This window comes from Erithacus rubecula (assembly GCF_903797595.1).
Source record: "Erithacus rubecula genome assembly, chromosome: 4".
Lineage (NCBI taxonomy): Eukaryota > Metazoa > Chordata > Aves > Passeriformes > Muscicapidae > Erithacus > Erithacus rubecula.
The window spans coordinates 33,782,305-33,925,223 of NC_136686.1; the positions used below are offsets into that span (position 1 = coordinate 33,782,305).

At 42.4% G+C, this 142,919-nt stretch overlaps 5 protein-coding genes across 12 annotated transcripts in view; 3 read left to right on the forward strand and 2 right to left on the reverse strand.

Annotated features, from left to right (window-relative positions):
• Positions 1-1,601: 1,601 nt before the first annotated feature.
• On the reverse strand, positions 1,602-15,634 carry CSF2RB (colony stimulating factor 2 receptor subunit beta). 4 transcript variants are annotated; one of them, XM_079303040.1, is made up of 14 exons: positions 15,353-15,634; positions 14,362-14,521; positions 11,904-12,033; positions 9,752-9,936; positions 9,275-9,423; positions 8,255-8,426; positions 8,037-8,169; positions 7,777-7,937; positions 6,768-6,913; positions 6,493-6,667; positions 5,378-5,468; positions 5,179-5,248; positions 4,302-4,405; positions 1,602-3,998 (listed from the first exon to the last, which is right to left on the reverse strand). In XM_079303040.1, the coding sequence occupies exons 2-14, from the start codon at positions 14,429-14,431 to the stop codon at positions 2,795-2,797; spliced, it is 2,790 nt and encodes a 929-aa protein (XP_079159166.1). In that variant the 5' UTR covers positions 14,432-14,521; positions 15,353-15,634; the 3' UTR covers positions 1,602-2,794. The 4 variants fall into 4 exon arrangements, with proteins under 4 accessions (XP_079159166.1, XP_079159164.1, XP_079159165.1 ...); XM_079303038.1 differs by having other exon boundaries at positions 14,362-14,644; positions 15,353-15,633; XM_079303039.1 differs by having other exon boundaries at positions 14,362-14,647; positions 15,353-15,633.
• Positions 15,635-17,025: 1,391 nt separating this feature from the next.
• NCF4 (neutrophil cytosolic factor 4) lies at positions 17,026-54,199 on the reverse strand. Of its 2 annotated transcripts, XM_079304308.1 has the most exons (14): positions 53,579-54,199; positions 35,563-35,670; positions 27,601-27,687; positions 25,640-25,724; positions 24,320-24,473; positions 23,936-24,006; positions 22,508-22,635; positions 21,480-21,537; positions 19,820-19,918; positions 18,949-19,079; positions 18,790-18,855; positions 17,792-18,016; positions 17,610-17,651; positions 17,026-17,433 (listed from the first exon to the last, which is right to left on the reverse strand). In XM_079304308.1, exons 3-13 carry the CDS (start codon positions 27,630-27,632, stop codon positions 17,636-17,638), a joined length of 1,065 nt encoding a protein of 354 aa, XP_079160434.1. In that variant the 5' UTR covers positions 27,633-27,687; positions 35,563-35,670; positions 53,579-54,199; the 3' UTR covers positions 17,026-17,433; positions 17,610-17,635. The 2 variants fall into 2 exon arrangements, with proteins under 2 accessions (XP_079160434.1, XP_079160435.1); XM_079304309.1 differs by lacking the exons at positions 17,610-17,651; positions 35,563-35,670; positions 53,579-54,199 and having other exon boundaries at positions 27,601-27,946.
• On the forward strand, positions 48,743-60,849 carry PVALB (parvalbumin). 2 transcript variants are annotated; one of them, XM_079304311.1, is made up of 5 exons: positions 48,743-48,881; positions 52,748-52,815; positions 54,756-54,888; positions 55,336-55,445; positions 60,632-60,849. In XM_079304311.1, the coding sequence occupies exons 2-5, from the start codon at positions 52,755-52,757 to the stop codon at positions 60,658-60,660; spliced, it is 333 nt and encodes a 110-aa protein (XP_079160437.1). In that variant the 5' UTR covers positions 48,743-48,881; positions 52,748-52,754; the 3' UTR covers positions 60,661-60,849. The 2 variants fall into 2 exon arrangements, with proteins under 2 accessions (XP_079160437.1, XP_079160436.1); XM_079304310.1 differs by lacking the exon at positions 48,743-48,881 and having other exon boundaries at positions 52,729-52,815.
• An 11,060-nt stretch (positions 60,850-71,909) lies between these two features.
• Positions 71,910-82,976, forward strand: IFT27 (intraflagellar transport 27). 3 transcript variants are annotated; one of them, XR_013773931.1, is made up of 8 exons: positions 71,910-72,077; positions 75,620-75,699; positions 76,752-76,811; positions 77,459-77,518; positions 78,453-78,570; positions 78,883-79,002; positions 79,199-79,300; positions 79,903-80,189. XR_013773931.1 is itself a non-coding variant. In XM_079303271.1 (8 exons), the coding sequence occupies exons 1-7, from the start codon at positions 72,044-72,046 to the stop codon at positions 79,295-79,297; spliced, it is 561 nt and encodes a 186-aa protein (XP_079159397.1). In that variant the 5' UTR covers positions 71,910-72,043; the 3' UTR covers positions 79,298-79,300; positions 79,903-80,189. The 3 variants fall into 3 exon arrangements, 2 of the variants coding, with proteins under 2 accessions (XP_079159397.1, XP_079159398.1); XM_079303271.1 differs by having other exon boundaries at positions 78,883-78,992; XM_079303272.1 differs by lacking the exons at positions 79,199-79,300; positions 79,903-80,189 and adding an exon at positions 80,352-82,976 and having other exon boundaries at positions 78,883-78,992.
• Positions 82,977-96,916: 13,940 nt separating this feature from the next.
• The window catches only part of CACNG2 (calcium voltage-gated channel auxiliary subunit gamma 2), a gene marked incomplete at its 5' end in the record, with an annotated part of 51,031 nt that continues 5,028 nt past the window's right edge, over positions 96,917-142,919 (forward strand). Inside the window, 2 exons of the mRNA XM_079303262.1 lie at positions 96,917-97,127; positions 142,729-142,812. Coding sequence (XP_079159388.1) covers positions 96,917-97,127; positions 142,729-142,812 — 295 coding nt within the window. The remainder of the gene's footprint in view (positions 97,128-142,728; positions 142,813-142,919) is intronic.

Consider the following 142,919-nt stretch of genomic DNA (forward strand, 5'->3'; position numbering starts at 1 on the left):
AAACAACCCCCAAGTCTACAGAAATACAGCAACAGAGCAGTTCAGCATTGACCTTAATTAGAGCTACTGAGGTCACAAACTTCCTACCCTAGTCTCATGCAAATTCAAGTAATGTGCTTCTGTTTGGTGAAGATTATGATAAGGAAATAATAAAGTGATTACTTCAGAGCAAGGGAAAATGCCAGCTGTTAAAACATGGGCACAGTTTTTTATGTTTAAGTATGCAGCAAAGGGTTGCAATCACCTCATAACTCGTTTTTTTTACTGTATAGGAAACACTGGTGACTCATCATACAGATATAGAGGCTGAGGGGCTGGAAGTACTTAGTGAGAAGCCCTACAGAGAGGAGCATGTCATAATTGGCTCCTGAATCATCAGAATGGTGATTCCTCTCCTGCATATCAGAACCTAGCACTGGGGAAGGGAGCAGCAACTTGCCTTGCACAGTAACTTTATAGCTCAAGCTAATGATCAGGAAGTTGAAGATGTGGGACTCATGACTGCTTCTAAATTTTGAATCACCAGGCTACAGGGTTGTAAAATGCTTTTTTTACCATCCTCCCTGCATCTGGACCTCATGCAGAAGAGAATGGAGAATTCATAGGATCAACAACGGGTTAAGTTTATAAAAGTTTTGATTCCAGTAAGAAATGTATTCCTCTGGCAGAGAAGAGCCATAGATTATGAGCTCTGTTTCCAATGCTCATTACATATTTTATTTAAGGATACTTAGGTGGATATTGAAGAAAGAGTCCCTAGAGCAGAAACTCATTCTGCTCTAAATGAATTGTTATAGTTGGCAGGCAAACCTCTGTGCAGCTCCCCTATCCTGACAATGGCATGTTACTCTGCAAATTACAGGCTCCTTCAGATGATAATATTGTCTCTGTGGGAAAAATCTGCTTTTATCTGTAAATCCTGTCTCCAAAATCAGCCTCTGCATATGCCCAGTGAAGTGCAGAGGAACAGAAGGAACAGAGAGCTGTCAGAGTACTGACACAATGCAAATGGGCTTTATCCAAAAACCACCAAGTCGAACAAAACTTCTCCCACTCATTATTCTTCTTGATTATTAAACCCCAGCAAAGTGATGCATATCTAAGATATTCATTCAGATACAACATTTGCATATGAATTTGAACATTTCTTTTTAGGACATGCTTTGATAGAGCACAATTATACATCCTGGAAGAAATTAATTGTGCCACTTATAAAAGGCCAAAGAAGAGATTAACAAAACAAAAAAAAAATTAAAAATCAATTGATTGAAAAAGGTCTAAATTGCAAATCTCTCAAAGTACTCATCACTATTCTCTATTAGAGGCTGCAACTGCCTGCCTTCTGCTGTGAAGAGCACCAGGTTCAATTTGCACACTCTTTAGATTTAAAATGGTATTTGCAAGGATTAAATTCTCAAAAATCCAAATAGTTTCACTCTAATTTTTGAATCAGCACTGTCCCATTAACCCAGCAGGAGGAATTGGGTGGCACAAACACAGAACTTATTTTCTCTGTCAAGTAATACAGCAAAGTCAGGAGAAAATGTCCTACCTCTCATATGGCATAGCTGAACCCAGAGAAATTTTGAGACTTGAGCAAATGAGCAAATAATAATTTTATTGCAAACACAATATTTTTAACATATGAAATTAAATACTTACAGGAAGAAATAATATGTTTGTTTATACAGATTTTATATTTGAAAAAATGTTGTTTTTTGGAAGTCAAGTCCACCTTCAGGTCTGAAACCAAAACCTTTTCACTGATAACAGAGTAGCAGTTCTGAACAAGTGCTCTTACCTTGCACCACTTTCTATACAGCAAAACTGGGAAAAAACTCTTTTCTCAACTCTCATTATTTAAGGAAAAAAAAACAAACAAACTAAGAATAAATTACTTGTTAGGATAAAGTATATAATGCATAAACAGTCAATAAGCCTGAAAGAAAATCATATGGTACTTCAACACTTAAAAATAGAAGAACCCCAGCAGTTACAGGCTTGTGCACCTTCCCAGCATCTCTTACCTGCCATTTTCTGTTATCTGCCCCAGTCCCTCTCACTGAACCTTAGGAGACCTTAGGGTTTTCTTCCAGCAACATTTCTTCTCCCAAATGGTTCTCTACAACTTGCTTTACGTATCCCAGTAATGTTTCCTTCTTATCCTTTGAATCCACTGTGATATACTGCACATTACCATTAAGGAAGTTTTCCTGGATTTCAACAACTTTTTCCTTATCTTTTATTTATGCTTCTATAACTGTCTGGGGTTTTCCACCTTAAACAGTATCTATTTCATGCCATAGTGGAAAGGCAGAGGTACAGAAGTTCCTTGGTGACTTTTAGAGCTATTTTATAAGTGCACAGAAATTAAACAAAATTGCTTTTAAGGATAGAACTTTTCTTTCCAAGCTTTCCAAGCTTGTCTTCTTCTGATAGCCTTTCAAGCTGCTAAGTCTGCATTTCTTGCCACCAGTTTTGCCAAGCAATCTGATATAATTGCAAGATGATTGTGATGTATTACAGGATCATGAGGAGGATAAACTGTTCATCATGGATAAGCCAACAGTTTGAAAAACACTGAAGGGCAATATTTATGCTGTCTTTCATGCCAAATCTGCAAAGACCACTGAGAATGATACTGAGCTACTTTGAGTTTTTTAACATGTTGGACTAGAAGCTGGAAAATGGAACTGGTGTTTATTTGTTCCTAGGTTTGAGGGCTCATTTTCACCAGATAGTTGCAACTTCTTTCAGTTACCTGTCTCTTTCATATTCATTAATACTTATCCATTTAACAGATTTCTTTGATCCTCAAAGATTGCTGCCAGGAAAAGTAATCATCTGATTTCAGATTTTTGAAAAGCTGAATGGCCTCTATTTTTTCTCTCTTCCATGCATCCTTTTCCTTGCCCGTGATGGATTCATCATCACATACAGGCTGCCCAAGTGTTGTCTCACCTTCAGAAAGTTTCTTGACTTGGTGGTCTTCCTGACTATTATCCATCTTCACAATGGATTTTAGGCTGTGGAAGCAATAGTCACCAACCTGGCAAAGGAAAACTGGCTCGGTGCTGTCAGGGTTTAACACCACCAAGTTCCCTTCTGACAAAGGCTGCTTTCTAGGAATACCATTTTCCTTCTGTAAGACAGGCAAAGAAATCTTTGTGGGTTTTGAATGCTCATGGACACCTCCAGGCACAGTAAGATAGTCGCCAAACGTGTCCAGGTGCAATTCAGGAGATGAGGTTGGTGCTTGGCCTGAAGCTGGGATCATGGCACCAGTTTTCCTCTGAGATAACTCATGGCAAGAGTCATCACTGGGATGCTGGGGCCCCTGTGAGCCACAGGGTGACTCCTCAGATGTGACCAGTGGAGGGTGGGTGCAGGGGGTGGCTGATGGCAGTAGTGGGCTCTCTGTGGTGATGTACTCCAAGGGGCTCTGCTGAGGAGGAGTGGAACAGCTGAGAGCCTTTGGAGGGTTCTGCTCTTCTGCTCCCTTGCTGGTGCCTTCCCCACAGGCTGATGGGGCCTGCAAGACTTCTTCCTTGTCACTGAGGTGCTGCATCATTTCCTTCTGATCTGGGAGCATGTCCTTTGGAGGAGCTGCTCCTGGCTGTTCTTGCCTCTGTGGGGCCTGGGGAGACTCTTCCCTTGGGAGAATCACATACTGCAGGGAAACTGATTTCTTACTGAGTCCCACGGGGTCCATTTCCATGGTCTGATGTATATCAGAGTGAGAGGACACCACTGGGCTGTACAAGTAAGGACCATTGAAAGCAAAGCAAGGGATTGCTGAGTGGGAAGCAATTCTTGCATCAGCACTGTTTCTCCTTGAAATGGGAAAGGAACGACCAGTGCTCTGACTGGAGAAGACAACTGGGGAGTGCTCTGACTCATTTAAAGCTTGGTAAGAGTTCTGTAGGTCTGGTGTAGCAGGGAAAGCATCTGTCTTCCTGGTCTGCCCTTCAAGGCATTCTGCCAAAGTCTTTGCCTGCCTGAATGTGGGAAAGGTAAAAGTTGCTTGTGAGAGAGATTATTGTTTTAAGCACAATGAGACAGATTATTGTTTTAAACACAGAACATAAACCAATCTTAGCTGAAAACACACGTAGCTACATAGAGGCTTAGAAAAAGATTTCTTGCAGATGTAGCTACCCCTGTAGTAAAGAATTGAATCTCCTCCTCAAAAGCAATTTGTGTAGGATTTTTAGTGACAGAACATTTGATTATATTCTGCCGTGATGCAGAGAGGTCTTAGAGACCATCCACAATGTCAGTATCCTGTGCTGTTCACTCACCTGTCCACAACTTGCAGGAAGCTAGCCTGCTCCATCTTGTCTGAAAGGTTGTATTTGTTGAAGTCCAGTTGGTTGCTTGTTGGCCAACTTCCCAAATGTCCTTTCTGAAAATGAAAAAGCAGACATGACTGAAGGGCAGTATCTCACTGGCAGTAGAATCAGGAATTGTACATTCCTTGTGGACAAAGAAAACAAGTAGGAGAGCCTATAGCACCTGGTAACAGGGATGCAACTTCACTAATACAACTCAAAGGTATGTTCTCCTCTCCAGAAGATGGTTTCTTCAAATCCCTTTTGCCTTGCCACTGACCTAACTACAAGTACTCAGTGAGCCAACCAGGAAAGATGCCCTCCTAAACTTGCTATTTGTGAGTAGAGGACTTGAGGAATTTGATAGTAGGTGGTTGTCTTGGCCACGGTGATCATGAAATGGTTGAGTTTAAAATTTGGAAAGTAATGGGAAAAAAGAAAAAGGAATAGTAAAGTTGCTACTCTGGACTTCAAGAGAGCAAATTTCAAACTGTTCAGGGAGGTACTTGGCAGTGTCACCTAGGAATATGCTTTTGACAGCTGGTGCTGAGCAGGGTTTAAGAACCCCTTTTAAAAGCAGAGGACCAGGAAATTTTGAAGTACTGGAAATTTTTCTACACTGATGTTAAATCACAGTTGTGCTGGCAAGCACAGCACAAAGAGGTCTGTTAAATATAAGAGTCCTCTTATGTTGAGTAGGACCAGAACTTCTACTAAAAACCACTGATTGATAAATGAAGATATCTGTTCATTGTGGACTAGAAAACAAGAAGAGCAATTAAGACTACTGGAAGTCCTTAAAAAGAAAGAGCAATAATGAGTCCTTAAAGGCACAGTTCCCTCTTACCCTCAGGTAGCTCTGGATCAGGAGACTCTTGCTGGGGTTTGGGATCTTTTCCTCCCACATTTTCTTCTTCCTGCAGCAAGAACACAGTTTCAAGATTTGCTTCTACCAGAAAAGGCTGTCTCCTGGGGGACAAGCAGTGCCTCAGACTTTATGCCACCCAGATGAGCTGCTGAGTCTCCACCTTGCAGTGCAAGCCTACCTGAGGAAATACTTATAGCTGCAATAAGCAACAATCAGCAGAACGACGATGAGAGCTGGGAGTGTCACAGGGAGAATCACAGGTGACAGGACTGAAACAAAGAAAAGAGAAAAAGGTATCCACCTGCAGAGTGGCTGTTTCCTTCAACAGGTTTTTCACTTTGGCCACTATGTAGGGAATTTGATATGTGGAGGGACAGGATCGTAGGGCCTTCAAACTGTTGGAATATCCTCCAAAATGGGACAGGCCAAATGTGACCTGAACAGCAAAATGACAAAAGGAGCTCATTGTTTGCTTTACTGATTCGCTTCTTAGCTTTTACTGACATCAGAACTAGGCATTTTTAAGCTAATAAAAAGATGGTTATGAACCTTACTCCACCATGAAAAACAGGCATGACTTCAGACATCTCAAGTCTGCCTGACTCTGTAGGGCTCTGAGGAAGTGGGGTCTCAGAGATTTTCTAAGAACTCCCCATGCTAACAGCCACAACAGCACACTAATTTCTTCCAGAATACACAAATACAGACCATACATCAAAATTTGCCCACAGTATAACCACTACAACCTTCCTCAGGACAAACCATGCAAGATCATACTACTTTGGGCAAAAGATTGTATGATGGCAGCTATTCTGCCTCTGAATCCATAAATAGCAAAAAAAAAAAGTAAAGATTTAATCTCCAGCAGACTCCACTGTGAGTTTTACACAACCTTATAGTCACTCTGCAGATATAAAAATCTGATGGCTTATGTTCTATCTTCCTAAAGTATCAGGCTCTTTAGTCACTGACAGCAGAATGGACTACTGGAATCAGAAAATGATCTTTTGGGCAAGACATCTTTGATTCATATTCCACACGGAAAGCTTTATGGTTAGTTGTACCCACCCCATGAAGGCAAGTAAGAAAGAAGCTGAAAAGGTCATTCACTTGTTCCCTAGCATTGTTATACTGCAAGGATGCAGGCAGGGCAGATGCCCTGGTAAATGACTCCAGCTGGGCCATGGCTGCAACTCACTCCAACACCAGCTGAGGGAATGTGTTATACTACAGAGCTATTCCAGCCATTAACAGTCCACCAAATGCTGACAGAAGCAGCTGTGTGAAAAGTACCATTCTCAGTCTTCCAGCTGAACTCCTCGCTCCATTCACTCCAAGGTCCCTCATATGTTGGTGACTTATTCACCCTTGCACGCATTTTCCCCCTATATTCTGTAGATGCTGCCAGCATCTGCAGGGTGAAGGTGAAGGAAGGTACATCATTGCTGATATTTAACTCCTGGAGAGTCTGGGGAGAGGGGAAGAGCACAAATGACAGAGGTGAGAAGAACTGTCTTTCCATTTGACCAGCAAAGAAATATCCACAACCCTTGCACTTTGTAAGCTACCTCTTCATATCGGTTGTTTTCCCAGTACTTGACTTGGTATCTCTGTGTTATGAAGCTGTAATTCAAACGGTGCTTTATCCACTTTAGTTCATACTCTTGGTTCTCTCTTGCTGTCACTGTCACATTTGCAGGTGGCAGCACCTGAACTGGAACACAATGAATGTCTCAGAGCACTTTCCAACCTACTGGTTCAGTGCTCTCTTTCCACATTGTGAATCATTTCCAGGGACTGAAAACAAGGTTGTTTTGTGCAATATATAATGGCTCAGCTTTTTAACACCTCTTAATTCTCTGCATATTCATTTTCTAGTCAAATACAAGAGTGGAACACCAAATAACAGAAAATCCATACCTGTGAATACTGATAGCACTCCCTGTGTACAGAAAAGCAGCAAAGCAATAATTGAGGTATCTGTCCTTGTCCACCATGTTTCAAGAAAGTTTCAGTTCTCTTGGAGCTACCTCCTGATATTATCACCCACTGCAGGAGCTGCCCCAGTTTTAGAGTTCGAAAAGTCACCAAAATATCTTCAGGAACATGTGTGCAGAGACTGCCTACCTGGTGCACCTGGCTGGGCAAAGGATTCCTACCTCATCCAGTGTTCCAGGGGCCATTGCACAAACCCACGAGAGCTCACTGGCTTCTTGAGAAATCACATAGTAACACACTCCTACTTGCCACAAACACCACCCTCCACAGTCCCCTGTCACCTGGCACACTCATGAATGTGAATCACAGAGAAGTCAGCAGGGTGGCAAATGCTCACTGAGAAGCTCCAGGTCACAACCTGGATTTCTGCACAACAGTTTCCATCACTGTCACCTCCCTCAGAGTAACAAGTGCCACTAAAGAACTCCGTATCTACACCCCAGAGCTGACCTCATATAGTCCCTTTCTTCATTGTAATTGTTTCTTCCATTTCCCACTCACTTTCCTCATCACCACACTTGCTCAGACATGCATCTCTCCAAGAAACATGGAGAAACAAGAAACAACACAGAAACTCACTGTTTTTGTGGGCTTCAATTGACTTCTCCTCTGTCTTGGCCCGGACAGACACATGGTATTGGCTCTGGTTGCTGGAATTGTTAACAGGGATCTCACAGCTCTGGACCACATATGAGGTGTGGGGCAAAATCTTCTCATGCACAGGAGAGCACTCTTCTTCTCTGAGGGGAGGAAAGAGGATGAAAGGAAATCAGGTGAATTGGGCAGACAGAAGCCCCATGGGAGAGGCACAGACACATTGCCATGAGCAGAGCACATACTCTGATGCTGGGGTGGCTCTGAAGAACAAGCCAAAGAGGACAGAGGTGGTGATCACTTTCTTCACTTCCCAGCTGCATGTCAGACCATCTCCACCATTGAAGAGGCAGCGAAGGTTCCTGGGCTGGAGGCCACCTCCAGAGAGCACGAGGGCAAGGTTAGTGACAGCAAAATCCTGGCTTCTCACTATCCTGCACAGCCCCACTCCATCCCATGCTACCTTCAGGGGTCTTCCAGGACACCTCCAAGCTCCACTGGCTGAACTGCCCAGACAAGCTGCTGCCCTGGCCCGGCCTGGCTCGCACACGGGCAATGTAGGTGCTGCCTGGGACAAGGTCCTCATGGCTGAGACTGCAGTGTGTGCTGTGGGACAGCGAGAGCAAGGCAGCCTCCTGCAGTGGGGAGAGGAAATCGGGACATTGGGGAGCACAGAGGTGGAGGGGAGACAGGGAGAGAGTGAGAGGAGGAGGTGACTGCCAGGCTGGATCTCAACAGTCCCACCAGTGTGATGGTCCCTGCACGTGTGGTGCTTCCTCCCCGCCACACAGGAGGGGCCCCAGCCTGTCCTGCAGCACGATCCAGGACGTGAGGCATGGCCACTGTCAGGCACAATGACTCCCCAAAACAAGTAGCAAGCTCCTGCAGCTTGCAAAGCCCAGTCTGTCCTCAGCTCCAGCTACGCGTGTTCATAGCACTGCTCAGTGCAGAATTGGCAATCTGGCCAAGATAATTCCCTTAAAATTTAAAGATCTGGCTGACAGGTACGGAACAGAAATATATGCAGCTCTAGGGAAATGATAGGGAAAAGGATATGGACTCCTAAACACTTTAAAAAAAAAAAACCAAACAAACAAACCCAAAACTTATCTGTCCCAAAGGGGGAGCAACTTCATGTTTTCCCCACACTAACTCATAGCCTCCTATTGGAACATGATTTAATTCAGCTTAAGAGGGATTCAACTCCAACTCAAATCCAAGTACAGTGGTTGAGGGTTTCTTTGAATAAATAAGATATCTTTGCTTTCAGTTCAGCATTGAGTTCAGGAAAAATGGCATTTCACTGGACAAGTCACTTGCTAACAGAAAGAGAGCCCCTTCTACTTGACCCAAAAAACACGTGTATCTCTTCACAGTCCCTGAGAATGGAAAGACAATTAATTTGCACAACCTTTACCATAGATTTTCAACTGCCCAAAATGGTGCAGCCTGAGCCAGGACAGCTGAGCTCCTCTGTTCTTACCTCCCAGGACTCCCACTCCCGCTTGTAAGCGACTTCATAGTCCAGTACATTGCCCAGCCCTTGGTTTCCATCAGCTGTTTTCCAGGTCAACAAGAAGTCTCCTGATGTCGTTGAGCTGACTGAGAGGTTTTGAGGTGGGAGGGGCTGAACTGGAAGGTGAAGGTACAATGCATGAGAGGAGATAATGAGGAAGTTACACAAAGAGGGGAAGAAAACATCTAGGTAAGCTTCCCCATTTCCAGAGTACCTTATCCTTGACAGACCAAGTACCTCCTGCTTGACTAGCTCCTGAGATAATACCAGGTCCAGAAGCTTTCAGAAACTTGCCTTCTTCTCTCCCTGCCCAACCCTCTCAATGCGGAACTCTTTGGTAGTTTTTACAATGGAAGTGGAATTCAATTCCAGATGAACACCAAATACATTCTCAAAAATTCTTTAAATTCATTGGGAAATGAGAATTTGGTACTTAAGCCTTACCATTTTGGAAAAGATTAACATTCAGTTCTGTTTGAAGCTCCTTTTTAGGTCTGAAGCCATAAGTATCTTCTACCCCTATTCCAAGATAGTCTGTAGTCCTGTGGCAGACCCAGTGCACGTACACATCTGGAGTTTCATGTAAGTAATTTTTTGTCTGGCGTTTGCAAAACATGTCCTTGTTCTCCCTGTGTGCAGAGAAAGTGAGCTATAAAGATCTGATCTGAAGACCTGTAGTTAGTGCAAAATTAACCACCTGAAACCAATTTCATCCCATCCTGTTGTTATAATTCACAAAGGCACTTATATCCTCTTCTCACTTTTCCTATTAGTCCTGGTTTGCATCAGTTAATGTGAGAAACATTTTTAACACCAGAATTTTGAGTCCCCATTTCAAGGTTGTGCAGCAGAATGCTACAGTACCAGTCCATTTTTCTAAGTTTTTAGCCCAGCGCTATGTAATCTCATATTTTTAGGTGAGAAATAGTATGATGAAAGCTAATGTCATTTAAATACACCTTTTACTCAGGCTTAAAGGCAATAAAATTTGTCATGATCCTAAGCTGCTTGCAGACTTTCATTTTGCAGTACCAGAAAAACACTTAGAAAAAAATTCTCAACCAAAATGTACTTTTGTATCCTTAGTAGTTCTGTTCTGCCAAGGGATCTTAAGTATTCATTAAAGATTTCATCCACAATGTAAATCATCCTTTCAGATGGCCTTTCTCCTGGCCAAGGAGCATCATGAAAATTAGAAACAATTTTTTAAACTAGGCAGGGGAGGATAATCTTTGTGAGGTTGCAGTAGCCTTAGCTGCTGGAGAGATGTACTGCTTCTTTATGTACCCTGTGGAATTTTGTTTGTGCTTATGGCTTCATGCCCAGTATATTATCTTGTTCCAGCTCAGATGAGAAATATTAAGTTGTGAATATTTAAGGCCAAATACTCTCTTCCAGGATAGGATGGAGTCTTCTAGCCAACTATATGTCAGCAAGCATTATTCAGCACTATTGCTATTTTTATAAGGTGGGTATTAGCAAGGATAACCAGGGATATTGCTGAAGTATGGATTGGACATTGCAGTATGTCTGTAGCCTTAAGCAAAAGAGTCAACCCAAAATGTGTGAAGCCCTGAACTTATTTCTATCAACTCACCAGCATTACCTTACTGTTTGGGGTTTAGTCAATTATTCTTCATCTATGAGCTGATTCTGTTTAATTGTTGGCCATTTTGATTTCAGCTCTCCGTGTTTAGTACCTGCTTGTCTGATTAGCTCACCTCAGCTCACCTCATGATCCACACATCACTTTAGGTTTCAGAGAATCCTCCATTAGTCCAAGGAACTTTATATCATCTTTTCCTGGAGGTATTTAAATTCAAGGTCCAGCTCCGAAGTTCTTCCACTGTTTTTATCTGCTTTTAGGTCTATTAATTCCCTTGTTTGCAATAAAATCAATATTTCTTCCTCTTTCCTTTTCTTCCTGGATCCTCAGACTCTAAATAATTTTGTTCTCAGCTATCCATCTTTGCCTTCCTCTCTCCCTTAACTATTCCTCCATTTCTGTTCTTTCTTATCCTCACCAGCAATCCAGTCTGGTGATCTGGTTCCCTTTTGAAAAGGAAACAAATGTAACAGAGAGATACTGTCATAAACACACCAATATCTATGGGAGGAAAGCTGATGGCACAGATAGAGAACTTACCAGTCCTCTCTATCTCATAAATGTACAGTCTACACATATTTCTCAAAAGTTATCAAAACCACACTCTCAATGATGCTTCTAAAATGAGCAAAATGACAGGGGAAGTGTCTCCTCCCTGTAGAGTTTACAAACAATACTCACACTTGTTCTGATACCTCCTTCTCCCTTCATGCTGATTATTAGCAGCCTATATGCCCCATCTTATTTAATATCTATGATCCTACAACAAAATTATGGAAAATAATTGTAAAGGTGATAAAAACAACTACCCTGACATAGCCTATTCATACCTATCTTCCTAGATAAAGCCACAGAAACAGGCATAACTTTTGCTTAATTCAAAAAGAGAGGTGGATGTGCTTTTCTAAAAACTTGCCTGCTTGCCCCCAGGATTCCAAGTTATGGCAAATTTCCCTTTGGACTTTTATGTAGCTCATTTCAGGTACTTACGTATTAATATCATCCCTTTGGTAAAGAGCCATACCAACAAGGTCATGAGCCTCTGAATGCTCCATCCATGTGCAGGTCACCTGTGAGCTGTAGTCATTGTAGCACCTCAAGCTTTTCATTGGGATACTCTCTGGGAAAGGAATTCAGGCAAAAAAGTTGCAGTGTTTAAAAATAAAAATGGTGAGAGGTAGCAGGAGGTACAGAATGGGTATGGCACTGATAACAGTACTCTCCTCTTGGCACCAGAAAATCACAGACTCATAGAAATGTTTGGGTTGGAAGGGACCTCAAAGATCATGGGCATGGACACCTTCCACTGCACCACTTTGCTCAGAGCCCCATTCAGTTTGGCTCTGAACACCTCCAGGGATGGGGCAGGACTCCATGAAAATATGTGGGGGGTTGTGACCATTCTGCACATCTCCACAAGACACAAGTGTCCAAATCAAGTTATAAATAGCAACAATTAAGTGAAATCTTTGTGCCTTATAGGCATACAGTTCCAGCCAAGGTATCACTTTTCAAACACTGAGTATTTCCAAGGATTAATAGATACCATGGTCAGCAGACATATGGTGATCATTTCCTCCTTATATGTTACTACTACAACTTCTTTGCTACTAACTTCCTAGTAAAGTTTATAATGCTAGAAAGGTCTATTTAAAGGTGAGGTGAGATGCTCTGGGAGTAGCCTTGTTATGACTCAGAAGACTGTCCAAACTAATTTGTTGGAACTAGATTTGTGATCCAGAGATAGCCAGACCTCTCATCAAGGATATTTTTTTCTAAAGTTCACAACTCTGAAGCTGAAAAATACAGACTGCCTTTGGCACATGCACTATGAAGCAAGCTTCTTTCTTATCCTTCCTTATTGTCTCTGAAGGAAATATCCATGCTGCACTATTGGGATATTGCACCTTCAGATGACAAAGATGTGAGTGTGCTCCCTCAAGTAATACTTCCTGATGAGAACTATAATCAGCTTGTTTGAAGGGCTTTTTACAGGCAAAGCCCCATCAGAACAGAATGATGCTGTCTTAGCAGGCATAAGATGGATCTTACTTTGATCTTTTACTGAAAACCAGGACAAAGGATGTTCCACAGCATTCCTTGCATAATCAGAAAATGGAGCATCTCACATAGAAAAGCATGGTCTGAATGTGGGGCTAAGGCTCAGAATGCCAAGAACCCAGTCTGACCTACACAGTAATCCATTTTCCCTCAGAGACCTCAAAGGAAGATATCCTGTAATTGATGCTGGGCCAAGCACACAACTCCTCCAGCTACTGCAGACACAGGCATGAAGTAGATGTCCAGGGAGCACAACTCCTGACAACACTCTTTTCCTGCTGTCTTTAGGATGGCCATAATCTGTCTTGTGGTAGGTATGGTGTACCTCCTATTCCCAGGTGTGTTAAACCAAAGAGGAGAGGAGAGGAGAGGAGAGGAGAGGAGAGGAGAGGAGAGGAGAGGAGAGGAGAGGAGAGGAGAGGAGAGGAGAGGAGAGGAGAGGAGAGGAGAGGAGAGGAGAGGAGAGGAGAGGAGAGGAGAGGAGAGGAGAGGAGAGGAGAGGAGAGGAGAGGAGAGGAGAGGAGAGGAGAGGAGAGGAGAGGAGAGGAGAGGAGAGGAGAGGAGAGGAGAGGAGAGGAGAGGAGAGGAGAGGAGAGGAGAGGAGAGGAGAGGAGAGGAGAGGAGAGGAGAGGAGAGGAGAGGAGAGGAGAGGAGAGGAGGGAGAGGAGAGGAGAGGAGAGGAGAGGAGAGGAGAGGAGAGGAGGAGGAGAGGAGAGGAGAGGAGAGGAGAGGAGAGGAGAGGAGAGGAGAGGAGAGGAGAGGAGAGGAGAGGAGAGGAGAGGAGAGGAGAGGAGAGGAGAGGAGAGGAGAGGAGAGGAGAGGAGAGGAGAGAGGAGAGGAGAGGAGGGAGAGGGAGAGGAGAGGAGAGGAGAGGAAGGAATAAGCTTTCATTTTTTAAGAAATGAAACTCAAGCGATGGATATGGCAGATGGTCTCTTTATCTGTCAGCTATTCCACAAAAAGAAAATCAGGTCATCTGGATTTTGCTCTTGGTAGCCCCTGCCACACTGTCTTGTGTCTGGCCACATGTCTCTACTCCTGTGCACTCTCATCTGAATTATGCAGCCCTTTATTTTCCTATGTTTTCACTAATTATCAGGGTCTATCCCTCCTTTCATTCACTCATTATCCAATCATCTTGTTCATCTCATGCATTTATACAGTATTTCACCTGTCCATACCACCAACATGCAACTCATTTGGCTGCACATGCACCTGCTACATGCTGGTTTTGATCAGGATGTCTGTTCTCTTACAGCTTAGAAAACAAGACAAGGAAGCAGAAAAGCAAGCAGAAAAAGAGGAAGAGCATTAGCTGAAAGAAGGAGACATATAAAAGGAAAGGCAACAATGGAAGGATAAAAAAGAATATAAATTTGAATCTCACCTCGGATGGCTTGGACACAGAAGACCAAATGCAGATCCAGCAGCAGGTTGAAAATCTTTTTCATGTTCATATTGTCCTTGGCACACAGGCTTGATCCTAACTCAGAATTTCAGAGTTTCCATTGCCCACTGGCTACTCTCTTGCCCTGCTTACTGTGGAGCTGTTTGTTTTCGTTTCACATAAAGAGAAGTAAAACTGAATAAGGGAACTTCTCTAAGATCATGTTGAAGTGACATTCAGGAAGAACTTCTGCCAAACATTTCTTGTAGGACAAAATCCACGTCTTCTGGTGGTGTGTTGTTGCAATGCAAGCAAAGGATGAAGTAAATATACATTTCCAAGGAAGTGCAGGGATTCAGTCAGTTGAGTAGCAACAAGAAAAAATCCTAATTTGTCATGAGAACTCATCTTTAAAATTAATTTCATTCTTCAGCTCTTTATGCTTAAAGCCTCCTAATCAACCACGACAGCAATTAATTTCCTTAAAAATATGATCTCAACCACACAGTTCCTAGGATCTGTAGTGGTTGGATTTCCATATTCATTCACTTTGAGAATTTCCTTCAACATACTACTTTTCTAGGTGTCCCCCCCAAACAAGTTGCGAATTGTAGACACAGTACCGAAGAAATTAATTTTTTTTCTGCTGATTGTAGAGAGTGAAAGTAGATTGAGCAGTTCCAAGACCATGGACCATATTGTTCAATACTGGAATTTAAGTCCTTTTGGCCATCTCTCATTGCTCTCTCAAAATCATAGTGCACCTACTTAAGTACGTTACAGATCTGAGACTTTTTCTGCTTTAGGAGAACAAGGAAAAACTCCTTTTAAATTCCTACTGACTTTCAGATTCCCAAGTGCCACTTGGACCAGAAACAGTCAGCTGAGCCTTTGAATAATCACTGCAGCTAAGGAATCCCCCAGTAAGTCACAAATCCTTGTATGAGACTCTGCCATTATGCTTCCCCCAGCAAGGAAGCCATTCCCTTACCTGATCCAGGGGTGCCTGTAAGGCAGATGATTCAACCTCATGGGTGACTCTCCCTGTCCAGCCTCCCCCTGCAGCACCAGAACCCTCTGATGCAGAAAGCAGCAAACCCACACTTTCCTAGAACTGGAAACAGAAGTATAAACCAACCACAGGACTTTCTTGGCAAGTAAGTCTCCCAAATAACTGCTACATCTTCTGTGAACCTCAAATGCCACTTTCAGAGAAGCTGACACCCCCCTTTCAAGGAAAGTCTGTGCAATTGCACAAAATAGGAAGTCTGCACTTCCTATTTTAGCCCCCAAAGCACGCACTTAGATGGGGCTGTTGGGTTAACTGTGAAGGGAGGGAAAGGAAGTTTGTCATTGCCAATCTGTGTGTTAGCAATTACCAGATCATGAGACTTATGTATTTTAAGAAAGAGAAAAGACTGACTGCAGCAGAAGTAAGAAAGATGAAGAAAGAATTTTCTGTTTTTCACCCAGTGCTGTTTCTTGCCTTACTCTAGACTAGACAATTTTCATGGCAGGGATCCCTCTGGACTTTCATTTGTACATCCATATTGGGGGAGAGCAAGCTACCTTTATCTCTGTAACTCTTTGAGTAATATTTTGAAGTTTTTAACCATTTCAACAACAATTAATAATAAATTACAAGTACTATAGTACATAGAGGAAACAAAAGAAAACTGGTGAGAGTAGTTGATCTGAAATTATCCTACATCTAAGGCAGCCTGGTCTTTTAATCCAACCATAAAACTTAGCCCAGTAGCCTTCAAAAATAAACCTTAGTAAAGTTATGTAGCATAAGGAAGAGACATGCTCAGGTTTGTGTTCTCAGGGATAAACTATGGGGGCTTGGATGAGTCCCCAGATACAGAATACAACAACCAGAGTCTGTCTGTCCTGCACTGCTGCTCCTCCTCTCAATGACCATGGTACTGACCAAACCACAGTTAGCAGAGCTATTCTCTCAGAATATTCAGAACTGCATCAATAAACAAGAAAAAAAAAAAAAAAAAAAAAAAGTATCATGTGAATAAGGGAAACATGCAAAGCAAGACAAAGAATATGGAGAATATCTGGGGAAACTGTGTGTCATAAAGTGTCCATATAAAACCTGCAGAGAGTTAGGGGAATATATAACTTGGTTAGATGGGAAGAATTTATTTTGCATTGCAGTTTAAAGGCAGAGGGGGATCATCCTGCTCTGATTTTCAAAGACCAATGTGTTTATGCTCTTCCAGCACCCTTATAAAAGAGGACAGCTGTTTCCCAGCAAACATTTTCCCTCCCTTGCCTTTCCCATTGAAAATATTCCTCCATTTTGGGAGACACATGCTGAGATGCTGGTTGCATCACAGGATCTAGCTGTCGGTGAAAATCTCTAAGAGCTACTTGCTCTGTTGAACTGCAGGAACAAGTAACAAGGAATCCTAAACACTAGAAGCTTTGCAGATCATACATGCCATTAGGTTTCAAACTTCCCTTGCATTTTCTTATGCATCACAGCATATAATATCACTGACACAATCATTGATATTACTTCATATCCTTTCTAAACTGCATTGCTACAATGCCTCTGAAGCAGAAAGCTAACATTTTGTAATATTTTAGTAAAACAATGTCAACAAGTTCCCCTCCCAAAATAAAAAGCAAACCACTTTTAAATAAAAATTGATGAACTATTATTTAACTTTATTTGTTGATAAATCTGATACATTATTTTCTTGTTTGTTCTGCTTTGAAATGCAGTGTCAGAAAGCAGAAGATATAGAAGAAATTTCTGTTTGAGTAGATATCCTACACACTTTCCCAGAACATGAAAATAAGTAGACTGTACAATTATGTGAAGGTCTATAAGGAACACCACAGATTGATTCACAGAATTCAATATTTTCCACTGGTCAGTGGAAAAGAAGAAAGTTAAGATGGGCTGCAATTCCTTCACTGAAGTCCAGGAAAGTTTTCTTGATGGTCCTAGGACAAATTCTGGACACCAAATCAGACTCCAGCATGAGAGAAATAATTACACACTGGCACACAAACCTTTGGATCATCAAATGAACAGAAATTTATGGGAGTCTAGGAAAAAAAAAAAAAAGAAAAGAAAAGCTTATGAAGACATTCTGAACAAATAATTAGCCTTGGGAATGAGAACAGAGACTAGATCAGGTCTGGGGGCTCAGGAGACCTCTATGCAGGCTGACACTGGCTTGTTTTGTGAACATGGCCCATGATTTTATTTCTCTATTCCTCACCTTCTCTGGTCTCTATGTAGATGTCTCTATTGCAGATGAATGCTAACAAGCAGAGGAAGTTAACTAAGTACAGATTTTACACCAAAAGGTAATATATTACTAAAAATTGCTCCTTTCAAGGACACATCAAAGACACAGTGAAGGAAACTGCCTGCAGAGAGGGATGTCTATATGGCACTTACATTGCTCCTGCTGTTTGAGTAGCACCTGTTCCTGGACTGGTGTTGTAGACATCCAAGTCATCTTTGTGAGTGATGTGCAACTTCCAAGGGAAAAAGTGTTTCTCAGAGGGACTCCTTCTGCTCTGAGACACCATGAGCTCAACATCCTCATCACAGAGCAAACGGATCAGATCCCCGTCAGGGTCCCGGTAATTCAAAACAATGTCATCTCGGTTAAACTCCTGCCTGGGAGAAAAGAAATGGATTGATCCCCAGAAATCAAGGAATGCCTGGGAATGCTACATGATGAACAATATACTGACACTCTAATTAATTTGGATAAAAGCCACACAAAGCCTTGGGTGTCTTGGCTTTCTTGATAGAGCTGGTACTAGAAATCAAATAGCCACATTCATGCATGTTGTGTTTAAGATAAGAAATCTATCAGAACCAAGAACCATTTCCAGTAACACCACATAAATGGCACAATTAATCTGTGTGTTTGATAGAATTACCACACAAAAAGCTGACTGTTGTTACTACTCACTTTCACCTACTTATTTTTGCTTTTTCTGAGGAGTGCAAAACTATTAGAACAGGTCTTCTGTTACCAATATTTCCTTATATTGAATGTTCTAAACTGTTGATATTCAACACCAGGTTAATCTAGTTTAACACTACTTTAACAAGTGTTATAAGGCCATGTCCTACATCCTGAAGAAATGTACTAGTCAAAAGATGCTTTTATGGGGGTATGACTCTTCTCTTAGCACAAGAAATGGGAATTTCTACCCATCACAACTGAGTCAGAAGTGTGTGTGATTCCTTACTCACTGGCAATCCCAAGAAGGACTAATGTCTACACAGATGGCCCTGGGCCAAGTCAAAGTGCAACTTCTTTAAGACACTTGAAAAGTATTTCATACATGACCAAGTAGAATGTGGAAAATCTCCAGCTGGAATGAACATGACAAATGTTTAAGTATCAAATATACAACAATCAAGTGCTTGCATTGTACCTTATCAATTCCATTAGGTCTTTGAATGATGGAATGCTGCTCAGATCCTCTTCCACTGAGATGTCCCTGTATATACAACACATCTAACCATTACATATCATGACAAGAGAATTGTTGGTGTTTCTTCAGCAGTAAACTGGAAGACAATTTTGTTACTACCTAATAGTGCTCATGGTCTCATCATAGAAATAACAGCGAACTTTATTAACCGTGTCTTCCTGCTGTGGTAAATCTTTTATGATCTTCACAAAAGCACATGGGAAAATCCCAGTGGCACCATCAGCAGTTCCCTGGAATGATAGGAAATGTTAGAATCAAGAAATGCATGTCATTTTGGCCACATGCAATAGGTTCTGGAATTAAATTAATTTGAATAGAAACAACAGTAAGATTTTTCCACTATAATCAAGAAAACAAATTCTATGGAAGTGACCTGATGGCATCCCTACAAAAAGATTATACAATTACATGGTCAAATACCAGGCAGGGGAGTGAAGCAGTGTGTAAAAAATTAAAGTCAGATGGTTAGCAGGGAAGGCTGTGGTGTTTGAGCAAGCAGAGATATCATATCAGCAAACACACAGTATGTTCCCCTCATCCTTTTTTCAGAGCACTGCTGCATTACCCAAGTTCTCTCTAATCAGGCTGACGTGTGTTGTGGTATGAAGCATGAAGCATACATCAACTCAGCCTGAGGCAAGAAAACAATTAATCGCTGAAATGGAGTTTCCATCTCCTTTCTGTGGCCTTTCTGTGTTCTAATCACTTCCAAAGAATTTAAAAACATTCCAGCAGAAGCAAACTCAAATAAAAACTGAAGTCTGGAGGGCAGAAAATTTGTAAGCTAAAAACCATCAAGGAACCAAACAATTACTGATTTGGAGTCTAGGGTTTATTCCTGACAGTAGGACCTGATTATGATACAGTTTCTCCTTGAAAAGAAGAGGCAGGTCACAAGGATCAGGAGAGCCCTTTCTACTCACATATTTCACAGTATGCTAATAATTCAGTACTGCTATTGCAGTCTTACCTCCAACCAGTCTTTGTTGACTTTGCTGAGGAGATAGATCAAATCTCCCTTCTTGAAGCTGAGTTCCAGTTTATTGGTTCCAGGAAAATCAAACAGTGCCTGTGGAAGGTAATAACCTCGAAATTAAATCACAGAATTACGAAAGCAAATCTTTCTGTTGTGTTCTTGAAGAGAAAGCATAAAGCAACAAGACAATGTGCACTTTGTCATGCCATATGTATTTCTGGGATAAGGTCACATATATTTGACCGTAGTCTGCACTTCTCACAATCTCTTCTCCTATTCAGCATGCACAAAACTGCTTTGAAGAAGCAGTGAAAGCACTAGGATAAACATGGCCCTGAGACAGCTACACACAAAGATTCTTAAAGTGGCAGAACACTGAGCACTAGAGAAATAAATATACCTTAGTTGAAAGCACTTAAGAGCAAGTAAGACAACAGAGCTGAAGCCAAGACACAGCTTGAAATCCTGAGAACTGAAAAAAAAAAAATTATTTCTCATTGCAGCTTTACAGCTTTTAGATTTGCTGCAAAATATTGCAAAGAGCCTCTAAAAACTGCAGAAATGGGTAACTAACTGTTGCTTTTACATCTAGCTTTCAGGTCTGTATGCTGAACTGGGGGATTTGGGAAAGCCTGGGAAATCAATGTGCTGTTAAAATGGAACTTAGATGCCCTCTTCAGGGACAAAAAAAAAAAAAAAAAAAAAAAAAAGAGACCAATACACGTTACCACCCTAATAAAAGGTTGGATAGTTGAAGTGGCTGAATTATGAAAAATGTACGTCTCCCCCATTGTCCTTAGAGAAAATGGTACCCATTTAAATGCTTTTAGAGGAGCAAAATTGAAAAGGTGTTCTTTATTCTGTGCTGCAATGGTTCTTTTAGTCTTGTTAATGCCAAGAGTTCTCTTAATAAAAAAAAACAAACAAAACAATGGCTACTGTTGTGCTTGTGGTTCATATGTCTGCTTAATAGCTCTTTCAAAGGCCTTTTTTCACCTATTGAAAAGTTCTGGTAGGTATATTAAATATTAATAAATTAATAGATTAAACCCAAGAGATATGACTCTTCCAAGACCTGTCATTCTCTGTGTAAAGAACAAAACCAACAAACCTCAAAGCAGATGCATGAGGTTTTTAATCTTATACGGCAAAGTTACATGTTTCAGGAAGCAAGACTCTGCTCAGACAAATACTGGTTACAAAGAAGTTTCATGTGCTTAAAACTGAGAAAATGCATCATAAAAGACAAGAGTATGGGCATTTTTCAGTAGAACATTTATTTTGCAGGAAATACTAAAATGCCTCACCTGAAAAGCTTTTAAACATAAGCTGAAGCCAATGAAGCTGAAGCTTATGCTTGTTTTGGATTTAACTTACGGCTAGCACTATGCAAATTTGGACCATTTGGCAGTAAACTGTACATGTCTCAGTTCTGAATCTCTGATTTCACCTTCTTATAACTCAAGTGATGAGGAACAGAACACCTCTTTCCATCCTTTGTTTCATTCCCTGTTGTTAAAATCAATTGTTTTTCTCTGTTGATTTCACTTTCTTCCCCGATGCTCTAATTGAAAAAGGCAACTTGATGGATGAGGTAGCAAAGTAAAGCAGAGTTTAATCTCCTGTCCTGTGACAGGTTGTGCAGAGTACTCACCTCAGCCCGCGGGGCTGCGGTGCGGTCAAAAGCAGGCACTTGATCTGAAACGCTCTTACTGCAAAGAAATGGGACAAGAGGGAGACAAAAATCCTTCTAAGTCTTTAAAAATGCCACACAGCCAGTAGTGCAGTGTCTGTGTTTTTACTATTGAAGGGGCATGTAAGCCATAGATCACTGGAGAAACTGCAAGAGAATCTGTGTGCAGCACTGAAGTAAATAAATATAGATGCAACAGCACTGCCCTAGTTCTCTCGGTTTCAGTGCAGAGCAGCAGCAATCTGATGGTGTCTGCTGCTGAGAACAGATGGGATCTTCAGTACAGTCAGTATGCTGGACCTTCTCCACAGCACTGCACAGTCCCCCTACTCTGCCTTCTGGGCATCATTGTTTCTAGCATTTATGATATTTAGTTCAAACTCTGCCATCATATATGTGTGCAGTTTTTGCACTGTTTGAGGTAGGGGAAAAGGAAGCGAGTCCATCATTGGGGTGCTGAAAGGAGAATTAATTTATCTGAAGGGTAATGAAGAATGATGCCTACTTAGCAATTCTCCAAAGGGGTGTCAATGCTGCTATGTAGGACAGGCACCTGTTTAGGCAATGGACAGGAACAAATTAAGTATTCAGTTTCATTTAGTGTCTGAATCAGATCTCACTGAATTTAGTATCTAAACTCACATTGACTTTAGTGGTGCAAGCCTATGTCCTTAAGCTTGGTCTGTGTATATTCTGCACATTATAATAGAAATTACCATTAAAGAAATATAGGCAGATAGAGCTGGACAGTATTTTTAAAAATCAAAGTACACTCTCATTTTGGAATTTTCCTTTAATGCAAGTACCGCATCCACTTCAGAAATCTGAGATTACTGAAAACAAGAAATACTCTGTGTTCACTCCACCACAAATTAAGGATTCATGGATTCACTTGGAAAACACAGTGGTGGTCCTCATCTCTCTCTCCCCAAAGCTGGACAGCACCTCTTACATCAAGCAATGCTGAAAAAAACACGTCAATCACTCACACTCGGCGTGTCCGCGGGCGAAGCCGTCTCAGTCTGTGAGGCACCTGCTCACCATCAAAGGGTGAGTGGTAGAAGAACAGCCGTACATCCTCATCCATCAACACCCAAGCAGGGAGGCAGAGCAGGTTCTGTGCCAAGAGCGAGCAGCAAGCAGAGTGTAACAGTGGGAGAGACCAATTCTCTATTTATTTACATGTAACAAATATGCCTCTCTGACCCACAGGATCACAAAGGATATTCATTACTGCCAGAAATTTCCCTCCTCTCCCTTCTCACTCAGCAGGACACAGCTAAACAGCTGACAGTCTCTCCTCTTTACTCCTGGAGTTGGCCAATGTATTGCTTTGCTCTTTTTGTACCTGATTTACTGTAGGAGTAAATTGCTTTCTGTGTTTCCCTTCAGAACATGAATAACTGTGGAAAGAAGGCAATCTTAAGTAGTGGAAGTCTTGGCCAGTGCTTCAGACTTTTACTGATTTGGAGTTCAGGCCTTCAGTTAACCTGCACACAAAGCATATCTCTCCTTGATGTATACTGTATCTTCATTGTAATTCAGGTACTCTCAGAAGCCCACCCATCCTGATTCTGGGTGTGAGAGAGTTCAGTTCTCTTCTTAGTAGCTGGTACAGTGCTGTGTGTTTGATTTAGCATGAGAATAATGTTGATAACTAACTAGTGGCTTGCTTAGTCTAAGCCAAGGTTTTTTTCTGTCTCCCAAGTCCTGCCAGTGAGGAGCTGCACAAGAAGTCAGGAGGGAGCATGGCCAGGACAGCTGCTCCAAACTAGCCAAAGGGATATTCCATGCCATAGGACATCATGCCCAGTATGTAACTGGAGGGAGTTGCCCAGGAGCCACTGATCACTGCTCAGTGGGCTGGCTGGGCATCAGCAAGTGGTGAGCAATTGTATTGTGCATCGTTAGTTTTCTTTAGTTTTATTTCTCTCTGTCTTTTTTGTTACTTCCCTTCTAATTACAATTATTTATTAGTATTATATTTTACTTTATTTCAATTATTAAACTGTTCTTGTCCCATGGGATTCAGCATTTCCCAATTGTCCTCCCCACTCTGTGGCACTTAGATGGTGGGTGGGGTTAAAGCACAACCCACACACCCATTCCTATTCCCTTGGATGCACACACCTGGAGATTCACCATTTCCTCATACATCTTGGGGGGTTCTGGCAAGGATATCAACTGTATATAAAGACAGCCTTTGTGAACTGCATACTCTAGCAGATCCTACAGTCTGAACAATGTGGAGAAGAGGACTTCAGTTTTTACCACAGTGTGGGCACCGTGTTTTCAGGAAAGCAGTACAGAAAGAAGCAGATACTTAGAACTCTAACAGTACTGTCTTTCTTAGCTGATTTCAGTGGCTAACTATCTGCAGTGATCAGTGCATTCTTTAGTTTAAAATTAAATTTTACCTTTATGTAGACATTTAGGATAGGAATCCTGCTCTCAGCAATTTCCCTTTTGGCACCAACAAAAACTTTTCCTGGAAAATATAAAACCTGTGAGAGTTATTGAAGAAACAAAAAAAAAATTAAAAAAAAATTTAAAAAATAAATAAAAGAGGCTGTCAGAGAAATTAAGCAATCAGAAGAAAGCAGAAACTCAAAAAAATTACATCTTTTCTAGATGAACTTTACCAGAAATGATGGGGCTGTCAACAGAATATGAGTTCTCTGGCATCCATAGCCAGGAATTAGCTCCTTGTCACAACTGCTTCACTCACTGCATTCCTCTTTAGGACAGGCAGGAGCTGAGAAAGCTGCTAATTATGCAAAGGTTTGATCCTGACAGCTTACCTGGCAGTACAGGGAGTGTGCAGGTGAATGGGCTGTTACTGCTCTCTGGCCCATATCTCTCCTCCAGTTTGGTGTGAAGGGCATAGAACTCACGATAGCGCCGGAAAATCAGGTATCTGCCACCCCCTTTCAGCTTCACTTCAATGACAAACATCTGAAACACAGAAGAGGGATTCAGGTTGATGTTCATACTTATAAATACCCACCAAATGAATGTGAGGAATAAAATAGAAACATAGGATAAGTGCTCCATTAGTGGGAATATTCTCTTAGGAGCAGAGAGGAGAGGAAAGCGGGGCTTCAGTTAAGCATCTGCAAATTCAGGAACTAGGAAATAACAAGGCAGCACCAGTGTGGTATTTGTGTGGGTCCAGCTTATGTATGAAGCATGTCCCTGTAGCTGCTTTAAATGATATAATCTTAAAGGGAAACATGAAATATCTAGATTCAACTTTATGCATACACACTTTCCCTCAATAACAAACAAAATACATTAGGTAGACAAATACAAATATTTTACAATAAGATGCCTTGGACAGCTAAACCTAGAGATAGACATCTAAATGAATTGATTTTCAGAATTGAAGGCATTCATACTTCTTTTTTACTTTAATGTACACAATTGCAGAAATTATGCTCTATCCTCCTTCACCCACTGTTTTACTTATGTCTTGACAAAATTTCTTTGTTCTAAAGAAACCCAAAATTTCCATGCACTGACCTCTGAGTCACATGGCAGCCAGATCCTTCAGCAAACATAAAGGCAGAGCAACCAAACATCACTTTATTCCAGAGTAAAATCTGAACACTTGCAGTGGCAAAGTTTTCATGAGAAATGTCTTCAGCAGAAGAGATATGAGTGAGCTGTCATATTCAAATTTTCAGAAAATCTTAGTGCCTTTCCCTACTATTCCCTTCCTGTGTGGTCTTTCTTGTCTTAATATACTACTTCCTGTGAAGATGGGAGCATCCTAACTCACCAGTACTGTGGAATAATGAAGCAAGACTTTGTCTTTCTACCCTCTGAATTATTTTTCCACTATTTTCAACAATACAGCACTCCAAAAGGAAACAAATTAGATATTAGAAAATAATTATGATGTTAGAGGATATCCCCCACTTTTCACTCAGAAAATTAATTTTTAGGCTGAATCTGGGATAACTATACTCCATTCCAGAAAAATAAAGCACAGAGAAGTCTTCCATATGGAACTATTCATGCCAAAAAGCAATGACACCAGATTAACAGCATTTTGCTTCCCACAACCAAACCAGTCACAGGTGAAGGTATACAGAGGCAGGATAAATCTCCCTTCTTACATAGTAATTAGTAAAGCCTTTCTTCTCTTCAATATCTGCAATATTAGCTGAAACAGGTACATCATCTGGAAGCTGGTCAAAATCACTGTGAAGCAAGAACAGAAGATTTAGGTTACTCATACTGGTAATAGCCTTTGAGCCACACAGAGCAAATGCAGGCAATATCACATTTTCTAGTCCCAAAATCAAGGCATTAGGAACTCATGGTGTCATTCTCTTCCCCCAGAGCTCTGATCTTGAGATATCAAGTTCCAGTAAGTTCAGCACAAGTCAGTGACCATTGTGAAGAGTCATCATGCCTGAAAAATACCCCTCTCACTCCTAGGCTTGCTCGAGGAACAGGACTACAAAACAAATACTTGAACTGCTAAGCTTTTCCTGAGAAATGTGATCAGCTGTGGATGCATTCTTAATCCTTCCTTAATCTAGGAGATTTACAATAAGAACTCTGCATCAGTAGATCTTATTCTAAGGAGATCATTATATATCATTATTGATGCTGCTATTATTACTGCATTTCTGTAGGGAATAGGAAACAGTTCTGAGAAGAACTTGTTATGCAAGGTGCTGTAGAAACTGACAGCACAAAGCTAAATCCTAAAAACTTGATACTCAGTGCAGGATGTGTAAAATGTACCACATACTTATAAGAAAAGAAATAATAGGATAAGCACGAACAGAAAAAGAACAAAGAAACAAAAGCATAGTATTGTTTTATATCAAAACTAGTGGTGCCTACACCAGCTGTCAAAATGTTGTAAAGTTTTCTTCTAAACATCACAATAAAGCAAACTCTTAAAGAGGCTTGGAAAAAAAGAGTAGGCTATCAAATATTTGGAGAGAGACCTCCCAGTCACAGCAGGTAAGATTCATCACAGAATCACAGAATACAAATATCATCCAGTCCAACTCTTAAATGAATGGCCCACATAGGGGTCAAACCTATGACCTTGGCATTTATCTCCCAGTCACAGCAGATAACCTGAAGCAAGCACAAAGACACTTGTCTGAAAATGCCAAAAATGTGTGAAGGAACACATGGTAGTAGGCAAGGTTAGAATAAGCTTTTTGCAGATCCTAGAAAGAATTGGATTTGAAGTGAGAAAGAAGGATCTCTGCAGGAACACCTAATGAGCAGCCATATGACCACACAATCCTAGTCACTGGTCTATATTGTCCACACAACAAAAAAAGCATGCTTTTTCCTCTGTGACCTTCTCCTTGGTGCAACAGCTTTGACAATCAGCAGATATTCATCTTTGCTTCAATCTCAGTGTTGTTAGAGGGGTATTCATACTAACAACTGAGTAAAAAGCATATAGAATGAGGAAAAAAGGATAACAAATGAGATAAAAAGAGTCTTTTAAAAGGATCACCTAAGAAATGCCAAGCTGACAGAATGTGAAACATTCCAATAATACAAAAAAAAAAACAAAAAAACAAAAAAAAAGAAGCAGTAGTTGTCTCAGTTTATTCTGCTAGGAGAATACCCCAAGCAGGGACTTTCAGAAGCTGTAGCCCATTTGAAATGCTGAAGTAATGATGCAACACCCAGCAATAGTTTGCTGTACAAGGAGAATGCCGTGAATCAGCACCACCCACAATACTGTAAATACTACCCCTTACTGTGAAGAGGGATGTGGTTATGGAGACCAAGAGATATAATTAGTCATATCACAAACACTCATATCATCAACTCCAGTAAAAGGGAAACTGTTTTGCAGCTATAAAGAGGACAATGATCCACTATGTCCTAGGTGGTGAATATTCCCCACAAAAAGAAGAAAGTCCACTCCAGCATAAGAAATGGTCTGCTTGACCATAAGCAGCCTAATAGTGTGGAAGTTATGACAAAAAGAAGCCTTTTAGAATCACCAAAGATGCTTGCATCCAAATTAACCCAACATCACATGAGTGACATGGAGCTTGTGGGGAGGCAGGAGCAGGGAGAGACACGTTACCTCTTTTCTCGCAGCTGTCGGGGAAGAGACATGGTTCTTCTTAAACCCAGATGACTAAGTTCTATTCCTCTACTTCTTGGGCAGTTCCTGGTTCAACAGGATGAACACAGAGCCAAAGTAATTCTCCCTACATGAAACAAGCCTCCTTTGCAAGGCCTCAGAGATCTTTTTTCAATGTTTCAGTGCCAGACGATTTCTGCTGTACCTCCCCACCCCCACGGGTTTGAGGAAGTACCAGGGGGAAAACAGTAATAAAGAGAGACTGTTCTCTGATGTCTGTCATGTCACAAAACTGCCACAATTGAGAAACTGAAAGCCCAAGAAAAAGCAGAAACTATGAGGCACATATTCCATTGCCCACCCTCCACAGAAACATATACCTCTGTTGAAAGCCACTATGAGTGGGCTCAGCAAAATCTGTTTTGCCTCAGCTAAAATGTCCCCACATACACCTCTACATTAATATTTGTAAACTAGGATAAATACTTCTGATCCCTTCTTGAGGCTCTGTGATTCCCAAGGATCCTCCTTTTCACAGACTAAGAGCCAGGAGGTGGAGCTAAAGAATAAATTTTAAAATGGGAGCAGAATGCATCATCAGAAAAATCAGACTTGTCAAACAGCAGGGCGTTGGCACAGGAGACGAGCTTTGAAGGATGGTTCAATGAAAGTGAGACCGGAGTCCTTTAAAGGCCAGAGATCTTTTCAGCTTCATGTGTTCACAACAACCCACGTTTCCACACACAAAGACAAGGTAATGGCTCGCCCTGGCTTGTGCCCGAACTGTAGTGACAAAGCATTTATAGAACATCAGTTGACAATCTTTCAAGAAGAAAATAAAAGGAAGAAAATGATGAGGAAACCATGATTTCTTAACATTATAGCTAAGTTGTGACACAGCTTATCTGCTTTAGTCAAAAGCTGTTATGTGCATCCTTGCCTCTCCATTTCAGTATTTGACTCTCTTCCATTTCCGTGTTCAATACGTATTTGCCTCCTTCTCCTCCTTCCGCTGCCAAGAACAAAAATTCCCAAATGAATGGAGCAAAAATCAACCAGCATCCTTCAAAATAACACTCTATTTACAACTGTAATCATCAGCCTTGAGAGTAACTGCATTGCATCGCATTTTAATGAAGTAAATCCTTCACCCATCTCCTTTCCATGGATAACTCTAGGCACCATGAGAGAATTTGAGAGAGGATATAGAGTCTCCTGATCAGAAGGGACCAAGAGAATAAAATTCTGAGCTGTATATGCTGAGTGATCTGCTACTCTGCTACTTGTCATAGCTTTGACAAGAAAATCACTGGAAGGGTATCCTAGTTTTTTCAAATGTCCTGAAAGATAATCTAGATACAATGCAAGTACATCTTTTAATAGACAGAGGGTATGACACAATGCAAAAATACATGTTCAATGTTTATTAGGGGACGTGGCTTTTTGAAAAAAAGTCGACAGAAACTCTCAGACAAATTTTCTATGCAACTGTTTTGCTGTAAGATGAGTAAAACAAGATGAAAGCAGCTTAATTTCACTCTCTGCTAGAGATTACAGCTAATAATAATACTAACCTGACAGAATAATGTTAAACCTACTAAGAATGTTTATGACTCTGCAGTATTTTCTTGTTCTGATCTCAACCAGACAGAAGGCTTGCTTTTCTGACAAAAGGCAGATTTCTACCTCAGAAGAGAGGATAGCTGATTGGTTAGAGGGATCACCAAGGCTGTGAGACTAAGATTGGAAACACTTTTTTGCCATGTTCTTCTGTGCCAAAACAGACCCTCAACTTTTCCACGTTTTCTTTCTATTTCTAGTATTTTGCTACTATAGTAGAAATAACAATTTCTATTATTTGGACTGAGAAAATAGGCTGTCTCTAATCAAATACACATCCTTTCTCTGTTCAAATTATTATTTTATGAATGAAATAAATAACCATTACAAAACTGACACCCTAATGACAGTACCTATGTCAAGAGATAATGCCTGCACTAGGAAAGTTCCCAAATTCATTAGCTGGCATGGCCAGCTCTCAGTTTTGAGAAAACCCATCCATTCACTATGGCTGGCATGGTCATTGTGGTGCTATGCACCAACCCATGTGCACCAAATACATGTGCAGGAGGAAACAGGAATTCATCCAAGTGCAAGGAATGCAAAACAAAAAGTGGTTCATTAAAGGAGACTGCTAAGAGAATCCTCAGATGACTGAATCATGACCATATGCTGCCACCACTATATGCCTCTTCACAGTTCACAATCTACTCTATTATTTTGGACATGCCTGTGGGCTGTGAAACTGTGGCCTTCTGTCCAATGCACCTGTTGTTAGAAAACACACATGAAAGGATACATTGCACCCTGGAAATCTGACAGAATCAGCCAGAACCAAACAACCAAAAGCACATGAGGAATTTTAATGAAAAATAGGAATGTAGTCCCAAATCACTAGAGATACATGAAGTACTAATAAAAGATAAACCAAAAAATGCAGCAGAAATACTCAGCTGAATCAAGTTTGGATGGCAGCAACATACCACATCTGGTAGGGTAGCAGCTTCTGTATCTTTTGCATGTCTCTGCAGAATAATGGCTTCTCTCTAATGCACCTGACCTTACAAAAGTGCTGTGCAGTTATGTTCAATCACCAGCCATAGAATAAGTCTTTTAAGTGATAGGAGAAAGTGAACAAGAATAATACTGTTAAAAGATGTCTGATCTCATTACAGACTAATCTGCAAAGGAAATAACATTTAGCCATCACTGCAAGGAATCTGAACATTAAATAGAAGCACATACAGCAGAGCTGGTTTGCAAGATACTTTCATTCAACCTATTGTTTTCTAAGGATATTTGGAATATTTGTTTCTGTAGCATACACATCATTAGCAGTTGGATTCCTTGACTCCTGTGGTTGCTTGAGACTGAGCTGCAGCTGTAATAACACTGATTTAGGAAGTGTTTGGGGATTTTTCCATTTTCCTTTAATAATATTTGTACAGACCACCAGCTTTACAAAATGTTTTAACAGACTTTTACAAATTTTCAAATACAGCCATGTATAAAATAGCTATTATTTTTATTATACCACATGAATAATTAATTGCAGTTCTGTAAAATTTCTGGACAAAAGTTACATTAGATAAACTATTCATGTCTGTCCTGCAATCTTTGGAGCTCTTTTGCAGGTAGTGCTACAAAATCCTTAGGAGGCAGTTGACACAATTATAAGTAAAAAGATCATTTCTTTCCTATATGCTTTCAGGACAGTTGAAAAAAAAAAACCTCAAAATAAAAAATTTGAAGTTGTCTTATCTTCCTGAACTTGAAACTTTGCAAAAAACAACAACAAAACAAAACAAAACAAAACAAAACAAAACAGGGCGTAAGTTGAGAGTCGAGCTAATTGATTTTGTATTCTTTATTTGGTAATGGCTCAATTCATAGTGTCTGAATGTATGGATATTCTCCCACTCAGGCATTGTGTCAGGATTATAAGAGTCACAGGAGTATGGATTGATAGAATTTGGAAATGTGCTTTGAATCAAATCTGGACACAGTTTCTATGATTGCTTTTTTAGGATGAAAAGTAGCTAGTAGGTATTTGCAGAAAAAGACTCTTTTCATGCCCTGCTGATATAAACACAACAAAATAATCCATCTTGGGCTGAAGAAATTTAAAGGTCAGCATCTACCACTGTTCCTGACAGTGAATTTAATGGTGTCATTTCTAGAATAAATTATTACTCAACATGGAAGAGGTTTACAGAACCAAATGTTAAAGAAAGAGCAGCATTTTTTAAAATTACATTCTTCTCAGAACATCAAACTAAATCATATACCTGAATCTTGGCTTTTTCACCTCTACTGCTTGAGCAAAATAAGGAATAAGTATTGCAGGGAAAAAAGAAAAACCACCCCAAAACTGGGGTTTTTCCTTTTGACATTATCAGTATTTTGGAAGTATGAAACCAACAGTACCATTCTGAGGTTTCATAGTTGAAGATTCAATAGGCAGATCTTGCCAGCTTTTCTTATGCAGAGCAATATCTCAAGCAGTATTATGATTTTCCTCTCTGTGGAAAACAATTCTTCTTTTGAAATAAACCTGCTTCCTTCAAGAATCTTCTAAAATATACAGGATTTCTTCCTGATAGAATAGAATCACTCAGATTGGAAGAGTTAGAAAGAACTTCTTCATGAGCAATGGAGCTTTTTATTCTTGCAGAACTCAGATGGATATTTGATGCCCAGGACAAGGCTCAGTGAGAAAAATGGAAGCTCAGAAAGAACAAGAGGACATTTCTTCATCCAGATGACATATCACTTCCTGGAAAAAAGAGGCAAATCAGGAAGAAATAGGGCAGAGCTTGTCACTGCTATTGTGCATGACAGATGTGGGCTGGAGGTGGAGCCTTGTGCTCCAGTCAACTTACCAATGTCAAAATCTCATAACTGGCCATTGCAGACAAAGAAGCAGGAAAGTTCCATGCAAGCACTCCTGAAAGAGCTCTGCCTACAACCATCCCTCTAGAACTTTAAAACCTAGTTTTAGTACACAGCAGCAGTGCACCTTTGTGGCAGGAGGGTTTTTGTGTTTTAAGTCTTCTAATTACCTTGAGAATAAAAAATCTGGCAGAGTTATTGCTACTCAAGGCAAAGAAAATTATGCTTCATCTATTTCACAAGTTAAAAGACCTGTTAAAATTGCTCAAAAAAATTTCACTGGACTTCCCCAAATGGCAAAACAGGGTTGGGATTTGCTAAAATTTGTGGTGATGCATTCAAATCAACCTACACTGTTCCTAACAGTTTAATTTCCCCATTAATTTGAAGAAATCCTGTGACCAAATTCCTTTCACCTTATTTAGAAACTTTAGATAAGTGTCTGTAGGTAAGTGAAGTTTTCAGAAAAGTGAAGAGAGACGGGCAGCACTGACCAGTAAATAGGACCTCAAGTGGGCCAATTCTCCCTATGAAGGTTTTATCTGTCTCCTAGGAATACACAGGAATTATGAAATGGCTATATTCCCAGTTTTGTCACCTCAGGTTTCTAAAGGTAAGGTAATAAATCTGTCCCTTACTGTGGACCTAGTTATTACTGGTACAAAGGTACCATCTCATTCGGGACTCAGCTATATTTGGATATGCACTTTTACACTGGTATAATTGTCTTTACCCTAGGGGAGTTGTACTACTTAAGATACACTGATATAGTCAAAGAAGCACAATTTTCTGGTGCAGAAATATCCAGTTTGCTCCTTATAGAGAGTTTATGGCTCATTTTCTAATGGTTCATAAATTGGGACAATATTCCTTAATAAAATCAGGGGGCAAGGGAGCTAGAGATTAGGATAGGCAGGCAAGTGGCAAATATAGAGGCAATAAATAGCAAAGTCCTGTGATTTTCAAAGTTCTGTTCTGTCTGTTCCTCACAGTGTATACTTTCAGCCTGCCTCACCTACCAGCCTTTATTACCTCAGCCTTCATTCCTTGAAAGATAAACTTGTGGCATTAATGAACCAATTAACATTTCAACAAGCAATTCAATCCCAAATCAGTGACTGGACTGTCCATTTCTAGTGTGGAAGGCTGGAGTTTATGTCTGCCATACCCCCATAGACAGAAGGCTGCCTCATTATGTGAAACTGGGTCTGAACTAGAGACTTCTTAATTAATTGCCATAGCAAGTTCAGCCACTGACTTGCTGTGTGTAATTCCTTCTGCCTTAGCCTTGCCATCTGTAAAGTAGGGCTGACTAAGACTTTTCTCATGAGGGGGGAGGTGAGAAGGAGAAATGCTCAGTAGAGGTATAATTCTTAGGGAAAATCAGGTAAAAAGTGAGAAATTACAACCATTATCCTTTGCAACCCACCTGCACTCAAAATCACCTGCAGTGCAAACAGAAAATATAAAAAGGTTGCTCTTTTAAAATGTGCCAGTAACGCTCTGATGCCAGGTCTTAGAACAGATTCCCAAACCCTCAGAAAAGACTGAAGTGGCTAAATTATCACATATGTTAAACATCAGTAGCCAAGGAAAGGAAATGAAGGATGCCCAGAGTGATATTTAATTTTGGAATACATCATCATGCTAGTGGATTGCCTCAATGATCTGAGCCTAACAAAGGTACTGGAGAACTTGGAAGATGGGATTTCATTAAATGAGTATATGGTAATTGTAACAGCCTAGGAAATTCCCTGTCTTCACATACTCTTTCCTTTTTCCTGCCTCACAGGATGGCACATCTGAGGATATGCTGCAAAATACATCAGCTTACTAAGCCAGCTGTAAAACCACTTTTTTTAAACCACAGATCAATTTCCCAGCCCAGTTCACAGCACAGACATCAAGATGATGAGAAGAATGAATGGGAAGGAATACATTAAACAAGCACTGCCTGATAACTTTGTCTTACAAAAGCAGTCTGGTCTGACAACACAGTAAGTAGATGTGTGTACATGTACAGCCCCAAATAATTCACTTTGTCTCCTGACAATCCATCTCCACATGCAGATACTAATGCAGCCTCTTTCACACATATGCTTCAGGGTAACTAACAGTGGTGTGACAAGAATTTTAGCACTTTTATGATGTATGGAAGAAGTCAAAACACAGCCCCAAACCATGACCTTTGCTGTAATAGCTTTTCTGAATGGGACAGCAGCTACAGAGGTAGTATCTATAGAACACAGTTCTTGAGTAGCTGCTCCTCTCTCCATTTTAGTGCTTTTGCCCTGTTTGCCATCACTTTATTTATTTGTCACCACTTTATTAATTTTTCCAGATTACACTACAAACAACTTGTACAAAGCTGTTGCACGATGTGAATGCAGTGCCATAACAGTGGGTTTCTCATCAGGAAACATAACACAGGTAGGTGGGAAAGAGGGCAGAAAATTGTACGTCAGCAGCACTTATTCATGATTGAAAAGTGTTTTCCTTGTGAAAAGGCTAAAAGAAAACTTCAAAATAAAGGAAAAGGAGGAAGTGAAGGAGGGGGGAGTAAAAACCAAATATGCCTGTGACTAAGACATACAAAAAAATCTATTTACTACCCAAAAAATTCTTAGTCCAGACAAGGTAGTTATGACACTTTCAGATATGTCTGCTGAGAAACAGTAAAAGCTAGAGGGGAATTGATGTCCTGTTCCAGTTCTTTCTGTTCCACATCTCGCCTCTTGAGTTCTGCTGAATGTGACATTTTTCCCTGGCACCTAATACACAGAACTCTGCTGCTAATTTTGTGCACAGAGTTCTCATGCTGTGTAATTTGAGGCCAGAGACTCCTCTAACAGCCTGCTAGACGGAGTGCACACCCTTCAACACTGCTTCTGCTGCAGAGAAAGGGGGATGGGACAAGGAAATGAGCCAAACAAGAAACAAGAAACAAGCTTCCAAACTTGTCCAAGATGTTTAGCCAATTTTTGGCTCTTAGATTTACTAAGGATCTATCTCCAGCTCACCCTGTCCAGTTTGTCAGAAGATCTATCCAGTGGATTTGCCAGCAATTGCAAAGACTCAGTCAACTTAAGAAGCACACTCTTCCCACCTTTCTCCTGTGTTAGATTCTGTCCAGCTGCTCCAACACTAAATCAGACTGTTGGCCACAAGGATCTTTTAATACTACTCTGATGTGATAGTATAAAAACCTATTTCTGCAATATTATAATCTAGGATTTGAAAAAGAATCTGTTTTGTCTTTCTCCCCACTTTGCTTAACATCTCTGCATCTCGCTCACAGAGATAGTCTGCACTGTAATACATTCTACTTAAATGAGAATGGCCAAGTAACCTTCCAAACATGGGCTGGTGCATTCAGTAGGGGATTGAACTGGATGTATTTCCATTAACTTACCAGAAAAAAAACAGACTCCCCTCTTTGATTCCAGTGCCTTTTAGTGGAACTATCACTTTCCACAGTATTGAATTGGATCCATTTTCAATAGTACTTACCTCTTCCTTGGTGCTGATATTGCCAGAAGGAGAACACCCCACACCACTGTATTCTCTCCACTCCAATTTTCTTTCTCTTGACTGTATCAAAAACAGACAGTAAAGGGACTGCAGGATAAAAAAAAACAATATTGATAACAGAATTATATAAATAACTTCTTCTACTGTAAACACTATGTCAGAACAAAATAATCCGCACTGCCTAAAGATTTCTTTGGATGGTACAGTATCATTCTCACTAATGCTTCTTCTCTGATAATTGTTTTGACCAGCAGTATCAAGCACAAACCTGTCTGGAAAAAAGGGATCTCAGGCCCTGCTCTACAGCAAGTGCTATGATAATCCACAGATCCATCTGAGACTAATTTAAATTTTTCTTTAGAATTTAAGAAGAGCTGGGACATGTTCTGCTGTTCACCTGCAACAGAGCATCATGATCTTTGACATCCAGAGAACTTTCTTTGAACTTTCTCTGCAGTTCATCTCATTGTGGAATGTGTGTCTCTGCAGAGAGAACAAGGGAGGGAAGGCTGGGAAGAGGAACACAGTCCTTTTTTCTATACCTGGGAAGTCAGATAAACAAAAGATTACGCATAAAAGTCAGGAAGCTTCATATATTGATCTACTACAACCACTAACATGCTTCCCTAAAGAAAAAACCCAGAATGAGAGAAAAGATAGGGACAATGCACACCTGACAAAAAGAGCAACATAAAAAGTAAAAAGAGGGATGTATGGAAACAATCAAATGTAGAGGAAGAATTGGGAAGAATCTATTCTTTCTCTAGAGAAATGAAGAGCATTTCCAAACTTGACCCACATGTGTCTGGCTATCTAATTTAAGAGATGTGAAGCTGACCACCCAGAAGTCTGGCTATAAATTATATCTCTTAGATATGCCAATATGATTTACATTAGGAGATTGGAAGGGAAAACTAATGAATCTTGACCTTATCCTCTGTGGAACTGCCTGGAATATACTCTGTTGGTACCTGAAAGTCTGCAGATGCCCTGAGGTAGTAATATTCCTTGCCAAGACCTCTGCAGCATAAAAGGTAATAGATCAGGACCATTCTTCCACTGTCTGACAGCATGGCTGCCTAGCACAGCTACAGTCTCAGGTCCACATTTGCAATTTTGCTGACCAAGCTTTGCTAAAATCCTTGCTTTGTTCTCTTCTTTCACAGATCTTCTGTATTTCTCACTATATACTTCCACTTCAATTTGTTGGGTTTTTTTTTTTTTTTTACAATAGCAAAACAGTAGCCAGCAGGTCAAGAGCAATTATTTTCCTCACCTAGTAACTGCTCATGAGGCTGTATCTGGAATACTATCACTAGTTTTGGATCCTCAAAAACAAGACAAATAGTGAGAGTCTGATAGAGCTCAGGCAAGGACAAATAAGGCTTGAGCACATGATACTCAAGGAAAGGCTGAAGTAAATGACTTTGTTTAGTTTAAAAAGGAAAAGACTGGGAGGGAGATATAATTGTTACTCCAACTAAACAAAGTGAGATTAAAGAGCAGACACAGCTAGACTCTTCTCCTAGGTGGACAATGGAAGGACAGGAGACAGAGTTCCACAAGTGAAAAAAATTTGAGTGCAGATAAGAAAAAATAATTCAACATGACACTGGAAGAAAAGCCTAAAAGAATATGGGATCTCTATTATGGGAAATGTGCAAACTTTGACTAGACAAGTTTAACCTATCCTTATATTAGGTCATCTTTGAGCTATTCATTGCACATGTGACATCTGGTGGCCCCTTCTAACCTTAGTTTTGCTGTATTCAGATACCAGATGCTATCTTCAGACAACCAAAGTCTCCATCAGAGTTACTGGTCTGCTGAGACAATCTGCTTGACCTAAATTAAAATCTTACACGCATTTGGCAGCCATGGGCACTTCAGACAGTCTATAATATGGGCTATACAATTAAATTTCTTGTATTAAAAAAAAAAAAAAAATTAAACCCAAGTTCCCCTAAAATCAACACTTCTATGATCATTACCTTAAATAACATAATAATAAAATATATTTATGCATATTCTCAAATTGGATCGACAGAAAGAAGAAATCAACTGATCTCCATGCCTTACTTATACTTCTTATTCATCTGCAAATTATTTTCTCTTTGATCACCAGCTTTTCCTTCATCACCATTTTCCCCTGGTGGCAGTCATCCCCCTCTAAGCCCATCTTCCTCCTCATCCTATTTTTCTCTTCACATAACTTTTTATTTCCTTTATTGATCCCAACCTTTGTTCTTCTAGTCTTGAACCTCTGAGCTGGGAAATAATTCTTCAAGGCACCTCTCCTAAACAGCAGCTAATTATTTGGCTTTTGGCCTGCTCCTGCTTTGTCAGCTCTCTTGTCATCAAGTCTATCAAGTCTGTGGGGAAGCTTTGGAATTACTAAGAAACCTATAAACTGAACTGGTAATCCCAGGAAAAACCTGGTCTGCATTAATGAGACTTGTAAAATAGTTAAGAGATCCTGATGTGTAAAGTACCTTTGAACAGCCTTCCTCAAATGTTGCCTGACACATCAAGTATTCAGTGCTCCAAAGGGGGGGAGGAGGGAAATATGTCTGTCATGAAAATGAATAGAGAGACTCAAATTATGCACCACACAAGCACTAGACCTGCACTAATTTTATTAGCAATTAATAAATTTCTTTGGCTTTTCTTTTACCTTAGTAGTTTGTCTCCCACTACTCTCAGTCTCTTTATTCTTGCTAATGCTGTGGCCTTTAGACATCAAGAAATAAAACAGTTATAATATTCACCATGCCTGGCATGCTGACACAGTGAAACAAAGGATGAAGAAACATTTACAAAACTTGAAATTGGGCTCTTTAGGCTGTCAATAGTGAGCAGTCAGAAAGGCTGCAGAGTTTTATAAATAGACCTTATTTGGAGTACAAGAATCACAGAAAATAACACTTTCATCACATAACTACATAACTCCAACTGGCATTTTAGAGATATAACTTGAAAAGTCAGTGACATTTTGCTCTCAGTTACAGAAAAGTTACTGTTCACATATTTTGAATGCAAGACATGGGGCTTACCAGTCCATCTACATCATCATGTGAATATACAAAGAGCTTATGAACATAACAGATTTTTTTTTACTAGAAAAATTCTTAGTTGTTTTCACTCTTGAATCCATATTTCAATTCATCAGAGCAGGTCTATATTTCTAATCTGAATACTTTCTTTTCAGCTATTGTTGCAAAGCACAAAAAAAACCTGAAAACCAAACACACTTGCTTGACTTGGCAATATAGATCACATTCTTACAGATGACTGTCTTATGATTTCACAGTCTATCAGATTTAGCTAGGCTAACAACAGACACTCTGCTTTTACATTTAATCCTTCTGCAAATCTCAATAAACCCTTTGCTGAAATAATAGCCATCGAGCTGCTAAACCCACAAGATAATTAAACACTCTATGAAAGGGAATTTCCTTTTAAGTAGATTGAAATGTTATCAAATGATTACTCCCTCTTAGTTTGAATAATAATTATTCAAATACTTTTTTCTTTTTAACCTTTTCTCATGTAAGTTCTCTCTGGGGCCCTCAGGCAATAGAAAAACTAAAAATGTAATTGTGGGATAGCAAAAGGCTATGTGAAGAAGGCAGGAAAAAAGGCATTAAATAGTTACTTCATTCTCATTTAAGTTCCAAATCTATCTTCAGAGGGACTATTCATAGTCCAAAGTTAAGGATAAAGAAGACTGTGCAAGATCACACTGCCTTTGCATAAGAATTGTTTCTTGCTATGAGACATCTATATACAATACTTTTAAAAGGCCCCAGTTACAGCTGGATCTAGAAAATTTGATGCAGTATAAAACAAGTGAGAAAGAAACACCTAGGAAGAGAAACTTCTAGTAATTTCCAATAAGTCTATTTTTCAAGTAAATGCCTGACTAAGTTTTCTTGCACTGATTTGGTTTGAGTCCCCATTTTGACCGGATATATGAAATACTGCTTAATACTACTTTATGAAGCACAGAGAAATTTCATAAGATGTGGTAGCCTTGCTTAAGAATGTACACTTGGATTAATGCTGCCAAAGAAATCCAAAGACTATACAAACATGATGACCTATTTTTTAAAAACTGGGAAAATTTTTGAAGGGTTAGCAAACTATGCAGAAACACAGGAGAAGGGTGTTTGCTATACACTACTGATTCCAGACAAGATACTCCCTCCTTCAGTTTGGAAAGGGAACAATTCCCTTAAATACACATTTGGCTTTCCTTCTCCAAGTGCCTGTATCTACAAAAATCACTTCTTGTCCAAAACCAACCTATTTACTTCTCTAAAATATGTCTGTATGGTGTGCTACCATTCTAAGGGAGAGTCTAGCAGATGTTTTTGTTTTGCTGTCTCATCTTCAGGCTCCTTTTAAGGATCTATTAGTCTTCCCTAATCCCCCAACTAAATTTATCAGCAGTTGTTTGCAGCCAAGACCTAAGCTAAATTAAACTTTGAAAACCCTGTACAGTGTATCAGATGCACTTCTGGTAGGGGAGCAGAAAGTTCCAAGTGTTCCACTTACCAAAATGTAGTAGAACTATGTTTTTTTCTGCAGGTTTCTCAAAACTTCCACATATTTTTCAAGATGACCACAATTTCCCTGATTTTACAAGAGCAGGAACTCAGCTATTGAAACAACTTTTCATTTAACTCTACACCAGGTATGTACTTGCTTTTTTTCACATAGGTACATGCTTTCCTCTACAGGTGTAGATTATGTAGGGAGGAGGAATACACACACACACTTAGGTTAAGGCAGCATGCATGCTTGAGGCATCTGTTCCAGCTGACACCCACAGTGAAAAGGTATTTATCTACATCTCTCTCTCAGCATGTGTGTATCTGTTCCCCAGTCTTCATCCTCACACAATCAATCACCCCCTTGTTTGCTTCTCTCACACACTCATAGGTACTTACCAGAAAATATATTCCTGCCAGTCTAAGTGAGTAATAAAATACATAGTGTTTTAAAACTTTGTCTATCAATACTTGGTTAGTTTTGGTGACAATATATGATAATTCCCCACTCCAGAACTGTGGACTTCTGTAGCTCTTCTATGCCAGAAGATGGACAATTATATATCCTTACATGCACACACAAAAACAAAACAAACACCACAAAAACAACCAACCCTCAAAAAAAACCCACAAAATAAAACATAATACAACTGTCCAGCATGTACTCTTTCTCATAAACAAAAAAAAGCACACACATAAAATATGGATGCTTAAGAAGAAACAGCATAAGAGATTAATCTTTTACCTGTTTTTTCTGCCTTTAGATTACAATCTAAAACAACAGTAGTTTTCAACAGTCATTGAGATCTAACAAGAGATGAGTACCCACACACACTTACAGTCTCAATGAAACTCCTAAACAATTGGCCCTCTCTCTATAAAAGAAATACTCAGTGGTACCATTTGATCCCCATAACATTGCAGTTCCTGAGAAAAGCTCTAGAAGAAGACCATAGTGAAATCACCATTAAATACACCACAAGAGTCTCAATGACAACTGTGGAAGCTGCCTCAGACCCTCAAAATACAACCAAGTGGAAACTGCAGCTCTCTGGATATAAAAGCAATTCTTGCAAACCAGGTTACACTAGACTGGTGAAACAAAACCAAACCTCCTCTCCCAAGTCTTCATAGCATCTACCCTGATGCCAAATCAAAGATTTGTTCACAAAATCATTTGTCTATCCTTTCCACTAGTTTTGTTTTGTTTTTTTTCCAGGAGACAAATTGCGTGTGAAAAGTGTGATTTCTGCTATCTTTATTCCCATGGCTACTAGAAACTGCTAGAAAGGGAATTGGGCACATCACACAAAATGTCAGGTTAACAAATACCAACACAACAGCTCAGAGAAATAGACACTTTCTCACACCTTCATCCTCTCATATCACACTGAAAGAAAAAGGAAAAAAAAATCAACAGAAAACTAGCCAAAACCATGAAAGGCAATCAAATACATCCTTCAGAAACGTAAGCTCATCTAAAAATAGGATGAAAGGTTAAGCAAGCCACTTGGTTTTACTTAGAGCAGTGATAAAGGTCTTTGTAAGGGATTTGTGCAAGTTCTGTGCTGTTACAGTAGCATCTGTCTCCTCATCGTTGGAGAAAAACGGTGGCGAGGATTTAGAGCATGTATAACCTGAGAGAGAAATCATCTGTCATTCCCTCACAGGGCATTAGCAAACTTTCCCTCTCCTGGGAGAAGGAAGAGCCCCACTTCTCCCCCTGTCTCCTGTGAACACAGCTTTAAGCATTTTTACAATATGCTTGTGAATACAGGCTTATGAATAATATTAATAAGTGGAACAAATCTATTAAGAAAGGGTAAAAGAAGCCCATCTGAAAAGACACATTCTGTGCAATAAACAGGGTAAATATGGCAGTAAAGAAGAAGTCAAGTAACAAATAAATCTTCTATGTGAAAGGAATGGTCTCTGCTTCACTTTGCTCCAAGTGAAGCTGCTGTCACAAGCTATACTTCTCACCATCAAGACCTAGAGCAACAAAAAAGAAAAGGATAGCCCATTTTGGAAGATACCACCCCATGACAGGATGTAACCTACAATTTCTTGTGCCTCTATACTGTGTGTCTCATGCAAACAGTTGATTTGTTGGTGTTTTAGTTGTCTGCCCTTTAACAGGAGAAAGTGTTGGAAAAACAAGTCCCTAGGCAGCCAGGTGGTAGTAACAGAAGACATGGAAGTGCACTACCTCAGAGATCAACAAGGTTTTTAGTATGCCCTGATTATTTGCTCTTTCCTTTCCAAATTACAGAGCACAATTGTCAACAGAAGTGCAGAAAAATAACTGAGATTATAAATTTCAGAGGCAAAATGCCAACCAGCACATCACTTGTGTCTTGCATGTCTCTGCATCATCCCTAAGCAAGTTATTAATGATTAATTTTCTGAAGCATCTCAGTGTTCTTCAACACAGCAGCTTCTGTGTCCCAGTGAGATCAAAGCTCAAAAGGCTTGGGAGTATTGCCTCTTAACAACCATCAAAATACCAAAGCCTGTGCCTGAAGTGCTGATACATCTCTACCAAATGCATTGATGCTCTAATTCTAGATCACAACCCTGCCTTTTACCTACACAAGGAATATATGCAAAGTTTTGAAAGCAGGAATTCAAAAATGCAATAGAGTGATTTTGGCAAGAGATTGCCACCATGAACCTTTTGGGGAAGGAGAAATAATTCAACTATCCAAGCAAAACAAGTATGCTCATAATGAGGATCAATTCAGATGTGCAAAATATAACAACTATAATGTAAGTTTCTATAAAAATGGTTAGTACCATATATTTCCTTTTTGCAAATAATTTTTAAATAGAAGGAATAAACTTTTTCACTTTCATAGGAAAATAAATCCCCATACACAAAGTTATAAATTATATATATATACATATATATATACATATATAATTTATAATGTGATTATTATCAGAAGGAATATCAAAAAGGAAATTGCAAAAAGAAGTTGAGATACAGTGGAAATGGCAGGGAAAATATAATCTTTTTAGGAATATGCCTGCAAGTCTTTCTTTAATATTTTTGTTCTCCTGAACACAGAGGATAAGGATGTTACAAGAGATAAACTCAAATTTTCAACTTGGCATTTACCTGAGGGGATCCCAGGTGAATACTGCTGGACAAGCCAACACTTGAGTGTCTGTCCATTCTCTTAAGAGGTTTAGAACAGGTAGCAAGAGCAGAGATTTCCTTTCTGTAGTCTTCCATTTAGGCAATCTAAAGATAAAGAGAAGTGAAAGCACAGAAGAATTCAGCATTTGGGTCAGATTCAGGCCATGAACAACATGGAAATATTCTTTTAGTGCAAATAAGATCATTTTGTGTGAATTTGTTTATTAACAACTGGACTGTTGCTGTTCAACTCATTTCATCAGGGTGACAGAAACAGCACTACACATTAATGACTTTTATTTATTGTTGTTCTCCTTAGCTGGATTCAAATCGTCACCTAAACTTGAGAAGACATCTCATTTATCAACTGTGTAAATGGAAGAACTGCTTTCTAATGAAATATTGACACTAAATAAGCAGCTGATATAACAGTGCTCCTGTTTTGCTAATAGTTACAGACTTCTTTATCTAATAATTTCCACTTGGGATGTGGGCAGCAAAGCCCCAGCTTGCCATTTTTTAGCTATAAAATTCTTCCCATTTGCTGTTAACCCAGAAAGATATGACTCCTTTACAAACCTTTGGCTTTTAAATTCTTCTCACTGGGTACTAACATCTCTGAAATGAATTATAAGAGATTAAAAAATTTTTAGAAAAGGAAAAATAGACAAGGAAAAAAAAAAGAAGAAAAAAACCACAACCCAACAGATTAATTAAGGAATTACTATCAAAATGTTGGTTACCATAGGATTCCAGCTGCTAAAACTAAAGTCCAATTTCCCCAAAAGCTGTTTACCCTGATCTAAATACTTTGAGTGTTCTCCTACCAGTAGTATAAATACCAGCCTAGTATAAATAGGAATAAGTAATGAAACCATCTTTCTGCTGTGCTAGTTTTTCTGGAATATAACCCCTGTGGTAATAATTACATGGGGCTTATCCATCCCAGTGTGAACACCACCAGAGTGTCAATTATGACAAATGTCTGATACCCACAAGTGTCTGTTGTAAAGAAAACCAACTGTTTCCATTCTCTTAACCTTGGGGTCAGGGTTTCCCACTGGGACTAACAGCTTTTTTTCCTGCTGTAAATATCCATTTGAAGTTGCTAGGAGGTGTTATGATACACAGACCTACTCTTTCAGCACTTGCTTTTTTTCTTGTTTAGTAATTTGAGCCTAACTCACACCAGGGGTTTACACCTATCTCTGTTTTTTATTCATATTATCCCCTTTGGGTGAGACATTTCGCTTTCTTTTCCACACCATTTGCAACACAAGCTGGGGAGTCCCCAAAGCCCACAGCTAGCATGGACTACTAGTGACCTATTTCTTACCTCTGGGGTATCTCTTGCAGCTATTTGCTATCTTCAGCTTTTGAGACGATTATCAGAGGAATGGAAAAATCAGTAAAAATGGAACTGCTGAGCTTTGATCCTGGGAATACAGGTTTCCCTCAGGCAAAGCTAATGACAGGCCATTGCAGAGGAAATTATAATTAATATATACAAAACAAAGGATATTTTCAGTAGTGTAAACAGTGACAGTGAGCATAGATAAAAGTGTTTGGAGGAACGCAATTGCAAGGCAGTCAGATTGTGACATCTTCCCCTAATCCTATCCCAAATCACAACCCTTTTGGCTCAGGAACTTCACAAGCTGGATGTGGCCAGTAGGATAACTTTCAGTGGACCTCTCTTCCATTAATTTATCCACTCTCCAACTCATCATCACAACATCCTCGACAGACTGAAGGTTCAGGTTGATCATCTGGAAGAATTTCTTCCCTGAAAGGGTGGTTAAGCATTGGAATGGACAGCTCAGGGAAGTGGGGGAGTAACCATCCCAGGAGCTGATCAAGAAATGACTGGATGTAGCACTTAGAGCTGGTAGTGTTCAGTCAAAGTTTGGACTTGATGATCTTGGAGGTCTTTTCCAACTTTAATGATGTTGTGATTCTACTACACCTTTAACAAATAAGGAAAATCTATGGCAAGCAAAAGACAACTGGCTGGTATCCTTGAAGACTGAAGTTGCTTGTCACAACACATAGCAGGCACAGGAGGAAGCAGCAAGGCAAGCTTCCTGTTCTAAGGTGCTATGCTAGTGTCGTGATGATACCATCCCAAATTCTAGGATACATTGGCTGATAGGCAGCTGGAGCACTTTATTGTTTGGGTTACTGTTATTTATATGTGGTGGGAAAGAGAAAAAGAAATTATAATGGATGAGCATTCCCAGCTCTGTACTGTATATAGATCCTAAAGGGGAAATCCAGTCCTAATCTTTTTGTGAATGGACCAGATTGAGATGATACTAAATATGCAACCACATTACCAAAACTGACAAGTGAAGTAACACAAACTTCCTCCCTAAATTCTACCATTTCACATAGGTGAAATCTCAGAATCTCTGTGAGCCTGAGATTTCCACAACTCTCCACACCTTCCAGCTTCAGGAAGATTTGTACAAATAACCTGGATGTGTCAGATTTTGATTGTACTCTTCTTACCCAAAAACAAATCCCAACAACAAAACCCCTTTAAATAAATTAAATACTTGACATGTAACAAAGACCTCACTATATGCCCAATGTGGTCATAAATCTGCTTCTCTCTTTGTAAATAAGCCTTAGTAGGAACTAACTAAAAGGATAAGAAAGGATTTCCACTAATCAGGATTGCTTTCACATGGCTGAATTATAGAGAAGAATTGCAATGCCTGGCCTTGCACTTGCTCTCCTTTCACCAGTGGACAAATGCAGTCATTCCAGTGGAATAGACAGAAATAGAAGTCACAGTCCATTAGCCAAAAAGACTGTCATGCAATCCTTACCTTCTCTAAGCTGCCAAAGGTAGGTAAAAGAGAAAAGTTGTTCTGCCAACTACCAAAAGGAAATGAAGCATGCAGCTAACAACCATGAGATACTGGTATTTCTAAACCAGAACCTAGGCTTGGTACTACACCAAGGGTTTATAACATTGCAAAGTGCAATGCAAACCCCACACAACTGAATTTAGCAAACAGTATATGATGACATCCTAGGCTGCAGTACAGAATGTGACCAAAAGTATGTATTCTATCACCATCTATTGAAACCAGGTGGGGCAGTGACCCTTATCTCCGTGGGACATACTATCTGGCAATCAGCCAGCTGTTGAAATCAGGTGGGGCAATGTTCTTTACCTTTTTCACAACCCATCCTTCCCCTGTCTGCTAAAGGGACATTGAGTCCCACTGTATGACTGATAAAATTACATTCCCCCCCACCCCCTGTCTGCTAAAGGGACATTGAGTCCCATTGTGTGACTGATAAAATCCCATCATCCCATTGGGAGATGCTCCAGCCAGGGGGATGAGCCAAGCCTTTCCTACCCAGATAAAAACTGAGATTTTTGGGCACCAAGGTATCTTCTTTCCAGAGGAAAACCAGACCTTTCATCATCCTCACTGGACCTTTGGAGGAAAACTGCACCCTACAGGAGCACTGCTTCAGCTGAACCACATCTATCACTGCAGGAGGTCTGTAGCCACCATTTAATCAAACTGCTACCAACACCCCGACTGACAGGGTGTCAGGTTGTATTCTGACTCTATCAGTGTTTTGGGTTTGTTCTTTCTAATACTGTATTTCTATTTTAATTTTCCTAGTAAAGAACTGCTATTCCTACTTCCCATATCTTTTCCTAAGACCCCCCTTAATGTCATAATTACAATAATTTGGAGGGAAGAGGTTTACTTTTTCCATTTCAAAGAGAGGCTCCTGTTTTTCTCTAGCAGACACCTGGCCTCCAAACCAGGACAGATGACTTGCACTGTTCCAAAGGCAATGTATCATTTGGTAGAAACATCTGGACTCACAAGAGCCAGCTACCTCACACTGTAATTCTTACCTGCTCTGAGATACGGTGTGGACACAATGTTTATGAGAAATTAAGAATGCTGCTGAAAAGTAGTGTTACTTCCTATACTACACACACCATAGTGTGGTGGCACCGGGGTTTTTTTGAGCTTACAGTAGCACACTGCAAACTCAAAAAAACGCTGCAGGAAGTGTAATAGGAAAAAAAATAAAAGAGAGAACACAAATGATTGAATTACCCTTTGTCATGTTTGATTCAATAAAGCTGCCTCTTTAGAAATTATCTAAAGCTACTGGAGTATTTCCAATGTCTCACAGAACTCAGTATCTAAATTATACAGGCAGAGAAATGTTTTTAAATATTCCTACCCTATACATACCTCAATTATCTTTCCTCACTTCTAGTATCAATTAATCAAGCTAGAAAAATCAGAGCTCACATTTGCAGCACTTGTCTTTCCCAAAAGATAATTTCTATTGTATCACATAACCTTGGTTGTTTTTTAACCTAAGACATGTTTGGTTTGAGTGCTGAAACAGAAAAAAAAATCCCTTTTTTAACTCATAAATCTGCTACTGCTAAATGCAGTTCATAATCCTTTATAAAACGTTTTCCCTTGCCAGAAAAACATTAAATATCAGGAAACATGCCCCAAATGGATTACAGAATGGCAAATACATTTCATAGGCATTTTTATTGTTGTTATTATTGCCTGACAGAGTAAAAATAGAAGTGTCTTCAAATGTGTCTTTCCCTGGAATAAACAACTCAGCATAAAGAGAATTTATATGCTGAATAGGTTACAGTCGATGTATTATGACTGTATATGTAGGATCTCTTCATTTACAATTCCCTGTCTCTCCCAAGAAGGCTCAAGTTGTAAATTTTCTAGACTTCTGCAGCACCTTGCCCAATGGGGCCCTGAATGCAGGTTTTGCATGCCTCTGTAAGTATGAGCAATCAGAATTGCACAACCCAGTTTACTGTTGCCTGCAGGGAAAAAAAAAAAATATTTCTGACTTCCTTCAAGACCAAGAGATAAAGCTGAATGTTGTAGCTTCAGGTGCAGGAGGCAGTTTAGACCTGTTCTATTTTGTTACAAGTAGTATCTGTCAAAGCTAAAGAAAGAAAAGGGCAAGCTCTGGATCCTGTCTTTGCTTTCCCTCATGCTGATGAGGGGGGCTACATCTTCCCTTTGTGAGCAGAGTCCCATATCTTGAACTAAACCTCCTAAAGCATCATGATCTCCCCAATGCCTCTTTCCTCTGATGTATGATTTATGGTCCTTTGCAAAATGTTTTCCCTTGCCAGGAAAATATTAAATACCAGGAAAAGTGTCCCTAAATTGATTACACAGTGGAAAATAGGTCTCAATGGCATTTTACGGTTGTTATTTGCCTATTTGCCCCTTAACAGCTCACTTGTACAGCTTGCCTCTCCCCTAAACATTCGAGTTTCATGTGGGCCATCAGTTTGCCAATGTAATGGGTGTTCACAGCCAGGGGAAGGTAAGCGCCAAGAATTATTAATAGCATTCCTCTATTAGTTAAGGGAAAGATAAATGTGACACCACCAACAAAACCCCTGAATATCTGATACCAGTGAGGAGTGGGTATCACCTGCCAAAAATAGAATGAGCAAAAGAGATTATATAAGTGGGGTTCCTACCTCGAGTTGCAACTCTTTTTGACCACCTCCCTGTCTAACACCTTTTCAAGCGTGCTTACGAGAGATCCAAGAGGTAAGTAGCAAGAAAATGCTCAAATTTCCACAGCAAACCTGGATTCATCAGCTCTGGGCAAAGAAGCAGGACTTCGCAGATCAGGGTATCTTCCATCATTCTGGCCTCATCCCCCTTTACATAAACAAAAGCCTGGAAACAAAGAGATGCAAATCTCTCAAATACTGAGGAATGGCTTCCAGAAAAGAAGACTCCAAATGAGAAGACTAGATCATCAAAAGGAGTAAATAGGTGAACTCACTGAGGGGGAATGAGAAGAAAGGCAGGGGAGAAGGTGGAAATGACGGAACTGAGAAAGGGAGGGAAGAAAGTGAACGAGAAAATGAACAAGGGCTTGCGAAGAGATTTTGCTGAAATAGCCAGCTGTGAACCGAAGACAAAAAACACACAACATCCACAACACGTCTAGAAATGGCACCGCTCTTTCTGCTCAGATGACTGCAACGATGGGATGAAGTTGCTGTCTTTGGTGTGGTCACTAGGAGCTAAAGGAAATGTGTCACCCTTTTTGCAAAGGACCGACGTCTTTCTGCTCCAATTCTTGGTGTGAGGGCTTCGTGCTGTTCAGGAAATTCTCCCTGAACTATTTGCTTTTGGCAAGGGTGGGCTGATTTCTACTTAATTTATTTGGTCGTTTACTTAGTAACAATATCATTCTGGCGCTGGTGGAAGGGGAAGTCGATCTACACAAAAGTTTTGGTGCAGACAACTTGGAAATCCACTGTGTGGATTTTGCAGATAGTTCGGGCAGGAAAATTGGCAAAGTCTCAGAGATAAAGGAAAACGCGTCATTCATCTCACAGAGATGATGAGAAAAAGATGAAGGGTCGAGTGAGAAACTGTCAATTCGTGAAACGCCTTTTTTATTAGAATAACAGTTTCGACTACAGGTTGGAGGCTAAAAGCTTCGGGAAATTTGCTAGCTGTGCTTAAAGACAGACGCTGCTGAGGCTGGAGCTGGGCCCCGGCCGCTCCTCCATGTCAGATCCCAGCTGTCCGGCTCGCAAACCCAGCGTCGCTGCTTTCACCTGTCTGGCTGCGGAGGGTGCTTCTGAGCTGGGGGAAATGTTATTTACGCTCTACAGATGGCTCCACCTGATCTGAAGCCTCATTTTTCTGACACCTCTCACTTTTCGCCTCCACAGCATGATTAGGCCGTAGAGGGCTGACAGATCCGATGACGGAGGGAAGCGGGGCAGTTCGCGCATCGTTAGGGATGCGGAGGGAGCCGCCGGGCTCGCATCCCCAGGACGCAGACAGGGAATGCGCCTCTGGCCGGCTGGCTTGGCATGAGGCTAGTTAACCTGATCGGCGTCTGCCAGCACAGCAGGCAGCTCTGTGTGTCGCCTCTGCCAGCCACGGGCTCGAGTTACCCCGAGGGCAGCCCTCCAAATGTGCTCTGCCTCGTCAGCAGAGCGGGGTTAACACCGAAACACGAGTCACCCGCCGGGAGAGCATCTTCACTGGCGGGTGGGCAGGTGCGTTCCTGTTCGTAGGGACCTAAAAGGAAGCTCAACGAGGCTCAACGAGGGGTTTGCAAAAGATTAGCAAGAAAGGGGGAAAACCTGAGGAGATTGAGGCCCAACTCCTCTTCAGACCGCACCGATGCTGCACGCAGCAAAGCAGGGAAAGCAGAGGGCGATAAAGCACTGGGCTGGCGGTGTCTGCACTGGGAGCAAGAGGAGATTGTCCTCTCCTCCCTCAGTTGAGGAAAGGTAAAGGGACGTCAATTGCATACGATACGGCACATTGATCTCTGGCAAATAGCTGCATATTGATGGGTCTGTGCTTATCCTACGTTTAAAACGGACTAACAATAGGGTTCTAACCCTGAGCTCCTCTAAAGCAAGAGATCCCAGGACCCAGGTGTTGTCTTTACTGCACCCTTCCACCTCCAAAACAACGGGGGCTGCTGAGTGAGAACGACCCATGCAGGAAGGTGCGCAGAGCTCCTCTGCTGTTTATCTCAGTTCAGTATCCCAGCGCTCAGCTCCTCTTTCCCTCTAAAGCAGGGAAGGATGCGTTCAGCCTAGGGAGAGGGACTTGGCTCCACCATCCATCTCCTTGCTCGTCCTTGGAGAAAACTAAGCATCTCTTGCATCTCGGGAAATACATGGGAAAGGGAGGCCAGGGGGGTAAGTTCCAGCTAGAGAAAAGTAGCACCCGAATGTCATCTCTTTCTCCGTTTAAAAAAAAAAAAAAAAAAAAAAAAGAAAGAAAAGAAAAGAAAGAAAGAAAGAAAGAAAGAAAGAAAGAAAGAAAGAAAGAAAGAAAGAAAGAAAGAAAGAAAGAAAGAAAGAAAGAAAGAAAGAAAGAAAGAAAGAAAGAAAGAAAGAAAGAAAGAAAGAAAGAAAGAAAGAAAGAAAGAAGAAAGAAAGAAAGAAAGAAAGAAAGAAAGAAAGAAAGAAGAAAGAAAGAAAGAAAGAAAGAAAGAAAGAAAGAAAGAAAGAAGAAAGAGAAGAAAGAAAGAAAGAAAGAAAGAAAGAAAGAAAGAAAGAAAGAAAGAAAGAAAGAAAGAAAGAAAGAAAGAAAGAAAGAAAGAAAGAAAGAAAGAAAGAAAGAAAGAAAGAAAGAAAGAAAGAAAGAAAGAAAGAAAGAAAGAAAGAAAGAAAGAAAGAAAGAAAGAGGATGGGGCTCGTACTTTTAAAAGCACCAAGCAATTATTGACAGCACAGCCCGAGGTTCTGCACCAGCCGCCCCCTTTTCGAGGCTGCTCTCTGGCGGCCCCATTCAGAGAGGTGTGATTGTGGCAGCGGGACCGGGCCGTACCCGTCGATCGCGCCCGGGGATCTCGCTGCCACCGCTCTGTCCTCCCCCGTCTCTCTTGGAGCAGCGCTGCCAATTCTCCTGCAGAGATCTGCCCTACTACTGGGCCCTAACCTTGGCTACCTCCGTCTAATGGCTCCTGCCCAAACTCTGAGAGCAAGTTGGACTACTTGCCATATTTTATGTGGAAAACGGGCAGAAATTCTTGGAGAAAAAAATAACCCTAGAAAACACATTACGGATCCTAAACGCTTTCTTTTTTTGATGCTAATGGGAAGTGCCCGGTCCTGCCTGAGAAACCCACTACCGCACAGGAGCTCCTCACGAGTGTGTTGTCACCTCACATCTCGTTTTGCCATACCCTATCGCAGAAGATTCTGCAGCATATTGTGCATTACAAACGGGATCTGTAGGATTCGCTGGGATGTGATAATTAATTCAGTGAGGATGATGCTTAATATGGACTGGCCCGAAAGAAACAAGGTCTAAAAGGAATATGTGTGTGAAGGGGAGGGGGGAAGGGAGAAGGGGGAGAATGTTTAAAGTGGTTGAACGACAAGGCAAATGTTCAAAAACTACATTACATTTGCTTCCCGACCTCAAGAGCAGCTTGAAGCTTGGCATATGCTGCAGTTCCTTACACATCACCGAATATAACTGGTAAAGCTCATCCCGAATTACTAAAGGAAAAGGCTCTGCTCTGCACCACTAGTTTGTCCACTGCACCCGAGGACTTGACCTTGGCAAAACTCTTTCTCCAGCCGGTATCACAGCAGACTCTGGCGCTGCTCCAGTAAGGCTTAGGCTCCAGCCTCCCAGGGAGCGACCCCCACCCGTGTCCCCCCCCCACCCCAGTCCCCACAAAGGCATCCCCGTGCCCTCTCTTTAGCTGAGCCCTCGCGGCTGTGGACTACTTGGGGCTCTGCGAACTGGAGATCGACAGCCCACAGCACTTATCCACGCAGAGCTATAGAGCTGGCACAGGTCCAGCCTTTCCCGGTGTGCCATCCCCACACAGCACTGCAGCTTTGGTCATATGAGCAGAAATGATGAGAAAAGCACTTTTTAATCTTTTCGCACTTGCTTCCCTGTTCAAACAGTTGCAGGATGGCTATGACTGACTTGCTCAGCGCTGAGGATATCAAGAAGGCTGTGGGAGCCTTTGCAGGTGAGTGGTTTTTATCCTTTTTTTTCCCCTTCTCTCTTTTCCTCCTTTCATCTCTTCAGGTTAGGACAGCTGTGCATTTATTTTAGCTATGGGAAGATTAGAGGAACTAGCTAGACAAAATTTCAAATGAGTATGTGTTTTCAGATGTTCAAGGAATGCCTCTGACAGGTTTATGAAGTACAAGGCTGCATCCTCAGCAAAGTTGTCCTGCTTATTACAGAGGTGAAATATTTATTTTAAAGGAAAGTAAGCAGTAACTGCAGACAGACTTTGCTTCTACCGAGAGAATACTTTCAAAGGGAACAAACCCCTTGGCAAACCAAGCTGCATAATATCTTCGTGTGGGATAGAGAAGTCAGCAGTGGATGCAGGCAGCTTCCCACTCATTCCTGAAATTTAGTTTCGGATGTTACAGAACTACTGTTTCCCGTTTCAAGGATATAAGAAACCACTCTCGTACTCCCTATGCAGAATCCCCGGGTGAGCTTTGCTTTTCGGGATGGACAGACGGCAACAGTAGAGCAAGCGGGTGCACTGCTCGACTGCAGGGCTCCCTGCAGGTCGAATGGCTGCAGTGGTCCACACTTCCCTCTCAGACTCCTCCGGGTATCAGATGTTCCCTACCCCTCTCATTCATCGCGACCCCCAAAATGACAGCAAACCCTCCTCGTGTTTGCAGAGATTCAGGCAGTTAAGGTTGCTCTCAAAGAAAGCCAGCAATCGTGCTCCGGGATGCACGCTGTCCCCCCCTCCCCCAAACTACCTGGCTGACCGCACCATCCCGGGGAGCCGCCTCTGTCTGTCCTGCTCTGTGCGATGACCTTCCCGAACAGACAGAAGCGCAAGACCCGCTGAGCCTGCCTCAGCTCAGAAGCCGGAGAGTCAGAGCGAGCGACAAATTGCTTTGCTGGATCCAGCAGCTGTTTTACTCATTAGCTTCCATTGTTCTACGGCCATCTCCAAGTCCCGGAGCAGATGCAATTAGCAGCAACTAATGACAGATCAGGAAGATCTTAGGCAGATCACGGAAGACTGAGCCTCCTTAATTTTATGTAATGGGAAAATTTAATGCGGCGGGAATAAGAATGCATAGGGGAGGAAAAAAAAAACTCCACCGCACGTTTTGGAGGTCACTATAGTATTTCCAATCCACATCACAGTTGTTAAGATACCTGGGTGGGAGAAAAGCGGGTGCGGTTAAAGGACAATGGAGGTGGAGCAGGTAAACTCGGCTCCGATTTCAAGGGCTCTGGGTTGTTTGTTTTTTTCCTCCCCGGAGACAGCTCCTCACAAGGTCTTGCAGGCAGCGCGCCGTGCAGCGCTCCCTTGCAGTGTCTGAGCTCACACACCACGATTGCACATTCCTTCAGCGGGTGAAACGCAACACTGATTTCTAGCAAGCCTCCAGGAAAAAAAAAAACAGCACTCTGAAATATTTCTCGCCAATGCTTGAGCAAGAGCATTTTTGGTCGGTTTTTTGTTGTTTTTTTTTTTTTTTTCCGGGAGTGGAAATGTCAAAAAGTGACAGATATTTAGTAGTCAGAGTCCAGTCTCAGACGTCTGTTTTCTAGTGTAAAACTTAGGGGGGAAAAAAAGTGTTTAAGGCATTGAAATGAGACCAAGCACATTAGACCTGAGCTCCCAAAGCTCCCAAGTCTATAACAGACTTCTTGTGTGACCTTGGGCAAGTCTCATCCTTCTGAGACTCTGCTCTTCATCTGCAAAACAGACATTGGACCCCTGGCCCTTTGTTTATTTCCATTAGCACCTGTGAAGCATGGACGATTACAGTGAGTACACTCAGCTCCTACCACAGCTGGGCTCCACTGCTCCTCCCAGGGCAGGAAAAACAGCAGCATGGAAGAAAACCATGGGTATGTGTTGGTGTGTGTGTTTCAATGACTTTTCTAAGCAGTTCTCTGGTTTTTCATCTCTTTTAGCGGCCGAATCTTTCAACTACAAAAAGTTTTTCGAGATGGTAGGATTGAAAAAGAAGAGCCCAGAAGATGTGAAGAAGGTTTTCCATATTCTTGATAAAGATCAGAGTGGTTTCATTGAAGAGGAAGAATTGAAGTAAGTAAAGTTACATCCTCTCTCAAATATCCGTGCATCAAGAGTCTAATTTTCTGTGGGTTCTATATACAAGACTCTAGGTAGTAACACACTGCTCAAACTCTTGACTAGTACTTGTGTGCTATGCCAGTTGTTTGCTGAGCACACAGTCTAAAGAGTGTTGGAGATAGTTATGTGTCACTTGGATTGCAGGATCCCTGAAACACATGAATGGTCAATACCTTACAGGTAGTTCTTCAGCCAAATGCAGTTTCAGAGTAAAGAGGGTTTGAATGTTAAAGAAGGTCAACAACAGAAACACAACGCTGGATTCCAGCTTATGTCTCAGAGTACAAATAAATATGAGATGTAATTGTTCTGCAGAAAAAAAAACCAACAAACCCAAATAAAAATGAACAAAAAAAACCCAAACCAACCTTCCTTTTTTTTTCTATTCCTTCTCCTTAGGTTTGTCCTGAAGGGCTTTACCCCAGAAGGAAGAGACCTATCAGACAAAGAAACGAAGGCTCTTCTGGCTGCTGGAGATAAGGACGGTGATGGTAAAATCGGCGCTGATGGTATGTAATTAGAGGAGTAAACTTTGACACTAACAGCCGAATACTAGCCTTACACAAAAGAACTGAGAAAACCTAGGAATCACTGAGGGCTGTGACCTTCTGAAGGGCATAATTTGGGTTTAATGAAATACCAAGTCCTGCTGTGTTTGCCATACCTTGCTTGGAGGCGTTAGAGGAAGAGGAGCCGAGTTGTGACACTAGAGGGGGCAGGAGCTCGCAGAACCCGGCTGTGGGTCGGGCACTCCGCAGCGCAGGACTAAGTACCCAGCCAAACTCCACTTCAGTTACTGTAATTGGTTTGTTGATATCAGTGGAGAGAGGATCAGGACATTCCGAGTTCAAGGAGACGGAGAGTTGACTATAAAGTATGGAAAGAATAAAAACTGAGCGCCAGCATTTCTACTTAATGTTTTGTTAGCAGGAAAGTAGAGCATGGCTTAGCAAAGCAATGCTCTTAAAATTCAAAGTACACCCGTTTTGCTACAGGATTTCTATAAAATAACAGTCTATCCAGCTTATGCGAGTGTTTACGTGGGTCTTCACACTTAAGAAAGCTTGTCACTCCCTTTTACTCAATATGAGAAATACCAGAAAGGAATAACTTTTCCTCTCACAGCATTGCTTAAAAAGTTAATGCTGTTTTCCATTCCCCCTTGGAATGAATCAGCTTAGCCCACATAGAAAATTTCTCCTTTTTTCTCTTTTTTGGAGAGTGAATGAAACACACTGAAGGAGACAAGAAGAGATGTAATTCTAAATTAAAGCTTTCCTCATTGCAGGAGACAGAAGTTTGTGGCCAAACTACTAAATCACCCAGACAGCAGGGTTTTGACATATCAATAAGCAATATCATAAGCTGAAATCTAAAAAATACCTAAACCCCCTCATACCTCTCTGTTAGCTAATCTCTGTGATTTTAAAAAAATGTTATCTCACAAAAAAAAAAAAAAAGTCAATTAGAAGAGAAATAAAAAGCAGTTAACTAACACAGTCTCCCAACTTAGAAGATAACACACAAAACCAGCCACTCACATATCAGTCATGTGATGCACACTGGCATGTCAGTGACTATGCCATGTTCATAGACCAAAGCTTCTTAGTTTTTCCAATCATGATTATATTATGGTTTAAGCAAAGCTCATGCTAAACTTCAGCAGTGCTGCTGAATACAGTGTGGGTGTCTTTTCTTGAAACTTCCTATATTTATTATATGGATCTTCTTTATACACACTAAAATTAATGATAGTAGTGTTAAAACCACTAGGCAAGTTATTCGAAAGAAAGCTTAATTCAGGTAAGTAAGCTTACAGCTGATCCACCAGCCTCATATCAGATAAAATTTCAGCTATTCCAGAAGGCTGCAAATAAAAATTAGTCTTAATTGGAATAAAATAACAATATTGCATAATGATTTTGGTTTGTACAAGAAATTACAGCATTAACCTTTATATTTAAGACTATCATAACTTTTTTCCTTAACAATGCCTGAAACCCAGTACATTGTAATAAAGCAGTATGAAATGCCTTCTCTTATCTCTTTCTTCTACACTTCTACTGTTCCCTAACTTTGAAGTGAAATTACTGTGTTTACACTTGATAATGAGAAGAGAATGCTTTTTTCTTTTGATTCTTCTGACCATATCCCTACTGTACAATACTACCAGTTTCTTTTCCATTTCTTAAATTTTACTGTAACAGCCAATATTTATACCAGAAAGGATTGAAATACATACAAAAGTTAACAGCTGGGACTGTGACCAAAGAACCAGGAGGACAGACACCTCCCAGCTTTTCCTTTGGCCCACAAATCCAATTCAAGAATATAACTGCATATGTAAATAAAATGTAAAGTCACGAATATACATCACATTTCATATGCAGTATTGAAATGCTGTATTTCTGTTGCAAACCAATTTTGTTGTCCTGCAGCTGAATTATCAGGCATCACTTCTATTCCTTGTTTCAAACATCAGCTTCCTAAATCACTAAACAATTGCAAACAAGCAGCCTTTCACAGGGGTTAATGCTAATTCTCCTGATGGCCTTTGAATTCTGTCCCTCAGGAGCCTACAGCAGTTGTAAGAACTCATCTTTAGTGATTTTTAACACCACAGAGACAACTTGTATCATCACAAGCATTAATCCCAACCTAATCAGCCTTCTTCTAGTTGGGGTCTCACATATACAAATTTTCTCCTAGGTCTCCTGCTCCAAACCTATCCTCATTCCTGCAAGACCATTCAGCTCTGAAATAGTTTCAGCAGTTTATCTCTTGTCTGATCACGGTTTGAACTTGTGACTCATGAAGCAGTTTCAAAGAGCTGAAAACTTGCATCCAGTTTGTGTAAGACAAAATCATCTTCTGTGCAGTGTCAAACCCCCTCCATATTTCACCAAAGTGGTCAGAAGATGATGAATCTGAAAAAAAATTGCAGGTCAAGGCCAGTTTACCTCATAGCACAAGCAACCTTAGCTTCCAGATTGGGCTGAAAAATGATGCTGAAGCACCTCTACTGGCTTCAGGAAAATACTTGTAAACAAGTAAGGAGGAGAAAAAAGATGGCAATTTCTAGTCCTAATATTGTTTTCAATCTATTTCGTGTACTGGCAGTGGACATGCACATCATGCCTCTCAGTTTTTTGATATTAATAGACTTGAGAAAGTACATAGAGAACTTTCAAAGATCATGCTCTGTGGGCAGCACAAATCCAAATTTTTATCCCTGTAAATCAGAATATTGTAAAAACGTGACATTAATCATGCAAAATTACAACTATAAAGTCTTGACCTTGTCAAGATAAAGCCATAAGAAAAAAAAAAAAAAACAATTTAAAAAAAAATTTGGAATTCCTTCTTTTCATAACCTGCTTTGTGCTCTTCTATCTTCTAAAATAACTTAAGTGTAAGTCATTACTCATAAATGTTCCTAAACAGATTTGCTGTTGTAAAGAAAATGTGAAAAACACAATCTGATGAGAGAAATCACGAGCCTACAACATGTCATCTGGAATCACATCTGTCATTTTAGTAAAATACTAGAGGACATGCATTAGGCTGATATATAGTACTAAACTGCACTGAACACAGTGAAACAGTCCTCTCCTTTCAAGTCAAAGCTTTCATACAAAACAGCTAGTAAATTATTTTACATGACAAAAGGATCTAAATCTTTGCAATTTAAAGTCACTATTTGTGCAAAGACATAATTTTGTTTGGAAGGGTAACTACAACTGGAAACAAGGATGTAGTAAGTCACAAGGGTTCCCTCACTAACAGGCCAGTCAGAGGCAATAACCATTTACAAGGGACTGATACACCGTGCCTTATCTCAGAGGGTTTGCATATATGAGTGCACTTTGTAACAATGCTTCTACAAGCCACCTGTTTGCACTAACCTTCATACAAAAATGAGTAGTGAACTAATTTAGAAGATTATTCAACTGGAACATCTTTGAAATATTTAAAATACATTGAGAATCCTGGGAAAAGTGAAATTGTTGCAGTTATTCAAGAAGGAGTATTTTATGGTTTGCTGGCTATCAGAAAGTACCTGAGAAATATACTGCTATTAAGTGATAATAGTATTTTAAAATGTATTATAGAAAATATTTGGCAGCAAGTCTGAATAACCTTTTCCAAATATATTCTGTAGATACAAATTTTTATAAAAGGTATTTAATTTAACTTGTTTTAACAATATATGCATAGTTAGTTTTCCTTTGTGGAAAGGATTGATCCATTGCAGTTCATGTTTCTCTCCACAGGATTTATTCACACAGAGATTTAATAATCATAGCCCTTCTCCTTTTCTGCTCAGAATGGGGTTTTTATCACAAGCACTTTATGTTATCTCTTAAATTCAGTTTGCAACACTTTCAATCTATGTACCCACCATATACAGGATTTATACATGTTTTGTGTTAAGTAATCTGCATCACTAATCCTAATTTGGATTTCCATCTTCAAAACGATGGGTAAACTTGGAATTAATTTAAACCCTCTGACATTTTTTATTTCTCAGTCTGGTCTGTCTGCATTTGGTAACATGTTTTTTGGACATGCCATCAAAACTGTGATCTGTTTGCTCACAACAGTCAATTAAGACCTCACTTGTTTAGAGTTTAGCATTTTTCAACTGAACACTCGAATATTCTTTAAAGTCCCTAATTTTCATCTTTTATCTTTTTTTAGTTGCCAGACTTTACTCTTCATTATGTCAAACTTCAGTCATTTTTTCTCGAGCCTTTACAGACGACTGCCTCCCCTATTTGTCATTTCCCTCTCAGCTGATTATGTTAAACCCATAAACCCCTCTCTCTGCATACCCACTAATCCCTTTATCGTCTTTGTTGCCCTTCTTGGGATTCCCTCCAGTCTGTCATTTTCAGTGCTCCTAGGCACATAAAACTGTGCAAGGTATTCTCATGTGTAACTCTTCCAAGGTTAGATGGAGTTAGGAATTATAACCAGGCAGCTATTCACCAGGATACAAATGTGCCTTTTCCATGCTTTATCTCCCTGCTGAAAGGCATTATACATACTAAAGCATAAAATAACCCCAAACTGCAGATAGATATGTTTATGTAAATATTATGGATGTACCACTAATAAGAGCCACAGGGTAAAATCCTAGCTCTCTGACACCACAGGAATTTTTCTCATTCTTACAACATGGTCAAAATTGCTGCATAGGTTGGTATCAGGCTTCTGTTTTTGCAATCTCTCATTTTCACTCAGTTTACAAATACAAAATTGAGTTTAAAAGCAATATAATTATAATATGGGACATGAATACTCTGAGAGACTCATTAATGATTCTCTTTGCCAAACTCTGATATAAAGGAAATTTATCTCACTGCAAGATTAAATTTCTAATTCTTGCCTTCATCCCATTGAGATTTACAAAGAAATAACCGAGAACTAATCAAGTTCTTCAGATGAATAGTGGTGGAAGTCTTACAGCCTGGCATGTATAGCATTTCTCCCTTATTCTCAAAAAATCCCATCATTTCACTGTGAGATTTCCCAAATCATATTTTCCCTTTAATTAACTTGAATTTCTTTGCTCTTCTGTTATTGTGATGTTTCTGCTATCCCAGTGACACTGTGTTCATTGTAATATGCTTCCTCCTTCTTTAAATTTTGGTTTTTTAAATATTTTTTTAAAATTCTTTCCTTTCTCCAGAATTTGCAACTATGGTGGCTGAATCATAAAGGCTTTGACCAATGCAAACCCTTCACCCATCCTTCACTGCCCAATTCCAACCACCTCCTGCTGACTGCTTTGGCTCCTGTTCTATTTATTTATGTTATTTTATACTCCAGCTCTGTTCTCTGCAATCCTGCAACTCTGTAATTGTGCTGAAAGACACTGTTAAAATAATAAAGGTCACATCAATCTGGGCTTTCTTCTCTCTCACTACAACTTGTTTCTTATTTCATGTAGGCTTGGCACACACTGAGAGAAAATGTTACTGGTATTTTTGCTGACATCCCTGCTGCTTTATCCCTAGCTAGGGTAAAAGTAGGAAGAAATTTTTTAAATTATTTGGGATAAAACATGCATATAATGAGTCATTCAGTCCAAGTCCCGAACTGTGACAAAATTGACTGCATCATTTTTAAGCCATCCCTGCTAAATGGTTGCATACTCATAGCCTGGAAAATCTCTAGTGATGGCAAATCTCTAGTGATGGCAATTACCCAACTTCATTTGGCAGCTCGTTCTTTCAACTTAATCAGTGTTATAGCTAAAAAGTATTTCCTAATATTTAAACTACATCTCCCCTGCTGCATTTTGGTGATCAGTAAATTGATCATCATCTGTACCATTTATTAAATTTGCCCACTGCAGGGGGATTTTTGGATAAAAGGTTTGACAGGAATATCTGTGCCAATCATGCATGAAGATAACTTGGTAAACTATTAAAATGCAGTCACTTCTGAAACACAGGGAATGTTTACTAGCAATGTTACACAACTATCTGGGACAGGAAGAATAGCATACTCACAGAAATAACAGTAGGAATTTCAGGAAAAGGAACACCAAGATTCAGGTGTGACACTGCAGTTGGTAATCCCACTGTTTAAACAGTAAATCAGAAAATCCTATCCAAGAGAATTTATTCTAAAACTTTACCAAAGAAGTGAGTATCTTCTTTGGAGTTACATATAGGAAATGAGTCTTATGCTAAGGAAATGATTAGCCAATAGTAAGCCTATAGCAGAGCTCAATACTTATTCCCAAATGCTGTTCAGTAACTTTGGCACCAAGCTTTTTACCTGCATTATTGGGGGGTGATTTGCTTTCAAAGCAAAGACTAAAGCAGGGGGGAAATCCTTTCAGGTGACATCTCCCCCATATCTTGACAGAACATTGATTATTACTGCAGTAAAAAGGAAGGGTATTTTCCATTTCTGTATTCCAAACTATTTCCTGCAGCAATAATACCTTATTCGTTTTAGATTTATTATCACCAATTTAGTAGAGACAAGAAGATAAGGCTGATACCCTGTCATCATCACACTGTACAGAATACCATTCTCTGCCACAGCAATTATCTCATGCTACTCGGGAAGCCAATAAATGTTCCCTAAAGCCATTGTAGATCCTCCCTCTGTAGTAACTCGCAAGGAAGACTCTTTGCTGAAGATGCTAAGCGTTCAAAAGAAATCCTTTGGTTTTGCACACTGTATATACGGTTCTGAAGGATGTATTGATTTTTAAGTATTCTAAATAAAGCAAATGAAAACGGATTGCGGTGGAGCGAGTTTATTTCCTGCTTTTTCTCGGCAGCTGCTGACCTCGCGTGGCAGCAAAGCCTCATTACAGGAGGGCACAGGGCTACCGAAAAGGCATCGGACACCCCGCTACTGCAGCAGCGAGAATGAAGATCCAGGGAATCCGAGAATCGACACCAAAGCCACTGTATAAACAAAGCCCTTTGTAGTCTCTTTCTGTTCTCTGAAGCTGGCAGGATCGGTATTTTAATGCTTCACCGGATGGCAAGAAAGCTGAGATTTTATCCAGGGCTTTAGGAGAAAAAAAGGAAAAAAAAAAAAAAAAGAAAAAAAAAAAAAAAAAAAAAAAAAAAAAAGAAAAACAAAAAACCCTAACCCCAAATAAATAAAGCCACTAATGAGTCTAAAAATGATTATAGCAGATTACGTGAAATAAATCAAGTAACAGCAATATCAGTGGTAATATTTCACTAGCATAAAAGTCTGAATACCCCAATGATCCCCGCTTCAGTCTTTCTTCATGTTGTTGTCTCAATCACTCTGGAACAAGAAACACTGAGTGCCTAATCTGGCCTGAAAAATTTCAGCCATAGAGTAATGAAGAAGGTGTAAAAGAATTCCCTTTACTTTCAAACTGAAAAAGCTACAGTAGGTAGAGAGACCTCCAAAATGTCATCTTTACTTTCCATGCTGACAATATAAGATATTCTAAACCTGCATTTGGTCAGTTTACTCAACTGGTATACTCAGATTCTGTGTTCTGAGATCTTACACTTAGAATTCTCAAAACCCTATTTAAAAACACCTTTTCCCCTCACTGCATTTTAAATTAAAATTTCAAATCTCAATATGCATCTATTGCTGAAGAAAAGAAAAATTCAAATACAAGTGTAATATAAGTAAATGTCTGCCCAGAGATAAAATTACTGTTTTATCAATTACCATCAAGCTACTACTTTCCTTTCACTGATGGATCTTCAATGTTTCTCTTAGACTCTTATTTTTCTCACACAAATTTCTTCCAAATCTTCTCTAGATCTTCAGTTGTTTCCTTTCAAATGTAAAAAAATAAATTCATTATTTTCCTTTTAGTTGGATGTTATTTAGACATTAGACAAAATACAGCAAACAAATGCAAAATTTGAAATTTACAATAAAATATAAAACAAAACATTTAATATAAAAGATATTAAATTATTCATTCTCATATTGCTCTTGCTTTAATGTCTTTGAGACTGTCACTGAAACCACTGTAAAACTTGAAGAAAGCAATATTTGCTACAAAATTGAATTAGGCTTTCTGCTCAGTGTGGATTACGGTATGACAAATACAAAATATCCACACTACCCTGCAATTTATTGTTTCATGAAGAAAGATGCTTTAATTTTCAGATGCATAAGCAAAGGAGAAAAATTACATTTATCCAAGAAACATTTACCTTAAACTTCTTAATTGCCATATTACATCTTCTTTGCCCTGAATAGTACGTGTTCCATAATTTTCTTCCTGGTAGTAGTACAGTAGAAGCAATGAAAGAAAAAAGCAAACTTCAGCCATTCTATTGAAGACAAATTTTTAAATAATCAGTATATATCCTTTATTTAGATTCATATCCAATGGTTTACAATGAGACACAATTGAATGACAAATTAAAAAAAAATAGGCATTACTTGTTCATACTGGTATTCTGCATTGATAGAAAATAAATTGCTTGCTCTGATCTACAATTCAAGAGGAAGAAGAGACAAATCCTCAAATCATAGCTGAACCATCACTTCCTGACAAATGGCATCAGCATTTAATAGAAAGAGTTTGCATTAGCAGACTGTCATCAACACTTAATATTTCTCCAATCACCATTTACCATTACTAAATCCTTAACCAACAAATGCATAATTGTTTATGCTTTAAGGGTCCTGCCAAGCTCTTAATGAAGTTTCATGGATCAGCAATTTTCCACATGTCTTATTTTGGGAATCAATGAACTGGAGGCCATAACACCTGTTCACCTTGCAGAAGCTGAGCAAGGATTTATATTTACAGTCTATCCACCAACCCCTGAGATCAACACTGCCTAATGTCCTCCAACTGCCTCCACTCTTCCTTCATTTTATCAGTGCAAAGGTTGTTTGCTTTTTTTTGCCTTTTCTAATGAAACTAAATATTTTTGAAGACTGGTAATGCAGTTCATGTTTCTCTTCCCTTCAACACACACACAGTTTTAGCAGTGCCTCTGTGCTATAGTAACTAAAAATTAACAACATTCTGTTCAAAACAGAGTTAATATTGTTATAGAATTACAAACTGCAGAATTGCACAATATTTGCAACAAGTATTGCCTTAACAAAATAATGTCAAAAATTGTGCCTAAAGGTTCAGTGAAGTCACAAATTAGCCCCAAAATTTTTTTATTAATGAGCATAATGTACAAAATAACTTCATTTGACTCTAAAATCCTAGGCTGAGATTTAAATGGCTGGCTGATAGACAACCCATTCTTTTATTTGTAAAGCAACTTCAAATGAAAGAGAAATTATAAGGCATGCAAAACACACCAAATTCCAGCTGTGGTTAAATTACATGCTGGCATTCTTGTTCTAACCCCACTCAGGAGCCATGAGTAACACAGAGCTTTAGTACAGGCTGGTGATTAAATACCTCCTTTAAGTCCTGGACTCTCTAATTGCTGACATGGGCTAGAATCTGAGCTCCCGCGTCTTCATTCTGAGCAAACACTTTAGCTAATTCATTTTTCCAAAGAGACACACCCTGTAAAAATCCCAACACCCTCTAGGGCTCAGACATTTAAACTTACACTTCTCCTAAACACAGAAAGCAAAGCCAAATGTGTCTTAACAGGGTTAGCTATGTGCATGACAGATCAATTATCAAAACTTTTCAGACTGTAGGATCTCCTAATGTGGGCTAATTACTTCACAAGGGAGGAAGCACATTTCTGCTTTGTACTCTTCTGGCCAATAAAGCAACAAAGCTTAACAAAGGTTGATGCACCTTTAAAGACCAAAGGTAATATATAAATACAAATACTAGAGTCCCTTCTCCAACCACCAGAAAAATAGAAGGAACTTCATGTTGTAGCATGAGGTGCAACAGTAAATGGATCCGATGATCCAAACATAAATACTGAAAGACCTGTGGAACAAATAGGAAGGCCTAGGCTAATAAGCCTATGGAACATGCAGCTAGAAAAGATATTTCTTTCATAAATTCATTCAGTCTCCATCTAGGAAAATCTAAGAGAAAGGATCTTGTCAGTGCCTGAGTCTCGTTCAACTCATATTGCCACAACAGTTTTTAACTCCAAGAGATGGTTTGTGAGGTTTATGTACAGAAATACATTTGGTTTCACTGGTATTAGAGTAGCACAACACTGGAAATAATTTAAGCCTTCATGTGGTAAGAACATGGTAATTCTCTATTAATGTACACTTAGATCAGAAAAAATTCTTTACTGACACAGGTTGCCCAGAGAAGCTGTGGATGTGCCATCCCTGTAAGTGTTCAAGGCCAGGTTGGATGGGGCTTGGAGCAACCTGCTCTAGTGGCATTGGGGCTGGAATGGGATGATCTTTAAAGTCCCTCATTGCACAAACCACTCTATGACTCCAGATGAAGCACAAAGGGTGCAGGACCAGAGGTCAAAGGCTTAACCATTGATTACAGGATAAAAGGTCCAAGGATTGCTGAAAACCCAAATGGTTCAGAGACATTTTCAGGTTTTGGAGACATTGTCTGGAGGGATTTTTAAAATTATAACATTTTAATTGTTAACAAATTCTACTCCCTGTGTATTCACAATGCAATGCAGTTTAAAAATGTATCACTAGAAAGATACTAAAATATATAAGGAATAGCAAATTATCTCACAGTTATTACTGCTTTATAAAGAGGAATAAAAATTATGAGGCTGTGCTAATTTTATGCTTCATTCTGCAGATGAATGAAGATTTTCTGTCTTAAAAACATTTGCATTCCTCTCCTTTAAAGCAATTTTCAATTTTGCTGGATACAGCACAATTGCATCTACTCTTTCAGCTGCAATGGGTTGTTGAAATTGAGCTATTGCCCAGCACCTGCTCTTAGTCAGACAGCTGAAATCAGAGGTTAGGGGAAAAAATAAAGATTTTTTGTCATTGTAATGCAAGTCTCCTTTTAGCTTTGCTGCAGTCAGTGTTCAATTATGTTCTGTAACAACCTCCATTACTAGAGCCAGTGTTTTTCTGTTCTCTGTGCATACATTAACTTCCTTGCTCACATGTGAGAGCCTTCTTAGCAAAGCAGAATCTTAAGAGATATTTGCCCACTGACTTCATGAATCCCTATCTTTTTTGGGCTGTTGAGAACCTAGTGTTCAAATGCATCTTCATTTTGAATGCTCAAAAGGTAACTGGTACAATAGAACTTAAATTATCTCCCAATGAAGGTCTGATAGGTCAAAATTAACCTGAAATTCCATCTAGTCTGTTGAATACAAAGCATCCAACAAGTTACAATGAAGGGCTCCCACGTAATTTTTTATCCTATTTTAACAAGCTCTGAATCCTTCTGTCTCAGAATTTTCATCAGTTCACTGCATAGCCCAGAAGTTTATGACTTCATCAGAAGAAGGAATCAAGCCCCTAGAGCTGTAGGAAGAAAGCCACAAAGACTTTGACCAGCAAGGCTCAGCCACAAATGGGAAGAAAGGAGGTGGTGTGAGCAGCTACTGGGAAGGCAGGAGCAGGAGCCTTGCTTCTGAAGCAGGAAGGAAATGGACAAAGAGCTCTGAGACAGAGATCAGAGGGTGAACAACATTGAAATTCAGGTTCTCAGGAAAAGGAAATCCAGAGTAGGAAGTACTGAGATGATTAGAGTGAGGATTTGAAAGGCCTGGAGCAGAAGATATTTTATTATAATATAAATCCATTGTAATAAATTGACCTTGAAAAGAAAGGAAATTATAAAGGTTAAAAATTTAGCCTAGTCTAAAAGGGAAGAGAATAGAAAACAGAGTGTTGTAGACTTCTGAAAAATTTAATTAGGAGTCTCAAATTTTTCTCTACTTCTTCCTCCATTAAACCTCCAAGTCATGGAGTAACATGGTTGAATCTTAGTTTTCAGCAGAGGGAAAGAATTCTAGCTGTCATGCCTTCAGAGAAAGTCTTGAACATTCTAAGCCTAAAAAAAAATAGGATATAAACCCAAACATTAACTTCTATTTTTTAATAAATCTCATTATTTGAATATAATCTGTCTTGCAGTTTTTTAACACAAGATAAAGCATTAGTGAAAGCCTAGCATCTGCCTTCTAAGCAGACAGCAGCTAGAGATCCAAAAAAAGATCCCCAGCTGCTATCAGAGTCATCATCAGCACATAATGACTGGCATGCTGGAATTGTGGGTAGCTCATTTAAAGCTGTCACATATTCATGTATTCTCTGTTTGACAGATTAACCCCTTCCCTGGGGTGCAGAGCACACTCAGTGCTCCCTCCCCAGCATCATCCCATCCCCTGTGCAGGAGAGCAGAGCTCCAATAACCAAGCTCACAACTCGGGCCACACACAGGGCCACAGTGAGCCCTCAGTCTGCCACAGGCACCCCGCCAGGGAGAGATCCTGACACCTTTCTGGGTGACATTCCAGCTCCCTCACCAACAACCTGCTCTCTACTGCCTTGGGGAGTATTATTAAAAATCAAATAAAGATCTCAGGGTAGCTTTCCGGTGCTCTTTCAGGTTTCCATGTGCATGAGCAAGAAAATAAAGATTGGAGCTGGAATTTTTCCAGACATACACAGAATAATTACTCTCTGGAAATTATCTTCATCCTTGTGGATTTGAATGCATCCTTGAGAAATCTTTCCCTCCTTTCATATTCATCAGAAGAGAGGACATAACAGTTAAAATTAGCATACTCAAAACAAGTTTACATCTTGTAGAGGTACCTACCTACATTCAGTAATTTACCACTTTCCATTGATGCCACGACTGCCATCCATTTCTATCTTCCACTCTCCCAGTGGAATAGATCAGAAACAAATGGCAGATAAGCCAGATCATTCAGAAGGGCTATTGTAACTGCCAACAAATCCTTTGGCTGATTCAACCATTTTGTAATCATCTTACATTTCAGTGCACCGACTCTCAGCCAAAAAGCCTTCAGATCTGTGTCTCGGCCCCCACCACAAAAGAGCAAAATCTGAAGACCTGAACTATAATGGTGTTATCAACAGAGCTAGAGAAAGCATCCAAATTCTCACTTCTGTGCTAATAGCCCCACTCTGAAGAGAAATAAAAGCTGGTTTTGGGGGATGCCAAATGAAGTAGCCCTCAAAATAGATGAAGTATCTATTTATTCCACTGCTTGGGGGAAGTGCAAAGAATGGAAATCTACAATACCATTTACACATCCTTTCTCGCAGTTTTCATAGCTCTCCAGACATACCAGTAAATATTCGTAGTCAATCCTATAAAAATCTATGCCGATTTAAAAAGCTGCATGAACTCTGAATATTCATTCACAAGATACTTCTGATGCCATTTTGTCACACTGTTTCCTTTTAGTAACATAAGATTTTAAAAAGAACTGATAAAATACTTTGTATTTAAGAGATTTCTTACAGAAAGACCGACTAATTCCCTTTCCTCAACATTAATGCTCTCCTGAGAAGCACAGCTTATTCCAAAGAAAGCCACAGTTCTTCCTCAGTAACTTTTATCAGGCAGCAGGTTCAAGTTACAGGTTATAACCTGCTCTGTTCTGAACGTATCCAGAATGTTTGCATTGATAGATGAACAACTGTGAAAACAAGTCCTAGGAATATTAGTGAATCTTGCCTCAGAAAAAAAAAAAAAACATTTTTAACAGGTATGCCCTGTGAAGAAAATAATGAAGTGAGCTATGCAGTGCCTGACAGAATCTGGAGCACCAATTACACCTCAGTCTAAAAGACTGCACGACCTCAGTTTAATCCCCATTGCAAAGCCTTACCTGGTGTCTGAAATTCCTTGCCACTCTTCTGGAGAAGCAGCTCCACCATCGCTGCCTTCTGCAGCTGGATGAAATGCCAGCCACATGCGACACACATGCTGGTTTGTGACCACTGCCTAAGGGAATGTGACTTCCAATTTGTGGCCTTGTGGCTGTCAGGGAAACTTTTCCTGCTCACATGAGAGAAGGGGCACCTGCCACTCAAAATAATCTTGTTTCATTTGAGGGAAAAACTGAATGTGTGAATTAAAAGAGTGCATTATTCCTCCTTAGCTGCTAAATACAGGATTTAACCTAATAAGCACTTCTCTAGGGTAAGGGCATCATCCTCTGTTGTTGGGTTGGTTTTGGTTTTTTTTTGTTTTTTTTGTTTAAATCCACAGGGTTCCTCTTCCCCGCTTTCTCACGTGTTCAAGATGAGAGAAGCTTCAGTGAGCACAGCTACCAGCATTCCAATTTATTCAGCAGCAACCCCTGTGGACTGCTAACAGCAGACTGTGATTCTGTTTGGATTACAAGGTGCAGATAAGTCATTCCATCCTTAATCTATCACTGTCAATGCTGGTAGGGGAACAACTTATACCTGTGAGAAGTCAGGCAGAGGAAAAGATAGATTGGGTAAAAAAAAAATATATATATATATAGTGGGGTAAAAGCAATAGAAAGGATCCAAGTCCATTAAGAGTTCTGTGCACACATGCATGCAGAGGCAGGAAATGAGGGAATGGGATAAAGGAAGAGGGTGCTAATACGAAAGCAGCAAGCAGGAAGGAGATATGCAGATTCCAAATAGAAATTTTCAGCAGCAATGAAAATTTCACTTCCAACATAATCTATGTCTCCTGTTGCAGCAATCCCAGTGTAAAATCCCAGGGATGTTTGTGACCTCAGTAAATGCTGATGGATACCACCACACTGCAGCCACGATCAATAAAACCTCAAGTACATCATAATGGAGCCTCAAAGCCTTCACTGGGAGACCTGTCAGTAAACTGGGGCAATATTACAAACAGACAACAAAGGATAATGCAAAGATTGCAAAAATGGAACAACGCAGAGACAAGTGAATTTCTTGGAGGATGGAGTGGAAGGCAGAAAAGATGAAAGAGGAGGTAAGCTATTTAGGCATAAGTGATGGAGAACATCAATAGCCCACATCTGTTTTATGTGATGGAGGATTTGGGGATGGAAAACAGGGAAAGTAATAACGAAACCTTTCATTAATTACTCTTTTCCCTTTTAAAGGAGCAGTAGTGACTCCATCACTATATTTTACTGCAAGTCATCATCAACAATTCAAGTCTGCCCACTCAGGCTAGTGACCTCCCTTTCATGTTTTTATCACAGAAACATGTTATTTTATGTTCATATAGAAGACTCCTTTGATTCAGCTGTAGGTTCTCATTAATTCTATGTTATTTGCTTGGCTGGATATGTAACAGGTAATTTATCCCAGGAAAGGCAAAACAGCTGCCTTTGAAGCAGTCACATTAAAATAAAATGTTGATACTAAAATAAAACTTGGAAAACTTTTTTTTTTTTTTTATCCTTGGAATATCCAATGATCGAAATTATAATAATAATAGAGATGCATTATTGACTATTCTGTTCTTCCCAAGCTTGCTACTGCTTTCCACAGTAAGCACATTCTCTGCTCCAGAATAAACAACCCAAAGTGCAGCCAAGCGAAGTTGATACCCCAAAAAAGGCATTTTTAAATTAAGATTGCTATTAATGGCATGCTTTCTGATGGCACAGATCTTTCAAAGAGGTTGCAAGGAGTGGAAAACCCAAGAAGCTTCCTGGTCCCCTTTGTCGGCTCCCACCCAAATCCACTCATCTGGACAGCTTAAGGAAGACAGAACATCAGTCCAAAGAATAAAAATAGGTCATAGAAATAGTTCAATAGTAGCCAAGGGAGAGTTTTGTAAAAATATTTTAAAAACAAGAAGAAACAAATAAAGAAATTAACCTAGTGCAGCGTGAAAAGCTACAAAAATGAACGGAGGGTCGAAAAAAGGAGAACGCAGCTAAGAAATCAGCAAGGATGAGAACTTTCTCCGTGAGTACATTAACAAGGCCAAGCACAAGGAAAAGTGTGCACTGGAGGAAAGGGGAGCGGCTCAGCTGCTGGCCCGGCCAGGGCGGGAGCGCAGCCCCACTCGCACAGGGTGATGCCGGCCTCGCACTCCGCCTGTTCCGCCGAGCTGGCGCGGCTCCGTGGCTCTGAGGCCTCACGGCTCGCAGCCCGCGGCCGCCCCGAGCCTGAGGGCAGCGTGACCCAAATGCCGGGCCCGGGCGCCAGGGACGCGCAGGCAGGGGCAGGCCCCGCTCCCCCGCGCATGCGCGGCAGGGCGCACGGAGCCCGCGCCCTTCCGCACGGAGCAGCGCGTTCCGCGGGCTCCCTCGCTGGAAGTGGAGGCTTCTCCCCGCGCTGCGTCTCCCGCCTTGGGGCTGCCGCAGCTGCTTGCCCGTAACTTTTATCATTTTCTGCCGTGCCCTCAGAGGGTCATTTCAGCTCCCTGCTGCAGGGCCTCTGTGTTTTATCCAATAACAAGCTGGCCTTCGATGACATCATTAGTTGCCGGGCAGAATTTCCCTTCGCGCCTCCCGCACCGCCGCGGAGCCACGGGGAGGGGCGGGGCGTTTTGATTTGATTGACAGCACGGCTAGGGGCGGGGAGAGAGGAGAAAACCAATAATAACTCTGAGTGGCCTTGATGAGCAGGGCCCGCAGCCAATGGGGACGGGCGGGTGGTCGCTCGGTCGCCAGGGCCTCGCGGTTGCCAAGGCCGCGGCTCGGCGCGGTGGCGATCCCGCTGCCGCCGTCCGGGCCCGCCGCCGCCCCTGCCCCGGGCCGGCGCCATGGTGAAGCTCTTTGCCAAGTGCCTGCTGGCAGGTGAGTCCGGCCCGCCCGCTCCCATCCGCCCCGCTGGCCACAGGGGACTAGAGCAGCGCTGCGGGGTGGGGCGAGGCCGTCCTCAGCCCCTCGTGGAGGGGCCGCCCCGCCGGAGAAGAGGTGGGGAAAGAGGCGAAGCCAGGAGCTCGGCAGCCCGGGAACGGGAACATTGGAAGTGTGTGTGTTGCTGCCACTCGTACCCTGCCCCGCCTACACGTGCAGTCGGGCTGTGCCCAGGGAGAGTGTGTGCTGTAGTTGGAGCGGCTGAAATCCAAGGATAGGGTCAGAAAAAGAGGGACAAAAATCCCAAACTCAAACCGAAAAGGGTATTTCTGTGGTGTGGAAAGGTGGGCGCAGAGACTGGAGAAAGCGTGAAGGGAGCAGGGTAGGCAGCTGAGTCCTGCCTAATTTGTGAGCCTTGCTTTGGGCTGATGTGAAAACTTCATGGCAGAAATTAGGGTGATTCTGAGAGAATGATAGAAAGGTAAAGCCCAAACAAAGAGTAGAAGGATGGAGAATGAGCATTTTATAGTGACGTCTTTTCCTCCAAACAATTTGGAGGCTAACCTGAGGAAAAAATGAGGTGAAGACACCAGTTTATTTAGTCAGGATGGATTATGGAAGTGTTGGAAGTACAGCTGGCTATTATCACTTTATGAAAAAAAACTTTTTATTTTTTTCCTCTCTCTCTGCATCGAAGCTCTGTGCAGCCTCAGCCAAAAGCACAAATCCTTTGTGTGCAGTCAACTTCCAGGTTTAACTCTTCATTCCAAATTATTTCATCCTGAATAAAATGTTTGCCTTTTTTAACCTCAGAAGCAGCTGACCATGCACTCACACAAAGCCAGATGTGGTCTTTGGCAAAGGCAAAAGAATTAATCTCCCTTGTGGGTCTACTGCTGTGAACAGCATGAATATCTTGCCCATCTTCTGCACTTGAAACATAGGCATCGTTTCCAATGTGGAAGTTTCCTTCTCCCAATATACTGGCTTTGCTGAAGTCTATCCAGTTTTGTTGTTTAGTGTTACTACAGGCCAATTCCATGACCATTTTAAAATCATGAGTTCTCTTTGGATGACCTGTTATTGTCCTTAATCATAATTGTGTCTGGAGTGGCCTTTCCAATTCTCTTGAACAAAGAACAGGAATGTCTTATGCCATATGTCATTCTCTTATGTGCTACAATAATATCCATGTATTATTTAAAATAAATTAATGAAGCAGATCAGACAAAGTAGATTCTCTGTTGCAGAAAAAAACACTTTAGTGAAAGGAACCTAAGGTATAAGTAACTACAACAACCTAAAGGGAGCAAGAAAATGCAATTACACAGATAGGAGCAAACCCATTAGAAATGGAACTGGTAGCTCTTGTGGACCTAAGAAAATGGTTATGAAGAGCCAGAATTGGGAGCTACACCAAGGTCAAAGAGAAGAGGAGAAAAGGGTTCTTGTTAGCAAAACAGGGACTATTAAATTGACAGTGGAAGACGATTCCTGTATTGCCATAAAGGTCATTTACAGACACAAAGTAAAAAAATCTGTTGTCTGAGTTAGCTATGGAGACACTGCACAAAGGTTTTCATTGTAGAGCGACAACTGGAAGTACCAGGCATTTTAGAAAGACCCTACAGATTCTGGCAGAGTAACAGAAATATGGATGGAATATATACTGTGCAATGCACTGCTGGCACATGAGACTAAACTGAAAAGGGCAAGGAAACTTACTTTGAGGAAGTGTACTGGTGTGATGGACCAAAGAGGCTGGCAAAGAATAAAAAGAGGGAAAGAACACCTGGGGCTGTCAAGTGAAAGAAAGGCAACACATTAGTTAAGAATTTGTGCTGGCTGATGCCTGCACAGTTTGGAGCAATGTGTGCCTCTCTAACTCGTTTTACAAAGACAGATCTAATTGTCTATTGAAATACAGAATAGCTTCCACTCAGAACAGAGTGTTGTCTTCCGCACAAGCTTGAACTGCTCAGAGAACAAACAAGCTGACTTACCAGATTTTCCTGTCTAAATATTATGAGCCCAACTCAGCTCAAAGTAAGCAAGCATGCTAAAAATGTTTAAACAAGAACTACATTTGGTTAATGCATCTAGGGGCAATTGTCACTCTCCAAAACACCTTTCCACCTCTGTAATAGTATGTGAGCAGAGATCTTTACCAATTTCCTTCAAAACATCATTAGGAAGCTGGAATGGAGTAAAAGATACAGCCCTTTCTTGGTTTATTCATTAATAACATAATGTAAAATACTTCCTTTCTGGCTTTATTTATTAACAATGTAATGTGAAAGACTATTCCAGGCTTGGCTGTTATGAGTCTGCCTTTAAGGGTAAAGCTTCAACCACTGAGATATTTAATTACTGGCTCCTGTCCTTTTAGCTATCCAGGCTAGCAAGACATTATGTAGAGAAATTATAAGCTCTTTGGAAGCATTAAGTCTTTGTTTAGAAAGGGTTATGATTTATGATCTTTTTCATGTAGTAATGTGGGCATAAATGTATCCTGCAGAGCCTGAGGAAATGGTTTGAAGTTGTGTCAGAGGAGGTTTAGGTTGGATATCAGGAAAAGGTTCCTCACCCAGAGGGTGTTTGGGCCCTGTAACAGCTCCCCAGAGAAGTGGTCACAGCACCAAGACTGTCAGAGTTCAAGAAGCATTTGGGCAATACTCTTGGTCACATGGTGTGACTCTTGGGGATGGTCCTGTGCAGGACCAGGAGTTGGACCCAGTGATCCTTGTGGGTCCCTTCCATCTCAGCTAATTCTGTGATCCTGTGATTGCTTTGGATCTCACAGAGTTCTGTGAGAGCTGGCCAAAGCAGGCAGCTGCCAGGTTTGCCTCAAGTGTTGTGCAAGCCATATCAGAAAGCCTTGGCTCTAGAAGAGCAAAAAACTAAAGCTTTTCCTTTCATACAGGGATGAATCAGCAGGCTCTTCTCTCCAGCCATGTGCTTTCCCTCTGACGTTTGCTTCTGTTATACCCAGGATGTAGCTAATGAGCCACCAGCAGCATTGAGTCAGCAGGGGTTGCTCTCTTAGCAGGGTCAGCAAGAAGAGTTCATTGAGAAATGTTACCAGGTTAAGCAGATTTGTCTCAGTATATAACAAGGATTTGAGTATGAAGGAATGGGTAACCTAAGGAGAGGAACTAGCCTCCTAGAAATCCCAGTCCCTTATCACATTGCAATTTTCTCTACATGATAACATATTTGGGAAATTTTAATTCCTATGTAAGGGCCGTGGAGTAGGCATGAATTTTAGAACAAACAGCAGTTCTACCCTGATCTGGCAGTCCTTTGCTGTTGTGCATAGATCAGAAATCAGATATCAGCCACCAGTATGCATAGTGCAATATTCATTTCCTTGTGTGGGTATTACCTTTTAGATGCTTTTGTGCTTCATCAGACAGTTAAATTGCCTGTATTCAGAGTTAGAGCATCCAGGCTCTTACAGTGTGTGATAGGAACAGATCTGAGGAAAAATAAGTTACTCTAGTATGAAACAACAATATTTTATGGTTTTGGTTTTGCAGGAGATCCAGCTGTGGGTAAGAGTGCTTTAGCCCAGATGTTTCACAGTGATGGGGCTCATTTTCAGAAGAACTACACACTGGTAAGCATACAACAGGCTCAGACTGCTGTCTAATTTTTTTTTAAGATGAATGAGAAAACTGAGCAGCCTAAAACAAAATAAATATGATTTTAAGTTGAGGCATTCCAGGTGGGATCTTAGAGGATTTTCTTTCTTACACCATAGATTCTGAAGAGAAAACCTCTAATGTTCTGTAAGTCTGCATTATGTACGTGCTGATGTTGAAACTTAAGGCAGAATAATTCAGTTAATCTTGTGATTTTCCTACTGAACCAATGTTTTCATAAGGTTTTGTGGTGTTAGAGAGCTCCCCCCTTTAGGGACTACTCTATGAAAAAGCACTGCTGAAGGAGAAAGCTTTTAATTCCAACTATTAAATGTGGACAGTGCGCTTATCACTGTGCAAACAACAAGATGTGCTGCATAGCCCCAAGATAATTATAATCTACAGAAACTGTTCCCAGATGAAGAGGATACAGTTTGCAGTCTTTCAGTGTAAGAATCAATGGTGATGACTAATCAGAAGCAGGATAAAAATAAAAGTAAATATAAGTAAAGTAAAAAAAGGAAAATATGAGTGTGGAGGAAAAAACCCTAAAATATGTTTATTCATTGAAATAAAGATGGAAACCAGAATTTAAGGATGGAAATAGAACAAGCAAATGAACTACAAAGCAGGATGAGATAAAAGGTGGAAGAAGCACAAATAATCTCAGTCCCATATGTTAGCTCATCACATGGTTAGTGCAAAACGTTCTAAGGCGTGCGTTAGAGCACAGTGTGAGAGTGAACGTAGACCTGCAGACTTCAGCTAATACTCTGAGCTGTATGTAAGCAAATCTCTTTGCTTCTCCTCCTTTTTCCCCCAGCTGAGCAAATCTACAAGTCTTTGACATATTGGTGAGATTAGGTTACCAGAGCTGGGAAGAGTATTGCTGAGTTTCCATCGGTCTGTGTTTGATGGAATTGTAATGATTCACAAGAATTGCCTCAATCCAATGCACGGTTGGTATACAGTTGGACAGGCTCTTAAAAACTCTCCTGATCCTCATTTTCCTGATTCTTCTTGACAGACAGCGGGAATAGAACTGTTGGTGAAGGCTGTATCAGTTCCAGAGACAAGTGATAGTGTGGTGAGTTTTTCTGTGACATAAATTGGGTCAGAAAGAGACATCCAGAGCTCAAGCCCCACACGTGTCTCGTTCTGGTGGAAGATCACTCTGCATGTTCATAGGGCAATTAAGTTGCATTAAGGAAATAAGGCTGATCGTGTATAATTGCTGATATTCCAGGGTTAGTTTAGTGTTAAAAATGTAATTTTTATGTACTTGTATCCAACACAACATTTTATACCAGTTATTGCTAGCTTTGTTCTGTCCTAGAGTGCACTCGGGTTTAGTTTGTGATTCCTGTAACTACAGAAGCCAAAGCTTATCTGTTATTTTTTCCTTAATGCCCTATACTCCCATTAATGGAATGTATGTAATTTTTTTATAAATAGCAGAGGTTACTGTCCCACTCCACATATTCTGTTTTCAGTAGGGATGGAAACTAGAATTGGGGCCTTGGAAGTAACTCTTATTGCTTATACTTGAAAAATGGCTATTTATTTTCTCATGCTATCTGGAGTTTTCTCAGTGCGGGAAATTTGTCCCTTAGGGACATGACTGTGCTGTACTGAATAAAATGTTGGAGTTACAAGTTGCAGTATTTACTTCCAAAACCTTTCCCTACAGTGCATTTTTCTTGGCAAGAGCCTTCTTTCTGTTTCCGCTTTCAGGAATTCTTCATTTTTGACTCTGCAGGAAATGATCTATTTTCTGAAATGCTAGAGAAACTGGTAAGTCTTATGTAACAGTCCTCTTCTTCCAAAGAAGTGCTTTTGCTTTGAAGATCTGAGCTCCCCAGTCTGGCAGATGTAGCAAACTTTGTCTTTAGTGTAAATGGGAGCAATTACCTCAGTTGCCAACGCATCCTGTTCTACCTCTCCAAAACTTGTATAAGTACTAGAAGAAATACTTTCCAGAGAAAGGAAAGCAAATAGGCAGTATTCTTACAAAAGAAATAGGGAATTTGAAGTGAAAATTTTTGTGTACTGTTGTTTAAAGTCATTTTTATTTCTTAGAAAAACATCTGTTTTGCTGCAACTTCAACAGTGGGAGAAGTTTTTTTTTGTGTTACAGTGATGTGTTTGATCCAGCGGGATTCATTTTTGTCCTTGAGCATAATCCTGCCCTTGGGTTTTTTCCTTCCCATATTTGTGACCTTCTCTGTATAGTTCTCTACTGTGTTATCTCATTTTGAGAAGCAGAATCAGTTAATTGATGTGAGCTTCCATGAGATGGCTAAGTCAACCTAATGGTTCATTGTCCACAACAGCAATTCCACTTTTGCACTTGCACCAGATCTGGTTTGCAAGCTGACTCAGCTTCTCAAACTGGGAGAAAACCTTTCTACTTTTTTTTCTAGGATTAATTTTGTGCTGATTTAGCATGAAAAATCAGCTTGCCCAGGGATCAGATGAGTGCCAGAGCTGATACAAGTAAAGGGGCAAGACTGCACAGACAGGACTAGAGAGGAAAGCAAGACCACCTCTCCCAATGTCAGTGATTTAGTTGGGTCAACTGAAATGTGAAACCTCAGCCAGGGCATAGGATTCCTGGGTGTTAGGGTTTTTATTTTCATCTTAGCAGCTGTGTTTGCCACGTTTACAGCCTGGCTGTTGACCACATCAGTTTCATTCGAGCTGACAGTGTTCCTTTCTTGCTGTGCAGTGGGAGCAACCCAACATCCTGTGCCTTGTGTATGATGTCACTAATGAGCAATCCTTCAACAACTGTAACAAATGGTTGGAGAAGGTTAGGGCTCAAGCAGTTGGGGTGCACGTCCCAGGTAAGAATGGGTGTGATTCTTGTTATCTGCTCCCCTCCTGTATGACAGCAGTTGTTTCTGTTGAGCTGTGGAATACAGTCAGGGGCAGACACGGCTTCCTCCAATTCCTTTGCTTTTATCAAAAAGCAGATAAGGCTGGAATATGTTTCCTTTTTGGAATCTTTTTTAGGTAGTTATAGACTATTCTCTACACCTCCAGTTTTTTCAGCTACTTCTACAAATGTTCCAGTATTTATGGCTTACAAGTCAGCATTGATGAGCTGTTTGGTTTTTTTTTTCCTTTTGTTTCTTTTTTTTTTTTTTTTTCTGTAGGTGTCTTAGTGGGGAATAAAACAGACCTAGCTGATCGTCGAGTTGTGGAGCAGGAACAAGCACAGGAGTGGGCTGAGAAACATGGCCTGGAATACTGTGAAATGTCAGTGGTGAGTATCTGTGAGTATCCTTTCACCATCTGTGCAAGGGGGTGTTTGTAAAGTTATCTTCTCTTTCAGGCAGAGAAAGATAACTGGGGACTCTCTTCCCCTTGTTTGTCATCTAACTCAGTTTTCATCCTTCTTTGGTGAAACAGAGTAGAAATAGTCAAATGCTTATTCCATCTGCAATTCACAACTCTCTTATTTCTTTACAGAAGGAAAGGAAAAATTTTGAGGTCCCTTTTCACATCCTGGCAAAGTTATTCCATCAGCTGTACAAAGAGAAAGTGGAAATTTTTCACTCACTAGCCTGACTGGTATGATTTATTTTTCCTGTGAGCTTCTCCTAGTACTGAGAATCCTGTTGGAATGAATACAGAGAGAAGAAAAAACATGAGCTATTTGCTACTTCATGGTCATCCTCTGGTAATTCAAAATAAACTAGAAATAAGCAAGTAGAAAGACACTCTTCTGAAGCTGCTACCTCAGCATTCCTTTCATGTCCTCTAACTTGGTTCTCAGCTCATTGAAAGTCTGCTAGGTTGGAGGAGGCGGAGAGTAAAAGGGGAGGACAGAATGGAAATTGCCAGCTCTTTGCTTTGGTATCTTTTTGTCTGAACAAACTTCCTGCTGCTACAAGCAAGGATTTAGACGTTTGGAAAATGAGAGAGGAAGCATTTTTGACTTAAGCCAGCCTTGATACATGCACTGTGGGGCAGGACCGATTTGGCACTACCCCTTGAAAAGCATTTTCAGGAGGAGGCTTATTGCCCTTAAATCAACACCTGGTGGCTGAGATGTGTGGAGGCAGAGCTGGATTTGGGTGTGTTTCCGGAGTTGGAGACCAATTTTAACAGTGTAGCCTTTATCAGTTGTGGGATTGATATGCTGGTGACTAATGCATGTTTCTAATTTCCAGAATCTGTTTCTTTCCTTCGGCGTGGCTCGCTGTCCCTGACTGGTGGGAGCTGTGTCGTCCAGCCGCTGTCACTTGGTGACGCAGTGCCCTCTGCTGGTCCCAGGTCACAGGAGTTCTCCAGAGGCTGCCACCTCCCTTGAACTGAGCAGGAAGAGCTTCCTGTGGGCACATCCAAATCGGCTTAACTGCAAAATGGAGTCAAATTGCAAGAATACCTTTTCTATTCTAAAGATAAATCTAAAACTTATAAAAAATTACCTTTTCTTCTTCATGTCTTTATCATCTTACATATTGTTGTGTCGTTTTTGTCAGCTGAATTTGGCAATAACATTCTGATTAGGTTCAGTTCACAATCTCAAAATCAGAGTCCTCTTATTAAAGTCTCTCTGCTTGTCATTGAATTTCAGATAAAAGACCACAGTTCTGATGTTGCTAGTGGAAACAGGACTAAGGAAATGAAAGACAGCCTGGCTAAGTTACTCTGACTCAGCTGTGTCTGGCTAGAAATTTCGTATTAGAAAAGGTAGAAGTCTAGAGAGAGTTGCTCTTTTGTGTGGAGTACTGATGTTGCATGTGTAAGAGTCATTGCTAATGCAGTATGCAAAAGCATATGTGGTAAGGTACTCCTTGTAACTGAGCCTAACACCAAGAGTTTAAAAAATTTAACCATTATCTTCCAGATTATGGTAGACTCCCTTGGGCAAGGAAAGCTGAGTTTTGTAGAGATTAAGCACTGAGTGATGTTTCAGGCAGTCTTTTCAGGAATCTGTGTTTCAAGACTTTTATACTTGTGGTTTCTAATCATTTTTATGCCCAGTGCTGAGAAAAGTACATTAAGCTGAATGTAAGAAATATGGCTGCCGATGTTGTAGCAGAGTTTATGAAGCACTTCAAGAAACTGGAGAAGGACTGGCCTCATTTATCTGGCCTCATCAACAGTGTGTTGATGCTGGGAACTTACTATGGAGCATGAACACCAGTTAAAGAGGATGAATAGGAGCTCAATCTATAAGAAGTGAAAACAAGAGGTTCTTTTACTAGAACTCGACTCAAAAATGACAGAATAAGCTGAGAAAGCTCCTGCTTTCTTCAAAGAAGGAACAGGTCCTCCATGAATTTAGGGTAACTAGAAGACTCACTTTTTGAATTGGATTATCATTATTGGCATTTGTATTTTACATGGGCTGTCTTGTTAATTCTGGGTGTTTTCTGTTGATTTACATAGCTGTGGCTGTATAGACTTGCTTGCAGGTGTGCAGGTGCTGGTGTCTTTGACTAGTAAGAATAAAAGCTATTTTGGATGCTGTGCTGATCTAGTTAAAGAACTAAAGAAGGTTTGTTTTTATTTGGTATCTAATTTCCCCCTGGATCTATTGATGATGTGATCACAAAACAATGCACATATTTTTTCCTATTGAAAATAACATACCAGATGTGTATGTCACCTGTCACATGGTGTATCTAGGGGGAATGAATGCCTTTGGAATAGGTAATAATATGAATTCTGTGCAATCTTTAACCAGGGAGTCCTTCTCTCTGCACCTGAAGGATCTACCATAACTTCAAATAAACACTCTAAATGCGCCAGTAAGATGAAGATTGGTGAATGCTGTTTTATAAAATAAATGCAAAAGCTGGAGGAGCTCATTAAGGGAATGCTTGCAGTGGGGATTTGTGATTTATAGGGAAGCTGCTTTTGAGAAGTTAGTGAAGAAAAATGCAGCCTGTGCAGGGAAAGATGTATTGCCTGAGAGAGGAAATGTATGATCTAATTAGCTAACAGTAGGGATTCACCCACTGCCCCTTTCTCTCTTCCAGAGGCCACAACTACAATTAGAAAAGAAGTCATGTCTAAAGCATGTTGGCCAACTTGCTTTTTACAGGAATATTTCAAGCACTAATGTAGACACAATTTAATGTCCTTCAAAATAGTGTGTTTGACAATAACAATCTCAACCCTTTCAAATGCATTTTATTATGTATTGTCCTTCCTGGCTAATGTGCTGTACAATACCAGCCTGATGCAAGTGGTGGTTGTTGCTATTTTCCTGGTTTAATTGTGACCTTGGTTATAGAGGCTAGTAGACAACATGAGAGCCAAACATGGGAAGATTGTGGGAAATAGTTTTGTTTCTGTGTGAAGGAGTTCAGGTGGTAAGTGAGCTGGACCAGTAGGATGAGTAAGAGTCTGGAGCTATTATTAAGTTTCTCCTACCTGTTTGCTAACTGTGGCAGTCACATCTGTAGAGTGAGGATGTGTGATTGCTGCTTATAGGCTTAGCATCAGTCTGAATTACAGATGCTGTGGAGAACAGTGGGAAGAAGACAGAAAGCCTGTCTGCTGACCAGGAAGCTTGTTGTCTTCTTACAGCACTCCTGCTTTGTCCAGCTGTGCAGTGCTGCAGGTGCTCAGCATGAGTGTTAGAACACAGAAAAGATCCAGCTCTACCAGAACGGAGATTTCAAAAGAAGGGGAAGGAAACAAACAAGCCTTTACCTGGTTTTAATGGATATGTAGTCCTTTTTCCTGCTTGCTTGTTTGATTAGACAAAATAATTTCTTTCCTCCTTGGAATCCCTCCTTACCTTTCCTTTGGTCCTCATGGGTCTGCACAGAATCTCTGTTACACTTGCGACCTGCTTTACTTATCTTGATACATCACCAGCTGATTTTTTTATCATTTTAATTTCTGCATTATCTATTCCCAAGGCTGCAAAACATTTCTTTTTAGATTAATAGACAAAAGGAAACAAAAGTGGAATTTTTAGTCAAATTGTCTTGGAAGAAAAAGCCTTAAGAAGCTGTTTGACATTCTGAAATTTTACTGAAAATTTGTTTGTGTACAGTTGTCGTATTAAAGATGCTTTAATGGTTTTGTTTTGTCTTGTCAGACATAGTCTACCGTGTAGTGAAATTCAGGATGTAAAATTCCAAAAAGTTCAGGTTTTATTGTGGGAATTAATAGGAGTATCAAACTGTGATAAGATCTGTTGAGTCTTAACAATGGAGTGGTCACTGCTGTTCATAATGAAGCATTAAATAGACTGAAATGGAGCTGTCAAAACAGTTTCTTCTGGAGATTTGTTCATTTTAAAGACTTTAAACTTAAGAAAGGACATCTTTTAAAAGACTGATCTGATAAATGACACCATTTGGACCAGGGTTATTTCTGATATAACTTCAGTGGCTTAAAGAGCTGGATTTAGTCTTTTATGCCAATTGACTCCCCTGGGTAAGCTTCATTTCTTTACCCACTATACATCTTGGACTGATCTGACCTGATAGCAAAAGACACATGATGTTGTTGAAAATGAAATACTGCCTTGGGGCAGAAGGATAAACTGTGTGGCCTCCTGAGGTCCTCTCAGCAATACTTTCTATAATTCTATTAGATTAAGTGGGGAAAGAAGTAGCGTGGAAAGCACAAAACAGGCTAAGTCATAAACTGGCAATTAAACTGGGAGCTGGGCTGGGCTGCAGCAGAAAACGTACAATCTATCCCAATTAAGAGCTGTATCTCAAGAGAAACTGGGAGCCTGATGCAGGTGCTGACAGCAGGGAAAACACTGCATTTCTGTTCTGGAGGCAGCAACTGCTTTCTGCTGGTGCTTATGCAGATCTGTGGGGGTCCTTACGCAACTCAAGGCTGTGCTCTGTTTTTAACAATTGCTGTATCTATGATGTTCAGGTGGCAGTTGCTTGCAGTTGTGGTCTCATCTGCCTGCACAGAGTCAGCAGCATGATGGCAGATTATTTGCTAGTGGCAGGAAGACATCCCTATTTTTGACATCTGAGTGATGGGACCCCTCTCTCCCCATACATTCTCAGTTTCTTTTCCTATCTCATATCTGCTCCTTGCTGGACAATATCCACCTCTGCTTGCTCTTAACAAGTAATTTTTCCATCTTGCAGATGGTACTATGTGGAACCTAGGGCTGAGGGACTTCTTGGACCTTCTGCAGCAAAGGTGGAGTCAGAGCAGGAGCACTTCAAGGGCCATGTTGGCCCCCACATCTTTTTTCATCCTGAGGGCACATCATCTCTCTACTTCTCGTGTCCTATTTCCTCCTCCTGCTGTCATTTTGCCTGGAGAGCAATGTCTTCTGTGCCAGTTGCCCTTGGCTCTGCTGACCCGGAACAACAATGCTTGGGGGAGGGAGGAAGAAAAGAGCCACTCAGTCTTGAGCCTTTCAGAGCTCTTCAGCTGTTGTGACTCCCTGTCGAAGTCACCTGAGAGATGGGGATATTGCTCAGTCTAGGGTGTAATTTCCTGGCAGGAGACCACCAGTTCAGTCCTGGCAGCCTCATCTCAGCTCTTCAGACCTTACTGCAGTGTAAATTTGTCAGACACTGGCTGTTCTTCTTCTAAGCTGGGGTTTTGGTGGGAATTTTTGGTAGGGTTTTTTTTATTCCTTGGAGGTCTTGTTTTTCTGTTACAGCTTCACATATTTCCTCCCCTAGAGCTGTTTGTCAAGAGAAGCTTAGAATTACTCCCTTTTCTAGTCTCTGAGATTTAACCTGGGAATGTTTAAAATGGAAATGTAACAGACCCTACATGTCAAGTTGGGGTCAGGGATGGGTTCAGTTAGATGAGTTTTCCTTCCAGCCAGATATACATCAATTGGAGATATATGGAGCCTGTAATCTTCTGCAGAACTAGTAGAAAAATATGAGGGCTGCAAGTTAGGAACTTGCAAGTTAGGAAAAAGATATAAAGGCATAAAGGATATAAAAGGCAGAAGTGATCAATTTCTGTGTCCCAGACAGGGGAAATGTGCAGGAGCAGTAGGAAAATGGGAAATAGGAAGTAGGAAATATGTAGGTCTGTATTCCTTCATGAAGAGACCAAAGGATTTGCTGAGGCAGATTGGGAGGGTGGGATTTAGGGACAGGAAAACATAAGGCTTTTCCTGTCTTTTAGAATCCCAGTGGAAATAGTGTGTGAGGAAAAGTAATATTTGCATAAGCCACTGAGGGAAAATAGGATACAGGGTAGAGCTGGATGACCTTGCAGGTGGAAGGGCAAGGGGTAAGAATAAATAACTGAAAGGAGATTTTCAGGGCCAAGCTCTCAGAGCCAAGGGCAGACAGGGGGATTCAGAGCCATGATGAGGAAGGTCACTGGTATCCATCAGTTTAGGTTGAAGATGGAGGGCCTGCATTAGAACAAGACAGGAAGAGTTAAAATCTGAGTGACAGGGTTGACACTGGAATTTGAAAGGGCAGTAGCAAGAATCCAGAATGATAAACCTAGGAATAGTGTGGGGAGATAAGAACAGCAAGCTGTGATGCTGTGAGCAGCAGTGGCTGGAGACAGCATATCCAGGTGAGACCAGAAAAAATAGAATAGGTATGCTAAGGGCACTATCAGACTATCAGGGTGAAAGAGTGTGAAGAGATGTTGGAAATTCGTTTTGAGTACAGCTCTTCTGAGGGAATTTCTGAGTGGAGAGAAATAGATATCTACAATTGGTGCCCACATATCTTCATAAAACCATTAAAAACACTAATTAATTCCAGTGCTATCTCCACTATCTCTATTTTCCTTTGCCAGAAATTATCACGACTTTACTGCCTAAACCTTTTTTTTTTCCTTTGGGGAGGGGGGCGGTGTTGGGGAGGGGGAGAGTGGGCAGCAACACGTGTTTATGCCTAATTCAGATGGTGCATCATGAATACATTCAGGGAATGGAAAGAGAACCTGCACCTCCACCTGACCAGGCAGAGATGCCTACTACAGCTTGAGCATTGATATCTCACAACAGAAACTTCACAATCAGTTCATGCAGCAAAAGGGATGGAAGGAATATTTTCTGTATTGGTTTCCCTTCTGTGCTTTTGCTAATCAATTTTGAGTCTTGTTAAGTGTTGCTCTTTCTTAGTCTAACAGTTATTTGTGGGCATTGTGTACCATATCTAGGACTTTGTGATGTTGGGTGTCTTCAGTTTGAGGATTGCAAAACTGGAAGTGTTGAGATTCAGGTTATAGTTGAAACAGCAGGCATGAAATCAGCTTGTAGGCACAGCAGAACAGAGTATCTAGGAAAGATGTCTTGCAGGGTTAAGGTAATGCTTTTCAGTGCTGTTGTCAGCAAAGAGAGGCTGCAATAAACGTGAAAATGTTAGATGAAAGAGGAATTCTGTTAGGTTTGGAAAGGATAATAGGTATGGGTTTCTTCTAACAGGTAAATGCAGAGGAAAGGATGCTGCAAGTCTCTGGATAGAGGTATCTGGGGAGGCAGTGGAAGAGGTAAAGGAGCATTCTTGGGGAATGTCATGAAACTGGATAGGAGCAGAAGGATGGTTCTGGTATGAGCAAAAGCAGAGTAACGCAAGCCCTGCCCTCTGGTTTCTGTCCCTTTTGAGGAATGGGGCTATTCCCCTTCAGCAGAGTATGTCATTGCTCTTGATGGCACTCACAGCTAAGATTGCCAGTTGGTTAGCTTTCCCTCTTCACTGAGATAGAAGTGATCCCTGAATGCCATCTTGGTCCACAGCTATTCTGATGGACGATTCCTCTTCCCTGTCCATGCCTCTTGCCTTTTTCCTCCTGTCTCTGCATGTGGAGGTCTTATATGTCCCCACAATTCTGCTACACCTCCCATGGTACCAGCCCTCCCATGACCTTAAGACTACTTATTTCCTCCCATGTACTTTGCTTTCCAGGATTAGAAGCTGTGGTCAGAAAAATAGCCACTGGTGACTCTATCCACTACCACCCTCTCCTACCCCTCTCTTTTTCATCTGGTGCTAGGTAAGAGCTTGTGTCCTGTTCAGCTGGCTAGCTCTGGCACAAAGCTGGACTGGTATAGGAGCGAGAGGGCTGTGCCCATGTTGGATGTGTGTCTCTGTGTGGGTGAGGAGCATCCAAGGCAGGCACCCTTTCCTCCTTTTATCAGACTGCGCTCATTTATTCTACCATCTGTTTTCCCAGTGCTGGAGATGATGCTGGGGATATGTGACTTGGGGCACTCAGGCAGAAACTGGCCTGCACAAGGCCAGCCATGTGTTTGCCTCCTAGCAATGCAGCGGTCAGCAGCAAATTCTTTGCTGCTGCCTCCTCTCAGTATGGGAGAGAGCCAGTGTGGGTCTGGGTGTGTAGGAAACACAAAGAAATGAAATGTGGCGGGGGAACAAGGGGAGAGACACTGGGGTACATGTGTCTCAGCTGGAGAGAACTGTGGGAAGGAGGGACAGACAGACAGACAGATGGGCAGAGTTGGGGAGAAGGAAGAAGAATGGATTGAAAAGAAGGGAAAAAACATAAAGAACTGTGCAGGGAGAGACAAAGAAGCAGACTGGCTGGGGGGCAGCAAGAGAAAGGCAGTGAAGGAAGGAAAGAGAGGCAGATTTGGCAGGGTTGTGGTGTGGAAATCCGTGGAGTGTCTATGGGAGAGAGAAGTGTGCTAGCCAGGTACTACACTCATAGATAAATGGATAACTACAGAGGTGGAGATAAATTCTCTGTGTGTGTGTTTATATAGGCCTATGTAAGGGTGAGCTGAATGGATAGGAGTGAGGAAGGGGAGCCATAAGGAAAGAGGAGAGAGAAGGCAGAGCAACAAAAGAACAAGGCTAGATAGAGGTGAACCCTTGGAGTGCAAATGAGAGCCGGCATCAGGCAGTGGGGAGGAAGGGATTTGTATGAAAAGAAGGGAGACTGGCTGCACTTGTACATTTGGGGCTGAGATTTTCTTATTGGAACCTGAGAGAGGATGCAGAGCATCCATCAAAGCACAATTCCCCGGTACTAAACAGAAGCATTTTTATGCATTCAGGGCTCGCTGCCAGTGCACAGAGAGACCCAGTGGACCCAGGAATGTAAATGCCACTATGCTAGTGCAGACTGTTTCCTACCTGCTGAACTGCAATTTGTACCTGACTGTTTGCAACTTGTGGACTGCCTGTTTCAAGCGTATCTGCTTGACTATTAGAAGCTGATTAAGATGGCAGCTCAGGTATTTATTTCTCCTCCTTTTCCTTTCCTCTTATCCTTTTCCTCACAGTGTACTCACGGTGGAAAAAGAGACGTGAAAAACTAGTGCCCAGATTCACAAGCACCTTCTTATTTCTTCTGCCTTGTTTCACAGGCACTGCTTTGCTCCCTGACTTGACCTCCCCCTCTTCCCTTTTTTCCATTTCTTTTCTCTTCTGTACTTTCCTGGGGTTTTTTTCCATCTATTTCTCTCTCTTGTCCTTCAATTTTCTGTAATTGTTTTTGTTGTCCTTATAACTCCATCCCCCTTTCTCCATTATGTTCTAAACAAGGAACCCCGTTTCTTTCCTTCTGCTCCTTTTCTCTCTCCCTGATTCCTCCATCTCCTGTCTGCGCCTGTCTGCCTGCTTTCTCTCACTCACTGTCTGTCTCTCTTGAACTGGGTTGTGAATTCTGTTGGCATCAGAGTGGGACAAACTGTAAAACCGAGGTTCCCAGAGGGCCAGGTTGTGATCATTTTATTTTTACAATGTCCTTGGATGTGTAAAGGTGTTTGTTTGAGGGGGAGGAGCAGTGCATGTGCTCCATGTGGGAGAAGAGAGAGGAGTGCAGGCCAGAACAAATGAAGCTTATAACCAATATAGGTCAGTTGCAGAGAAGAGTCCCAATGGTCTGTGAAATAGAGAAGTGTTTTGTCATTTCTGACCGGCTAGTGAAAAGATGGCAAGTGAATAGTTTTATCTAACAGACACAGGAAAAGGGTTCTGTCAGAGAATGCAGTAGTGATGATCATGGGAGGAGGACCAGCTCTGCACAGGGGATTGCTCATCTCCCAGCCATCCTCGTAACCCAGGGAAAAAAACTGCCTTTCTGCTGCTCTGAGCTCCCTACTCCTGTGTATGTTCCCATGGCTCTGCTATGGACTGCAGAGCATAGCTGAGAGATGCTTCCCTGTATCCTCTGCCTGCCTTGCTCACTGTGTCAAAGAGGACAACAACTGAGAAGCACAGCAGAGAACCATAATCCCACAGTCTTGGAGGATGGGCTGGAGTACATGGTCAGCCTCTGCTGGGGTCAGCTGCCAGAGAGACCCACATGGTGGCAGAGGCATGCATCATCATGGCCCTGAGCGTGATCTGGTGGAGCTGTATGAGCCAAGTGCAGTCCTGGGAATTGTTTTGCCCTGCAGTAGTCTCCTCACTTCCCATGATTTCCCAACATATAAGTAAACACTGCTTTCTGATAATTTCCAGAAATTTTCAAAAGTGGTCAGTAGCTGCAGAGAATGACTGGAAGTGTCAAATACTGATGAACCCACCATTTGGCCTTGGGATTTTCTATTTAACTTGTGTTACAAAATTCACTGGTTTATGAAATCAAAGCTACTCTGTTAAATGGCATTAAAACATCAAAACAGAAATCTACATATTCAGAGGTTTTTGGAGCCCCTACATCTCTCTAAATTCGATGAGAGATGCTGACTGCTTAGCACAACTGAAAATCAGGACAGTTCCTCACTGTCTAAACATGGAGTTAGAAGCCTAAATAGACTTATGTGTTTTGCTTCCTTTTTTAAAGTAGGCCTTTATTCCCAAGGCAGAGAATACCACTTCTTGACAATTTCTATCCATGGAGTACTCTTCTATGCATCACCATAATGCTCCAGTCTGGCATCTGACTGGCTTAATCTGATGTGTTTAACCTATTTCCTCTATAGGAATTCACTTGGGGGATCCATTACAAGGGTAATGGGAAAACAAATCCTAGGAATTCATACAACACAAGAGCTCTCTGGTCATGATGTATCAGCTAACTTGCTCTGAAACAGTGTCTTAGGTACTTTTACACCTCATGGGATGCCTCCCTGACTATGTGGGACTACAGAAGTAAATCCTTCTCACATTAAAATTGGTAGCCTGTTTGTGCCAACTCGCTGAACTCATGAATAGGTGCTGTGATATGTGCTGCTCTTGATTTGTCCCTCCAAAAATTCATAGGGATGGAATAGCCTATCCTAGACTAACCATTTCTCTTGCTTTTCTTGAGATGTTCCTTCAAGAATCCTTTTAACCCTGATATACTACTGAGCACCAGAGAAATTAAATGTCTAATATTCCTGCCCCAATACCCTAAATTATCTCTCAGGGTGTCCTAAAGATGAAAGTTTGCATAGCTGTCTTGCAGTACTGTCTGTGTCAGTACCACCAAATCTAGGAGAGCAAGTCTGTCCATAGAGGAAGCCCCAGTGATACCTCTGTGGCTGCAGAGGTCTAGGTGGCAAAAGCTCATATTAGGGCTGGATTGTGGCTTTAAATGATGATACTGAGTAGGATGTGTCTGCACAGGATCGTCTTGTCTGTCCCCATCTGTGCCCTTTACACTGAAAGGAAGACTGATACCACAGGATATCGATCAGTGTCAACACAACCCATCCTCACTGTACATCTCACCTTTACCTCAGCATTTATCATTGCACTGATGCTTCCAACAAGATTCTGAAAGTCTTTAGAAAAAAGTAAGACCTTTCTCTGTTTTGACTTATTCTTTGCAATTCTCTGATTACTATGTTTTTTTTATTCTTTAAGTACCGAACCACACCCCATGTACATTTCCTCAGTAGAGTTTCATAAAACTGTTTGTCAAGAAATGATGACTGCTTTTAATTTAGATTTTCTGAAGCTGACCAGGAGAAACCACCCCTTCCATGGGAGACAAATCAGGAGTGATGATCTAATCTAGTTACAGTCAGTGGATAAATGCACAAAGGCTATACTGGGGGCAACATAGTTATTTAAGCCCACATTTCAGGCACAATGGGCAGTGAGATCCATTGCCTCTCTTATCCATTCTGGAGACTCTTCCCTGTGCCTTAGGCCCTACAGCAGATTCTGACTACAAAACCTGTGCCAAAAACTTTTCATCAACTTTTTGTTGCCTGGAATATGCTTTCAGGGTTGGATATATGTAGATGTCAGTGGGAACTGTCTGTGCCTGGCTTTGGATATGAATGTGAACTAAGAAGAGAATTTCCATGAAGGATCTGGGGATACAGCAAAGGAGAAACAATGGTCGTATGCTTGTGAATTAAGTGAGTCTCAATCTGGATTTCTATGGTGTGTGGTTAATGCAGGGGTAAGAGAGTGTAGAGGCATGTATTTATTTATACACAAGATAGTCCAACATGAAAGTACTCTGGGATTATAGATTAAGTGTAGAAAAATGTGTGTTCTGGAGAGGATAAGTATGAGGCACAGCATCTGAGTGGGGAAGAGTGTCTTTAGTTTAGCATACTTATGTAAATACAAAGGGATAGACGTGCTGGTGGGAGGGGGAATGTTCTCACAAGTTATATTCTCTGCTAGTCATATTCGGTTTGTGTATATATATATATATGTATATATATTTCCATATGCATATGTCCTCACTAAGAGTGCTTTACCAAATACTAGAATTCCAGCTGGAATTACTTGTTAGCAGCCTGCCTTCTGTTAGAGCTAATGGGTGGCAGGTATTGATTTTTTTCTATTTATATTGATTAGGAGGCTGCTGTACATACAAACCTTAGCATAGCATGGAAAGAGAAAGGGAGGCAAAGCAGTTCACATCCCAGCAACTCATCATGGCGGAAAATTTATCCTGGGTGTCTCAGTCTTCTCCAACTATCTCTTCTGAGTAGAGAAGGAATGCATTGCTTTTTTGCAGAATACAACCCTCAGGGCTCATGAGAGGACACTTTTTATTTCCCAGCCATCTTCAAACACACCATTCAATGGAAGAAAAGGTTGTGTATGAAAAAGGGAAAAAGGAGTCTCACAAAGCACAAGGAAGAAAAAGCACAAGGAGCTGTAGCTTCAAGACTCAATCTGAAGCAGTTATCTCAGGTACCCAATTCATTCATCGCAGCACCCAGATCCCACTAAAATCAGTGCAAACTCTTTCACTTTGGTGTGCTTTATGAATACATTCTGGATTTTTTGGTGCCTCAGTGCCTCTGCAAACTAACAAACATATACTTTGTAGGAGTGCTGTGAGGCTAAATGAACCGTTTGTACAAGATTTAGCTTGGAAGAGGACATGAGTGAGAAACTGAGGAACTTCTGTATGGCAGCATTAGAACCTCATACTTGGTGCCTGCCAGAGTCCACTCCTGTCTATCCCAAGAGGATTTTTTAGGCACTCTCAGGACAGCACTCACACCCATTTTGCATGGAAATCTACTTACTTTAATTGATAGACCTCCACTGCTCACAGGGTTACACTAGAGATAACTTTGCTGTAGTATTGAATGTCTGACGTTTAAATTGTGTTGTTGATCTTGAAGTTACATGAACCTGAAGATAAGAAGAGAGGACGAGAGAGGCTTTTTCCATCTGCATTTATCTTCCTATGTTTATTATCTCTATCTCTAGCTCCTTCACCTGTGATTCTCTGGCAAAACCCACAAATCTTCTTTCCATGGCTTGCTAGTTTGTTGAACTGGTCTAAGAAAACCACCAGCATGCAGATATGACACGAATGTTTCTTAAGTGCTGTGGGACCCTCAGCTTTGGATGTGAGTGATGACTGCTCTGATACCCCATCTGCTTTTCTAACAGTACAGATATGTGGCTTTTTTCTTCTCCAGTGAAATGTCTTACATTTTAATTCTCTTTATATACCATATCTCCTTTCTCTCTTCTCTGCCCCATTGGCTTCCAGTTCTATGATTATCACCCTAACCCCAGTTTGTTTTTCCTAACATCTCCTCTACTGGTGCATTTCCCTATTAACACCTCTGCTCTGCCTGCAAATGCAGCTGCATCAACTCTATCTCTTTTACATCTCATTACAACAGCTCCTTCTCAGCTGGCTTCCCCAGGATGAAGATTCCTAGATCCAATTTTTATACACTATCGCTGTTTGATTTTATCCTATGTGCCAAAGAGCTCCACTGCAGCACTCAATCTGCAAACACTATTCAGTCTCATTACCATCCCATGGAGTTGCTTCCGACTTTGTGCCCTTCATCTCGCTTCCTGCATCTTTCTCATGCCCCTTTTTTTCCTACAGCACTGCCCCTTCTCTCCACAAATAGCAGCACTCTTGGTTTGCCATTGGAAGCAGACTTCCTGTGGCTCCCTGTCTCATCAGCTTCTCATTTCAAGTAATTTAAAATGTAATTTAAAATCTCTCTATTTCCTCCAGACTATTAATTTCTCTCCCCTTACTTTTCTATAGATGTCATTCTGTGTTGCGCTATTCAGAAGATGCGACTTGTAAAAATCTGCCACTGTGGTTTTATTCTGTATTCTTGTTTTGTATTATCATTTTTAATGATTCTTTGTAGGAAAGATGAAATCTCAGCACAGCATCTAACCACAGCACAAGCAGTCACACAGGACAGTCTGGCATTTGCATTGTCTTTGTTCCATTCTTCTCCTGTGGCATTTAGAACTGTAGAGGGATTATTGTGAATGGTCTAAGAGTATATAAGTAGGGTAGCAGGAAAAGAATTATTTCTGGAAATTGGGAAGTGTGAGGCAGGAAGCCATGTTTAGTTCTGATCCTGAGATGTGCTGAGCTCTCAAAGGTCTGACTCCTCTTAGCCAGAGATTAAAGAAATTGCCACCCTGCAAGTGTGGCCTTCTTACACTGCCAATTTCTCTGGGGAGAACATGCCTTTCTCTTGTTGCTGTAATACACCATTTGAGAGTACAGAGTAACTGAGGAGAAAACCCTCCTTGGAAGAATGAGGTCCAGATTTCCAGAGTGATCTTCTGGTTCACAGAAGAGATGTTTGTGCCTGATGGTTTAAATGCAAGAATAGCCAAATGAAGATTTTTTCTTCGTCAGGATCTTTCAGACTTCTGGCCCAGACTTTCTATCTTTCTTTGAAGAATTAGAAGATTTTAATATTGGGGTGGGGTTGGAAAGGAGCAACAACTAACACAAAAAGAAAATGCTCAGAGTCCCAAGAATTATTTATTCTTCCCTTATGCCTTCCTCTTCAAGGCCCCTTCCTTCTTTCAGGGAGGTCCTTGGGTGATCTTCCCTAGCTTTCCTAGCTAAGAGCCTCATGCAGCCTCCTCAATAGAGGCCATCCCTGTAAAGCCATAATCTCCTAGCAGTTTAGGGGGGGTTTCTACATCTCTCTGCCTCTCAAATTCCTTTTCACCAAGGACAACAGTTCAGACAGCCTGTCCACAAACAACCATCCTCCACATTCTTGCAGCAGCCTATACTCAGAGTGCTAAAAATGCAGAGTACAATATGCACCTGCCCCCTTGTTCATCCCCAGCTGTTCAGCAGCTCTGAGGGTACAGAAAGACACCGCCCATCCCCCAGCTCCAATGGCAGAGGGCAAAGCTAGGATTCTCCCAGATGAACTAGGTACTTCATTTGTCCACAAAAAATTTTTCAGTGGTCTCAACCTGTGCTGTCTCCTACCACCTCTCCCTTTTTCTGCCTTCCCTGGGGCCTTTTCTGCCTGCTGGTGGTGATTTGCATATGGCTGAAGCCGGACACCATGAGTGATTGCTGGTAAACACCTCTACCTCAGTCTCTGTGAGGGCAGCCTGGATTGTGCCCTCCAAATGGGGGAAATGATCAAGAATCTGTAGGGCAGCCAGTGGCCCCCTGGCTGCTTGCTATAGAGCCCTTCATCTCCACGAGTCCTGGGACAGACTGTCCTGGAAGGGCAGGCCCAGCCTGCACCCAGAAAGGGAGTAGGGAGAAGAGAGAACTGGAGTTATGAAATTGCAGCATGGCTGAAGGCCTCCAACTGGTTCAACTTCCCCCTTCCCCCAGCACTGCTCCCCTGCATAGAACAGCGGTGAACCTAAAGCAGATCTTCTGGTCTCATTTTTCACTGAACAATGGATCTGATCAGAGAGAAACAAAATCGGTAGCATCAAGAATTAGATTATTTCTTTTCTTCATGATTGTTGCATTAATGAGCAGCTACATGTATAGAACCAGGAGGTGACTAATGTAATTAACCTGGTGTAATGATACTGCTGAGGAAAAGAGAGAGGATTATGACATACTTAGATGTCAGTATTGCACAATTTTATATGTGTTCCCTGTACTATCAGGTTGTGTCTGACACAGAACTTAAGCAGTGATAGATTTCAGTCTGCATCCATTCAACTCATGCATCTTTCTGTGTAAAATGAGAATGTGAAAGGTGGATTGCTTTCCCAGGGTTGAGGGGGTGGACATATTCAATTTTGGTGGTTCCTTTCCTTAACAAAATGATACTAATTATCATAAATCGTCCTTTCTCATGAAGAATCTTCCCAAAATGTCTGCTTCTTGGAGCAGGCATTGGGATTTCACTGAGATCCCTAAAGACAAAGTAAGAATACAGGGATCCACACATCACTGGTCAGGGGGGAGGCAGAGGGACGGAAAACGAGCAACACCAAGACATATGCAACTTGCAGCAAACCCGAGAAGAGTGAAGAGCAAGCACTTAAAAATCATAACAACAGCAATAAGAGCAGAAATACATGCTTATTTTTAAATTACCCTTCCACGTTACATTTCACCCGCCTCCTGGGGAGAGAAACGGCTGACTGAAGTTTTGTGCGGGTCTAACTGCGGTGTGCGGCTCGCACTCGCAGCTCCGGGCACCTACGGCGGGGATGCGAAGGAGGCTGAGCCGGGGGGCGGCGGTGTGGGGGGAAAGGCGGTAAGCGAGGGAGAGCCCCAGCGCCGTCTTCTTCCCCTGGGCTCCGCGGCGGCGGCGGCTCCGGAGGAGCGACCCTCACCGGTGGCGGCAGCGGCGGGCGAGGCGCAGGGCGGGGGCAGGCTGCCCCCCCGCCCCTCGCTGCCTGCCTGCTGCCTGTGCCTGCCCGCGCAGAGCGGAGCGGGGCGGAGGAGGAGGGCGGCTGCCGCCCGCGGATGCTGGGGCGCGGGCGGCGCGGGCAGGGCGGGCGGCGCGGGCAGGGAGCTGTCCTTCAGCACCGCGGGCCGCGGAGCGCTCCGCCCGCACCGCCGCCCGGGGAGCTGTCCTGCAGCACCGGCGGCCCGGGAGCGCTCCGCCCGCCCCGCCGCCCGGGGAGCTGTCCTGCAGCACCGCCGGCCAGCGCCGACACCGACACCAACGCCGCCGCCGCCGCCGCCGCCGCCGCGGGGGAGCCGTCCAGCGCCGCGCCGCCAACGCCGCCGCCGCCGGCTTGATGCAGTAGCGGGGCCCGGGAGTCGCCGGGGGCCGCCGCGGGGCAGGGGGTGCCGCAGCCGGGCTCTGCTCCGCGCCCCCCGCCCGGGAGGGGCGCCGCGCCTGTCCCCCTCCTCCCCCTCCTCAACCTCCCCCTCCAGGAGCCCCCCTCTCTCCTCGCCCACCTCCGCCGGGAGCGAGCGCCGCGGCTGTGCGGAAAAGCCATGGGAGGCAAGACCTCGGCACCTGTTCAGCTGAAATCAAGGGCTTACAGTATACTGGGCACTCTGGCTTGGTGGTAGGAGCGAGCAAAAGGAAGGAGAAGCAAGCAAGAAAAAGTGAGAGAGGATTGGAGCGACTGCCGCTGCCGGGAAAAAAAAAAAAAAATAAAAACCCAAGGAAGATAACTGGGAAGGAAAAGGATTTTCATGGCGCAGGCTGCAGAGCTAAGCAAGAAGACTGAAGGTTGCATCTCTGCTCTTACAGTCTCTAACTGTCTAGGTCCAGATAATGAGAGATTGTGTTGAGGATGCTGCTGCTGCTCCCCTGTTCACTGTGGAAGCCATCTCCAAATTAGCCATTACATATGGAAACTGGAGACCAGAATTTTAGAAAAAGGGATTAAGGCGTCTCATTTTGGGGGGGGTTCTCTCTTTATTTCTTTGGTTTTTCTTGGTTCTTTTCTCTCTTTTTTTTTTCTTTTTCCTTTTTCCTTTTTTTATATTTCAACCAGAACGTTTCCGATTTTAAAGGCAAGCCTCTTCCCGTGTGGTCTTTCTAATTTACACTCTTTTCCGTGGGCTTTCTTACCTCCCTTTTTTGATATCTATCTCTCTATACCCATTATATTATTAGTCGGAATTATTATTCTTTTATTTTATTAAACACACACACCCCAAGAATCAGAAGGCGGTTGGGTATTTGTATAATGAAGAATTATGGGGCTCTTTGACAGAGGTGTTCAGATGCTTTTAACCACCGTTGGTGCTTTCGCTGCCTTCAGCCTGATGACCATAGCTGTGGGGACCGACTACTGGCTTTACTCCAGAGGGGTTTGCAAGACTAAAACTGTCAGTGAGAACGAAACCAGCAAAAAGAACGAGGAAGTCATGACCCATTCTGGATTATGGAGAACCTGCTGCCTGGAAGGTATTTGATTCTGGACCTCCACACATCCACCCCCCCCCCCACCCCCCCACCCCTTCCTCTCCCACCACCCCACGTTTCTCCCTCCTCCCCCCAATAAATCCCTCCACATTCCACCATTTTCTCACTTCGTTCCTTTCGTGGTGGATTGAGAGTGGTGGGCTCAGTTACTCAGAGCACAGAGGCAAGAAGACAGGCAAAACATTCACTGTTCTGTTCTCTTTTCCCTTCTTCTTTCCCATCCTCCCCCCTCCCACCTTCCCCAAAAAATCACTTCCTCCTCCAACTGGAATAATGTGTGTGTTACAAAACCACCGAGAGATCCTTTCAAAAAGCAACTGTGCAGTCTGCCTGTCTTCAGCTTGTTTGTATTGCCTGGGTAAGCATTGCCAAAATGCTGTGTTATTGCTGTGCTCTGGCTGCAACCAGAGAGTGAAATAATTGCTCTCTTTGCAAATGCCTTATTTGCAAAGACAAGACCGTGAGTGAGGGGCAATGTGGGGAGGAGGTGATTGAAAAGCACTTTGGATGCAATTTAGCTCACTTTAGGAAGGAAAAAGAGAGGAAGAAAAGCAACCGGGTTATATCCAAAATGTCTCGTACAGAACGATACCAGTCATCTCAAACAGAGTTCAGAGCATTTTGTAATGTCTGTAGGCAACCACATCTCACTGGGCTGGATGCAGAGGGGTCACTGATTGGTTTGGTTTGGGGCTGGCATTTTTCCCCAGTTTGTTTGTTGGGAGGGGGGTTTTGTTTGGGATTGATTTGGGGGTTTGATTATTTTTTTTTTTTAAGGCTTATGGTAAAGACTTAAAATAAACAAGTCTCTGAATGGAGAAATCAGCTGAAGTCTGATGTGGTGAAACTGAACAGCAACTCAGTGACATGTCTGATGACAGAAGAGACACCACTGCAGCTAACTTCTTGAATCAGACATTCTAAAGGGAGGGGGAAAGAAAAGAGGGGCCAGTGATTCGCTTTTAAATATGTGTTGCTGAGTACTGCTATTGGCGTACGTGTGGGCTGGGGAGGTGGTCTTCAGCCTGAGCTGGAGAGAGAGGGGCATCTGATGTAAATGCACGGTTTATGTTACACACGTAGTGAGGAGGGAGTGAGAGAACAGGAGCGCACATTACAGCCCATTGTGAAAGCCCTGTTTGTGAATCAGCTCCCCGCTGGACGGTGGGCTGCCGGGGCTTCATGGACATCCAGGGATAAGATCAGTGTCTGCCGTGTCCACCAGAGCTGGGTGTGCCTGGAGCTCCCTGTCGGGAGAGAACGGCAAGTGGGTACCGCAGAACTGATTTTCTTAACCCGGCACTGGGAGATGGAAGGCGGGGGAAGGGGAAAATAAACTATGTATGTCTTGATGTCTCTCACCAAAGAAAGCTAAAGCTGCTGTTTGGAAATGGTTGTGTCCAGGAAGAAGCGTGAATTTCCCCCCCCTGTTCTTGGTGCAAATGGTTGAGTGATGGCTGGACATGTTTTGAATAGCTAAGTGACTTCATTGAGCGATGGTCTATTTGACGCATACTGCATTTAGTGCCCTTTGTCAACCCAAACTGCTGCCTTTTAACATATCCTGCAGAGGAGCTCTATGCTGAATACTATATGCTGTATCCACGCCAGAAAATCAATAGCAGTAAATTAATGGGGGATGTTTTAAACACACTTGCTCACACACACGCACAGATTTCCTGCAAATTGATAAATACATAGAGGTATATATTAATAAAAAATGAAAAGCCTTTCACACAGATATTCATTACAACCAGGGAAGGAGACATCTCCTTAATTAAAAATTAATGAGAGAGAGAAGGGGAAAAAAAAATCCCGAATGCAAAGCCATGCAGGGAAGAGAGGCTGCGGGGATGAACTCCCTTCCTGAGCAATGTCCCCAAGCTGGAGGGCGGAGGGAGGCTGAGGTGGAGATAGAAGGTATGAGGACCCCAGCCAGGAGAGGCAGTGAATTCAGATCATGTCTATCTGCCCACAGAGCCATACCCAGAGGGACGCGGTCTGAGGGGGAGGAGGAAGGGGCGGGTGAGGTTTGTCAGATTGGAGGAGCTCGGGGCTCCTTCTCCTTTACATCTGACAGGACCCCACAGGCACTGTTGAGAAGTGGCTTGCATGGCAAAAGAATGTGCCAGGATGCTTCCAATTAAAAGCTTTGAAGTGCCCCCAGCCCCCACAATGCTGCGCTGCCAGCCCGAGTCCCCTGCCCTCCCTGCTGATGCTTTCCGGTGGGCTAAAACCATAGCCCTGCATGAACGGTGTGAAATTCAGCCTGAGCACAACTGCATGGCCCTGGCAGGGTGCTCTCACTCACCCCACACGCTGAGGGGTGGGCTGGCCCAATCCCCCAGCCCCCAAATGCTGGGCAGTAGCAGCAAGTGGGGTAGGAGGGTGCAATGCACCACAGGGGAGCTGAGCCCAGCTCCGAGTCCCTCGCCTGAGGGCACAGGTTGCACTAAAACTTGGATAAAGACTTGGTTGCAAGAGCATCTCAGCAGAAGGCAAAACCATCCCCGTAGGCAGGGCCTGACCATGAGTTTGCCTTGTGAGGTGGCACAGCATAGGTTTGGCACTGCCACTGCTGGCATGCCTCTGCTTGGCTTCCCAAAGCCCCACAGCCTGCATGGGGTTATGGCTGGCACTCCCTTGGTCCCAGGACAGCAGAGCCAAATATCCCCACCAGCCCTTGGATGGCAGGGCTCTTACTGTCATGTCTTATGAACTTAGTGGGGGGTTATCTTCTATCTTGTCAAAAGGAATCAGAACGGTGTCCCTGGTTGATTCCCTCTCCCTGGTGAAAGCTTCCTGCTGGTGAACAGGAAAGAGAAGGATGCAGCAAAGTCTCCTTTCCCCCATGATACATAGAGTGGATAGATATGTGGAGGTAAGGGCTTGATCCCAGGAGGCTGTACAAAGGACAAAAACCTTGGATCTGTGCACAGCCTGCCTGCGGTGTGGCAGACGCATCTGACAAAGGATGTGGGACAGACACTCTTCTGCCTGGGGTAGATGTCAGGGCAGGTCTATAGGGTGAGGGGAGATAGTGAAGAAGAGGGCAGGAGGTTTTGTAATGAGAAAATAATCAAAGAAGGAGTTGAAACTGCCATCTGCTACTGGTAGGAAGCCTCTGATAATGTTGCCTTCATTTCTGGAAACATGGAGGAACACTGGCATTAGTCAATACTGTAGCTGTCAGAGATGGTGGACACCTCATGCTCTTGTTATCATGCTAAATTGTCTTTTTTTTTTCTTGGCCAAGAGATCCAGTAGTAGAAATGGATGTGAGCACTCATCTTGGGCTGTATGCACAGATACATTGTGGTCAGAATGGCAACCTCCTCCTAGAGAATTTGGTCCCCAGGCTTTCAATTATTGGGTTTCCCTCTCTCCAGTCATTCTATTCCCTACAATGGACTTTCAGTCAGCATTTTCAGATCTTTGTATTGCTTCAAAGATGAGTTCAATTATGGGAAGTTCCTCCTCTATTGGGATTTCTTCCCCCCTTTTCTAGTGAGCCCCTGCTCCACGGTGGGAACTCAAACAGACAGATGGTGTCAGTTCACATTACTCCAGATCATGCTTCTGATTTTTTCCCTAATCTTCCTCCAGATGATTCTCTCTCATACTTTGGGGTTGCTGAAATATATCTCTGGGCCATTCAAAAGTCTCTGCCCTTCAAGAAAAATGTTTTTTCTCAGCTCTTTAGCTCTATAGGCACAAAACACATACGAACACTGAACAATTGAGATCTGCAAGCTCATGCCCCACATGGATGCTGCACCTCTTACAACTTCGAAATGGCTGCGGATCTTCCAGCCTAATTCCTTTTTGGCACTGAATGTTTTAAAACCACTTTTTATTGTGAGTGATGCCTTGTCTGATTCTTTCATTAGCTCCTGTAGATCTCCTACAGGATCTCAAAAAGTGAGCCTTATCAGGATCTTATGAAGGGAGAAAATGAAATGTATTTTATATCTGTAGGTTATTGGTTTTGTCATGTTGTCATTATTATTAAGAAATGGATAGGTCTGGGAGGCTTTTATACTGAGAAGGCGGGAGAGAAGAGTCCAGGGCAGGCAGGCATGAGTGATGCACATGGGGTTAGACATCCCTGTAGATCTGACTGGTGTGAAGGCAAGTAATTGAATGGATGTTGGTGGAGAAAATAATTCCTGCCTAGAGACCCTTCCCAAGGAGAATTAATGAGCTGATCTGTTCCCTTTCCAGCTTGTTATATCTGAACAGTGCATGAGAGCTAAGTGCAGATTCAGTGTTTGCAAAAATGAAGAGCTGACAGCAAAGTGAGGCAGGGCACAGGCAGTGGACAAGCTTCTGCCAGACGATTCTGGCACTGCGTCGCTTCCTCTCGCTGCCTTCTCCCACTGCTGTTTGTTCCTGGTGCACCTCTTTCCTTTCACAACCATTTTATGTGTAGGTTTTTCCTGGTTTCCCTCTTACTTTTCATGATTTTATTTATTTCAGCTGTTGTTTCTGTCAGTGTCCCTAGTTTTGCTCTGCAGAATTGCCTGCCGTCCTACTTCCAAGGATCCACAATCTACAAAGGGTCCTTTCCTTTCATCCTTGCTGACCAAATCCAGGGCCTTTTCTGAAAATTCAGTGGGTGCAGCAGTAGATTAAATCAGGGGCTCCATGTCTTCACAGTTCAGGAGCAGGAGCATCCTAGCCCAGTGGTAAGATGCAGCAGGAGGAGATGACCAGGCACAGAGATGATTGTTGCTGGCATTGCATGTGTCAGGGAAAAAAAAAGAATTCAGAGTTGGACAGGCCTTGGGTGAAGAAAAAGACAAAGGATTTTAAAAAGTGGGGTGGCAGATGGTGAGGAAGAATTACTCAGGATCCAAGATTTGGGTGGCTTTGGTTCTCCTCTCAGCTTAAATTCACACCTGACTGAAGTCACAGAAAAGGCAAGGATTTGAGGGGCTGAGACCTGCAAGCTCAGCTCCTTTGTAAGATTTGACAAGGAAATATTGTTCTTCACCAGTGAGTTGATAAAACAGACTTCTAAATTGCTTTTAAATTATGAATCTTCCTGCTGACAAGAAAGAGGAATGGGTTAATACTGTCCTGAAATGCACCAGAAATTGCCTTGCTGAAAAGAGTGAGAGTGAAATGCAGTGGGAGGGACATGGAGGTGCAGTGTGGCAGCAGTAATGTATAAAGAAATTACACAGAGATAGAACAAATGTCTCTTTGCCAGGGAGACCAGGAGCTATTCCTATCTAATGTTTCCCTTTTAACCCATTCCTTTCCCCATTCAGCCCTCTGAGTCCCCGTCTCACTTGGTTGCGGTTTGGTACGATCTAAGCAAGAGTTTTGGAGGGCGGAGAACCACTAAGGTTTGACAGCAGAATCTCCACTTTTATTTAATGTAAAAGCAGTAGCGAGGAGGTTGCCGGGGGGAGCAGGGAACATTTCAGGCTCTCAGATGGCTCTGCCCCCTGCCTCTGTTTTAAGAGCAGATTCCCAATCAAGCATACCCGGTTTATCCCAGGGGGAGCCCTCGCTGCTCCGTTCTGCGCTGCTTCTCTCTTCCACATTGCACTCGTTGTCAGGGGATGTTCTGCTGCCTTCCTTTCACAGGCACGAGACCTTCCCCCTTGCAGGGGGCTCTCAAAGAGGGACAGGGGCTGCTGTTGGGGGAATGGGTTACAGCAGGGCTCCTGTTCCATGCCCTTCCCCACTCAGCCCCCAGTCCAAGGCAGTAGCCACCCAGAGCGCAGAACTGTTTAGGCGTATGCAGAACATAATCTAAATACAATACTAAAAGTTATTTTTTTCCTTGGCTGTATGATCCTAGCTTTTTCCTCACCCTCCATCTTTGACTCATTCTATCCATCTCCATTTTAATTTGTTCTCGTTTCCCTCCCCTGTTTTTCCTCTTTGTTTTTCCCTTTCATCTTTATGTCTCTTCTGTGCTTTCTCTCAAAAGCATCTTCTCCTTCATTATTTCTCCCTGTTTGTCTCCAAGTTCTCTGAGGCCCATCCCCCCTGCTCTATCCTCTGTTATATTATCTTGTCCTTGCTCCTCTCCGTCCACTTTGCTCCTGCTGTTGCATTTCTCTATCCTCTTTCCTCTTCTCCCTGCCATCGTTTCCCCCTGCCTTTAGCCCATCTTACATATAGTCATTCCCTACAGCTAAAGGACTCCATTCTTTTGGAGCTGCGCTGCCTGTATGCTCTAAATAAACACTTTTCCAACCTCTTTCTGGTTGTCCCCCTTCTCCTTTCTCCAGCCAGTGCCCCCTCCTCAAAGCAGTGTATGACACCAGTTGCTGTCTCCTCTGACCAGCAGCCCAGGTACCTCGGAGAGGGGTGAGACCTGAGCCCCTCCCTCTGCTCCCCTCATTGCTCACTGCCTGTGGTCAAGCCAACCTCCCTCCACTTTGCTGCCTCCAACCTCCCATGGCCGGAGGGCTCACTGGCAGCTCAGCTGATGAGCTGGCTCATCTGCGTGCAGCCAGCAACTGGGCTGGAAGGAGCTCATGGCAGCCCTAAATGCCCTCCCTGGCAAACCTCAGACATGGATCAGGCTGGGATCCAAATGGAAAATAAGGGTCTCTCAAGCCATAACCCTGGGGCAGTTGTTGTGCACTACAGTGAAGGATCTCTGGTTGTCAGGAAAAGGAGTCTCAGTGAGCAGTCGTTCTTTTTTAACTGTTTTTAGGGAAATTATTTCCTCTGAGATTCTCAGGAATACCTGAGATGGGGAGGTGAATGGGGCTGGGGGCTCCAAGCCCCATGGTTGCCTGAATGAACCTCAGTGAGGAGGGGCAGAGGGTATCACTGGCTGGTGAGGAAAGGGGGACTGTGTACCATTCAGGGCTCTACATGAACCGTGGTGACTCACTGGGTGCCAGAAACGGGGACACTGCTGTTAATGGTCTATTGCAGCACATGGCTGCAGACAGAAAACTCACCACCAGCAAGTCCCCAAGCATAAGGAGTAAAGCAAGGGGATAGCAGAGAGTCCAGAAGCAAGGGCCATCCAAGCTGTTGCAAAGCCAGAATAGTGCTCATAAAAGGGGGACAGGGACAAAGAAGAGTAGAAAAGACTCTGTGTGAAGGCTGGGCACATTTGCCGGGAAAAGGAGGTGAATGAGAGGGAAAGTGATTGGATTGTGTTGAATAATGAATGGGCTAGTAAGGTGGATCAGTAGCTCTTGATTTCCCCATTTTGTAACACACAGACAAGAGGACCTGACATGAGTCATGGGAGACCCAGTTAAAGCTTTCTCATTTGATGCATATCAGGGCTGTGGAGCTCACTGCCACTGGAGCTCTCATGGCCAAGATTTTAACAACATTTAGCAAGCAAGTGGGCATTTACGACAGAGTTCACGAAAATTAAGCATCCTCCTAATGGATGTGAACAGCATTTTGGGTGTTTTGTAATTCAGCAATTAAGCCAGTCGCCATAAAAACTAGGATAACATTTCACAAGGGCAGTCTATCCCCTATCTGACTGCCATGTGGTTCTTGCCTCTTCCCTGAAACATTTGTCAAGGATTAAACAGAGCTCAGATTTACATAGTCTGGCGTTTCTTTTGTTTCTAAATGCTATGCTATGCAGTTACAATGTAAGATGCAAACTAGTCCTGCATTTCTGCTGGTGTCAATGACTGCCCTAATTTGACAAATTAACAGTGAGTTTAAGTATTCCTATCATATTTTGCTAGGAAGGATCTGGGATAGAGAGCAATTAAGATCATATGGAATTAAGTGGAGTCCTTTTTCTTCACACCCCAGGGTATAAAGTAAGTAGTTGGCAATGAAGGTGCTATATATGTGCAAAGAATTATTATTGTTGAAGTCCCTGCTTCCCAGAAAGCAATAGGCTCTAGGTCTCTTTGATGCTATCACGACTAAATTAGAAACGAGGTTGTCTCTTTTCTCTTGTATCTGTGGAAATGATTACTGCACTGGCATCTGATGACGTGCAGTACTGTAGTGTTTCTATGCACAGGAGATGGAGGCCCCATTCTCCCCTCGTTTGCTCTGATGTAACCTCAGTGACTCGGATGGAGCTTACGCTGCCTGTGTAGGCAAGGGGAGAGCGGGGCTGAGGAAGGGCTGTGCGTGCTTTAAACATCCATGCCCCAAGGTCACTGTGTGTCCCCGCTCCGCCGGTGACGTTCCCAACAATCCAGGGGCTAAATTCACTTCTAGTGTGAGTGGGTGCGACAGCCCCAAAGGTAATGAGATTCTGCATTTATTTATGCCAGCTGTTCACCAAGTCCAGCAGTTCCTTTTTTAACTATTCCCATTTTCATCATCTTTCACCCTCAGAAAAATTGAACTTGGCTGCTCTTCCTGTGGGGCAAAAATTCTCATACGGATTCCTCACCTTGGATGGGTGAGTGTGTAAAATGACAGAGGTGACCATGAATTTGCTGGCATTCACCTTTCTTTTTCTCTTCTTCCTGCATTTCTATCTTCATCTGATCTTCTCTTTTTTGACAGCTGTCTTCCAGACCCATTTGTTCTCCTCGTGTTACAGAAAACCTCTCCCATAAAATTCAAAACTACTCAATCAGAGTTTTCATACCAAGGCCTGCAGGATAGGTGAAATCCACTTCTGTTTCTGTGGCACAGGCAACTAAAGTAGTTATACTAGCTTCCTATCAAATCTATAACTCCCCTGAGAAGCATATGGACTTTATTCTGCACTTCCTATTCCCCCCAGAGCATATACTCCTATCTTCTAGCTGTGAAAAACAGAAAATGAGGATGGTATACAAAAACTTGAGAATGCAATGTCATCCTATTCATGGGTAGGGATTTTTCTGATCTGTGTTTTTGCTAGAAGCAAACACCTATAAATTTCTGATTTAGCTTGTTTTATAAAGAATACATTCTGTCAAATAAAGAATAACACTATCCACCTCCGTTGCTTGGATTTTCTTTCCCTTTCTGATTTTTCTCTTCCTATTTCTCAGTTTTCATTCTCCTTCTGAACATGATATTTTTTTTAGTGCTGGTTTTATTTTTCTCCTCCCACTCCTTCATAACAGCATTTCATTCTTAAATTTGCTATCACTCAGAGAATTTCTCTCTTTCTTCAGGTCTTGTTTATATCACCAGTGTAGCTACAGTGAGATGGATCATGTTTGAACACTGAATATTTCCCAGGTTTATGGTTGTGTTCATTCAGTATTATAGATCACTGCGAATCAAATGACTCTTCATCCAACCCTATTTCCTGACTTCTGCAGCCTTACTGTGACCTGTCCATTGTAAAGAGTAAATTTCTGAGAACCTGTTCCTGGAGTTTTATCTCTTCCTGAGGATGTTGCATAATATTTGTCTTTCTTAGTTCAATTTTTTTCACCGTTGGTTTTCATTTTTCTTTATTCTCTCCTTCAGAATTCACTGTTTCTTCTTCTCTTCCCTTTTACTCCACATCATCTCTCATGTCTGCATTTTTCTCCCACAGTCCTAACCCCTGATGATATTTCTTCTATTCTCTTTACATTTCTAGCCCATAGTCCTCCTGGGTAGCATCTAGTCCCTTTAATCCCATCCCTTTCAGCTTCTTTGGAGAGGTGATGGAAAGGGACTCATAACTAAGTCTGTTCAAATGTGCATATGTGCACATGTGCACATGTGCATCTCCTTTCAGATACAATTGGTATGAAATATTGGTGGTTGAGATTAAGTGGTTTGATTTTGACTTTTGCCTTTCAGACAGCCATGAGAAGTCATTCCCAAATGTTGATGCCCCCCAGAATTGCCTTCAGAATACAGGGTCTCAAGGGACCAATCATCAAGAATTTCTGCTGTTTCATTTTAGATTCAAGCATTGTCCTTTTCCTTAGGCTGAGGGTCATGGGTTTTTGAAGGGCAGTGGCAGAATCATGAAAGAAGACATTTTTCTCTTGCTCATTTTTGAGTGAGGAGTGAATGAACTGTGATAAATATTTTTCTGTATATAACTAGAGCTGTCTCAAAGAAGTGGCGGAGGAAACAGATGGCAGAGGCCCTTTATAGGCAGCTGCTGTTGTCTCTTAAGGTGTCACCATTGCAAGAAAAGTGGTTGTAATTGGGGAGCTTCAAGATCAGTAGCGCCTGAAAGGACTTGAGCAGAAAAGAATGTCATCCTGCCTGAAGGCAGGGGGGAGGGAGATGGAAATCAAATATTCAGAGACTAAGAAACCAAGTACAGGGAATAGGTTGGAGCTGCTATGGAGTTTTACTGAATTTCACAACCACAGGACAGATGGTTTCCCTGTGTTTGGGAGTTCCTAATTGGCCACAGACAGTAGGAAGATTGTAAGCAGGGTGAAGAGATGGTTTAGTGTATTTTGGGGATAGCAGGAGGGGCTGGTGTCCAGTGGAAAGAACCGAGTGAGAGAGAGATCCCCAATGCACTGAGGAAATGTGGTTGGGCAGGAGTGAGGAAAGGTTCTGGAATAGCTATCTCCAGGCTCCTTTCTCCTCCCATTGCTTCAGAGCACTACTGCAGTGCATGCTTTCAGTATGGGAATGCTACAGTTTGGTGTAGAAGCTTCTGTCCCAGATATTCCTCAAAATGCCTGCCTGGAACCCTATGATCTCAGTGTATGCAGCACAGAGATAAATTTTAAGTTGACCTGTGAAATAACAGAAGTGGAGATATGTCACTGCTCCCTCAAGAAATAACCAGGCTTAGGTTTCTTCATATCTTTCATGCTTGGAGGGATGGCACAATGGGCTAGACCTCTAAGTCTTCCAGACAGGGTGTTGTCTACTGCTGCCCTTTTGTCTCCAAAAGGAGGAGTCATGTATTTCTTTCAAGGAAGAGAAAATACTCAAAAAAGTTCAATAGGGGAATTTGGGAGGAAGCCTGAGAGGATGATAGAGTCTCTCATGAAGTGCAAGGGTTTGGTGCACCAGAGCAGCTATGAGCAGGCTTGCTGCTGGAGATATTTGGAGCTCAACATTGCCTGGTGTCCTTCAGCTGAGGATTCCAATGGAACTGTACTCAATAGTCTCAAAGGAAACAACTGCCAAGAGCAGAGCAATGCAACTGCTTTGCTGTTGGGAAAAGGAGCAAAAGAGAAAATAATATGTCTACCCTTCTGAGTGAACTGCAATGCACACAGCAGCACAGCACAGGAAAATGCATGGGACTGACAATTTTTCTAAATTTTAGGCAAGCACCTAATCATTGCTCAACTCTTTCTCAATCATTGTTCTGTTCTTCCCCTCTTCATCCATCATTTTGTCCATCTGTTCATAGGAAAGCATAACTCAGATAGGCCAAGAATGACTTTCCAGGAATTAATTCCAGGGGCTGTCTAAGATCACAGGAGAAATGTGTTTTTCTGTGTGCTGCATCATTACAGCTTGGCCCACATTTACAGGAACAGTGAGGGGGAAAGCATTCAGAGCAAAGCAAGACTGTGAGAAAGAGCATTGTGATGATATAAAGGCACAAGGACCAGGAAGAGCTTTTATTCTTCTGCAGAAACTGAAGGGATGGGTTGTTTCTGAGAATAAACTGACTCAGCTGTGGAGGAAAGCATCTCTGCATGCTGGAAACAGAGGGGTATTTGGGGCTGGAAGGGCCTATGATTGCTGGAAAGCACATCTGTCCAGAAGGTAACTTTAGACAAGAGAGGACCCAGGACTTGGCCACAGCATGACAAGGGAAGGTGGTAATAGGAATGCAGTGCAAGTGCTGGAAGGAGATAATTGAGATACATGGTCTGAAAGAGGAAGATGAGTCAGAAGAAATCCTGGGACTCAGAGGTAGGAGAGGTTTGAATTGCTGAGAGAAGCAGGAGTGTCAGCTAGAGCTGGTGGATGGAGAGACAGACCTCCTCATCCATTTTCTCTGAATTGTGGATGGAATGGATTTTTTCCTGCTGATGCCAAAATCTGCCATCACAAACAGCTCTCCCTCTCCCTCCTTTCTGCCCCAGTCCATGGGAGAAAGAAGGGTTCAGACAGAAAAACTGGGCAGGATTAATCACACAGACAAACCAGCCCTGGATCTCCAGCAAATGGAGGAAAGTGGAAAGTGAAAAGTGTGACCAGCAATTTTGGCTCCGTGCAGTAAAGTTTGAAAGAGGAAAGAAAGAAGAAACAAACTAGTTGGAGCATGAAATTTTAGACTTGACTTGGTGATGTGAAGAAAGGCACACATGGCCACCTCATACATTGAGGCTTTCTGCTGGTCTCATAGCTGGAAGCACATGAATTTGTCCTCCTTCTGGAGTCTTTGGGTACAGTTTTTATGGCAAAGGACCCATGGCTTGGCTAGATTATCTTTGGTAAAGCAAAGGAACCAACACTTAATGCTCCTCTCTGGCTGCTGATGTTCAGTGGAGATTTTCTGATAATTTTACCTTTTCTTGCCATTGTGCCATTGCAGCAGCACAAAAAATGCTTCACATAGGGTGGAAACACCTTTATGCTAGACACTGTGCATACACAAAAGTGTTGTCCCTACATGAAAGAAGTGACACTCTAAGATGACAAATGACATATGAAAGGCAGCAAAGCAGAAGACAGCAAATGTGTAGAACTTGTTTCTGTGTTGTTTTGACATCACTAGGAAGGTATTACACCTAGAACTGACTTCATCTCCTTCTCAAGGCAGAGCAGAATGCAGAACAGGGCCTGCCTGCCCAGCACCAGGCAGTGCCAGGAGGAGATTCCCAAATAACTCTGAGCAAGCTAGCTTAGGTATTTCAAGTTCTAATGGCTACTCAAGCATGGTGCCCTGCACAGGCAAATCAGCTGTGCATCTGAGAGCTGTCAGGATGCAGAGCTTACTCAGGTGTGCAGATTCCAAAACCCATGCAAGGTCACATTCCATTGTGCCATGGGGACTTGTAGTAAGAGGCTCTCTCAGTTATCAGCCCAAATCTAATTCCTGTATCCCCAAAGTAGCATGCCTAAGTGACTGGAGGGGTTTCCCCCATGCTTAGTAACCACAGGTGGTCTGAAAGAAATTAATAATCCCATGTCATTCTGTTCCTATTGGAGGGGCATTGTATTATTTGGGGTTCTGAAATGGAGCTTGTCTCAGACATGTGTGCAAGTGCTTGAGAAATCATGAGCCAGAAGATGCCATCACAGCTGGATTTCTCCTTTGCAGTTTTAGCAGGCAGGGCTGAAGGACACAGAGACTAATCTCCATGTGACCTGCAGATCCTGTCCTTTCACATGAGGGATGAAGCTTGCTGAAGAGGCAATGCTGGAATGCTTTTGCCCATGTGGTATCTGCCCTGGGGATACACGGCCACTTCTGTCTCTAGGGTTGTCACTTACCAGTGAAAATTCATTGGATTCATGACAAAACTGCAGGACTTACCAGCAAAGAAATAGTTTGTTCTCAAAATAAATAAAATCTGATCTGGAGGTGGTGATTTACTCAGACACCCAAGAGATCACTTATTTTGAGTATCTTGTTTAATTCTCACTGAGACTGCTAGTTTTGTCAATCTACATCTTAGTTTTCTCAGGGAAAAAATAAAAAAAAAAAAAAGGATAATATATTACAGGGCTTCTTCCTGTAACAAAAATCAAGGAAAAGACTCAAGGAAAGGAAAGCTCCATGCTCATCACTTCACTGAGCTGCAACACAGCAGGAACAGTGGTCAGACCCACATTCAAATAAATTCTTAAGACCTATATGAAGCTCTTCTCTTCCTTGGGATTCACATGAAGAATTAGATCTCTGCAACAGATACACAGTCAGTAGCTTTTTCTAAATAATGAACTAATCAGAAAGACTAAAAATAGGCTGCACTGGAACATCAGTTCAGCCATTTGGAATGTAGAGCAAATGGCACTGAATGTGTTTAATGAAGTGAAATAGCTTTGTTTTTAATCACTGAGCTATTGATAAATTGTTGATAGGTGATCAAATGTGGACTATGCTTTCAAATGCTGTGACTTTATGAACCTGTCAAGACCCTCTTGAGCCACTCTTGATCCTTTCACTGCTAATGTAGTAGGACTTCCTGCCCTTTTCAGGACCTAAAATAAGAATAACTGTAACGTCATCTTTTTTTTTTTTCTGGGTAACAAACATCTAGCCTCTGGGCCAGTGATCAATTTTCAAGACTAAGTGTTCATAGTTGTACAAAATCAGACCCTGGGAATTGGGTCGGATATGTGAGAGAAGATGACAAGATGGGAGGCACATCAGTTCACATCTCTACATGCTGTTATCAGGATAACACCAGGGCATTGGATTAGGAGGATAGGGAGAGCAAGTGAGGGAGAATCTGATTTTTAATTGCACAGCAGCAAAAAATGTGTGGGGAATCAGCATAGACCCTATGGCAAGGGAAGATTTCATTTTCATGCAGGGAAGGAAGTGAGCTGGATCCTCATGGGTGTTAGACCAAAGGAAATAAGGGAAACTGAGGCTCTAATAGGAAATGTAGGTCTGTTATGAGGTTTGAGAGAATACTATTGAACTAGTTTAGTTCACAACAGACCCTACTGCCTGTCCTAGATAGACCAGACTAAATCTTCCAGCATGTCTGGGTCATACTAGGTCCAGAATGACAGAGGAAAAGAGTCTTATGCAGAGTCCACATGTCCCTTAATTAATGTCATCCAAGATTTCCTCTATATACAGAATGTCTTCAGCTGGAATGTAAGCAAAAATATTTGTTGTTTTGTGCTATTAAATGGGCTGAATCAACTGGAATGAATTTGAGGACTGAGCCCTGTACACCTGCTCTGGCTGATGTATGCTCATACATCAGTGATCTTAGTAGGCAGCTTGCTGTGCACCTTGAAGCTATCTTTAATTTTCCTTCCAGTGAAGAACCACAGTGTCTTGCTCACGGTTTGCAAGAAATCTCAAACCACATTTATACACTACAAAAATTCTTATAACTCTAACTAACTTAGAACACACAGTTCTTAGCATTCCTAGATTAATATTAATGTGTCCCCTTCCCAAGGTGGGGGTACATCATCCAACTCATGCTAAGACAGTATAGCAATTAATTATCTAACTGAATATTTGTACTCTGCTTATAAACTCATTAATTACTCAATTCCATCCTATTTGGAACCAGTTTTTTCTTTTAACCTCAACTGCAAACCAGCTGTCCATCAGTTGTGATGTGCTCATACCTTAGGGTGATGAGAACAGCAGAAAAGCCTAAATGGGTTGCTAGAAAGTGCTACCAGTAAAACAGAGATGCATTTCATTAGTGTTGGGAGGATTGGCAGCTCTTTAATTGTATGAATCACCCAATGGGTGTGTTCCCAAAGCCAATCGGAGCGTGCCAGTTCAGTAGAGCCACAGTGAGCAACGCTGTGCTGCGTCATTCGGCGTTCTCCAGCGAGTGATTACATCCATGCCATTTGCCATAAATCAGATGCTGCCACAGGGTCAGTCTTGTGGGTCATGCTAGGTTATCGTGGGCATTTTGCACTGGTTCTATCAGGTACTGCTGTGTCATACAGGTTCTTTCGAGGTCATGCTGGGTTCTTCAGATACCATCTCTTGAACTCACTGGGAGCCCTGTTGGAGTGCATCAGGGGAATGATGAGAAGGGTTTGCACTGTCGTCTTCTGCTGCACTGGGTTAAGGCTATTTCTCATGGCTGAAGTATCTCTTCCCTGGAAAATGTGCATTTTTCTCATTTATTAGTTTAAGCAGACACTGTGACATTTGTGATTTTGCCTTCCAAAACAACACCTGCCCAAGGCCCAAAACAAATAAGATCTAGTCTTGAGGCAGTGGCTTCTTTTTTTTTCAGACAGAAAGCATCATGCTATTTCAGTTAATTCTATCACCACCTGACTCCATGGAGTCAGATCCTGCCCTGTGCTAACATTGCTGCACATTGGTGGTTTAAATTCCTGTTATCAGGAACTCCCATATAGCCAAGAAATGCATAAGCTTTCCCTCAGTGACAGGATGTGGCCAAAGGATGAACAGTGCAAGACATCACATTCCAGGAGTCCCTTGCTACAGTGGTCCTTTGTTTTCAGTTAGGATTTGGTCAGGTATATGTTACAACAGCCTTGAGGTACTCCAGCTTGTATCAGAGACTAAGCCAATCTCTTCTGGTCTGGTGATCAGAAAAACACAAACGCAGCACAAAGCCACCTTTAACCCTCACACCAACCATCCTGCTTCAGACAGCACTGGAAAAAAGCTGGAAATTCACAGTTTCCCTCCAGAAGTAATTTTGAATGGCCTGAGTTTAGAATGTTGACATTTTTATGCATAGAGAGACTATTTTAGGATTTTTTAAGGACTATTATGGCCTTCTGTGAGGTCTGTGTGGTTTGTTGAGTAGTAACTGATGCTTACTTTTGCAGAAAAACAATTTCAATAACATTTTCAAACCCCCCAAAACAAATTTCTTTTCCATGACACACATGACCCCTCTCTAGAACAGAGAGTGGTAGATCATGGTATGAAAGTTTTACTGGTGCCAATCAAAATGACATTCCAAACCCACTATTGCCATCACTGATCAGATAAACAAAGGCTAATAGACGAAGTAGTGAAGGCAATGTCCCAATTTTCAACAGCAAAACCAATGCTGCTGGGTGAGGTTTCAACTTGTGCTTTCTATGCATGCAATTGCTGTCCTCTGCTCAGAGCAATAGCAGCCATTCTGGTAGTGCATGGTTTCTTACCCCTCAATGCTTTCTGTCACCCAGTGTCCCTGGAGTGCAAGAAAATGCTCCCATGCCCATTCTATTTGTGGAAATTTCAGACATGGGAAGGTTAAGTGTCTAGCCAAGTGTACAGAAAACTGCAGCAGAGCTGAACTCACTTTTCACCAAGCCATAAGCCCATCTCAGATCTCTCCACCTTCTTTCCAAATTGCTGTTTACAGGGCCCCTCTGCCTATCACACCACAGAAGGATATTGACTGTTTTCCAAGTGTGAAGCACACAGATGTTCCCTAAAGCTCCAGGGAAATGTCATGGATAGCAATCAGTAACATATTACAGCCAATTCAAACTCAATGGTACTTCTTGCAAGCTCCCAGATCCTTGGAACATAGGAGGTCTCTGCTGGATCCACATCAGATTTTGCTGTTCTTCTATTAGAGTCAGTGAGTGAGCCAGGAAAAAAAGTTATTCCCTCTGAAACTGAAATCAAACTCATATTTTTCTCAGCAAAGATATGTTAAGTCATTCATTATTATATTTTTTTTCACAAAAAAAAATATTGCAAAGCAATTGCAAAGCAATGCCTGATTGATACTCAGAGGTTGTTAGAACCAAAGGGGAGAGAGAAAACACTGGGATATTGTTCTTGCTGCAGCTGCAGGCTTACTTGGCACCTAAAAAAGGTTTTATTAAAAAAACAAATCAATTCTACAATGCTTTGAGTGAGAAGAAAACAGCAAGGAAGAAAAAGAAAAATAAAATCCATGCTGTTTAAGTCTTGGCTAGTGTCAGGAAAATAAGGTATGAAGTGAATATTGGGCCAGATCCATGGCTCCTACAAGTAAGCATAAACTACTAATTCTTGTGTTCATCAATGATGTTTGTGAGGCTAAGATGCAGATTATTTCATTTCGTTTTTGTGATGTAATAAGAATCCAATACTGAACTCCTGTGTAGGTCCTTGACAGATGATGTTTAATAGCAACAAGAGGCACTCTGGGCATGTTTTCCCATGCCTTACTGATCCCAGATTTCTCCTCAGGCTATGTCAGTTGTAACTCACCTGGAGAAACTTTCAGGTGTGTTTTCCTACTGCAAAACCAAGACGTGGAAATGCATCCACATTAAGTTGCCATCACAGTACAGTCTCATGTTTGCCATGAGATGCAGGCAAGGACACAATTTGGCTTCTAAGGTGGCTTGCTTTCTTCTAGGCACCAGCACATGGAATCATCACACCATCCTCCATTCATTTCTTTCTCCACCCACCTGTCTGTGGGGCTTTTTTCTTTCTCATTCATGTTCAGCAGGTGCCTTCAATTCCCAAACATGTTCCCAGATCTTTCCCTATGTCAGCTGTGAAGCTAAAAAGGGATTTTCTGAATTTGATTGATCAGGTTGTCACAATCTTGGCTAGGAGCCATTTGTTGGACACTAATCAGATTGCTGCAGCAGAATCCAGCTGCTGAGTTTCCAGCATGCTTTCAGCCTCTGGAGCATAAAGAGAGACAAAAGCACTGCACCTGACTGTGCATCTCCAGGGGTGTTTGAGGGGCACAGGGCTCTACCCACCATTCCTTCTTGAGAACCTGACCTTCTACTGCAGTTGCCTCTCCCTGCAGGCTCACACAGCTTCCCCATGTAGCTTAAGTAAAGCCTTTCACAGAAACCTAGCATGAGGCATGAGCTTATACTTCCACTTATAGTCACTGCCAGATGTAACATATCTATGATAAAGATGAAATTTGCATAGAATGTCAGAACCCATCACCTCTAAGGAAAAACAGATCATGAAAAAACAATAAACACCATGTCCCCCCAATAGCTCCCTCTCCTTTTAACTCAATGGGAGATCTCCTGCCTTTGATGCCATCATTTGTCTTTTCTGCTTGTGGTTATTCCCTCACCAAATGAACCTTTTCTCTTTAAAAAACCATTCACTCCTCTCTCTCCCATCCATTCTCTCTTGTCTCTTGATGAAGTTTCCTGTTTTGTTGCTCAGCCAAGCCTTTCTTTATTCTTTTCCCTCCTTACCTGGCTTTGCTTAGTTTTTTGCAACATGCACAGGGCTCAGCAATCCCACCACCCCTGCGTGCAGCCTCAGCCATCACCCACCAGGGTTCAAGGACCAACTGCTGTTGATGTGTGAAGGACTCTTCTGCCTCACAGCGAGCAGAAATCCTCTCTGGAGTAACTCTGCTAGTTACAGCAATGTAACAGCACCGTGACATCAAGGAGAGTGCGCAGCTCATGCAGAGGTCTCACATCAACATGAGGCTCAGCACCAGCTGTTCAACAGGCATTTAAACCTGGTGCTAATCTAGCAGCGTGTCAGGCTCACTAAGTACAATGACTCTGAAAGAGGTACAGATATTTATCTCAACAAGCTCTTGAGGCCTTCAGCTGCTCATCTGGCAATTGCTCAGAGCTGCTGCTTTTGGAGGCCACATGCCCACCCAGATGTCCTCCAGGCATTCAAGTTCAGTGTGCAGGAGCTTGGAGCAAAATGACAAGATTAAGACACAGGCAATTTTCTAGCTGTTACATGAGTCAGGGTCCCAGTGCACAGCATAGCCTGCATGCTTTCACGAAGGAAAATAATGGGAAGCATCACATTGTCTGTGGTTGCAGCTCAGCAGATGCTCCATTTGCTCCCTACAATTTATGAGCTGTGCTGTGTAATGATTTAGAGGGTTGAAGGCAGAGTGCTTTGCTTTCGTCAGGGATATGGAGGTAAAGGAAGGCTTGCCATGAATGGGCTGTGAATACAGCCTAGAGAATAAGGCAGAGTTTTGCTGTGTGGGCTGACATGCCCACACATGGACCTCTGCACAGATCACCCTTGGAGTAAGGATGATTTGATGGGCTCTTATTATAAATGATCCTTGGCTAACAACATAGAGAAAGTAATTTATTCTTCCTCCTGCATTTCTAAATAATCTTTAGTAGGTTGAATTGTCCATAAATCTACTGCAGTACTTTGGATACAGGTGTGAACCCAAGGACTCTCTGACTCTTAAAATGATGAAGTTTGGCAAGCAGAAATCACTTTTTAAAGCAAGGATTCACTTCTCTCTCTTTTAAATGCTGCAGGAAGTCATGACACACTTACAGGAAGTAAGGTCTGATTCTGGTAAAGTGGGCTGAAATAACTTGCCATTTTCAGAGCAGGATGAAACACATGGCAATTGTAATGCAAAAAGCTTTATGAGGATGTAACTGTTTAAAAGCTGATTATGAAAAAGAGGGACTTGGCATCCAATCTGGAAGGATAGTAGAGGGAGGGATGGCTGCATGGCAGGACTCCTGTTGATGTATGAATGTCTGCACCATGGTGGCATTGTTATCCCCTTCTTGTCCTGACAATATGCAGTCAATGGCACTTCAGGAGGTGGGTGGGAGACATCTGGTTAATGAGGAACAGATGGACCTCATCGGACATGCACTATACCTGCTCTTTTCTTCACAGCTCCCTCCCTCACACTCTGATTTCTCTATTCTTCACTGCAGCTGAGCTCTTCCCTCTCCTTCCTCTCAAATGGGAGAGAATGTTTGTGTGCTTCCAATAAAAAGCAATGAAATGCTCTGGTCAGAGCCAAGTGCAATGACAGCAAATGCAGTTAGGAAATGACTCAACTGTAGCACTGTCAGTTTTCTGGGACCCCTACATGCTGTGCTAGTCCCCACTTACTGTGGCCCCTTACCACTCCAGTCCCTAGACCCATCGTGACTGTGGGAAACAAAGGCCATTTTCACATTTGCCATCTCTTTGATATTTGCCATTTCTTCTTTTTTGTTTAATAACCTGAGGAGGGCTTTCTCAAAGCCCATTCTTTGGGATTTGGCAGTTTACCCACTGTGATAAGGTATTTGTTCATGGGGACAGTTTTTAGAAGAGGCATAGGGATTCCAGGCAACCTGAATTTCCCTTCTATTCTTCTATTACTTCAGGATATGTAGGTAGGATTTGGGTTTGGGCTTGTGTGTTTTCATTCAGTTGACAGATGCCAGTAATGTGAGTTTGTTGGTCTTCCATGAAAATCTGAAAAGCTGCATACAAACCAGATCCTGAGAGAAATACAAATTCCCAAAGGCTGTTGCATCTCACAGCTCAGAGGAGACAGCACAGTGTTCCTAGATGTGCTGCTACAAAGGAAATCTTCCTAAATCCCTGTGTTCCAACCAACGCTGACAAAATAGCAAAATAATTCCTATCAAGTTCCAATTGGCTTTCATTAATACTGGTGGCTTTCATTGAGATTTTCTTCCCAAGAGATATGACAGAAAAGTCAGTCTCTAAACCCCTTCTCACTCCTTCTTGTAACAATTTTATTTCACTACAGTTATGCTTGCTCAGAGTTACAGAGTTGAACTGATCCCTCAGTTTAAGTTACATGATGTGCTTATGTAACATCAGAACAATGTTCTCCACGTTCCTCTAACTCAACAAGTATTTTAGTCCGGGTGAACAAAGTCCCTTTCAAGGGCAGCAAGCAGAGGCATAGTTAGCAGTCCAGCTATGCTACCTTCTTCTGTCTCTCTAATCTGAGAGCTATTACTGTGTCCAAAACCAGGATTAATTTTCAGTGTAGGTCTGTCTTGGATAAAAGACCTCCATGTCCCTTCTGTGGTTTGTACTCCAGCTGCCTTTGAGACACATTGGATTTTTTATATAGGGCCCAATTACAGAATGAATGAGGAAGGAAAACTTCAAAGGAGAATGATTAAGGTTGGATGAGTTGGAAACCAAGTTAATTCACTTGAGTTGATCATTTCAATGAGGAAAATGGACTGAGTCCCCATGGTATTCCCTTCATAGCATACAAATGCTGAGTTAGCATCCAGATCCACCCTCTGCCAGGATCTTGACTTTATGGGCAACTCAGAAGTATTATTCAATATTCGTCCCAGCCAGATACATCATGAGTGTATCTGCTTGTCCTTGGCTTTCTTTCCAAGATATTTTCCATACTCTCTCTTTCTACCTTTTCCCAAATGCACACTCACTCCTCTTGTTAACTCCATGGAGAGTTAACAAGCATATTCTAACAAAGTGAGTTAGCAGTACCACAGAAGCCTTAGAGAGTACAACAGCAGGATAGGACAAAAAAAGGAAGAGCCTGTTCATCCTTCTCTTGCCATTCATCAGAAGTTGAATTATGATCATCTTAGCATCTTAGCTTTATTCTGTATGTCATACACTCCTATCCCCAGGACTCTACTCTTGCCTGGAATATTTCCCTCATTCCAGCAGAGACTCCAAGTGAAGATCTTGACACACCCCTACTTCTCATAGTAAGCTCTTAAATCCAGCCTGGCAAGACTGTCTTTATACTATTCCTCTCCCACAAGCTACTGAGCATGGCAACACAGTCTGGAACTGGTGCATGCTTCAGTGAGTTCACAGGGACATAGATCCCAGTCTGAGAATCCCATCCAGAAATCCTCAGGGAGAGAATGTGCTCATCCATCCCTGGCAGCTCATCTTCAGGCTTTACCATGCACATACAAACAAGTCTGTCAGGTCAGCCAGTGCTACCTCTTTCCAGATGCTTGCATGGCTGTACACTTTCTTCTTAATTTAGATTATTTCCTTAGACACACCTCATATCTCTCCTTGAACACATTCCACAGGAAAGAAAAAGTCTTCCTGATGGCCTCTACCCCCATTAGAGAAGTATTTGCTCAAGGTCACTGAAAATTCAGTCCTCCCAATGCTATGGAGTTTGGGGTGATCTGGGAGTTTCTTACCAGCATAACCTCTCTGTTTGACAGATCCTTTCCTTTAAACTCTGGAATGCAACTCTTGGCAAATAATTCCATCTTCAGTGTTCCACCTCTAAATAGCCTTCCATCTGCTGAAGAGTGAAAATCAGTGTCGGTGCACCTGAACCTGTTCCCTTGAAGGGAGATTTTCTGTGCACTGCCCCAGATTTGTCAAGTCCATTATGAGGAATCCTGTTGTGCAGAACTTCAAATCGAGACATACTGCTTTGTAAGATAAATGCAGGTTGAAAGCGTGCAGCTGCATTCCTAGAGAAAAGGGCTATGATTCCCCAGAGACCCTTGAAGGTCCAAGGTAACTGCAGTCATGGCCTCATTGCCTGCACCAGTGTCATCAGAGCAGTAATGGGATCAACTTGTATAAGCCCCACTGGAGAAGGGACAAAACTGATAATCCTAATTCTGTCTTCTACAGTAAGTTCATGCACAAAAATATGACTCTGAGTGAAGTTTATGCCCCGGGCTGAATAGGTAAAGAACTGGGGCTTAGTGGTGGTTTTAGAAGTCAATAGATTTTGGATTCTTGCTGCACTTTCATGTAAACTAAAATATGGTTTTTACTTCCCATCAGAATGCAGCAACATGAAGTGAAGTGCATTTTTTTTTTTACTATTGAGATTGTTTCACTGGGATTCTGGGATTCCAGTTTTCCTGCTCTTCTCAAATGTAGTGAGATCCATGGTCAACCCAAGCTGAGTAAAATATCCCTGGCCTGAGTTAGAATTCAGTTTCAGTTGTTATTTTCTCTGATTCAGTTTCATTGGTAAGTTGGAAATGATAATAATACTAATGCATCATAAATCTTGGGTGAAGCCTGGGCTTCCATCCCAGAATGTTCTCAGAAACTTAACCAGTTCTGAAGAACATCACGACAAGCCAATGGGTGGATCTGCTGTAGCACTCACCCATTTCCTATGTTTAGACTAGCATGGAAGCTTCCTTTACTTTAATATATGTTGCACTGACAGAAATCTGTCTGTCAATATGTTGCCAATTTGAGAAAGTCTGTTTTTCCCTTTATATTTTTTTCAATCTGATTGCTTTTCTCCTGGCAAATTCTAGTTATAACATGAATTTCAGCATCTGGATCCTGTGGTAGAGTGAAATTTTAGAGTTGCTCCATATGTATTTATAGTCCAGTCATTACCATGTTGTGTATGTATTGAATCACTCTATTTCCAGGCTTTGCAATGGCATAGCACTGACTCTCACCTCCAGTTGTGCTTGTTTATATACATCCTCTTGACACAGCACAAGGGGTATCAGTAAAGAAAAGTTGGTGAGACATTTGTGTTTGAGTGGTGTGTTTGTGGTATTTGAGTTTGGATCATAGGATAACTCGAGCATTTGGGCGGGAAGGAACCTCACAAATTCTCTAGTCCAAGCTACTGCTCAAAAGCAGGGTCAGCTGTGAGGCCAGGATGGTTTGCCCGGGGTTTTAATCAGCTGTGGCCATGTTTCATGGATATCACATCCCAGCAGAACTCCCAGTGAATGTGGTATGTCACGAAGAACAGCTATGCCCAAAGTTCCAGAGACATATGGGTTTTTAAAAATTTATACTTCCGTCTTAGTGGTTCATGCATCACATCTTTGAGACTTATCCCATCTCATTCTGGCAGTCCTCAGTGGGTACTGATCAAGAACTGAAAATAGCCCATCTTGGATCTCAAATCAATACAAACTGTAAGCACTGCTTGGGCCACGTGCTTGTAAGAAAGCCAAAGGAAGCACCTTGCATGGCTTTTCCTATGTTGTGCACACAAGAAAAGAGACAGCTGTGTTTCATTTCCTTATCACAGTGACAAGAGAATAGCCAGAGACTAAGAGATGTAGGAAAATGTGCTCTGCAGAATCAAACTCCTTGGGACTCGCTGTGTGCAAATTGAAGGCTCTGAACCCATGGGAACATGTCTGATGCCTCTCTGCACCAGCTGGTGAAATCCCACGCAGACTGTTTCTAGTCCCTGAAGTCAAATGCACAGGGGGCTCCCCTCTGTCCTGGGGATGGGTGGACTTGTCTTTGTGAGCTAACTCCTATAGGCTTCTGTGCATGAAACAGGAACTTACTGCTTACTGCTGGCAAAGGGTTAGGCTGGATAAATCAGTGTCATAGCTCATCCTCAGAGCCATGGAGCAGGGGCAGTAAAGTTGTCTCTGGTCAGCATAGATGCTACCAGATTTGAACTCCTCCTCTGAGGTATAATGTCCTGTCAGGAAGAACAAATAAAAAATATTCCTCTGAAATCCCATTTATTTGCCTCCTTACTCAGGAAATTGCACAACAGCTCAAGGATTCTCCTCATGCAATGCCAAGTAGACAGCAAGTTTTAGCAGCAACACCAACCAATTCAGCTGTTTTCAGACAAAAACTATTCTTTTTTTTTCCCTTAATGTGACAAGAGATCATAGTCCCTCTATATTGAGGATGATGTGCTGTAGGTCTCAGAGCTGCAAAAATGTGTCAGCCAGAGCTGCTCAATAGTTCAATGGTCTATTGGATAAATGAGAGGATGAGAAACACAGTAAAGGCAATCTGGGACCACGTGAATGTCTGTCAGCCAATGTCGCTGGTCTGGAAAACCCTGGGCTGCAATTAGAATCAGTATTTCATAAAGCAGTACCTCCTACTGTGATATGTGTTAGACAAACACACAAAACAGGCTTTAGGCTGCCCATTGGATCAGCCTGGTTAGGGCAGTCAAATCTGCAGCCAGAGGAGCTGAGCTCCCGGGGAAGCTGCACCTCTGAGTACTGCACAGTGATGCTGCAGACAGCTTTGTGCAGATCCCTAATAACAGCTTGGGCCTCTTGTATGATCACAAGCTTTCCTCTTTGACATAGCAGTGGCTGCATTGGTCAAAGGCATCTCCTCTTTACTGTCACCTCCATTAATTCCTTGCACGTGTGTGTATCAGTGTGTTGTTAATCCCACTTGCCTGGAGCAGGTTTATCGGGCCAGCTAGGAAATGAGGCTATGTTAGAGATGCTGTATTCCAGCCCTAATGCTGTGTAGCAGAGGAACCTGCTCATATGGCTCTGCAAACAGGCCCAGATTTGTTTGCTCACATTCACCAGCATGCACCATGAGGAGTACTTGGTGGTTTGCTCCTTTTGGAATATGTGTGATTCCCAGAGCTGCTCATCAGTTCTTAGCTGGCTTATAATCTATGTGTTAGGCATGTAATGGTGTACAGTGGCATGATTGATCCAGAGCTAGATGTGACGACACTGTCATCTCTGTCATCTCTCTTTTGAACATCAGATGTTTGCAACATACATTTCCAATACCAACTTTATTTATCCACAGTCATTACTTTGTGCAGCAGCCATTTCAGTGCATAAAACAACTGAGGTATAATTCCAGGACTTCCTCGCTGAAGAGCAAAGGCTTTTAACACAGCAAGCTGCATGATCTGTTTCACTGGCTTGGATAGAAAAGATGGAAGTCTATAACCAATAAAAATGCCAGCAAAATGTATATATTTGGTTGTGTTCACAGCTTGAACTGAGTGAATCCAAAGCTGCTGTAATGTGGCTTTTTTCCTGTCCTGCCAGCATGTAATTCACACAGCTTAAACCACCTTAACTACTGCTGGACTCACTCCTCCACACTTGCCACTTTCTGTCCAATAAGCAGGATCGAGATGTGGTGCTCCTTGATAGCACCTGTAAGATTATCCTGTGTTATAACAGTAGCATTCCTGTAGCAGCCAAGGAGAGAAACATAGCTGGACAGACCAATAATTGAGACAGCTGATATATTTCCACCAAAAGAAGGGAGCTATTCATACCCTCTACCTGTCATTAACCTTAAAGTATTGATTCTGCAGTCACATTTTTTTCATCAAAGAAGGATTCTGTGGATGCAGTCAAACTTTGGCTAAGTGTATACTGGCATTTGGAGCAAAAAGTGTGTGTGACCTGAATTTTAAGACTAACCTCTCAGACTACCCTTCAAAGAAAACTCAGCATGGTACATCTCCCAGTCTTGGTTAACTCCTACCAATTGAAGGGACAGGTTAAGCTGTCATGCACCTGTTTTACTTTGCAGAAATTACATAGTTGTCATCAAATGGGCAAAAAACATAGGTTTTAGTAAATATCACACAAAATATTTGTGTATGATCGTTCAGTTGACTTCAAACAAATTAGCTTCAATTGTGCTCCCACTCCATTTGTCTGCCTTCTGTGACTGTTCCAGAAACATATTTACTGGCATGGATTTTCCCTCAAATAGCAACATTTACGTGAACATGTTTGTAAAAAGCAAATGTTGATTCTATAACCCAAAAAGTATTGACTCTGATGAGACACTACTACTACTGAGTTAAAGCAACTACCAAATTGTTACTGGAAATTTTTGTCTGAGGGAAAAGCTGAAAAAGCATCTGGGGTTTCGGGCATGTTTTTGTTACATTCTTTCTTTGGTGGTGGAACTGGAAACCCAAATATTTTCTATTTTTAGTTGATGGCATAGGTTAAAAGTCATTGAGTACATGTGTCCAGTTAGGAAATAACTGAAATTCACATCTCATATACTTGAAGCCATGCTGGCACAAACAGATTACCAAACAAGTCAGTGGTTAAATTGCTTTTGTGCTGACAAAAAAAAGGCATTCAACAAACAATTTAAGGAAAGCTATTATGTTCCTTCACAAATTATTTTAAAACACATGGAAGAGAGTGTCAGTGGTTTTGAGGAAGTGGGTATCTCCCAGGCTCTTCAGAAGAAATAAGTTGATCATGCATGAATTGCAGTTTTATATTACTTACCAATCCTGTATTTTGTAACATTTGTACTGAGTGCTAGAAAAACACAGGTTGGCTTGGCTTCCCAGTGGAAAAATCCAGGACTTAAGTTTTAAAAAAAAACTGAAAAACAAATCTGTTATCAATTGAAATCAAGACAGAGAGAGAGAGAGAAAGAGAGAGAGAGATTGAGTTCAAAAAGCAGAGAGAAATGTTAGTCCAGGCAAAGGAAGCAGTATTGGAAAAAGACATGTCAACAGCTGGAGCTGTGGGACACTGAGGAAGCCCCTGATAGCAGAGATTTGTGTAATGGCACAGACTGGAACAAACCAGATTGGAAAATAAAGGAGCAGGATTTGAAAAAATGAATGAGGTCTCCACAAAACCTTCTCTTCTCCAGGCTGAACAGCCTCAACTTCCTCTGTCTTTGTAGAAGTGCTCCAGCCCTCTTACCAACTTCATGGCCCCTTCTGGACTTGCTCCATGCTCTTCCTGTGCTGGGGACACAAAAACTGTACACAGCACTCCAGGTGGGGGGTCACGAGAGCAGAGTAGAGGGGGAGAATCCCTCCCTTGCCCTGCTGACCACATTCCTGTTGATGCAGCCCAGGATTCCTTTGGCTTTCTATGCTGAGAGCATACACTGATGGCTCATGTTGAGTTGTTCATCAGCCATCACATAACATAAGCAGGATGGGTTTCAAACAGGGACAGAAAAATTATATTGATTATTTGAAGTATTTTAGAATAAGAGAAACTATTCTACCCATGAAAAAGTTAACTGAGAAAAACTGATATAATCCCAGAAACTTTCTGCAAGTAAGCAGGGACAAGCCAATGCAGTTATAAAACTCTGTGTATTTGAGTAATATTGGCATGAATGTGGCCCATAGAGCTCACAGAACATTTTTACTGAAATACAATTTTTGTTTGTGAATGGCAGTTTGTTGAAGCTGACACTCTGCAGGAACATATTTCCTAGTCTCAGTGGAAAAGGTTGCTTGGATCTGAGATGGAATCACTGGCCAGAAGAGGCAGTCAGAAGAACCAAATATTTAATGAGCTCTTATCTAGAATACAAGAAGTCTGGGGTGAAATCTTTGCTGGGTGATAAGAATTTTGAACCAGTTTCCACCATTTCAATACTAAGTCTAGCTAGTAGTCCACCAGTTCTTCTAGGACACTGTTGTTTTCTACCTTCCTCACAGAAAAAAAAAAAACAAAAAACAACTGAGGAGGTATGGATATTACACAGTATGAAGAGTTACTCTGAAACTTCTAAAATACTCTGATGCTTTGCACCATCACAGCTCTCCACCACTTAAGGCAGAAAGAAGACCCTGAAGCAGCAGTAGACTCATGAATGGAGGTCTCTGGCTCTGATGTCAGAAGTAAGGGAGCTCTTTGTGGTCTTGATCATATGGTATACAACTACATTTTCATAGGTACTTCAGTTCTCTGTGCCTCATCTGAGATATTTTGCACCTACTGTTCTATTCTGTCTTTTTCAAAGGTGCTCAAGACCTATTGCTCCCTTTCATGTCCTACAGCAAAGCAATTAGGTTAAGTTATTTCAGACTGGGTTCCCAGAAATGAAGATGCATAAAATGAATGAACACATGAAAATATTGGCCCTAGTGTCTCTCTGTGACTCAGCTTTTCTGCCTCTACAATGGAGAAAACAATGCTTACTGATTTTGCAAAACACTTTGAGCTTTACGAGTGAAAAGCGGTATGAACGTTAGGTATGATTATAATTTTTATAAGAAAAAGAAAAGATTAAAAGCATAATTTATCCCTGGGGAAGGGATCCCAGCACAGAAGAGGCATCCCCATCCGAAGAAGCACTTGAAAGTTGAGCAGTTGCTAAGAAACGACAGTACCTTCATCACAATGAATACCTCGAGACGGATGGAGTGGGCAACCATTTCACAAGGCTGCCACGAGGTAAAAAAAGAAATGGGACCAGGCATCATTAGCAGAGAGGAGATCATTAGATTCCTGCACTGCAGTCTGCATGAACCTAGAGTGAAAATGGAAGAGGACAGTCATGTAGGAGAGATAGCAGGGAGTGACTCTCTTAAGTGCTCTATGAAGAATAAGGAGGCTCTGGGTGCTTGTTAAGTGGAACGGCGGTGTCGATGGAGGAGCCTGAGGACACAGCAGATAATGGCTTCTTTTCAAAGAGCTGAGCAGAGTACCAGAAGCTATGGAATTACTGGAAACAGGAGTAAAGTAAAAAGACGGAGTAAGGAGATAGGCCTAAATGATGAGAGGTACCAGGGTCAAGAGAAGCAATTGTTTTCTTGAACGACTGAATTATGTCTGATGTTTCTAGGGCTGCAAAGAGAGTAGGAGGAAAGGCATGAGAAAGGATCAGGAAAGGGGGCTGTTGAGTCTAAACAATACAAATCAGAGAAATCTGTGATTGAAAGATGAAAAACTATATTGTCTGGAGAAGAGCCAAGAGGTGAAGACAACATGGTATGCTGGGAATAACAGTGGTGTCAGAGGAACAGGGAGGAAGGGCTAATCTTGAGAAACAGAGAAGGAATAACAAGACTATCCTTGATAAACTGGCCTAAGTCTCCTGGTAGATATGAAGCACGGATTCACACTGCTGTTCCTGAAAGTACAACCCAAATATTTGACCATCAGAGACTTGATAAAGCATCCTGAAGAAGATCTTGAAGTAATAGATTTTGTTTAGATTTGAGTTTGGTTTTTTAATGCAGATGGTGTTGGACAGAAATGGAAATTAATTCAACCCTGCAGGTGTTGCCATAATGGACAGGGAGATGAAAGGAGGGAGCAAGTCAAACTGCAGATGAGCACTAATAGGCATATGAGGAAAATGCTTGAAAGGAATCAAAGGTTCAGTGCAATTCTGAGATTAGGAGACAACAGGGACTGGTGCAAATTAAGCAAAGCAGCATTGGGTGGGGCAGGAAAAGTTGTTCTTACCAGGACTGAGTCCCAAAGATCAAAAAACTCAAGTTGAGAAAATGTATTCCAATAGTTGAGAAAGAAGGAGAAGAAAGAGGAAGGGGCAGCAGGAAGAAAGTCCCCAGAGTTGGAGCAATAAGCTAAAACCTAAGAAGTCTAAAAGATCATGGAAGGTAAGAAAATAGAAGAAATTCATGTATAGAAAATAGTTTCAAAATTGAATGGAGAGATGAGCTGTTTAAAAAAAAGCACATAGAATCTACTCAGGGTTTCAGAGAATGAGAGAGGAAGCTTCTCCCAGAAGAAGCCACAGGAACAGGAATGTTTCTTGCTTATTTTGGCAGTTCTGCCCTGCAGGAAACACCCTTGATAAGACATGACCTAAACACCCAAGACATGACCTAGGGAAGATGCAATAAACAACAGAGACAGGGGTGTTGGAACCCGCAGAGTGTGGGAAATGCTCTACTGCTGGAATTATCCCTTTGATCCACTTTTGGGGGAGTCATGAGATTGGAGGAAATCCCCCAACTTTTCTCTCTGCAGAAATGCTCTGCACCCTACAACTTGTGGGCTCAGCCCCTCCGTGACACTGTTCTGCTGCTCTGGTGGCACCCATCCCACCACTCACAGACAGCCCTCTCCCTGCCACTGCCTCCCCCTACAAATGAACACTCCTGATGTGCAGATGATTGATTAGGCAAAAGCAATGTAGGGAAAATGTTTTACCCAGCTGTTTAGTCCAGAGCACGAAAGCACAAACCCGCTCAATCCTCAGAGCCAGAGAGGCCCAGCAGGACTGTAGAGGAGGCTTAATACTCACACTAAAACACCCAGCACGCAGCAGTTACATTATCTTCTCCTTACCTGCTGTTCCACTTGTGTCATTTCCTCTTCTTGAATCCCTGTGCTGACTCCAGACTCCTTCTACATCAAAGTTCAGTTCTCATTTCATCTTCAAGGCCTCACGTGGCTCTCTTGGAGCTTGCTCCCTGTCTCTTCTCCCATGCTACTCAGTGCTCACTCAGCACATCTGCCCCTCCCCAGCCCCCCTCATTGCCCTGCAGCAATGACTCTGCTCCTCCTCTCCTGCTGTCCTCTTCCCTCCTTCCACTGCACAACCTTATTCACCTCCCTGGTGCCTGCCCTCAGGACTCATTTACTGCAGTTAGTCTCCCTGCGTTAATGACTTCCACTTCTCCTATGCCCTTGGCAAGCTTTGCCCCTTCTGACTATTAACTTTGTTTACTATATTACATCTTTGGAATGAGGAATGATTCACAGATACCCAGCTAAAGCCAGGAGCAAACAGATATGAACATGCTGTAACTCAGCCTGTGACCTTTCTCAGGCACTTCCTTCCCTCATTCCATCCTGCAAGTCTCAGGGCTAATCTTGTCCCCACTGTTTCCCACTGACCTCACCAGGAGCAGGATCCAGGCCTTGTAGCTGCTGCCTAATGGCTGCTGAGAACCTCTTCTGAAGAGCTGGGTGTCCTCACTTGCAAGTGCCCCACATGCTGGGGTCTTTGTATTGCGAAATTCTGGGGTCAAAATTCTGCCTGCCTAGCTGCCAGTAAAATGTTGGTACACGATGGCATGTGGAAATACATAATAATGCTTAAAGCTACAAGCAGACAGCATTATCAGGGAAAGGCTTTCCCCTCCCACTCACCCCTTGTCTGTTTCTTTCCCGTTGTCAAAATTTAGCATCCTCCACTGAGAGACTCAGTTTTGCTCTGATGCTTGGAAGGCATCCAGTCCCAGCTTGCTTGCTTTCCCTGCCAGTCTCCACAGGTATTCTATACACAAGGCTTCCAGCTTGTCAGGAAATGCTCTCTCGTCTCTCCACACCCCCACCCCTCCCACCCCCTGCAGGGGAATCTCCAGTGCTGGGGTTGTTACAGGATCCTGGGGTTAGGCAAAGCCCTTCCTTCTCTCTTTGACATATCCATCGCCTCTGCTCCGCAGCGTGCTGTGAAGTGCACTACAGAAAAAGAGGAGTTGTTCAGGAGGAGTGGAGGGCAACTCTCAAGAGGCATTTTCACAATCCATTTGTTATGTCAGGTCACAGAGGAAACAAGAGGAAAACCTGCACAGTTTTCATTCCAGCTTGGTCAAAACTCATTTAGACATTCAATGAAAGAGTCTCCACAAGAGACAGTTTGGACCAGAGACTAATGCACAGACTGAATTCTATGTTTGAGGATTACATTACTCTAGTGTTGGCACAGCAAAACCAAGGCCAGCACCTTCCAAGGCCATGTCAATCAAGAGGTCTTGATGCACAGTGGATTTCAGAGGTCAGTTTTGAAGGAGCAGACCGGTAGACTGAGGTGTGACAGCTGTCAGTAAAGTGGTCAAGTGGTGCCCAAGGAACAGCAGGTCAGCTGTGTCTTCAGTAACCACAGCTGTCCCAGCAGGACCCAAAGAGAAGCTGCAAACACATGCTGAGTAAGGTGTGTGGTAGCTGACATGAAGTCAAGGAGATGCAGAGAGCAAGCTGGAAAAACATGGACAGTTACTTTCCCACCCCACAAAGCTCTGGATTTATAAAAATCCCTCTTCTACCCTGGAGTGGGAAAAAATACATTTTTATGCCTTGTTTAGTTTAAACCAAAACCATAAATTAGATGCACTGAAATTTTCATTAAGCCAATGGTTCAGGTATTCACTTTATTCTCCTGGGATTCAGGTGACCAGGCCAAAGTCCTTGTGCCCCTCTGAGAAATTTTCATTGAAAAATGCTGTCCAGCTTCAACAAAGAAAGACTTTCAGCACTGACTATGACAAAAAAAAAGGGATTTACTCATGGAGAGACAAACACACAGTGAGGCTGAGATGCTGCTATTCTTTGATCTTGGCACTTTTCTTGTCTGGCAACTGAGTTCAAAGGTAAAAGAATGAGGTTAAGATCTAAGATGCAGAACAACTTTTGTTGTTACTTCACAGACTGCTGCAGCTAGAGCAGTAAATTAGAAACTGAGAAAGGGGCTAGTACTTCAGACCAGTGATTCCATTGGATAACTGATCATATTTTCCAAGGAAAAGTGCAAATATGAAGGGGATTTGGGTTTGGGCAGTCTTAGGAGACAAGTTCTTGTGATAAAGGCTTTAAGGGAAGTTTCAGTTCTGAGACCTACGTTATTCCATGTGTGGTGTAGGTGGGGAATACAGAGGTACAGTTTGGTACAAGCAGCTCTGATGGATATGTCTCCAGGTAGTACAATCCAGGACATAGAAGGTGGCTTGGTACCAGCTTGGACATGATTCAAAACCCTGAAATGGTTTTTCAGGTTTCTAACTCAGTGTAACTGGACCAGATCACATTAGAAATAATATTCCCCAGTCTAGTATTGTGAGTAAATTTTATTCCATTATGAATAGCCTCCTCCCTGGGATGCAAGAGTAATGTTACATGTAGAGTAGCTCAAAACGCTTCAGAGATTAGTCTTAGCACATAGCTCACACCTACAGACTCTTCTGTAATAAATTAATGTGCTCAGTGGATGAAAAAATATTGGTGGAGCAGCACGGCTTGCAGTCAAGCTTCAAATGGTTATTATGACTGAGCAGCAGTACCTGCTCCCCCGTATGCCTTCCCTGGCTCTGCTACACTCCTCCTTTGCAGCTTTCCCTTCAGCTTCCCCTTTCCAAATCATCCTTCCCTCGCTGACCTCTGCTCATTTTTCTTGCAGGCATCATCCCTAAATCTAGCACACCTTTCCCCTCTACGGTTTTCTTTTTAAAAGCCAGCATAAACTAACAGGATATACACATGCACACAATCGTAAATGTCTCATGATCCTGTGCTGCTATAAACCTCCCTTTTCCAAACACCCTGCTGGCACTGTTTGCTTGTTAAATAAGCCCAGTGCTGTGCTTAAGTCTAACTTTTGTTGTAAGAGCTTCAGGAGAGGGCCAAAATCACTTTGTTTTCTTGTAAATCACTGGGGTATCCGCAACCCTGAGGAAATAACAATAATAAAATAATTAATGTTCTAATAGCAGCCTCTAAAAGCTAACAACTCTTGCAAGGCTTGGCATTTGTTTTTTTGCTCAGCTGCATAGAAAGGGACCTAAAATCAAATCTGTGCAATATCTACTTTAACACCCAGTGTTTGATGTGGATTATGAGTAAAGCAGCAAGTTAGAACAGCAGTAGCTTGTTTGGAGACATTGGGAGCCTCAGCATAGCTGTGCTAAGGCAATTTGATCAGACTCACAGCTACCCTGCATGGCCCTGTGGGATATAAGCTGTATTTACAAACATTTTCTGAACTCCAGTGACCCAAGTGAAAAATAAGCATAATGTGTGTAACAAAGCAAACTCTGTGCCCTGGCTCTTTCAGCACAGAGGGCAATGCTTTCCTACAACTTTTGCAAACCAGTCTGGTTGTTACTCTGGATACTTGCCAGCAGTTGCACCTAAATAAGCACAGGGAGGTACAAGCCTAAAATATTTCGGAACCCATACATGCAATCCATACAACTCTTCAAATCCAGAATCCTAACATAGCTGGGTAATGCAAGAAACAATATTGAGCCATGTTTGGATTCAGCATTCAGGCTGATTGGGAAGGGACTGCAATGGAGGCTGTCCCCAAGTCAGGGACTTGGCAATGACTAGCCCTGCCTGCAAGTGGCTAGCTCAGGACCAGTGGCTTCCTCAGCTGTTGGTAGGAAGGGGCTTGCTATACATCAGATCCATCTTCTGCTATTCCTGCCCTGATTCCCCTCATTTTTCTTATTCCTTGTTGATTTAGGAACATTTGGGAGGCTTTGAATACTTTTGTGAGTGAGGTCCAGGTGAGGACTGGTTTCACCAGGAGTGTACATCCTGAAGAGCTTCAGAACACTCACATTCCCTTCATCCCAGTGTGTTCCCCAGAGCACAGCAGGGTATCTCTTCTGGGTCAGGCTTCTCCCAAAACACCAGTGCTGGAGGGTGAGACATAGTGACTGCCAGAGGAAATTGCAAAATTGGAAAGTCCTGACCTCTTCCTCAGGGCTTTCATTTTCTAATTTGTAGGTGGTGCATTCCAGGGCAGAAAGGACACAGGGCAGAAAAGCTCCGTGAGTGCATGGCCCTGCACATTGCAGCTCAACCTGAAGCACTGCAGTCAGCAGGGCTATCTGCCAAAGAAATCCTACCCCCAGTTCCCTCCTGGCCATCTCTAGTGGGCTGCCTGAAGGGACAGCAAAAATCCCAGCACTCTTCCTGAACAGACTAAGGGATAACCAATATTCCCTGCCTGGGCACAGCCGCCTCTGCTCTCCAAGGGCAAGTGTGTGGGCTCAGTGAGCGTGTAATGGCTGCCACACTCATCTGCAGAGCTGCCACCCTGGGGGACCTCTGCCAGTGCTGCATGAAGGGCTTTGGCTTCCCTGGGGTAAAGAATACTAGAGAAAGCCCAGTCCTTCCCTTGTTCTAGTTCCTCACCTGAAATAGACTTCACACTCATCTCCTGGGCTGCAATGGCCAGAACAGGTTGTGAATTTTCAGTGGAGCCACTCATTCCAACTCAGGCAATAGCAAATGGGCCCTCAGTTCTCATCCAGAGACCTTCAAAGAAAGCAAAGTGCCCACCTTCTCAGTCATTTCCCCAGAGCAAGGGAAGGCAAAGAAATGAAAAGCCCTGAAGACCACTGGGCAGGGTTGCAATTTTCCATGAGAAGCAGGCTGAGGAATTCCCACACAGTTATTTCCCAAAATTTCTACTGCTGGGTGTCAATTCTGCTACAGATTTCACAGTTCCTACTGCAGGCTGATGATGTTGTGTGGGAGAACACAGGAGACTCTCTGAGACTGCCAAATTGCTCAGCACATGTGATGGTGGGCTCTCCCTTCCTCCATGTGTCTGAGCCTCGGAGGGGAAGGGGGAGGAAAGCTTAAGTGGTGCAGAAGAGGGAGGATGGATTAAAAGCTGCCTCTGTCATTGACTTGCTCCATTCTTTGGATTATTTCCCTGGGGTTCTCGGGTATTTTTGTTATTAACTAATAATAATTTCCATATAACGCTTTGCATCCTGAAGGACCCTAAAGCACACCACATACTTCATAAGCTAATTAACAGCTGCAAGCCTGATTCCTCTCTTGATTGTGGCCCTAACTACTGAAGGAGAAGCTCAGAATCACACTAGATTTACACCAGTTTAACTGAGGACGGCGTCTCCCTATAGATCCAGCTGGATATGTCAGAGACAAATGCAATGTGGAGTTGAAGTTGAAAGGTTTGAAGTGCCTTTTCTCCTCCTTCATAATTTAAAAATGACTAAGGAAATTGCATTCAAAAAGCCTTGTGAACACAGCATTACAATTGCAAGATTCAAGATTTGGAGTTTGGGAATCCCCAGCCCTGGTTCCTGCTGAGTTCATATCTGTACCAAGGCATGCACAGCTTGTGGCTCATCCCAGGCTGTGCAGGACACTTTTCACCATGTAAGAAGGGCTGTTTTGCCCTCTTTTCTTGCCTGTCAAATCCATGTCTGTGCACAGTTACTTCCAGTGACCACTAGAGTTACAGTCTCATCACTGATCTAAACCATGACCTACAGCACAAGGTGAGCCTGGCTCTGTCCTCTGATGCACACTCATAGATCAGCAACACAGTTACACCTGAGCAGAAAAATGCAACATGATAGGATGAACTGAATCAGAAATTTTCTAGCCTGTGGTTTTCCTCTACATACTTCTGGGGAAAGATTAATCCATTTGATCTCTGGGTCTTTGAGTCCAAATTCGAAATGGTTCAGTCCTTATGTGCTCATCCAGATAGGATGTTGTTTACATGCTCCGATTTCTGAGAGTTTGATGTTATAACCCTATATGCAAAAACTGTCCTAGTTACAATATTGTTGCAGTGATAGGGAAAAGGAAAAGGGAAAAAAAAAAGACAACAGAAGAACCAGCTTTTAAATACTTCCTCTATCCCGCTCACCCCTTTCCATCCAGGGTTACTTTAGTGTCCTCCTTCCTCTCACATCTGGATGTGCAGCCATGGATTGGGATTGCCTGTGGTAGTTATGGAGCATCTCCTCTCCTCCCACACCTTATGCACATCACTTCTCTCTCACTGCAGATAATTGCATCACCCTTCCTGTCACTCGGCTCACAGTTGTAGTGTCACATTTGCCTCATTGCACACACATATAAAGGTTTTGCTACAAATTGATTGATTCTTTTTTAATCATCTGTAATTTTTTATTTCTTTCACTTGCTCTTCCTCTTTTGCTTGGACTTTTCTCCATGTCCTGATCAACTTCTGCCTTTATTTCTCCATCCTCCACCACAGCAGGTCCAGCACTTACGTACTTCAAATTTGAAACCCAGCATCATGCTACCACATCTGAGCACAACCACTTACAAGCCCTTTTCTCAATTCTATTTCTGGTTCCCAGCTAATTTCAAATCTAGTTCTGTCTCTTCTGGCAAGGCAAAGGCAGCACTTCTAGTAACTCAGCTAATATACCTGAAAACTGATACAGGGCTTGAGAAACAGAAAGTTCATGTATTTTTCCTTCCTAGAGTGACACTAGTCTCTCTAACAACAGTAGAAAAAGTTTCTGATCTCTATGCTGAGGAACCATAGATATTGTTCATGCTTTACTTATCCACTGAATCACACAGGAAAATATCATTATAAAACCCAAATTATCTCATTGAGATATAAATGAAATCACGCATTTGTTACATACATATATATATATAATTATTTGCAATGTCAGTGCAGAAGGCAAGTGTGAGAAATAGAACATTAGGAGGAGCACAGTTATCCACAGCTTTCCATGATTCAGATGAGCCTAATGCATTTTTATGTTAAGTACTATTTTCAGAAGAAAATCAGTCCAGGTCTGATTCTGGCGAAGTCTAGAAAACAGAGACATTTGTTAACTGTGGGAGAGGTTTGTACTGGGTGTCGGCAAAAAATTATTTTTAAAATTATTTTTATTATTGCTTAGTTGAGATTTTTCATTTGTGACTTGGACAGATGTCTAGCAGTCCTTGAAATCCAGCCACCTGCAATGTTTCAGTTTGTGAAGCTCAAACATGCTGGATTTGCGTTTGCACCAAAACGCATTCAAGAGCCTTTGCCCAATTTTTCCAGCCAATCTCACTCCTCTGCCTGTGACAAAGCACGGGAAATTTCAAACCACAGCCAGGATATTTTTGAAAGTTACAACCCTGTAAAAAGAGGGTGTTTATAAATGGAAATCTTCATATAATCTTAATAATAGGTTTTGCTACCACTGCATCTCCACCCACGTACATGAATAGCTGTAGCCATCTCTGAGGCAGAGTCTATGGGCTACTTTGCAGCACGCAGCAGCAGCATTGAGCAGGGTGGGAAGGAGGAGAGGCTGCCACCTCCAAGGAAAAATGCAAAGCTGTTCCAGGCTGACAGCAGTGCAGAGTCCAGCCCTAGCACAGCGTGGGCCCCCTTGGCTGCCGCAGCAGAGCTCTGCAAGGCACCATCCAGGCAATGCTGGCTGGGATGGGCTCTCCTGCACTGACACACCACTGAGGGTCCTGAGTCACCTCCAGCAGCACATGCGTGGTCATTGCATTGGTTAAGCATTGGGAAGGGCTGCCCAGGGTAGTGGTGGAGTCACCCTCCTTGGAAGAGTTCAGGAAACAACTGGACATGGTGCTTAGTGCTTTGGTTAAGTTGGCACAATGGTGATCAGTTGAAGGATGCACTTGATGATGTTGGCCATCTTTTCCAAATTAAATGATTCGATGATCTTTCTGTCATTAGCCCCCTCTCCTTTGTCAGGTGATTGTCAGGGATGGCTACAGAGACTAAGTGAGGACAAGAGGTGAAAAAGGCAGAACAGGAGCCTAGTAATGGCTTGGATGGGTCTAATCTCCCTGGTGCTCACTAGCAGCTCTCTATACCCCTCTCCTTCCACCTCATCATCTCCTCCTCAATGTTACCCCATATTGGGTTCTCCCACTTATTTCTCTCATCTATGTCTGCATTTCTTTTCCTATTTATCAGCCATCTCCTGAGTAAATTAGTCCCTGCAGAACCAGTATGTTCAGTCCATTTTACTACTGTAGCTTTAGGCATTCCAAATGAGCTGTGATACACCTCTTCCTCCATGTTCATCAAGGCAGCAGTGGTCTGTAAGATAGTGTCTGTAACATTTTTACTGCAACTCCCTTTATTATCTGACCCTTGGCAACAGCTGTAATAAACATGATTATTAATAATAAGGTGAGGAGAACTGGTTTAATGATTCTACCTTATGGGCAGGGGTAGATATTCTTTCATAACTATAAGATCCATTTCTATTTTGCACCAGTTCTTTTCCAGGCTTCTTCCGCACAATATCTGAATGAATTCCAGTGGCACATTAAGTGATGGAGCTTGATATCAGTCACATGTGGTTTGTTCTTTTATCCTCTCCCCAGGGAGAGAATTATGTATGCAACGTACTGGTTATGATGCTAGGGGGGTTTGGGGGATTTTTAACATATGCATTGCTGCAAGTTTGCATTGAAGAAGACCACATCAAAGCAGGTGCATTGTATTTGGACAGAAAGGTGGCAAGATTTTTGATGGCCTGTAGTTCCCATGGGATCTCTACTGTTGTCCCAGGCTCAACTCTGCAGACCACATTTACTGCCCCACTGACCTTCACCTTGGAGTGGAAAATCCTTTGTCTTTAATGGCAGCTGAGCACTCTTCTGTCTTAAAATCACCCAGCTGGGTCAAAAGGTATTACCCTAGCACAGCATTCCCTGCCACTGTGCAAGGTCAGAGCAGCAAGAGCAGCACCTGCTCCAGCCCCAGAATGACCATCCCTTGTGCTCTATTTGCTGGTTTAACCCTACACTCTGTAACCTGTGTACTGAGGCAGGTGAAAAGATGGTCTAATTTTTATAGGGTGCTATCTATGGAGAGATTCCCAGAGATGGATAATGAGCCCTTTTGAAGGGCCAGTCTTTCTTTTGGGAGTGTCAGCAAAGGTGGGTAAAAGCAGATGCCCACAAGCACTGTCTGTGCTCCCTGCCACTGTGCTTTTCATCAGCTCCAAATCCCCCAAAATTATGTGTGCTCTCAAGTGCTTCATTCTTGGAAGGGAGGAGAGCAATCAAAATGCCTTCAAAAGGCTTTTCCTGTACTCTTTGTCACTTCATGAAACCTCACTCCTTCCTCTTGCAGTCATGTCAGGTTGGGCATTAACAACTCAGTGTCACCAGTGTCAATTTTTGACAGGGATCACAAACCTCCTCTCCTGGTTTGGAAGCCTTTTGTGTGCAAGAAAGGCATGGCAGTAGTTTGCCACGTAGCTGTGGAATTTGTCTTCATAGCCCAGAGGCTGGCTCTGAGCCCCACTTCACCACCTGGTATCAAGGGGACACTGCTCAGAAACAGAATCCTGGAGCAGAAACGTTTGTGTTTCTGCCTGACTACCTGCCCTTCGTGTGCCATTCCTTGTATCTCTTTCATGGACAAACAGACAGGAAACAGTTTAACCTGCACCAAAGTTTACTCCTAGGGCAGACAGCACAAGTGGGAACTTCTGAGATCTGTCATGTTTGCACAGCCTTCATGCACAGAAGGTCACATGAAAAATGAGCATGTTACATTTGATCCGAATGGTGGGAAGAATTATCTGGCCCAAATGATCAAGTGTCTGATCACTTTCATATTTTTAATACAAATATCCTGAGCTTACTCTCCTGAGGCAGGGAAATACCATTATTCCCATTTTGAGTGAAGGTAGTGGGGGGAGGGGTAAGTGTCTTACCTAAAATGATACAGGAAGCGTGTGGCAGAAAGTGGTACTGAATCCTTGGCCAACACCAAGCCATCATTCTCAGCTTTTAGAGACGACAGCTATATCCAGCCCCCTTTATTTATTTCTCTAGAAGCCATCATGCCAAAACCTCTGCTAAATTAGAGAGTGAGACTGAAGAAAAGCTTTCAGTGAATTGCTTTTCTCCATAAATGGAAATACCACAAATCATTCTGGGAAAACAGGTCTTTCTGTTCTCTTCCCTCTTTGTCTGCTTCTCTCCTTTTGGATGTCTTTTCCTCTGCCTCTGGCTTGCAGTTTTCAGATGTATGGTCCTGACCATTTAAAAGTGTTCTTACCTCGCAGGAAGGGAGTAGCTTTTCATTCTTTGGAACTTACTATTTTGCAATGGCTTGTACTCTGCAGGCAAGCAAGACTTCTGAAAGAGACAGGGCTGCACAAAGCAGCATAAAAATAAACTGTATCACCAACAATACTGAGCTGGGTTTTCTCATCGGGGGTAGCTGAGTCTGAGTGTTGCTGCAGCAGGGCTGGCGGCTGCCAGCTGTCCTGGATAGACAGCTTATACCCAAACAATGATCCTGGCACACTGGAGGAGGTCTCTCTCAGAGATGAACACACAGCTGACACTGAATTGAATGCATCTTAGACATTTAGTCCCTCTCAGCAGTGTGAGAGACTGTCTCTGCTCCTAATGACCCAAGTGGGCAACTTCTGTCCTTGGCCAGGCACTGAAGGGTTGCCTACTGCATTTTCCAAAGTTGGGGCAGGCAACAAGCAAACGGTGGTATCTTGCCTAAAGACTCCCAGTAACACACAAGGGATGTGAGGACTGCTCTGTGATTTTCCATGAACCTGGGCATCTGCAGCCTTCCTGCTCTGAGACAGGCTGATGCTCATCCCCGCCTTCTTTGCAGCCTGCACACCCCAAAGCAGGCAGAGGATGCCCACACTGATACACCAGAGAGAGGGGGATGGCTGTCATGAGTGAGAGGGACTGAGAAACAGGAGAAAGATCTGATGGGTGAACATGAGCAAGGATGAGGGAGAGCCCAAACTGGGCTGGGAGAGCTACAAGGAGGAGGTGGAAGCATGTGGTTTTAAGTTTCTCAGAGAGGCGTATGGGAGAAGACGGAGGCACATGCCCTGTTTCAAAGCTCACAGCGTGAAATACATGGAGTTGGGAAGAATGGGAAGGGCAAAGGGACTCAAGTAGAGAGGAGATGTTGCTCTTACTTCCTTGGGGGGATTCTCAGAGCCCTACATGCCCTCCCACATGATGATTTGATCTTGCTCAGGCGTTCAGGAGTATTAACTATAGGGTGGCACACGGCTCTCACCATCCCTGGCTCCGCAGACCACACGTACAGCACAAGAAAAGGCTGTTGTGTCAGACCTCAGCAGCACTGCTGAGCTGCTCCATCCCCCTCTGTGCTTCCACCAGCACAGGTGCCAGGGAAGCTGCTGTACCATCTCAGCAGGCCACAGATGTCCGTCAGAGAAGTGCCGAGTGACCTTGGCACAAGGAGTGACATCGAGGCCTTCCCCACACCAAGCAGGTTTCTGAACCGCTGCCATCTATCCCTCACCTACTCCGTGCACTTTCGGAGCTGCTGGCACCAGCACACCCTGTTTAACACGTCCCTGTATGGCACCAGGCAGAGGAGTGCTGTCACCCCCATTTTACAGGGTGGGACTCTGAGGCAGAGAGAAGAGGTTTTAACAGCACGCCCGTGGCAGAGCAAAAACTGAATCTTGTTCTCTTATGTTCCCAGTTAGCGCATTAATGACCTAAATTCTGCATCCTTTCCCCATCCATCGCCCAGAGGAGCTAGAAGGCATTGGAGGAGAGGGTGCGGTAGCACAGGCAAACAGTCAGCATCCAAACCCACAGCACTGTGCTGAGCACAGACAAAGCAGGGGTTAAAGTGGGACCAAGGCTGCCCTCATCCAGGGAGGGGAATCAACGTGGCACAGCATATCAGCCTGTGGAGAAGGACAGCTTCACAATGTCACAGCATTTTAAGCAAGCCAAGGCTGGACACTCCAATGGCCAAGTACCCTGCTGGGCCAGGTCAGCAAAGCCTTTGGGACACAGAGCACCAGGAGCAGATTTTCAAAGAGCCTGTGTATCCCCTCAGCCTGCCTGTATGCAACTGAACCTCTAACCAGCTATCCCACGCAAGTCCATATAAAAGACAGCCTGCACCAGATGCAGCATCTTCCCCAAGCAGCTCAATTCTTTACATAGGAATTAATCAGCCTCAAATTCAGCAAGAAACAGAGCGGGGGAGAGGGAAAAAAAAAAGGAAGCAAGGAAAGGATGTCACACAGTGAGGGGGTTTCCAGATGCACTGCATCTTCCCTCCCTGGCTGATTCCAACTGAGAGGCTCTGGCTGTGTGCCAGGAACATCACCTGGGAGGTGTATGCAGGTTCTGCCTGCTCCCCCAGCATGTTCGGGCAGGAGGAACTCAGTGTTCAGGATCTGCTGGGCAAGGAACTGAAATCTGAAGCTGGAGACCTCCCCAGTGCCCTGGAGTGTGCCAGTGTTCACATGCACTGTACAGCAGTGACAGCAGCCAAAGGACCAGGATGAGGAGCTGCTCATCTGTCACAGGCAGATGGCCCCAGGCAGTCAGGGGCAAGCAAGGGAAAGGACCCCCTTCATGCTGTATCTGCCTGCCTCATAGGGATTTTAGTGGGCAAGTAGCGTGGTGGAAGTGTGCCAAGGCAATTTACTTGGCTATGAAGCTTTCCTTCCAGAAGAGCCATGGCTCAGAAAGAGACAGTTTTTGAACAGGGTAACTGGATTGGGGATGGGTGATTAATAATCTTTCATAACTCACAGTTACAGTGTGGGAATAGTATGTCAGAGCTACACAGAGAAGCTTTGTTCCCACTTTCTTCTCCTCTTACCTCTTACTGCACACACACACTCCTCTCTGCTGTCTCTAGTCTCTTCATGCAAGCTCTTCAAATGAGTAGCTAATTGCAATAGGTAGCTTGGAGACATCAGACACAAGACAGATGGATGCAGAAGAAGCCAAACTTGGGGCTTGACCTAAAGGAACCCACCTACCTGCATTCCATTTACTCAGCCATTTACTCAGGACTGCATCCCCAAGCATCCCAAACATTAATCCATCAAGTCTTGGCCTCAAGAAGAAACTCAGGGAGAATCCTATGAGCTTGGTCATTCTTCCATCTGTTCATAAATATCTGAAAGCTCATTGAAATTAATATGGAATAGACCAAGACATGACTTGGAGACCTGACATGGTGGCTGCAGGTCTCAGCCTGGGTAGGGTTGGTCTGGAAGAGCTTTGTTGCTCTTCCCAGAGGCAACAGCCTCAAGTGTGGTGGCTTCATCCTCCCCTTGCCCTGCACTCCCAGATGGTCCAGAAGCTGGGTTCAGGATCAAGGTGGCAGGAGGCTTACCCAGGTGCCACGGCATTTGTTACTCTTCAGACTCAGGCTCCAATTGCTTCTGCTGAGGGATCAATGAGCCTGAGACACTTTGTTGGCTGCCCTCTGGTGAGGAGGCCCTCAGGATCACCATGCCTACCCTGCATCTCATGCAGACAACACACTTCTCCTTTCTGGACAGACTGTGTCCATCAGTTCTGTGTTAATGGCCAGTCAGTGCAAGCACCCATTGGGAAATTGAATGGAGGGTAGGAGAAAAAAATTTTGGGAACCCCAGGAGACATAATGAAATTGTCTTCCACATGGACAACCCTGTACAAGAATGGACAGCCTGATCATTTGAGATACTGATTAATCAATGGTTACGGTGAAAATTATGATGTGGCTTGAGTGATAATCCTAATGTCAAGAGAAGATATGAGTGATGAAAATAATAATCTGGTAGACATCCCAGCTAACAAAAGACCTGGAAGATGTCACTGGCCCCCTGCTGGGATGGCCTTGTTGGCCATGGAGTGAATGGAAAAGTGTGCCCCATGACTGAAACTAGCAGAAGGCCCTGTACATACACCAGCCTGATGGAACTGTGTCCAGCCCAGCTTCCCTCACTTATGGAGGAAGATTTTGATCCCCCATCATAAGAATGTTTTGCTGTTGAGCTGCACACACACACTTGCACTGAGCTTCTTGTAGCCTCAGTATGTGAGATGCCTGACAAAGGTAGGCAAAAATAAGCAGTCATATGGAGAAAGATGAAGGGTTTTTGTTCTCACACCAAACCAGAACAAAGGGATGTATCCTGCCCATGAAATGAGAGGGCAGCATATTCACAGCTGAGAGAAACACATACTTTGCCAACCCACACCTAATCATCCTGCCCTGATCTCCTCACTGCTGGGGGCCACACCAAGGGAAGCACTGTGGTCTGATGATGTCACTCAGGGAGGGGACCCTGACACCTGTACTTTGCTTGGAGTATCTGGCTCCTGTTCCCAGGGCAGTGCTCTCCCTCCTGTCTGCGGCAGGAGTCACGGAGCTTCTGCTGCTCTCTTCTGCAGAGTGCTGGGCACCAGGCTGGATCCTGGCAGCAAACCCCACATTCCTGTGCAAATACAAGCGAGGTACATGTGAGAGTGTGCAAGGAGAGGCCCCGGGCATCTCCCAGGCATGCACACACCAGTGGGCACGCTGCCTGGGAGGAAGGCAGGCGGGCACAAAAGGTGATGCAGAGGGCAGCTGTTCCTGCAAGGCAGGTTTTGGTGTTCTCATTTGTTCTTTTTTTCTCTTGTTCCCTAGGGAATTTTAAAGGTCTGTGTAAGCAAATCGATCACTTCCCTGAGGATGCAGATTATGAAGCCGATACAGCAGAATATTTCCTCCGTAAGTCCACAGGCTCTTTCTGCAATGGCTTGTAGGTTCTAGCGTCGGGCACCTTTTGTTTTCTGAACACAGGATGGTGGAGACCTGTGAGGGTCAGTGGAAATCCC

Coding starts and splice junctions, on each gene's coding strand:
- CSF2RB (XM_079303040.1), bottom strand. CDS start 14,431: ATGAACATGAAAAAGATTTTCAACCTGCTGCTGGATCTGCATTTGGTC. Junction 8,170..8,254: donor GTCCTGGAAGACCCCTGAAG/GTAGCATGGGAT, acceptor TGCTCTCTGGAG/GTGGCCTCCAGCCCAGGAAC. Junction 4,406..5,178: donor TGATCCAGAGCTACCTGAGG/GTAAGAGGGAAC, acceptor TTTCATTTTCAG/AAAGGACATTTGGGAAGTTG.
- NCF4 (XM_079304308.1), bottom strand. CDS start 27,632: ATGTCTCTTCCCCGACAGCTGCGAGAAAAGAG. Junction 22,636..23,935: donor TCCTAAATGTCTACATAAAG/GTAAAATTTAAT, acceptor CTCTTGGCACAG/AACCTGCTCTGCCTCCCTGC. Junction 21,538..22,507: donor CGCCCGCGGACACGCCGAGT/GTGAGTGATTGA, acceptor ATTTCTTTGCAG/TAAGAGCGTTTCAGATCAAG.
- PVALB (XM_079304311.1), top strand. CDS start 52,755: ATGGCTATGACTGACTTGCTCAGCGCTGAGGATATCAAGAAGGCTGTG. Junction 52,816..54,755: donor GGCTGTGGGAGCCTTTGCAG/GTGAGTGGTTTT, acceptor CATCTCTTTTAG/CGGCCGAATCTTTCAACTAC. Junction 55,446..60,631: donor TGGTAAAATCGGCGCTGATG/GTATGTAATTAG, acceptor TCCTTTCTCCAG/AATTTGCAACTATGGTGGCT.
- IFT27 (XM_079303271.1), top strand. CDS start 72,044: ATGGTGAAGCTCTTTGCCAAGTGCCTGCTGGCAG. Junction 72,078..75,619: donor TGCCAAGTGCCTGCTGGCAG/GTGAGTCCGGCC, acceptor TTGGTTTTGCAG/GAGATCCAGCTGTGGGTAAG. Junction 78,993..79,198: donor AATACTGTGAAATGTCAGTG/GTGAGTATCTGT, acceptor ATTTCTTTACAG/AAGGAAAGGAAAAATTTTGA.